The 143,881-nt window shown below is 42.6% G+C and overlaps 8 protein-coding genes across 13 annotated transcripts in view; 3 read left to right on the top strand and 5 right to left on the bottom strand.

Annotated features, from left to right (window-relative positions):
* The window catches only part of nup42 (nucleoporin 42), a 3,722-nt gene extending 270 nt beyond the window's left edge, over positions 1–3,452 (bottom strand). Inside the window, exons 1-7 of the mRNA XM_034546052.1 lie at positions 3,103–3,452; positions 1,891–2,302; positions 1,696–1,784; positions 1,530–1,606; positions 1,197–1,283; positions 1,003–1,099; positions 1–636 (exon numbers count right to left, since the gene is read on the bottom strand). The exon at positions 1–636 is cut by the window's left edge and continues 270 nt beyond it. Coding sequence (XP_034401943.1) covers positions 140–636; positions 1,003–1,099; positions 1,197–1,283; positions 1,530–1,606; positions 1,696–1,784; positions 1,891–2,302; positions 3,103–3,268 — 1,425 coding nt within the window. The 5' untranslated portion in view covers positions 3,269–3,452 and the 3' untranslated portion in view covers positions 1–139. The remainder of the gene's footprint in view (positions 637–1,002; positions 1,100–1,196; positions 1,284–1,529; positions 1,607–1,695; positions 1,785–1,890; positions 2,303–3,102) is intronic.
* A 1,947-nt stretch (positions 3,453–5,399) lies between these two features.
* LOC117739544 (gasdermin-E-like) lies at positions 5,400–11,777 on the bottom strand. Its single transcript, XM_034546013.1, has 11 exons — positions 11,689–11,777; positions 11,453–11,552; positions 9,897–10,135; positions 9,558–9,750; positions 9,047–9,224; positions 8,642–8,762; positions 8,274–8,420; positions 7,535–7,656; positions 7,096–7,264; positions 6,919–6,989; positions 5,400–6,637 (listed from the first exon to the last, which is right to left on the bottom strand). Exons 3-11 carry the CDS (start codon positions 10,105–10,107, stop codon positions 6,404–6,406), a joined length of 1,446 nt encoding a protein of 481 aa, XP_034401904.1. The 5' UTR covers positions 10,108–10,135; positions 11,453–11,552; positions 11,689–11,777; the 3' UTR covers positions 5,400–6,403.
* A 6,866-nt stretch (positions 11,778–18,643) lies between these two features.
* Positions 18,644–36,658, bottom strand: LOC117738876 (oxysterol-binding protein-related protein 3-like). The gene is made up of 22 exons (XM_034545016.1): positions 36,552–36,658; positions 30,378–30,569; positions 29,949–30,065; positions 29,051–29,104; positions 28,857–28,970; positions 28,566–28,718; positions 28,394–28,484; positions 28,163–28,266; positions 27,662–27,751; positions 27,405–27,564; positions 27,148–27,272; positions 26,928–27,059; positions 26,289–26,382; positions 25,380–25,615; positions 24,409–24,546; positions 23,371–23,434; positions 22,874–22,952; positions 22,570–22,714; positions 21,801–21,945; positions 21,567–21,693; positions 20,457–20,579; positions 18,644–19,351 (listed from the first exon to the last, which is right to left on the bottom strand). Exons 2-22 carry the CDS (start codon positions 30,438–30,440, stop codon positions 19,255–19,257), a joined length of 2,451 nt encoding a protein of 816 aa, XP_034400907.1. The 5' UTR covers positions 30,441–30,569; positions 36,552–36,658; the 3' UTR covers positions 18,644–19,254.
* Positions 36,659–44,533: 7,875 nt separating this feature from the next.
* Positions 44,534–47,035, top strand: tril (TLR4 interactor with leucine-rich repeats). Its single transcript, XM_034545806.1, has one exon. The coding sequence runs from the start codon at positions 44,534–44,536 to the stop codon at positions 47,033–47,035; it is 2,502 nt and encodes an 833-aa protein (XP_034401697.1).
* Positions 47,036–48,249: 1,214 nt separating this feature from the next.
* On the bottom strand, positions 48,250–64,129 carry LOC117739531 (cyclic AMP-responsive element-binding protein 5-like). Of its 4 annotated transcripts, XM_034545991.1 has the most exons (12): positions 63,992–64,129; positions 63,531–63,719; positions 61,311–61,377; positions 60,732–60,825; positions 59,135–59,244; positions 58,554–58,810; positions 55,312–55,438; positions 54,948–55,022; positions 51,293–51,613; positions 50,903–51,190; positions 50,715–50,823; positions 48,250–49,522 (listed from the first exon to the last, which is right to left on the bottom strand). In XM_034545991.1, the coding sequence occupies exons 3-12, from the start codon at positions 61,362–61,364 to the stop codon at positions 49,386–49,388; spliced, it is 1,572 nt and encodes a 523-aa protein (XP_034401882.1). In that variant the 5' UTR covers positions 61,365–61,377; positions 63,531–63,719; positions 63,992–64,129; the 3' UTR covers positions 48,250–49,385. The 4 variants fall into 4 exon arrangements, with proteins under 4 accessions (XP_034401882.1, XP_034401880.1, XP_034401884.1 ...); XM_034545989.1 differs by lacking the exon at positions 63,531–63,719; XM_034545993.1 differs by lacking the exon at positions 63,531–63,719 and having other exon boundaries at positions 60,732–60,816.
* Positions 64,130–68,469: 4,340 nt separating this feature from the next.
* On the top strand, positions 68,470–82,380 carry LOC117738980 (juxtaposed with another zinc finger protein 1-like). The gene is made up of 5 exons (XM_034545195.1): positions 68,470–68,743; positions 75,614–75,686; positions 77,050–77,246; positions 78,280–78,449; positions 79,533–82,380. The coding sequence occupies exons 1-5, from the start codon at positions 68,629–68,631 to the stop codon at positions 79,707–79,709; spliced, it is 732 nt and encodes a 243-aa protein (XP_034401086.1). The 5' UTR covers positions 68,470–68,628; the 3' UTR covers positions 79,710–82,380.
* Positions 82,381–82,440: 60 nt separating this feature from the next.
* tax1bp1a (Tax1 (human T-cell leukemia virus type I) binding protein 1a) lies at positions 82,441–103,106 on the bottom strand. 3 transcript variants are annotated; one of them, XM_034544766.1, is made up of 17 exons: positions 102,957–103,106; positions 101,061–101,275; positions 97,848–97,950; positions 97,010–97,200; positions 96,415–96,570; positions 93,017–93,165; positions 92,420–92,510; positions 92,118–92,303; positions 91,751–92,002; positions 91,442–91,633; positions 91,263–91,335; positions 90,026–90,534; positions 87,518–87,604; positions 86,181–86,367; positions 85,881–86,089; positions 84,984–85,066; positions 82,441–83,961 (listed from the first exon to the last, which is right to left on the bottom strand). In XM_034544766.1, the coding sequence occupies exons 2-17, from the start codon at positions 101,247–101,249 to the stop codon at positions 83,757–83,759; spliced, it is 2,862 nt and encodes a 953-aa protein (XP_034400657.1). In that variant the 5' UTR covers positions 101,250–101,275; positions 102,957–103,106; the 3' UTR covers positions 82,441–83,756. The 3 variants fall into 3 exon arrangements, with proteins under 3 accessions (XP_034400657.1, XP_034400658.1, XP_034400659.1); XM_034544767.1 differs by having other exon boundaries at positions 102,736–103,090; XM_034544768.1 differs by lacking the exon at positions 84,984–85,066 and having other exon boundaries at positions 82,447–83,961; positions 102,736–103,051.
* Positions 103,107–103,558: 452 nt separating this feature from the next.
* On the top strand, positions 103,559–124,215 carry hibadha (3-hydroxyisobutyrate dehydrogenase a). The gene is made up of 8 exons (XM_034544769.1): positions 103,559–103,680; positions 105,572–105,732; positions 106,028–106,137; positions 106,315–106,436; positions 116,574–116,707; positions 117,303–117,379; positions 121,847–122,003; positions 122,737–124,215. The coding sequence occupies exons 1-8, from the start codon at positions 103,617–103,619 to the stop codon at positions 122,893–122,895; spliced, it is 984 nt and encodes a 327-aa protein (XP_034400660.1). The 5' UTR covers positions 103,559–103,616; the 3' UTR covers positions 122,896–124,215.
* The last annotated feature ends 19,666 nt before the right edge of the window (positions 124,216–143,881 follow it).

The following is a 143,881-nucleotide window of genomic DNA, read 5'->3' as shown; positions in this document are numbered from 1 at the left end:
TAGAATTTATCTGAAGTATTAGTATAATAAACATTAGCCAGATCTTTAAAAATGTAATAGTGACTTAGGTTTAAACAGAAGCACTAAGTAAAAGAAATGTTTTACTTTGTATAAATCATCTCTACATTTCATACCTGCATCATACCACCAGCAAGTCAACTGGGGGAGGCTTTAAAGGAATCTGGCCCAGAGTGAACCTCTTAGCCTTGAACTGATTCAGTTCCTCTGGAGTCGTATTGCTCTCATGTGAAAACAGACTGTTCGATGCCCCACCGGCAGACCCCACTCCTGCTGCAGGTGGAGAAGCGGTCTTCCCAAACCCACTACTTCCCAAACCCTCTACCCTCCCAAAACCGCTCCCGAATCCTCCTCCTCCGGCGTTTTGTGTCGAGGTGAAATTGAACCCTGAGGCAGAGCCAAATCCTGAAGTCGCTGCTGGCTTGTTGGTGGACGGAGCAGCAAAGGAGAAGGAAGCGGCATTAGGAGCCGCTGCAATGGAGGAACCAAACCCGGAGGGAGGTTGCGTCGGAGCTGCCAAGGCACTGCCAAAACCTGGTGCCGCCAGGGAACCGAACCCACCGCTCGGAGCAGCAAAGCTGAAAGTGTTGGACGCGGCCGGTGCTGGAGCCCCAAAGCCTAGATGCTCACAAAGACTTAGAATTAGATTAACTGATCATTATATTCAGACGGGACATGTAGTGAGGCTCAAGACTGCATTCATGAGAGATGAGGGATACTTTAAAGCATTCGTTCTTTCTTGCATAAAGTTAGATGAAGCAACTCATTCCTGTGCGTTGAATATGACTACTGCGACCTACAGTAAGTCCAGGGTGAACCCTGCATTCAGCTGTGATCCGCTCCAGCGGTTTGGATGATGGAATTTTTTTGTTTTCTTTAATCCACACAAAAAACAAAGTGTGAATAAAGTAACCGACTATTTATTGTCAGGGAGCAGGTGCCTCTTTTGATACTTTGCTCTCCTGTTACATAAAGCATCTTCACCTTTGCTTTCCATGCCGTCTGTAGCTGATCCAAATACTGTAGCTGAACCAAAGTCACTCGAAGATGCCTGAGGTGCTGGGTTGTTTATCTCTGCGAGCTGCAAGAAAAGTAAGTACCAACACATGTTTACTGACTATTTGTCCTTCATACTAATAGATGAGAGTATTGTTACAGTGTGTGTGTCTGTGTCTCACCAAAGCTGTGCGGGTGGCTGGATTCATAACCTTCAGTTCCTGGACTCTGCTTCTCCACTGGTTGATCAACTCCTTGATAGCATTAACCTGAACAAATGAAACAGCAGTGTCTTAGACTCACACATTTAGCTTTTACACAATAACAAACAAGCACCCCACTAGACTAATTCAAGATTGAAAATTAAGATGTCACCTATCCTCTCCAATGAAAAAATAATTGTATTGTATAGAATAGTATAGTCAAGCCTCTTCATAAATACATAGGAGACGGTCTCCTCTTTAGTTTCTAATTGGCCTGAAGACCAATATTAGGAGTGAGATTAATGTACTCACATAGATCTGCACCTCTCCTGAAGCACTTCTGGACAAATACTCCAGCCTGAGCTCTTCTGGTGAGAGATCAGTGAAACCTGTAGCCAAGAAATATCAAACATAATCATGTCTAGTGTCTACCTATAACAACACAAATAATGGAATTAAATGTGTATTTGATACAGACCAGATAAAGGTGTCTTGAAGCTAGAATAACACGAAAAGCCCCACTGCCCCGAACTCTCCCAAATATCCATGTCCATCTGGATGGTCTCCCTGGGTGACCGTGAGACAGACATCACATGAATCAATTCCTTATGACGACATTCATGTTTTATGCTGCACAACTCAAAATAAAATCATGAATAAAATAAAGACTCACAGTTTTTTATCATCATCTTCCTCACCGGCTGGCACCTGCTGTCCTCCTCCTCCCCTTTCAAAGGTACTGGGAGTACCAAGTGTTGAAAATCTGTTTGGAGCCGAGAAGCTCACATTATCTCTTCTCCCTCCACCTCCTCCTCGGCCCCAGTCATTCTCACCACCACCACCTCCTCCTCCTCCTCCTCCTCCTCCTCCTCTGCCCCAGTCGTTCCCGCCGCCACCTCCTCCTCCTCCTCCTCCTCCTCCTCTGCTCCAGTCATTCCCTCCTCCTCCAGCTCCAGCTCGACCCCAGTCAGCTCCTCCACTTCCTCCTTGACCCCATTCCTCAGTTCCATGAGAGGAGAAAGATGATGGCTGGATATAGCTTCCTTTTTGCTGGGAAGGATTCACCCAAACTCTGTTTCCAAACCCTGAAACCAACATGCACACCAAAACCAGTCAATAATGAGGGAAAAAAACCACAACATTATGTTAAACCATGACAACCATTCCATTGAAATATTGTAATATTTGTATATAATAACTACTGGCACTTCTGTCTCCTCTGTATGACGCCTATAGCATGGCTGTCTGTCCTGAAAGAGACACGTCCCTCCACTGTTCTGCCCTTATTTCAGCTCAATAACTGGTGTGTTTCCTCCAGAACTGAAGCCCTTTAACAAATGTTTTAGCTTATAAAAATACATTAGTTTTTTTCTATTTTCTAATTACACTATGTTTCACTGTACCCCCTTTTTATTGCTTGAATTTGGAAACAGCACAGCGTTGAATGTGTAGTATGTATACACATATAAATACTACAGAAAGTTCTAATTGTTATACACACGTGCAAAGTCAATGCAGACAACATGAAACACAACACTAGACATCAGGGCTAATAGCTCATTTCAGCCTTCACTTTAGGAGACACACTGAATAAACCTTTCCTTCGTGAACGTTGTCATTTTTGGTTCAACACGTTTTTTTAAACAGATGTTGATTGATATCTCTAGTCTGATCTTATTGATGTAAAGTCGTTGAGATCAAACTTTAGTGTAACTACCACAGTTCGAGGTCACGTGTAGCAATATCAACAAATGAGAAACGGAAGTGCATTCTGCACGTTTCGTAAACGGTTAAGCTAGCTAGCCAACGCAGCCGGATATTAGCTAACTTACATAAAAGGAGACCAGTTTACGTTCAGCTTTAACATATTACTTCTTCACGTTACCTCCACCTCCTCCTCTGGGCTGCTGCTGAGCAGGAGAGTTGTAGCTGTTGTTGCTATTGTATCCTCCTCCACCTCCTCCACCTCCGCCTCCCCCCGCCGGATGCTCATTCCAACATTTGTCGCCGTAACGGCAGCGGCCCTGAAGAAAGAAATTGCACACGGGCATTTCCACAGCGGGCTGGTCTCGTCAAACGCAGTTGTTTTCTGCCTCCAATGTTTTCGTGCGACGCGGCTCGCAACAACGCACAAGCTCGGTGTCGCAGGAGATTTACGTAAACGGTCACGATCTTGCACATCCGGCCAAGAGGCGAAAACATACGGATTGTATTTTTTTCATTTGCTTTTTGTGTATATTCAAAATAATATGCATCCATATATCTGATGATTCTTTTTTTTTTAAATATGTTACTGATTATTATATATTTTGTAATATATTAGGGAGTATTATATTTGTAACTGATTTGAAATACAGAATAAAAAAATACATAATGAAAAAGGGTTAACATTGACAGTAGCGCCCCCACGTGGTGGTTGAGTTAGTCAAGTAACCCAAGATGCCGCATGTCCGTTTAGGATGTCTTCCACTGACCATCATGTTTTCAGGAGCAGGAATTTAGTTTAATCAGATCATATATTGTTAAAAGGGCACACTTTATCTCAAAGAATATACTAAATGTGATTATCAACCTACAAATCATCTGCTTTATAGTCCGGCAACGCAGTTGTTCACGTTAACTCAAATTAACTCATATGTTATATGAGTTAATTTTCTGTTTTTAGTAAATCCAAAAATATTTTCTATTTTATCAAGAGGTCTTTAAACGGCCTAGTTATATAGATAGTACTAATGTGCTTTGACCTTAATAAATGACCTGCCGGTCCAGGCAGGTGTTTGCAATTATTCTAGCTGACTAGACTTCTTGAATTGAGCACAACTTTGCAAGAAGTTTCCTGAGTTCTCTAAACTCTCCACTCATAGTTTCCAGATTTCTACTGTGGGTACACCTCACTAGCATGGCCAGACTAAACTGTTCGAGGCCACAGGGCCCAAATGTACCGTTGGGGCCCTAATACATGACTTGTTCAGCTCGAGCCTCGTCAAACTGGTCAGACGTGGTTATTCTGAACGAAATGAGCCCAACCAGAAGGAATCAGCTTTCTCTTGTGGTTTTATGTTATAGTGCACCGAGCAGCAACCCTTGTGCTGCGTTGCATTGTCAGGCAACACACTTGATGCGTACAATTTATCTTTCGTCTCAAAGTGTCTGCATTCATGTACTTGTGTGGAACATGATTCTGCTCTAAATTCCCATCCAATTCACAGTGTACAGCTGATTATACATAACTGCTTCTTTATATCTAGAAACCAAAATGTCTACAGTGAAATTGTACAAATTGACCCTGTGTTTACTGTGTGTTTATGGATTTGTTGTTGATTAAACACATCTTTGTTTAGGAATATATAGGTTTATTATTTTAGTATTGAGGTTTCTTCCTATTTTTCTCCCTGTTTAAAGGTTTTTTTGGGGGGAGTTTTTCCTGAACCAATCAGAGGTCCCAGGACATAGGATGTCATATGTGTACAGAATGTAAAGCAAATTTGTAATTTGTGGTGTTTGTGCTATATACAAACATTTTTTAATTGAATTGAATATAGTGACAATGATATACAATAATAATTAATAATAGTTACAAACAAAGTTAGCTAAACAAATGAAGGTAATTGACACAGTGTGCCTCTACAAGACATAACCTATAGATTAAGTGATAATGTAGAGGGCAGTAAATAATCAAATTGTTGAGGCCATCAGAGAGTTGCCCTTTTTGCTGTTGGTAATCCAGCCTTGCTGGCTAAGTGTACCCAATGTACTGGAACCTGACTGCATCTACTAATACTAAAATGATGTAAGTTGTCCCACTCGAACAGGTGCAGCAGCAACAAATCTCTTTAAGGTCTTTGAACACACACACTGGACTGAGAAAAGGTCTAATCAGCCGTGAGTGAAAACACCTGTGTGGGTGTACACTGCATACACACCTTTGTGCAGAGGTGAGTCTGGTATGCGTTTAAAGTTTAAATGCATTTAAGCCATCCAAAGAATCTCAAACGTGTCATGCTGTTGTCATTACTAATTGAATCCAACTCACATGATAACAAATATGTTGGCACTATCAGACTAATGCTGCTTGTGATCTTAGTCATTAATATACATTCTAAAATGAGCAAATACCTTGACAGTGCAGAGGGCATAACCTCAAACGTTTTCCTTACATATTTCCAAGAAAAATGAATGCGATTTGTCATTTTGCAACACATTTCTTTATCTTTGGGCGATGCATCTCATGCAATATAAAAAGCTTTTTTTGCCATTTCTGTAAGACAAAAGGATATACTTCGATAAAGAGACCTAAAGACATTTCAAAATGTATTAATATAGTAGGAAGTAAAACATGTTTTTCCAATCAACATTAAATTAGAATGTTAACGAACAAATAGGAAAGTGGCCGTAAGGCTATGGCAAAGGTAGCTTAATTCAACATTATCGCTACAAGTACACTTCATCAACATAAGAAAACATCAATACTGCATTTAAATATAATGTCGATTTTTCTATTCAATGACAGTATTTTAGGGAATGTTAAATATATTGTTTTCTTGATAAATAAAATAGTCTAGAAAATCTGTTGCAGCAATACAATGCAGCATTTGGAATAAAAATTCCAGCAGGAATATGTGTGCAAGAAAGTTTTCAGCATACTGCATGAATGTATAAATGTTTTCACTTTGTGTACCATCGGCATGCATCAAATTTGACATATTTGAAAAGCTTAAAATCTACTGCTTAAATATGTGTTGAGCTAAGACATACAGTGACAGTGGATAACAACATTTCCGCAGCCCGTTGATAAACATTTTCAGAGTGAGTGAGAACATTCATAGATAAAAGCAGTGAAACTGGATTCATACAAAACAATTTGTTTACAAATAGTTTGTTGACCAGATTTATATGTAAGGTGTCTGATCAAATAAAAACCTCTTTATTGGTTTACAACCTATAAATGAGTGGGACACATCTATGAACCATGTTAGAGCTATATCTATATCTAAGTATACAAATCCATTACATAAAATATATTTATTTATATATATACTATGTATATGATGCATAAAAAAATAGGAAATAATAGGAACAAATTCATAATGATAATGAAAGTACAAAGATTTTATCTCAATAAACTCTACAATAAAGAAAGAAATGGAGGAAACGTACACACAAAAGTGCTCATGCAGACAGTACCACTACTTTAGCTCTTTGCACAGCAGGGACAATCCCTGGATGCTGAGGCAGAGGACCAATGGGAGAGCTCCTGCTTCATTTCCTGTCTCCGCCCACAGCCTGTGGCTGTCTCTCTTTAGTGTCACATTGGTGGAGCTGAGCAGCTGCTCTGCCAGTTGGAAGACCTGGTTGTCCTGCAGCGGGACCGGAAGACACTGGATGGAGAGAGGCTCGCTGCTCTTCTTCAACCTGCACATCTGGTGAGAGAGATATCAAAACACAGCTGGATCATTGACAAAAGGATAACTATAGCTCTTTTCCCACATCTTGAGAAATGTGCTTACGTACTTGCTTCGCTATAGAGTGAGATGATGTCTGACTATTTTTTTAAATACCGGTAATCATTTTTAGATTTTCAAAACATTGACACTTTTTGCACTAATATAATTAAACATACATAACTTAAAAATAAAAAATTGAATTTAAATTCCAACTCATTTAGCCAACAGTACACAGTAAATTAAACAAGTTCACTAACCAGTGTGTCGAAGGCCTCCAGAAAATCCAGACGACTCTCACTCAGGAGGCTCAGAGTTTGATCAGGCAGCGCTACAAAAACAATAAATACAACATGGTTGACCTGCAGTACTAATTGAGTTTTGCTCAAAGCCCTCAGGGAAAATGTGGCCATATTCAGTGCAGAGTTCACCCTCACCTTCCATGGCACTGACCAGCAGGTGAGCTGCGTCGAGGCAGGCCGGGAGATGACACTGGCTGTCTTCGGCGTGGTTGTCCAGTAGGGCCGACAATGCTTTTCTCTGACTCTCCGACAGTTCTTCATACTTGTCTATATCCAGTGTTTCACCACTGCACAACTCTTCCAGCTAACGGAGACAAAGAGAAGAGGCAAAATGGAGAAAAAGAAAAAAATGTGAAAGAAAAAAAGAGAAACGGTAGTTCAAACTAGTGTCACAGATGCTATCAGATATCCTGTCATTAAATAAAAATAAATAAGGTTTTGGGTGACTGTCGATTGGGGTAAGTCTAATTGTGAAATAAACACATTTCTCGTATAGAGATGAGCCAAAAGCGACTCGTGGCCACAGCAGACCTGTGGTGTGTTGGCGTTGGGGTCAAGTTTGAGTGTCACTCACCAAACACTCCATATAAGACAGAGCAGTTCTGTCCCGCAGAGCCTCTTGGAGTCTCTTGAACAAGGCACAGCGAGCTGCCTGGGAGAGCTCTGCCAGAGGAGAGAGGTCCATCTCCTGGGATCCTGTAGGAGACCGGGAGATACTGCATCAGATTTCAAATACATAATGTCCCCATCATTTCTTTGATATGACACACAAAATGCGTCCTTTTATTGCTGTAAAAGTGCTTCTCCCAAAGATTATTTTGATCACATAAAGATGTTGTGCCATCTTTGACTTGTTCTCATTTTTTACTTTCGGTTAGTAACAACTGAGGTGTTATTTTACAGACGAAGGGGTGACTTGGACATGGGTTCTACTATACTGTATTTGGAAGTATGAGAATGGAGAACTGACTATACAAAGAGATGTACACTACTGACAATGACAGATTAATAAAAAACACCATGGTACTGTCTTTAAAGATGTAATAATCCCAATCTCATATACTAGATAGTTTAAGTTTACAGGCTTTGCTCCAGAGGCTGGTCAGCCCAAATATACTTCAGAAAAAATAACCAATCCAAACTATTCATTGAATCCACAATGCCATCTGTTAGAAAAAGGGGAACCCATTACATTAACATCATTCCTCTAATGTGTTTCACTTCCCTCACAAACAAAAGAAAAAGTGTAAATGATATGCGTTATAGTTATTTCAGGAGTAACTGGCTATACATATGAATGAATGGACACAAACCATTTGGCAGTGCACTCAAAGCTACTTTCAATGGAACCATCTTCCCATTGCACCCTTCGTCCACCGTATCCAAGGAATCATGGGATGGCCAGGGTACCGGTGAGTCGGCCTCAATGCCTCCTATTGTGCCAGGTTGTAGGCATATATCTGAAAAGACACACAGCATCATGGATATCACACAGAGGGTCAAATGGCACAAAGTAAAGACACAATCACACATCAATGAACATCCGCCGGTGGGATGTTAAAAATGATCAAATATGGCTATTCCTATTAAGTGGGGATGTTTGCCTTAGCATTTGTTCGGCTTTCCGACACTCTCTGGCGGGCGCACACACACGCGCGCGCGCGCACATGCACAAACTCACCATAGTGGCCATTCTTTTTAATCTCCAGTTCCAGGATGCTGTAAGCAATGACTGTACCGGAGGGAATCTCCAAGGAAACATCGCTGTCCACCTCAATGTTGTTGCTGTCCTTCGCACACACCTGAGAATACACATATCCAATACACACACACAAAGGGAGGATTTTTAAATCTGTTTTTGGATTAAAAATATTTGAACTGCTTGACGCGACAAACACAAATATTCAATCCCTCCCCCAGAATATGGCACTAATAACAAATCCCCCAGAATATGGCACTAATAACAAATCCCATAAATAACCAGTTAATGTATTTATCAACATCACATTGAAACTGTAGCACGCTATTTTGCATGTTTTTTGGAATTTCCTAGAACACACACCCTCTCGACTCCACACACACACACCTTCACAGAGTTCCCCAGCATGCCCAGCAGCCCGAGCATCCCCTGGAAGATGCACTGCTCCTTTTTGGTCTGGGTGATGGAGCAGGAGTTGGTGGTCAGGATCCTCTCCTTCACCACCGCCAGCACGTCAGCTCGCTTCTCCAGCTGCTGCACCAGCGGATTCTGCATGTCCACCAGCCTGATGACAAGACAGACTGTTTTTACATCCTGTACATCCTCAATGCCAATGTTGTGTATGTGTGCAACATTAATGTGTTGTCATTATCAGTCAGCTATCAGTGCGTTCACGTGAGAAACAACACGAAGAACCAGGACAGCTCCGGTGCAGCATATTTAAGTAAGATGACTCTACCAATCTCTGTGGTTTGCATGTTACTGGTCTCAAGTGTCAAATGGCTGATGTCTAATTACATTCATAGAGTATTCATCACATTAATAATGAAGTCATTATCCTGTCACCTGCCTGCTCGTCACAATGTGCAAATTATCCAAAAAGGGAATTATTTATCACCTGCTGCTGGAGTCTTGTAACAGCTTCTTCACATCCAGGTCCTCTTTCTTCAGCTTGCCAAAACATGACTGGAGCCTGGAAGAGCCCAGCGCCTCCAGGGTGGCGCTGGCAGAGCCGGCCTCTGTGTCCAGCTTCCCAGAGAGTTTGTCTCGAAACGTCCCCTTGTAGGTCAGGAATTCTGTCTCGGACACATCTGACAACGCAAGTGGTGTTTGCATCAATATGGATGTGTGTCTGTGTGTGTGTATGTGTGTGTGAAAAAAGGTGAAATAAAATATAACATTCATATGGCTTGAGCGATTTCTATTCACTGCAGTATGTACGTGCACACCCACATACCAGGGCCGAGCACCTTGTCGCCTTGCAACAAGTCGTTGAGTGTGAAGTCGGTCGGCTGGTACTTGGGACTCTGCCAGAACCAGATGCGGTTGCGTTTGACGACCAGCGCCATGGGAACCAGTTTTTTTGAGTCATTTACTCGGGACACGTGGATGAGGCTTCCTTCAGGGTCAATCTGACGGACGAAGTTGGCGGTGGCTTTGGAAAACATGGCTTTGGTTGACGAGGACTGCAGACAGCTGGAAGAAAAGAAGAGAAGAGAGCCTCAATTTAATTTAGCTTATTTTTTCCACTGGAAGGCAATGAGAGCAAAGATAGCAAGGCACTGGTGTGCTGGTAAGCAACTACTAAACCACTAAGGGTGATTTCCAATTGGTATTCGCCACAGTTTTTCCCCACGAGATAACTTATGCTAGTTTGAGAAGTCCCAATGAAGTCAACTGGACTCTGTGTTGTGTTCCACGTATCCCTAATACGACTATGAATATTGTAAATAGTATGACCACAACTCAGCAGACACATCCTAGCAGGCTAATTCTGCTGGATCAGCGTTCATAGCTTAAATATGTTATGTAATCAGGCATGATGGGGGATTTGTGCTGAGAGTGGAAGAAAGATTGAGCTGTTGGTTCGAGAAATGTTAACTGAAAGTTAACTGAAAGAACGGAACGTTGGCTTGAGGACCGAGAAAGAGAGAAAGAGAGAAAGAGGCCAGTTCGGGAAATAAATCTAAAGCAGGGGCTCACACTTCTGAAGCTCCACCCACTTCCCACATGTGTGAACAACACAAACTCCAGTTGACTTGACATGTGTTCAGTGGGTTGAGTCATTTGCTCTGAATTATTAAAGTCAGTGTGGACCTTTACCTAAGCCCAAACTCAAATTCTATAAGATCAAGTATGCCGTTGGAAATGTATAGCAGTAATGTAAAGGTAATATAGTGGTTCATTAAAATTGTCAGTGGCCAATCACCATAAAGCAAACAACCAACACAAATCCATAATTATTTTCTTTTGTAAAAGTGTTTTCTGTGCTTATCTATTAAAGGTGCATATAAAGTAGAAGAAAGTACAATTATCCATTAAAATATTTTCCAATATAAACACATGGTAATGTCCCCAAAACATTCCTGCCTCATGTATACAAATTATACGACCACACACACACACACACACACACACACACACACACACACACACACACACACACACACACACACACTTGCAAGTGTGCCAGTGTGTTTCCCGGCAGCCCACTTTCTCAAATGCAACCAGGCTGCTGCTGTAACTGAGAGCTGCGCGTGCTTGCACAATGAGGTCAGCGGCGGACGAGCCTTAAGGACACATGACTCGGATTATGAGTGTGAAATTAAAGAAATAAACTGGAGATCATGGAAAAACTATGTTCATACCGAAAGATCCAACATAAATCATAACAAAAACAATATCACGTTGGTTATCTCGAGCGGACTTAGAGTCAGCATAGAGTCACGTTGTTGGTTTTATTTCTCCCACAAACACTGATGTGACTTATTTGTAAGTGGAGTTGTCGCTTACCTCAAATGTCTTCATAAACAACTCCACAGGTTCGAGGTTACGCGTCCTCGGTTCAGAACTCAGGTCTGTCCCGTTTGTCAATCCAGGAATGTGCCCGATGCTGCCATGCGTAAAAGTAGACCAAGTTATCCAAACGGGGACCAGAATAATGCTGTTGATGTAACAAAGACACTCCACTAGCAGGATTATTATGAATGTGATACAGGCCGACGGGTGTCGTAAAAGCGGTCACGTACAGCAGCAGCGTTCGGTCAGAGCGGAGGCTGAATGGTGGGAGAGAGATTGACTGCAGTTTATCCACTTTACAGACCGCTGCTTACTCCTCCCACTATCACTGGAGAGTTAATTATGATCATATGAACTCTGGTATTTGTCTGTGCGTGTGAGCGTGTGTGTGTGTTTCAGGAGGACGTAAGAAGACTTTTTTTTTTTTATTTTCGAAATGAATAAAGAGGGAAAAAATACCTGCAAGTCTTATTATTCATTCATATAATGTTACATTTCTCTGCCAATCTAGTTCTAAATCTTAAGTAGGCCAGTAGTCGTGGTTTATTACACATTTTGCCACCAGCTCGACCACATCCTGTTATGACAAAACAAAACGTGTTCATTGTAGTGAAATATTTAAAACTTTCTTTTGTAGTTATTAATAAGAACAGTGCTGAATGTGTAACTTTGTCACAGGGAAAATGAAATACACGTATAGCTCTTAAAGCATCTATATATATATATATATATATATATATATATATATATATATATATATATATATATATACATGTGTGTGTGTGTGTGTGTGTGTGTGCGTGTGTGTGTGACCAGTGGTGATAAAAACTAACTCGGTTTGTCAGGGCTGACAGGGAGCGGTCTCTCAGATGTAGAGATATCATAGACATCTGTGCACAAACAGTGCACATGTAACAGGCCGCTTTAGGTACCATGAGCAGCAGCAGCACTCTTCAGATGATTTACTAATCATCAAAGTGCACATTAGTACAATGGCCCCTATCAAAGAGATATCATTTGTATTACAGGAGAATTTGGTGAAGTGGAATTAATTATTAACGACTTAATAGACGGTGGGATTGTTGCACCTATAGGAATGCATTGTAATGTATAACATTATATTAGTTTCATTCACTGTAAAACCTGATGAGTAAAGTCAACTTAAATAGTTTGAGGAAACCGATTGCCTTGAACCATTTAAGTTAAATAACTCAAATCCTTTTAGTGGAAAAAAATGCTTAAATGGAGTACTCCTAACTCAAGTATTTATTGTTAGGTATACTTAAGTAAATACAATTCATTTAAGGAAACTGATTGCCTAGAACCTTTAAAGTTGCATTAACTCAATACAAATACTCAGTTAGATACAATTTATTTATTTTCAGCAATATCATTTTTTCACCACATTACACATTATGCCAAAATTAAACCACACAGCTGCCAACATAAACAAATAAATCACTGATCAAATACATTGTTCTCACAACAAACATTAAAATAAATGATTAACTGAGTCATGAAAAGATTTTGTATTTTTTAACAAAATGTTGTCCAGCTAGGTTGAAAATTGACAATATGAGAAACTGCTATTGCCAATAGACTGACTATGAATCATCTAGCTCATTCTTCAAGGCCTGCAACTTAGGTTTGAGCTGCTTTCTACCATCATCCAAATTTAACAGGACAACCTGGATGAATTCAAAGAAGCCACTCAGCTTCGCGGATAGCTCATATTGAGAGCATAGATTAATCAAACACCACTAGTGCATCAGTCCAAGATCTCAAAGTCATTACAACTTGATCCTCGAGGATGACTGAGATATGGAGAGGTTGAAAGGGAATCCCTGCAGCCTTGTCCATATCCCTCCTCCTGAAAGAAAGAGTACACATGAGGTCCAGAACATGTGTATACCAAACATGCCAACTATGATAGGCTAATAAAATAAGATATAAACCTTTGATGGTCGTGGGAAACGTACAAAATGAGTGTGCTTACAAATATTCAATGAAATGCTAAATTGTCTGCCACACCATGAGAGTCACTGCCTGCTACACTTCTCTCACTAACATTAAGCCTGTGTACTCTTGACATGTGTATCTTGAGTGAATTCAAACTGCTAAAAGTGCATATGCAGTTGTAATACAAACATGGTAAGGGAGAAACAGTAGAATACTGGCCATGTTGGAGTTAGGCTTAAAAGAAAGAACAAAAAAACATAGCTCACATAAGGCAGTAACGTTAGCTTGGTATCGTTGTGTATTAAGCTAGCTGTATAAGCAACACATGTTGAATCACCATGTGGAGCCCAGCACAACCATGCTAACGTTAACAATGTTAAGCAACACATAAGTTGAATGCCTTAAATTAAATCAACCGTTTGATATCACTTTGTATATTCAAATCTCAATGCCATTGTCCTAACTGTGCAAGTGGCGACAACTGCCTGTTAATGAAACAGACTGAATGATCACCACGTGGAGCCCAGCACAACCATGCTAACGTTTACAGTGTTGAGCCTATTCGGTAACATGAACTTAAGCTAACGGTTGCTAACCGCAAAAAACAGTCACTTCAGGATTATTGCACTCTGGAAAAGTAATTTGTATGTGCAGAGGAGAGTTCACCAGAGGAGAGTTCATATGCGGACTAACATTGATCCTGTTGACACGAGATAGTTTTGGCTCTACAATTTTGTGACCATTTCATTTCATTGTTCTGTTAGTTATGTCTATTTGCGGCGCATTATGTACATTCCTGAAACTGAAAAAGACAAAAGTCAATGAAGACAGTGCTGTGAGTAAACTATCAACCTACTGTTGGATATGAGCAAAAACATTTCCAAATGACTGCTAAGCAATACATAGGTATTGATTTTGTGATGTAAGACTAGATATCGTTAACATTTTAACATTGTTAAGTTAACATTTTCTGAATTTGCCAGACTGTTCAAGCTGTTGTGTTATTTTAATAGATTTTTGTCCTGGCAACGGGGACGCTGGCGAAACTTAACGCCGCTCCGTCTATGACTATTTTTATTTGTTTTTTTTCTACCTTTTTTACGATTTAACATTCATTTAAATTATTTTTAATTTTATTTAACAGTGTAGCCATTATTCTGACTTAATTATTCTGCAAATCTTGGATTATTTTTTATTTTGTGATTGCCACTGCTCTCCACCACTGCGATCTGGTCAACTGGCGTTTGCTGGCTAGCCGACAGTCTCTTGCTGGCCGGCGGCTACCAACGAGCCAGCCGACTCCCTGCTGGATGCTCTCCACCGCTGCCGCCTGGACAATCCTGGACAACTTTATAACTGCCGCTGCAGTGATGCTCATCAAGATGCCGACGGGTCCGCTGGCAAATTGCTGCGCCCGCGGACTGCTGTCAACGCGGAGGACGCCGCCTCTATGCCCATGCCCACCGGTGTGGAGCTGCCGACTGGCTAGCCTGCTGCTGATCTCCGACGCCGTCCGGCTGGTCTCCCCGTCTCCAGCGAAGCTACTACCAGCACGCTCCACTCCTCTCCCCCAGCTGCACTGGCTCTGTGGCTTCACCATTATCACCTGGACCATCTACCGTTGGATTACGTCACTCCCGATCTCACATCATGTGGAGTTTTAATCTGCTGCTTTGGATTGCGCTATGTTCGACTCTCACGAGCGCATCTGTATTATTCATGTATCATCCTGTATTATTTTATTGTAAGGTGACCTTGGGTGACTTGAAAAGCGCCTCCAAATAAAATGTATTATTATTATTATTATTATTTGCATCTACCCACTTGTTCATTAAATCTAGACCACTGATTAGTATTATTTATCAATAACCGAATTTTAATCGAAAATAATCGAAATCGAGTACTTTGGTCAAACATTTCGTGATATTTGTTTTTTCAGCATATCGTCCAACCTTCTTTCAAATCATACTACATGAGTTCAAAAATAACAACGAAGAAAATTTAAATGTGTCTTTGTTACAGCCACCAGAGAGCCACAGTGCCTCCAGCTGTCAGGTCAGGATCCTGGACATTGAGAGAGCTGAACATGCTAAATGGGCAACACAGATCCAACATACAGAGAGGTTATGTGCTACCCAGAAAGCCCAAACCAACACTGTTCTGAAGAGACTGGGATTCAACGTCCCAGATGACACTGGACCTTCACCTCAGCATCAAGCTTTTCCCAAAAAGAGCCCTAGACCTTCTCTGCGAGGAAGTAGGATCAGGCCCATTTCAGAGGACGACAAAGGGGATTGCAAGTCCAGGACCAACCAGACTTTGCAAGAAGAGGACCCCTTCTTTGAGAAGAAGCTGCATCTGGGCAGTCAGATGGCAATAATTACCTGTAAATTGGCTAAGTTTACAGAAGCATCCAGGAACTCAAGTCCAGATTCCTTGCTCAGCTCGGTAGACATGCAAACTCCCAGAGAGCTGAGGGCCATCGGCCAATTCCTCCCTAGTACTCCTCCAACAGCAGCAACCAGAAGACCGACTCATCTCCCAGTGTTGGCTGTAAAGTATGGACAAGCAGGTATGTACCGTTGAGTGATGATGACTTTATCTATGGGAACTTGAACAGACATTGGTGGAGATGGGAATACAGTTAACAAGAACGATGTGTAAGCATGCTTTTTCTCCTGTTAATCTGAACAGAAAAATATGTAGCTGATGGATGCAAGCTCCAGACAGCTCAGAGTAAGGTGGATAACTTTGTGAAAAGATTGGACAAGTTCCATCTCCTCAACCATCCTCCACCACTAGCAGCCACAAGAAGGGCCAAGGTCCAAGCCCCTCCCTCCTACATAGGACAACGTCACCGTTGGAGAACTGTGATCAAATCCGAGGTTCGAGCACCTCCTTCCTCACCCTACATAGGACAACGTTGCCGTGGGTTCCTGGAGGTCAAACATAAGGTTCCAGCACCTCTTGTCCCACCCAACAAAAGACAACCTTTCTGTGGGTCCCTGGAGGTGAAACCCAAGGTTCCAGCACCTCCCTCCCCACCCTACATAGGACAACGTCACCGTTGGACAACTGTGGTCAAACCCGAGGTTCCAGCACCTCCTTCCTCACCCTACATAGGACAACGTTACCGTGGGTTCCTGGAGGTCAAACCTAAGGTTCCAGCCCCTCTTGTCCCACCCAACAAAAGAGCACTTCACATTGGGCCAAAACTCTGCACTGCAAAAGCAGGTCAGGAAGACCTCCAGGCCTTGGTCAACCCTGCAGAGAGTCTGTCCCTCTCCTTCAAGCAGCTGATCTCAGATGAATGGTAAGACATCAACACACAGGGACACAGTAGTCGGTTTTTCTAAAGTAGGGGCCAACATAATTCAATCATTTTGTCATCTAAACACAGGGAGAAAAACCTGGATGGCTTGAAATGTGTTCACGCTCTGGCACGACACCATCCAGCACTCCTGCAGACCAAGCTTCATGAAGTCTGCCTGCTTCTAATAAAAGGGGTATTGTAGACATTTTCCTCTTCCTTGCCGTCTGTATGTTGCATGAGGTTCTCATTTGCCTACTTGTGCATGTAACCGTACTGAAGTATTGAATGTTGTTCTTATTTACCACCTATAGGTGAATAACCTGCGCTCTGCTGTAGCCTGTTCTGCATTGGACTGCATAAGAGAGCTATATGTTCATTTGGGGAGAGCCATGGACACCAAGGCAGAGTGGATGGGCCAGGCCCTGCTGCAGAAGTTGGCTAAAACAACCAATGTCTTCATTCACCAGCGGGCTAACCTCGCCCTGGATGCACTGGTGGAGCGCTGCTGCCCTGGAAGAGTCATGAGCGTCCTATTCAATACAGGGCTACGGTAAAAACTCAGCAGGAAGTGTAGTGGCAGCGGGCATTAAAGTACATTAACTTAAATGAGACAAAGTCATGCATTTGTCTTTCCGCAGTCACGCTTGCGTTGCAGTGAGGGAGAGCACAGCGCGTCACCTCCACAAGCTGGCGGACATCGTCGGAGAGGATCACATCTTGAAATCAGGGAAGATCTTCACAGAGCGGTTCCTCACTGCGGTCAGCAGGATGGCAGTGGACGCCACACCGGAAGTCAGGTGGGTTACCGAGTCCTACAGAGTCTCACAGTACGAGACTTCTGGGAGAATTGATATTTGTTTCTTCAATATTAGACAGAACTTTATAACCTTCTTGGCATTGCGCTTGTACACTACATTTCTAAATGGGAAATGTTTTTTGTACAGACACTATGGACGGGTGATGATCCAGGGACTTGCCCAGCAGAGGGCGCTCATCCCAGCGAAATACCTGCCTCCCTTAGAGAAGATCTTGAGGAAGATGAGGCAGTAGATACAGAGGTGATGAGGGAGAACTTGAGACAAATAAAGATCTCAATCTCAAAGTGTACAGTGACAATATTTCATATACAGACAAATCAAATAAAGATTCAAGTTCTTTATAGACAACATATGTATTGGACAAACTACATCTCTAAACTACTGAACAGAAAATAAATGAAGAAAACAAAAACATAAACTAAATTAATGGAATTAATTAAGAATATGATGAAGAGTACAACGAATAACTATGGTCCACATAAAAATGAAAATCAAGAATCATATTGTGGCCGCAGTTTCTCTGTATCTCTGCATCTTGGATCTAGTTGTCTGAAAGTAGTTTGTTGGAATCTTATTCTTCCATCTCCGGCTCTGGGGCTCTTTCTCGAGTATCTTCAGTCCTGGTCGTCTTCTTTGTGGAGATTCGGCTTGTAAAAAAACCCACTTTTCTTTGTCCGTCTTGTCCAGTTGCACACTGGACAACTCTCCAGTCTTGACACTTGTGAAATGATAACCGTAATAATAATAATCAACTGGATAATCATGAAATTAAATATAACAAATAAAATACAAATTTTATTTCTAAAAAAATATTACTGTCCCATGTGCTTTTAATCTTCTTGATTGGTGTCCAACATATTATACATCACAATTATTTCAACAGCAAACAGTTGTGGGAAGGTTTGCTTTTCTGGTTTTGTGTTGCTTTAACGTAAACCAAATTCCTTACACCACTAACACTCTTTCACTTAGAATGGTCTTAAAAGAGGGACATTTTTTAATGAGCCTTACCTTTGGGACAAACTACTTTGTGGCAGTGAGTGAAACAAGCAAACTTAATTGTGCCTTATGCTAAAAACAAAGTGAGACATACCATAACTTGTCCATCCATCGTAGTTTATTATCTCTTTGAACATGGGAGTATTAGTCATTTTCCTCATTGATAAACATTATCCACAGCCCTATGACTTTATGACTTATAACAAGCATTGATCAGAACATCTGATCAAAATCCTTGGGTCACGCAACTTCAGCAAGTTGACCTTTTCAACACGTTCACTTCCAACCGCGATCCTTTCCTCTCCAGTGAAGTCAACATATCTTATGAACATCATCCAAACAAGTTTTTAAAGTCTCTAGAATAAAAGTGTTTTTGCATAACTGCTACAGCAGTTGATGGAGTGAGGCACTGCAATAAAAAAGGCACTTTGGTAAATGCTGAGATGCAACAGAACATGATATGAATCTTACACTGACACTTTGTCAATTACAGTTATGACAATAAGAGAAAATGTACCCTAAAAAGAAACAACAAAACCAACAGAACTTTTATACACTCTGCTTCAGTCCTGAAAGAGGAAGCCCGTATAGGTTTGAGTTACCATGACATGTTAAGCATGTCAGGACACTTGGGGGCTGGTCTCAGCAGTTTCATACTTCCCTCTTGATGATAAGTTGTCGTGAAGAGGTTTGGTTAAATCCAGAGGTCACCACAACACGGGAAAGTCCATTTTAGTGAATCCAGGGTCTCTGCGCAGCTCCCAGTATGTGTTGTTGCTCACCCACGTGTCATTGTTGGACTTCCTGTCAACACATGAGTGATGTGTTTTGAATGATTATCATAGATTAATTATGTGATACGTCTCAAATGTACAGCCTGTCAAATTACCACATCAGTTTCCAGAATATGACGACAATAAGAAATTAACTTGGACCGTCCAAAAATTGCATTATGAAACAAAGTTTTTGTGTTTTTATAAATGTTCATAATTCTGTTGGCGAGGCAAGATAAGAAAGTTTGTTTCAGAAAGGTTTCTTGCCTGTATCTTTCAATAAGCTAAACTATCTAGGAATGTCAAGGAGGATTGTATTTAGTAATTTTCTGGGTTTAACTACAAGATTGCAAAGAATAGAGGATATGAGTAGTGATGAGTCGCATATTACTTCTGTAAAGGATCAAATGTAATGACAATGGCATGAAAAACAAGTCATTTTGTTTGTCCTGATGAGCCCAGCAGTCATCCAAACAACCCAGTTTGTTCATCAAAGGTCTGCAGACTGACATTTATTTAACGTATTATGGCTTTGGGTCATAATCACAAGGTCTAGAGCACAAACAACATACAATAATAACAAAACGATGGCACTTAGTGTGGCTAAAGTTACAAGTTACGTTAAACGAAATGAAGGACACTCGTCAAATAGGTACATAGATTACAAATAACTTTCGGCCTATCCGATTGTACTCGTCTCCCAAGCGATTGCCATTAGAGAGGTTGCAGATCCTCTGGTTTACATCTGGTCCTTTATATCTTCCAATGACCTCAGAAATTATTGGGTTCTAAATTTACAAAAAGTCTGCCTGTACTTTTTGTTTACATACAACCAATAGTTTTCCAATTATTCAATTGTTTAAACTCTACCCAAATATCACATGATATCACACTTCTAAGGTCACTTTGTCCATCAGTTAGTTTAAACCAGTTGATGTTGTTGCACTTTAGTGTGAGGCGAGACAAACCACACTCATCCAGTATCTGCTTATGTATAATACACGAGACACAGTGGCTGCTCCAGAGTCGCTCTCCGTTCATATGTGACAAACCAACGATGTGGATGAACACATGCAGACACTGTGTCTGATTGCACACAAGGACAACGGCACACAGGCATGAAATCAGCAGCGTACTTGAAAAAGCGTGGCTGGTGCGCCATGTTGTTGTCCTCCAGCACTTTCCTCCTCTCCCTCTGGAGCTGCTCGATCCTCTGTTTCTGCTCCTCGGCTCCTTCCGTGTTCCCCTCCTCCAACAGCCTGGACAAAGAAGACGAGAGAGCGCGAGTCAGGATAGAAAACGGTAGAAATGTGGACCTACTGGAGCGCCATCGCCATTCATCCCATATTTTCTCAAACTGAAACGTTCTTGCTTTTCCCACTGGCTAGAAATTAGCTGCAGGTGACTTTATGTTCCTGTGCCAATAAAGTCACTAAATGTTCTTACTTTATACTTTGACTGATAGTGGGAAAAGCTCAGATAACCTAAACCATGTCAGATGTGTGAGCATCCCCTGATTGCATTTTTATCTCATCTGAAGTACCATAAAGATTAGGCAAATAGACCCGTCACACATAAAAAAAAATTTTTTTAAATGTCAGCTGTGTTAGAATAGCAATTATCCCACGAGAAAAACAACGCAACCAAGTCATTCTGTTGTTGTTTGTATTTACTGTAGCTTGACTTAGCTGCATGTAACGAATCCTACAGGAATTCGATTTAGAGTCAGGTTTAATTCCTTAAGTTAAGGGAAAGTTCCCGCAGTGAAAACACCTTAAATGGCTTTCTACTCAAGTGCCTCAGTAATCTATGACAGTGAGCAAGCGTTACACACACACACACACTTTTTTAAATGACTAATTGAATATTAAAACAAGAATGTATTTGTTGGGGTTCAACATTGTACAAAATAAAATCTCTACAAGTGGACAATTATTCTCATCACTTAATTTCCCTGGATTAAACTCAGTCTCAGTCTGTTGCCATGGTTACTTTGATATTTCAGAGATGTACTGCTTCACACCACTTGGGCTCATCGAGATCTTGGCCAACAAAATCATGTTTGTAAAAAAAGTATTTGCCAGCTTTAACTCCATTAAGACAAAAGGTCATCTGTACAACCCATTAGACTAGAATATAAGGTTCCACAGTAACGGCGGTAATAAGGTATTGCGTTTCTAAAATGGGGAGGGATGATGTCTGTGTACAGGCTACGAGAACTTTAGACACAAGACAAGAGTGACCACCTCTGGTCTGGCCTGAAGCGTGTGTCTGTGGGGGACAGAAGAGGTCTCAGGGGGGAGTCCAGCTCATTTAACTCCACCGCAAACTGGGTGAAGCCATAGAACTGGTCTTGGTCCACTGGCATTGGATCTACACGTACACACAAACACAAATTAAGTTATTAAGTTATGTGGTTTTCTGGAAGTGCCTGGTTGGAAAAACATTATAACGGACATTCCCAGGGACCAATCACTCACTTGCTCTCCAGATACACGTGGCAGAAGGCGGGTCTCCTTGAAAAACTGACTCATGCCATTTTCCAAAGATGGAGTGTACAACTTTTCCATTTGAATCTGTGACCACGCCCTCTATCTCGTTCACTGTAGAGCTCCATGATCTTGCCTAAAAAAAAGAAAAAAAAAGAAAGAGGGAATTGTTTGTGTGTGAGATGGAAGAAATAGGAGAGCAGACTTCCCAAGTGTCACATTTAATTTATGTGATGAACATTGAATGATTTATGTCAAGAGTTTAAGGGATTGAAATTTTCCATGCTCATGGTTTGAAAATACAGTTCCCATCTTTGTCCAGAAGATGGTGCCGTTTGCCTTGATGGTGTTGACCGTACAGAAGACTAAGAGGAAGCACTGTATTACAGAAAGCTACAGTCATCTTCTTACAAATGAACACACGTAGGTGTCTGTTCATGTTCAGAGGAGGATGAAGCAACTGTAATGATTACAAAAGTCTGACAGGTTCATGAGAATGTGACAAACCAGTACATACTAATAGGGGGAAGACCAACAGGAACAGTTTGCCAAGTACATTTAGACACAGTTTGTCTCTACAATAGAAAGAAATCCGCTGGAGTGACATCACACAGGGACTATATCATTCTTTTTGCATGGTTATGCCGTGAAAAAACATGTTTTGCAAAAACTTCTTTCCCCTAAAAAATAAATTGTGGAATAAAGATCAGTTTCTGTCTTTCACAACAAACACAACAATTAAATATCGGCGTCTACCAACCTTGACAAATGTGACTTTACACTGGCAGGCGTCACCGTTTATATTTTTGATGGACATCTCTCCATAGTGCTCGATCCAGCGCTGACCGCTCAGGATGTTATGGATGCACGACGTCACTTTGTTCCATTCGTAGTGGTCCCCAAACCTGAAAAACACACACACGTTGTTTTATTCATAATGCTTACATATATAGCCTATAATGTTCACAATGACGTGGACTCTCACAGTAGCCATACAAGTGTTTAAACACTAATGCACATTCAAACACACCCTCACACAATGAGTTAAGGAGTCAAGGACTTACGCAGGTAGTGTGACATGGGTGGTTCCCATAGGAACAATTTCCATGGATTTCCCCCAGAATTTATTTTTCCATCGAACATCTAAAAGAAAGAGATTGCAAAATAGACGGTGAGTGCTTGTTCCCAATTTAAATCTTCAAGGCCTTTTCAGTAAACAGCAATGCTTGTTTATAAATAAAATTATTGATTCATATGCACCGAGGGAAATGCAAACAAAGGCAGCACCATTAATAATGATCTCACGTTAGTATAATCTGCACATTAAACTGTTAGAGTATAGAGATAAAGTATCAAACACTCATTCAATGGAAAGTTACAGTGTGATGACCAAGGCAACGTCAGGTTAAATCAGGTCGCCTAATCTTCCACAACACCTAATCCCCTTTAAATATAACCTGCAGCATGTGTGAAACACTCAGAACGGTCCGGTGGCAGTGATGAACACGTCAACTCGGACTGAAGTGAGATGTGTATTACAAACAGGTTCTCTCACGCTCACCTTGCCAAAAGCTGAAGTTCCTTGAATCAGAGTGACATGCAGACACAGGTGGGTGATGACTCACCTGGGAAATGGAGAGAAGAGATGAAATAAAAAAAAGGCACTCAAAAGCCGTAAAGTAGACGCTGTAGCTCAGGAAGTTGTACAACGAATCAGTCAAAAACAAAAAGTGACTTTTATGCCAGAATAAACCATTACTACCTTTATTATCAGGATAATTACTGTAAACAAACGAGACCACCACAGACACGAATGGCAGGTCAGTGTTTGCTACTAGATTAGATTTTATAAATCTTGTAAATTGCTTTAATGAAGGAAACAGGAAGAGGGCGCTGTTCTACTGTCACTGAAACCTGACATGTGACAACCTGACCACAGTGACCATTAATATCTATACATTAAACACCAAGTACATTTAACTTGAATCAAAAAACACCTTGATGAGTTGAAGTAAATGTATGCAGCAGCAAAAATAGATAACACAAATTTTGCAGTTTAATTCAAGTCTCATTTATCCAGTCGTATGCTCACTAATTTCCAAAAACATCTACACAAAAAATGTACTGTACAAAACACATACGCAGGTACGCTAGACCCATCTGTGCGAGTGTTTTACATAGTACGGCTTTAACGAGGATACACGTGTTTGTTAGGAGACAGCATAGGACTCGATTAATGAGACTCTTATTATACTGCACGAGTTGCGAGAGTTTTTTAAACTGATTTGATAGTTTTTGCTATTGTTAAACGTGGAACCCATTTACTTCAATTCATCAATTGTCTTGTGATTCTTCGTTCACAGTGGAGGCATGCGAGAAAAAAAAGTTTCACCCAGTGAGTAATTATTATACAAATGGTCATTTTTGGGGGGGGGAATCATTATTTTAAATTACAGAGATATACAATTTGCATCCCATTTCATTTTAATTTGATGATTTCAAAATATTGTGTATTTCAAGTTGTGAAGTAAACGAAAAAATAGCTTATTCTACGAAGGGAGTGTATATTCATGTAGTGAATCATGCGTGTGATCTCTACCTGTTCAGCTATGAACCTGAAGCTTTTATCAGGTCTGTCGCACTCGTACGTCTCTCCAAGGACCGGGTTAAAGGGCTTACTTCCCGCTCGATGGTAGGTGGATGCATATGCAGATATTGCAAATGTAGCGACATACACCTGCAAAGAAAATCAGAGGGGGACATTTATTACATGTGTGTATTCAAAGTATTGGTTGGTCTCCATGATGTTTTGAACATGACTGTTCACATGCATTTGTGTGACACTACCAACTTTGTTCACATGGGACTATTGCACGGACGCAGCTTCATTCCAAATCAAATACTTGATCTTCTTACTTTAAATACGCACCGCAGCTGCCCTTACAAAGTAGGTAATGTTGCATGAAAAATTGGGACATACTTCCTCGTCACATTGCACCTTGAACTTCTACCCTCTTGCTCATACAGCTGTTTTTCAGACTTGCAGACTCACAAGTCTCATTCACTGTAGAGCTGTAAAAAGCGACCAGATGCAGCAGGGCGTCCTGGTGATTCTGGCATACTGCATTTGGTATACTTTGAATTGGGACGTTGTTAATGGCATGTGGTAGTATGGGTATATAGATGAAACCACATTAGGTAGAGGTAAAGGTGTATAAGTATAACCACATTTTAGTACTGTATGTTCTATAGTCTACATTCTACAGTAGAAATAGCTGTGAGACTAACCCCATGACACTTTTGTATCTTGGTACCTACTCTGTGTCTATTTGACTATTTGCGTAAAACTGAGAGAAAAGGTCCTCCAAACAGAAAATTAATTGATATTTATAAAAGCCTATCACAGAAGTAGACAGGGTAAAAGACGAACATTAGTGGAGCTTTTAAAAATCCTCCTGAGGAAGAGCACTGAGCTCGAAACACATTTCCCGTCAACATTTTAGAAGTTGTGTGCCTGCTTACATATCTCCAGCTAGCCCTTGTATGTGTGTGTGTTTTCTATTCTCTCACCATGCGCTGGTAAGGGTCTTGGGTGCGGTTGGCGGTGTCCAGCAGCTCGCTGTACTCCATCTCCTCACACAGCCTCTGCAGGGTGTTGAGCGGCTCGTTGAGCTGTACCGGCATGGCCACCTTGGACAGGTCCTTACCGATGTTGTTCTTTAGGATGTTCCACAGGCTCACGCTGCTGGTGGGGCTGGGAGAGGGCAGTGTGGAGCGCCGACGAGGCAGGGTCAGCATGCTGCCAACTAGAGGAGAAAAGTTTGAGATTAGAAGAAGACTAGTAGGAAAACCGTTGGTGTTCAAAGCCGATTTGGTGTAAACATGGATGTTGTAGTTTCAAAGGCGGCACTTAAAGCCAGCAGAAACCTGTTCAACCCAGTCTGAAACATCTCTGGTTCTCTGCATAAGCTCGAATCATACTCTCTGTATCGGTGTCTAAACAAGGTGAAAAGCAACATTTCTATTGGCAACATGATAATGTTTTTATATGTTGTGCTACTCGGAGGCGAAGGTTTATGCAGTGACGATAAGAGTAAATAAATAAACTACCATCTGCAGCAGTGAATTAATGATGCCTGAACACAGATGCTTTGTCACATACTGTGTGAGGAAATGTACTGAGTTTGTAAACCCTTCTGGAAGTTGTCAGTGGTCATATTAAAAAAAACACGTTTTCTAAGCAAGTGAGTCACTTCTAGGATTCCAGACATTGACAGTGATTTATTTAGTGCCGACACTTTCTGAAGAAATGCACAAACGCACACAGAAGCTTATTCTCAGTCACTCAAGTGCGCCAACACAGACAAGCTCAGCCTCTTTTAACAGAATAAGATCCGTTTGCTCCGTCTTTCTCTTTGCTGAGCGAGAGAATATGTCCTCACACACACACACACGTCAACTTGTTACTGTATAGAGTACCAGAGTTGTGTCTCTCACTGCCTCCCTCGTTGCTGTAGGTATCCATGGAGATGCTGTCACTGACATCACTAATGTACGAGTCATCGTCAGAGACCTGGAGACAGAAAGTCAATGCTGAAAGGTCAGCGAGCGGCAAGAACATATCAACAAAAGGACAATAACAAACAAATCAAAAGTCACCTGTCATCAGAAGAGAAAAATGAAAGAAATGCACACCGTGTACAAAAGTGTTTGATGCGACTTGCAGCCGGTATAAGTTGTGTGAAAAGTAGCCGTGTTGGGACAGTCGGAGAAAAAAAGACATTACTTTTTCCTGCACAACTAACCCTTTATAAGACTTGAACTTGATTTGTTTGATCCCTGTAGCGCTGAAACATGTTGTAAAATAATTGATTATATTCAACAATCTTGAGAACAGATTTTAAATGTAATATATAAAGCAAAGAACGTCATGCTCCAGTTTCTCAAATGTAACCATCTGCTTTATATTATTTCAAACCAACAAAACAAGCAATTTTCAACATGTGACCGTGAAATTGTGAAGCACTTTATACATTTCGGCCAGTTTGTAGACAAAACCAGTGTATTAACAGACTGTGGCTACAAACACAGAGAGTAAGGTAGTATAAAGTGTCTCACCTCATTCTCAGAAGAGGACGAGGAGAGGAGGTACTCCTGAGCATCAAAAAACTCTGATATTGACTCTGGGATTGATGCTTTGCTCTCATTGGACACCTGGTGGACCAAGGAGTGAGACCCTCCTGGACATTCCTGATGATAATTAGAAGTCAGTTGAGCGAAACTGGACCGGAGGTGATAGTTATGGGACACTTGTGATTTTTTTCTTTGTCCCACTCACTGAGGCATAGGCGGTCTTCAAGCCAATGACCTGCGCTGACTGCGGGGCCTGCCTGTCGATGGTGTGCCTCAGTCGGTCTCTTTCCGCTACGAGGGAACTAAAGGCTGATTTCAGTGTGCTGTGGACTGGAGAGAAGAAAATGCAAGACGGGGAGAATTGTCATGGAAACTATCTTACCATATAGACACAAACAAGCATATTTTTCAATCTAAATGCATCTTCGAAGCTAACTACCAGACACCCCAGCAGGGACTCACTGTTGTTGGCCAGCATGCAGAAGTCCTCCTGCAGACGGGACCCGTCTGTCGGCGAGTCCGGAGATTCAGGAGAGACCTCCTGCGTGTTTGAGTCGGTGGTGGAGAGATTGGGGTTGGAGGCGTGGAGACGAGGAGACTGAGAGGAGATGCAGCTCGGGACCTGGTGGACAAAAAATAAAAAGCCATTATTTCCTCTTGATTCACACTGTTGAATGAAGTCCGTTTTAAGAAATAAAGAATGCTCAAAAGACAAGTACCTGTAGTGTGGTTTTGGTTTCTTTGCCATTGTTTTTGGATCGCCATCTCCTTGGCCTCTTCTCTTTTTTGGGCATGTCATAATTAGACGCCTGTGGTACCACAAGAAGACTTTAAAAAGGGCATAGTCAAAAAAAATACTTCCCGTTTTCTGAGCACACAAAAAAAGTAATGTCCTTATCAGTCTATATTTATTCTATGAGTACGGTCATTATTTTACATCTTACACACAATCCCCACTGGAAGCGAGACGTAAACGTCTCAGTTGCAGCTTCACTGACTGAACCAAAATAGTTTCCCTGTCGGCTCAATAGGAAGAAAACAACAGCGTTTATCTCGATTCATTGAGTTTATTGAGTGACGGCCGTTGAATCGGCCATTACTCCATGAGAACTTCTCCGTTACACCCGCAGAACTGGTGAATGCATTTTAATTAGATATTCCTGCACATTGTTTAAATTAAGATTAAGCTGCACCATGGCTAACCTAATCCATGTGCTTACCTGTAGTGCACTAATGGCTGGGGCTGAGTATGTGCGGTGGAGGACCTCCATGCTCTTCAGCAGTAAGTTGAGTTCAAGCAGATACGATTCACATTCCTCCAAGTCTGAGTGAAAGGTAGTTATTATTAGATGAAAGAATGAAATAGATGAAATAGAATGAAAGATTAACCAGGCCGGGAGACAAGCAAGCCAGGAGCAGTAAGCAAAGAGAAAGACAAAACAACGACCAACCTTTGCAGCACTTGTTCATGTCCTCTGAAGAATGGAGCCAAGAACTGACCTTTGCCTGGTGGACTGACGCCTGCTTCGTAAGAGTAGCCCTCTGTTTAAGAGATAGAGAGAGGATGAGGCATTATGCATCCTCACATCCCTACTGTGTCAAATCTAAAAAGCAACAACTTACTTTTCTTAGGGTCTCGTTGAGGGAGGGGGAGGACGAGGCGTGGGGGTTGAAGAGGTGCCTCTCATGGGGATACGTGGCAATTTCGTTTTGCCGAAACACGCGGTGATGACGCAGCTTCGTCACCCACTCCTCAAACAGCTCCGGAGCCTTAACCTGCGGGCCGTAAAGTCAAATTAGGAGCAGTAACCGGGAGGCAGCCGCTGTTTGTCCAAGCATTTGCATTCAGCTCCATCTCTGACCCATTTTGAAGTCAACGAAACTTAGATTGTTAATGCGAGTGTCGGGCCTTACCTTTAAGTGATAGATGTTATCCTCCGTGTCCAGGTCGATGCACATGGCTTTCTTCTTGATCGACATGACCGAGAGGCCAACGTCAATGCAGCCGTGAAGCTTTCCCTTCTTCAGCTGTGAACAGAACACTTTATTAGCGTGCGTCCATTTGCGTGTTGAAATGAAGGAATGATGGCGCTTGAGGTAATACCTACATCAGTTCCACGCTTTGCATACTTCAAGATGCCCTTCTCCAACACAAAGTATCTCTAAGTGGGAAGAAATCAAACCAATATTTATTCACAACAGTACTAAATTTTTAAGTTCAGTGTTGTTCACACAACAGTAAAAACACCAATAAACAACATTTATGAAGATTGTTCCGTTACGAAGTGATAACACTCAGTCCCATGACTTTCACAACAGCAGCAGTACAATAAGTGACCAGCTGTCTTGATGATGACCATGTAGACATTACAAGTACACTTTGCTCTTTTTCATTTTACAGTCAAATAGAATTCACTGTACTCGAGACCTCCTTGTCGGTCAAAATATTTTCTATTTAAGTCACGTTGCAAGGCAGAACTTTCCAGGTATGCATGAGCACACAGAAGAGGGGGAGGAAGATGAGTCAGGGTTACAGTGTAATCGGCTGGGAATAAAAACAATGGAAAGAAGGAAATACAGAGGACTATAATGGTGAAGAGGAGGAAATGTGGAAATAGCTTGAGGTATTAAAATATACCAGGTCAGAACTTTAGTTAGTTTAGACATTTAGGGAGGGTGGAAAACGCTTCTGGTTCAATCGTGTTATCATCAGGAACTAAAATCACACCTACACCCATGTACAGTATGCTCTTAAAATGCAGAATTGTTTTATTTCTCTACCAAAATGAATGTGAGGCCTTGTTTTAAAAGAAAACACCATCTGGGCTTTTAGATAACTAAATGTGATGAATACAGTGCAGAATATAAAAAACCAACAACAATATGGCTCACTATCTAACACCCTTTGTCTCAACTTCAGAGTGAAAATAGGTCTTTGGTTTAAGCATTGTTCTATAATAAGGAGGGCTGCAATGCTGTTCAAAAAAGGGCTTGAGAGGCGCTCACCTTATGCCACCCCTTCATGGGCCACTTCCTCCTCTTGAGCAGGAAGCCCTCCTGTCTGTCAGGCTCCTGCATGCTGGCAGGAACCCCTCTGAGCCCCTCTACAATCTCCCAGCTGTCCTGGAGGGAGACACGGGCGCAATGCCATACGAGTTAGACAGGCATTTCTCTCCAAATAGCACAATCTAAACATGTTAGCAGTAAACATATCATCATCACGGACGCCACTTAAGCTCAACACTGTTGTGACAGCAACGTTTTTTGTTGTAAAAACCGCATTATTGTGCTTCATGCATTCGTTTGTGACTGAACATTAAAGTGTTCTTAGAAATGCAAACACAGAGAGCGGACGCTTAATTGAATCCATGTCAACAGTTTGATACGATACTACTTTAATGGGAACTGAAAAGAGACGAAAGCGCACACACGTACTTGGTTACTGTCGTGCTTAGAGGAGCCGCTGCTGTCACTGTGAGTGGGCGACGGCGTCGTCATCTCTTTGCGACTCGAGCGCTTTCTGCTCACCGTTGTCTCGTTTCTGTGGAAACCGCAGCGACCAAAATCACAGCAGAGCCGCCAGGAGCATCACTCTGACCTTTGAAGGGCACGGCACAACAGTCAGCGCTGTGGAGACAGGTTAAAAAAAACGAACTGATGTCAAAACAGCATAAATGGGTTTTTTTGTTTGTTTGTTTTTTATTCAAGAGAACAGGAGCAGCATGCGGGACTAGACAGAGGAATCACTTAGTCACCGTGTGGCTGACTAACTGAACAGCCTGATTGAGGATTAAATAAGTCCAGAGTATCTTTGTTTTAAGGAAGCTAGACACAAATATCCAGAAGAAAAACACATGAGGCAAATCAGTCTTTATCACTACTCAGTTCAGGGTTCAACTTGCACCATGTGTATTCAGCTCTATTCTGACTGAAGTCTGGCTTTGTGTGGACTGTGATACTTTTGAGCGAAGTACACACATGAATTCAAAACATTTTAAAAAAAAGACAGGAGCTGTGGTAGCACCCAGAGTTTATGAGGTTGTAAAGGTGTCCTTGTAAACAAGCAAGTGTGGAAGACTAAAATAATCCCATTGGAGTGTGCAGAGCATCATACAAAAAAGATTTTAAATTAAAGCGGTGACTGTTATTTCCTTGTTAACATAAAACCATTGAAAATAGACCCAAAGCCTATTTCTACCACTTAAACATTTAGAGCTCACTCCATCTGCACACTGCAAAACTGAGAACCGGCCCTTGCTGGCCACCGCCGGCCGGTTTCAGCAAAAGCAACTTCTTCCGGTTCACCGGCCTGTTCAGCATTTTAAGTACAAATATGAATGTTTCTGTGTTGATCAAATCTGAAGCTTGTGAGGTCACAGACGGTCTAAGTCAGACTTGGTCGGCTTTGTTCTACAATTTGCTGTCGTCATTTTGCAAAATTCCACCGTCCAAACTTATGATTCAAAACGAACCGCAAAAAAAAGAAACGAAAAACCTGATAAAAATCGGTTTGTTGAGCTTGAAGAGCTTTGCGTTAGGTCTCTACCTAATGACACGGTGGTGGTATGGGGGTGAACAGTGAACGCCACATTCCCACCAAAATGTCACATTCATTCCTCCCCCTGCAACAAATGACATGCCCCAACCTGGCTGTGTACGTTATACCTCCATGAGTGCCACTCCCTTTGTACGCCGATACTTTAGACGACTAACCCCAGGCGTGTTGCGTGTACTTGTGTACTGTACACATGAGCAGGGCACATCCCCGTCTGGTGGATTTACACAGTGAGATGTGCTCGCACGCACATTCAGAAAACTCTTAAACTCTTGGATTTTAAGTGTGTTTGTGTGTGTGCTGTAGTTCCCCAAGGCCCCTCTTACAGTGAGTACCATGCCCAGGACGTGAGTCATCAACAGGAAAGAATGTGCTCAGTGCTTCGATACCCCCCCATCCCGACACACCATAACACACAGCTAGCTACAGTCAACACTGGGCTAAAAGCAGCCTGAAACACATGGGCGGCCCACTTGCTTCACAGCTCCGCAGCACAGACTAAAAAGGACAGACAGCACATTTGAGTAGACTTCAAATGAGCTTGAATTAGCTCATCAAGTCTTTGTGTTCGCACTTTTCAGGCTGCAACATATCTGGCGGTCTTCCGCCGCATCTGAAGCTTTATGAATGTCTATATTGTTCCGGTATTCACACGCACACAACTTCTGCATTTCTGTGTTTAAACACAACTGTAGTCTAGACATTCAACAGCAAAAAGGTGCATCCAACCACCATTAAACAGTATGTAATGGCAAGTAGTGTCAGAGTTCAGGGCCTGAGTAAATCTTCAGCTCTGACTGAATTCGTCAAAGAATACAAATTGGGATTATAAACACTGAGTGGCGAGTAAGCATTAAGCACCTCTTTACATAACACACTTGGCCCTGCCTTCCATTCCTCAGCCCTTTCATACAACTCAGCAGCAAAGTTTGTGACAAAAACACTTCCTTTGAGCAAAACATCAAAAAATAAATTGCCACTGCATCTGTTCAGTTTTATTCTGAAGTGTCACTCACTACCTTACGCCACTTCCTCACTTTAAAAGCTTGAGCAAAAGCTGTGTATTAGTCGAGAATACGAACTGCCTTAGATGAACTGTAAAATCTGTAAATGAAGCGGGGACATGTCAGTCCCCGAACATCCCTCTGAGTGCCCTACTTACCTCGACTGAGTGATTACTGTAGTATTGTACACCACTGAGCCTCCTGCACTGTAAGACTAGAAGTGCTTTGGTTTGGCCTCGTGTCTTACGTAATGGGAGTCAATCATTAATGGCATAACACCTTGTAAATGATCGGTTAAGATGGAAAGGGGTCATTCTTACGGCAAGGCCAATGCCACGGTCACAAGGCCTGAATGAGGGAATAAAAGATTTAAAGGTCATGGAAGCGTCAGGTTTGAATTAAGTTCCTTTTCTTCTTCTTCTTCTTTTTTAACATGAATCAGCGTTTTGTGAGGTCCGCTGATGGGGACGGAGAGATAGAGCAGATGTAAATGGTAAATTAATAGTTTTCATCTGGATGTATGAGTGATAACAGAGGGTCTTGCATTCGACACCAGGTAACATTTTGTATGTGCCGTGTGGTCCAATTACAAACCTGTGCACAGGAAATAAAACTACCCCCCCCCCCCCCCCCCCCGAGCATATGTTCTTTCATTGCACTGAAGGAAAAAGTCCCTATAATTACCTCACAATGACAAAAGGTATCTCCACTAAGCGTCACTCCTTAGATAGGACAGGCCCCGTTTCTAAAAAGGTGAGCACAGACCTGCTTAACGCCAGGAGACAAAAGCAGAAATGCAAATAGTAGAGCACACAAGAGTGGAACTTGTTCCTTCTACTTGTCCGCTCCCCAGCAACCAACAAAGTGGTCGGCCCCCTAAAATGACCACGCTGACCACCGGCGCTCCTTAAAAGCCTTCACGTGACCAACTGTGTGCACAGGCAGAAATGCACTTCAGGAATGCTGCTTTTAAAGAAGTCATTATGTGCACCATAGCTACAGGCAACACATATTGTATATTTACAGAAAGCGCCTGATGCTTTCATTAAGCAACGCCATCTTCTGTTGTTCACCAGTTTTTAATGACAGGATCTCGAGACAAACTGAATCCTGAGGACATACTGGGACTTGAAAGTCCAGTATGTCAACTTTCCAGTATGACAACCACACAGACATTGAATTAGCAGCCAATCCATCTGCTTTCTGCCTGTACACATTCTTGCAACAGGACTACCATAAACCCAACAGTACACAGTTGTATGCTCCCCCCCCCCCTTTTACTCGGCGGGACTGCAAAAAAGGTCCTCGCAGATGGCCCATCTGTGACTCTACCTCCAATGAAGCATCAGAATATTCCATTAAAGCTTCTTCACAGATTTACTGAGTTTAAGCTGTGCATGATCCACTGATTATTAAACTGAGAGCCGGCTTTAAATAGGACTCGCATCTGGCAATATTATCCGGCTACTTCATTCAACAACACCCACATTTTACACCATAGCAGGAAAATGGATGTGTGGCAGCATATGGTTTAGAAATGGCTGGTGGCAGTAGCACTTAGCTTGTCTGACCTGTGACACAATGCCCGACTGAGTGTTTTTATTGGAGTCTGATGAAGAGCAGTTGTCCTCGAAACGTCATGGTGTACTAAATAAGTAGACGCTGAAGAGCTGCAGTGTGTGAGCCAATTATTTGTTTATTTTCATGAGGACCGTGTTTCTAACAGTATTATTCATGTGAAAGTAATACAGTCCAGAGGAAAACTGATGTGGGCATCAGTGAGTGATCAAAGAGGTAAAATAAAAGCAGCCCCAATATGCCATTCAGCAGTTGGTTATTTTCATGTGTGCCCAAAGAGAGACAGAAAGAGAACTTGAGTCAGAATGCCCATAGATTCTTGACCGATGTATTTTTTTTAAAGCTGCAACACAAAAGATGTCTCTCTCCGTCTTCTTCCTGCTGAGACAAGGGACACTTTGTGTAACTGCTCAATCACAGGTTGCTATGGATACAAAGAAGAAAAAAAGCCATGGCAAAAGCAAGACTATATTCAGTTTGTTTGTTCTTTATAGAAAATCTGAGGGCATAAAACATAGAGCTATTTATAGACACTGTGCCGTTACCAGCAGAAACATGATTTCACATGACTGTCAGTGTCGACCATGTCTGCTTGGCTGGAAGTAGGACACAACATTTTATAGCCTTATAAAACCATAAGAGATAACAGACGGGCTTTTCTCAGAGTGGCCACTTGGTGTATTAGTGAAGGCAGCGATGATCTGTATTTACCAGCTTTTAAGTGGGTGTTGTGTAAAGGAAAGAATGACATAGAGATAACTCAGTGAGTCACGTCGGCCATGCTGGATGTTTACGCCCAGAAATGTTGCAGCAATAATTCAACATTTGGACTGAACTGTAATCAGCCGACTGATGGGCTGATGCACTGATCCTTATGGCGCTATCCTCTGTTGGCTTGAGATCATGCAAGTTTAGAAAGACCTGCGGCCCCTGAAGTCTGCAGGGATTCAGTGTCAAGGTCTTCTTGCTCAGGGGCTCTTCAACAGGCCAACACTTTGGTTTGCACCCCGATTGTTGGGTTGCAGGGCAGCCTCTTACTACTTATACTCGTCCTAGTGTTGCAACTAATAATTAGCAATTATTTCTCGGTTTATTGATTCATCACTTGACCTAAGAGCCATCTCAGGCATCTTTGTCTTATTTTGATCAGCCCAAAACGCTAAAAAGGCATTCAGTATCAGCAGTAACAGTGAAAAAAATGCTGATCCCCACATTGAGGATCTTTTTACACAAATTGTAACTAAGATAGCGTCCATGACTAAAATTGATAATCAAAAAATAATTGCAGTTATTCGGACTCATCAATTAATCAACTAATTGTTTCAGATGCCAGGTTATAAAAGAAAACTACTATCAGTTATATTCATTGGTTTTCTTTTTTTGTGGGGGAGGTATTGTAGTTAAATTCATTTTGTATCCTTTCTAGACATATGTGAACAATAAACTTCAGGGCTACAGTTATCTGGTACTTCAATGGAATAGTGATGCCATCACCACTCGTGCATTAAGTGATCCAGTATGGACTACAAGGTGCTCAGGCCAGGTATTGATTCACGTGTGATAAAAACAAAGTCACTCAACCAAAAGCCTGAAAGTGAATGGCTCATGGTCATTTCCTGATATAATCATTGTCATTATGAAAAAATAGTGAAAAGGTCTTAAGTGACATCTTCAAATAATGTCGTGAACAACAAATGGTTAAAAAATAAACCATTGAATCCTAGTCCAGAAGAAAAAGCAAATTTGAGAAGCTGTAAAACCTGAATTTGTTTGGGCTTATTTAGTTTAGAAATTACTTGATTACTCAACTAATCATGTCTGCACTAATGGCCTCCAGTAAAAAAAACACGCAGTCATGTTTAGTGGAGAGGTAAAACACATGATAAATATATACTGTTAAAAACACAAACCGCAGCCGTACTGTAACTTTACAGAAATCAACTTTGAATGACTGAATCCTCACTAATAATCTCGATATTTACAATGAACACGCTGATTAAACAGAATAATAATGCATCGCTCGTGCTGGGGATGATGTCAGCAATATTTAATGGGGACAAACTCCACGGGGACAAACCACAGGTGTCCCGTGGAAATGCACAGCCCTGCTCAGTTCCTGTTGCCAACACAGCAATTCAAACTTGTCAGCGCAGACAAAATGTCTAATACACCCCATGTGCCCGTGAACCCTGCGCTCACACAGCCTCGATACACAAATGTAATTAAATTAAACACCACGTTTGACTGGCACGCGGAAGCACCAATTCCGCACCAAAATGTCACGAGGAAGTCCATCAATAATTCTATCGAAAACGATATTTCACTTCGGCGCTGAAAGGGTCAGCTGAAGCCACGACAGGAGCGCAATTCAACTCCGCCGCTTAGTTCAAAGGGAAGCGAGACAATAACAGAAAAGACGCCGACATAATTTCACATGTGTTGCGAGTATAAATGACAGAAAAAATGCCTTACGGTTCTGTGGCGAAAGCTACAGCATCCTACCCTGGTGGTGGAGACATACGGTACCTGGGTTTGGGGGCTACTGCTGCTCGTCACAACGCCGGAGCTATGTGGAGGAGGTGGGGTCTGCTTGGTGGGCCGTAGAGACTGACGCTCCACTGAGCCAATCGCGGTCGGGGATAAACCCCGAGGGGCGGGAACAAAGGTTTGGGCGGACTCCTTTTTGTGAACGCACTACAGTGTGACGTTCAACGAAAAAAAGAAAAAAACGTCAAAGACAGGAAAATGCGACCAAGGTGAAAGTTTAGCGTCAGACAATGGAGTGAGAGGTAAACTCCAGCTGAAGCTAAATTAATCTCACGTAATTAATGTGACCTTTGTGTGTTAATGGGACATTGTTTTCTGTTTGTATCCCGCCCACCCCTCACTCTCGGTTTCAGTCACGTTCACATCAATCACACGTTTGTTTTACATTCTCACGCTCATTCGGCCTTGTAGTCAAAGCTAACGATGCTGATTGATTTAAATTGTTAATTACAACAACCAAACAAAACAGGGCCCCTATTGGTTTCTCCTTAATCTCAGACCCCTAATTGTGTACTACATTACCAGGAACAACGTTTCAAGAGCTAAATATCAGGGTCAAAGGTCAGATACAGCTATACTTCATCTCATAACAAATTAAGGATGCAAATAACGATTATTTTCATTATTTAGTAATGTGTCAATTCATTTTATTTCTGAGTGAATTGCCCATTAAAAGCACAAGTTATGTCATTGTTATGTCATTTTGTCTGAATAACTCTATATATAGAGTCGATAATGTTTCTGTCCATCAACTTATAAATTCCCTTATTATTATTATAATTATTATAATTACTACCTGTTGTGGATTGTGTTCATGAATAAGAGCCAGGGGTGTGGAGATACAGTATGGGTTAATAATCTGCCCGGTCTCATTGCTTCATCACACAGTGAACAGTCCAATGACAGATTGTTTGGTGCTTTCTTCTGGTTGGAAAAGATGGCTTTCCCCACAAGTGCTCACTGTTTGCAGAAATGATGAGTAAGTGAGAGGAGTTGTGTGATTGCAACCAGACGGAATGAGCGTGTGGGTGAATGAATGAGCATGTGTTTGTGTGTTTCTGTTTCATGTCCGTCTTAAGTTCTGCTCCTTGTGTCTTCTTCGGAGAGTCTTCAGTCGTCCCCTATTGTCCCCGTAGCTCTCAGAACCTGCATGTGTTGTATTTGTTTACCATACAAAACAAATGTCCTCCTTTGCATGGGCATGAGGCTGTCGCTTCCTGCCTGGGCTTATTTCTATGGCAACAGAAGGCAGGGAAAACATAGAACAGACTTCTTCGAAAGGGGGAGTTAGAGCCGGGCGTGTCCGAAAACTTAAAACCGACAAAACTAATGTTGTCGGGTAAAGGAGTGTTGGTGCTGATATGTGACTGGGACCATATGAATGTTGATTGCTGACATGCAGTCGTGTGATGTTGGACGTGTAACACGTCGAGAGAGAAAATATTATCAGTGTTTGCATCACAGATCTTTTCATTGACCAACCCAGGTGGATTCGCTTGTGCTTACCTCAGCATGTGTACCGTTCTTTCAACAAGGGAACACCCCATGGCATACAGAGACAGACTCTGAGCCACACCTGCCTACATACACACACACACACACACACACAAAAAGTAGCAAAACCTGAAATTGATAATGACTTCAAACATAATAGCACAATTTAAATAACAAAGGGGGCAATAACTTAGAGGCAGTGAGAACCTTGTACATTAGATAATGCCACTGAGGCTGATACATGATACTTGTAAGCTATTGATATCACAATGCTGTCACTTACAGTAGGGACGCAGACGTACAGTATTATACGAGCAGATAGGTGTGACAGTGTCACCTATAGGTTAGCTATGGTCACTGCACAGTGAGCAGCCTGCGTTCATGGAGGGAATTAAAACGCCTTTGCTGCACTGGTTGTCAGTGAGCTCATGTTAACAAAGAGGCGACACGCATGGATGGCAGGGAGATCCCTAATGCTGTTTTAACTGCACAAGAAGGTCTGTCATTCACTGAGCTGCGTGCACTGTGCAATCTGACCTTGAGTGTAAAGGGGGGTAAATGAAGAGAGACAACACCCTTCAACTAGGTAGCCTCTGTCTTAGTCTGACAGGGTCCCTGTTCTATATCCAAACTTGGACATGACCTTTGATCCTATTAACCCACTAGGGGCCCCTACCAACTTCCTGTTTCTCCCACTGTGTGTATATTGTGTATTTAAAAATAAAAACATAAAGCCAAATAATTATTGTCTAAGACATAAACAGGCATTACTGTGCATTTAACCAATCCGCTTTGTAGGAGCCGTGGTCTGCTGTTAAACGCCCAAGGAGCAGCTTCAAGTACATGTTCGACATGCAGGCAGTAATATTAGTGATCCGTTACTCATTTAACTTGAATAAACACAATTGGTTAGTATAGTTTAGTACAAAGACCGTAAACAGCTGTTTAATCCAGGTATTTCCATATAAGATGCAAACTACCAGCAACTCTTAACTCATCACGTCTTGTTTTTCCAATCACCACAAAAAAAACTAAGTGTAAACGTTTTTGTCTGGATTAAACCAACTAAATATAACTAAGTGAGCTTTTGGAGGGGCTGCTAGGTGGCTTTTGCCCCACCTCGTGCAATACTGTTCCATGTCTGCAGAGGGCGGTGTTGCACAGAAGCAACACTGTGGGGACTCAGAGAGTCAACAGCTGCAGATCAGATGTCTTACTGACTGACGACGTTGTTGGAATGACTCATAAATCCCACATTTCTTGTAGTTTGTGACTTTTGTTTGCTTGAGTAATGCTAATCCAGTCTTTATGTGCATATGAGTGTTTGTGCGCTCGCTTCCATGTGTTGGTGCTTTCATGCAGCCTTGTGCCTTGAGTTCCTGAGCGTTATCTGTACAACTCAGTGATCTAAAGATTCTAAGGCATTACGTCGTCTCGGTGTTATTATGTGATTGAGGCTGATTATGTGGATGCAGACAGACCTATCAAACTCGGTAGATCAAAGGGTTGCCCTGCCAGTATACACACACACACACACACACACACACACACACAGTTTATCCTTTACACTGCCCTCCTTATTCCTTATTCCTATGTCTCCCCCTCCACTCTCTCCACCCTTTCAACAGGGCAGCAGCATGCTCTCTAATTTTTTCCAGATGTCAAGTACCTCCCTTCCTCCCTTTCCCTCCTCTATTCCCTCCATTTTTAAGTCTCATAGGGTTGACGGAAAGCCGGAAAGTTCTGCCCCCCACCCCCAAGCCCCTCTCCCCCTCCCCGGCTCGTTCAACATGTTGGGCTCAACGACAAAACCTGACCCTATGAGGTCAAGCAGGAGAGGCTGGAGCTCTCCCAAAGCAGAAAGGAATGCTGAGGCAAATGTGTTTCCCACATTGCCCGATGTGCTGTTGCAATCAGCCGTTTGGTCCACGGTGCATTTTCAGTGGCAACTGTTTGTGACAAGCTCTAATTTTGATTTGATTGTTAGTATTTTCAGAGCAGAAGAAAGCCTTCTTCAAGTTGCTGGCACTAGACGCTCTGTCTCCTCCATTACTTTCCCTCCATCTTGCCCTGATTTTCACTTCCTGCTATGGGAACCAACTGGGATAGTTGTGTATGGGGAGCAGTGTGAATTTTAGGGGTTAGAGGCATGGTGTCCAGGTGTTCCCTCCACTCTTCTTCTATCATCTATATACACGTAGGTGCACCTAAAATGTGTCTGCATTCTGTTTAGCATAAAGTCTCTTCAGCGAGGTGAGTGGAGCCACAGACACATGTCGCACATAGAGGATGGAGTCTCCTTCACCAGATCCCTCTAAGTATATAAACACACTCGCTCATCCACTCAGACAAACATACACACACACACACACACACACACACACACACCGTTAATGCGTGTGACCATGGACTAGATCTATGATTCCCTACTCCTAAAGCACTTAACGATCACAGCAGCTGCTGCTCATGTAAACTCCCCTCAAACACAAAAAGACACACACACATACACACAATCCCACTTCCTCGTCACCTCTTTTCTTCCCTTTGCTTCGCTCTGCCTTGTTTTTCCCTACCTATTGATTATTCACAGAAACTAAGAAACTCTTCAAATCACACAAGAAAACACATACTTGCTCATGAACAAAAGTGCCCACACACATTCACGCACAAATGGGCGTACACTTACACTGACCATTTGTTATTTGTTTGGACAATTTTCTTTTGGAGCCACGTTGGACGACTTATCTGGGGAACAAAGCATGCGGTTCATCTTGACTGCGGCCGCATCCTTCACACTGATTACTATGATAAGCTCCATGTGCTGGTCTCATGCAGTGTCGTGTTACCAGGACGTGTCCCATATGGATTGTCTCTCTGGTGTATGTTGGGCCCTCAGGGGAAAGTTAGCCACTGAGATCCCTGCATTCTGACACACAATGGGACGCTCATGTTTCCACCAGCCCAACTTCCTGCAAGTCTGTGGCTTTGTGTGAGGCTCATTAGTCCCCGACACTATCGGTCCTGCTGTGTGTGTCCGTTGGTGCACATTTTAACGTGTCTCTGGCAACAGTTTACATGATAAATGATCACTTCAAGAGTATCACCAACTGTGTTTCATGTGATTTTTATAAACGTGCGTGTGTATGTGTGCAAGTACGTGTCAGTACTAAATCTCTACTTGATACGATGCAACATTTGACCTCTTTTCACATTACATTGTATTGTGGGTTTGTCAGAGAGCAGTGAACATACCGGGAACACTCTTAGTTTTGATGAGGAATATTGGAGGCCACTTTTTTATGGCCCTCAAATAAAACGGCAGACTGTAAATGTGGTGCACTGTGGGGGGTTAGGGTTAGGTTTGTGATTTTGTATTGTACATGCTGGGCTATTTGAACATAATGGAGCTCTCGTTAACATTGCTAATGTTCTTATTATGACGTGGAAATGGAAATGTCTGCTGTGAAAAGGGGCTTATTCAGAAGAATAGAAAGCACAACATCTAGTTTTTTTTTTATATAAAAAGATAATAATGATATAATATGTTTAGTGCCTTCCCCCTCTGAGGATACATATAATACAACCATGTATCATCATTCTTACTGTTGCTTGACTGTAAGTTTATTCCTCCCTCCAAACACACACTTTCTTCTCTGTCCCTCTCCCTCATTCATAGAAAGACTGTGCTGGAGAAATGTAACACTCCTAAGTGACCTACATACGCTGCGGCATCAGCTCATTTACGTACAAACACATAAACTCACCTGCACTGACCTGGATATGTTTTGTTTCATGCAGACACCCCCCTGGTGGAATTAGGTTTCTCTTCCACATACAAACTCTCTCTCTCTCTCTCTCTCTCTCTCTCTCTCTCTGCTGAGAGACTCAAATGTCATATGGCCGGTTGATTGGACTGTGAGAGGCCCGCAGGGAGAAGAGGGAGGTGATGAAAGGATGCAGCCGTCATTGTGTGCAGGCACAGTGGCAGGCAGCTCTGTACGGGTCCTTCAATGCTGCCTATTGTGCCATAGTCTTTACGAATCTGGGTCAACTCTAACACTTTTTTCCTCACAACAAACTCTGTCTACATCAGTCTTACATTACCTTCCCTCCCCTCCACCCCCATCCCCACCCCCCTCTCACTTTACTTTCTCAGATAGTTTTTTTTTTTCTTCACCTGCTTCCATCCTTCTTGCTATCAGTCCATCTCAGTTACACACTTTGCTCTCTTGGAAATGATTCATCACCAATATCCTCCTCCAAATGCTACGACATTAAAGTGAAGATGAAGTTGTTTTTGATGCTACAGTGTAAGCCAATCCATGCTGATGAAATCTTTCTGTGTATTCCTTTCAACTCTGACACAAACCAGGCGACTGCCATAAAACTAACTGGACTGGTCCCGCTGTGTCTGAGGCCAATATGTTTTCTGAATGTGTGTGTTCCTCAGAGAGAAAGAAAGGGATACAGGGATGGGGGCGGGGGGAATGCAGAGATGCAGGAGGACTATGGCAAAATGGCCAGACAGGAAATGACCTCCCAGTGAGAGGGGGCTTCCCCATGGGTCGTATTTCCTTCTGTCTCACACGCACACACAGCTATATAATGTCCATGATGACTACCAATAGATATGCATGAGAATGAGAAAGCCAATCAGGGTGTCTTTGAGGCTTTTGCTGCATGCTGGAAATGCATGGAGCGACAACAGTCATCCATTAGCTCGGCTGTGGAAACCATTGCATCACTTGCTTCTCAGGGGAAGCTGCACGTGTGTGCACGTCAATGCGCATGTGTGTAAGTTAGGACTGTTTATTCTCCCAACAATTGACCAAATCTCTGTTCACAAACATTTACATCACATGTTGCAACCGAGAGTGTGTGGAAACATATTGGCAAGTGGGCAGAAAAGTTTTGTAAAGTAAAGTATAAAGTATTTTTCCAAAAGAAAAACGTTTGAAACCATGTGCCTCTCCCAGTAGCTATGCAAACTGGACCAAATCCACCATAATATTGATGATTTAAGTATGAATATATATTGTAACAATATAACATTGGATATAGTTCATTGTTTAAATATGATCCAGTTATAAATGATGGTTGATTGTGGCGTCGATAAAGGGGAGCTTGCCTCATCCAATAGGGCTGTATCAGAGAGGAAAGGTCGGGAAACATGTCTATTTATACTGTGGTGGGTAAGCACTCCACCTCATGAGCCATAAATGTGCAGATGTCCTGGCAGTATCGGCATGCTTTTCAGACAGGACTGGAACATAAACCTTCATAGGCTAGGCTACACTGAGAATCGTTCCTCAATCTGCAAAATGTCTGAGCGAAATCTGCACACGCTCCACACACCCTGCATTTATTTCCACTCATTTAGGTTGGAAGATCTTTAACTTTGATTTGGCACCTCACCTCCTCAGCCTTAACACACCACTTAACGTCCTGAATTCCTCATTCCTCAACCATCTGGGCTCATTGTGGCCCCGGCAGCACAAGGCGCGTTAATGAGAGAATGGTAAATTACAGTTAGGCTGCATGATGATGGCGGAGGCTACAAAGTGCAGACTGGGCTGGGATGTGTTGATTGTAGCTCACTGTATGTATCAGACAGCTCAGCTAGCAGAATACACCACATAGATGTTCATCATACAGCTGTTTTATGAATTATTATTTGACATGGCTCATGCAAACCAATGTTAACATGAATTCAAGTGTTTTGTCAAACTTGTTTTATGAGGGACTTTGCTCTATCTGCACCCTGATGCGAGGGAAAGACTTTGGGTTCCTCTTGGGATTTCGTGGGAAGGAAATCTTCTCGTCTGCTTTGTCCATACCAGGGATCCGATCCAGATCTCAGACCCCCGGTGGCTGCGGGGGCGCGCAGAAAACTCGGTCAAAGGGTTTCTCAATGTCTCTCGCTCCCTCCCACTCTCAGTCAAGTTTGTGTGTGCTTAATTACCTGCGTGCATGCTCAAAACACTGACTCTCGTGCTTCAAGACTTGTGCACATCTGGTTTTGGCAGGGTCGCCGAGTTGCGGGGGAGGGACTATTTCACTATGTGCGTGTGTGTGTGTTTGTGTGTGCGCGCGTGCGCGTGTGAGAGCACGCTCTGCGCATGAACTCTGTAATTCGCAGCAGATGACCACTTGGGGGGATGGAGGCTGTATTTGGGTGGTGAGCGTTTTTCTCAGACAGCATCAGAGCGCACTGCACAAATTAATGCGGACTAAAGAAGATGCTGCTAAGTGATGGAGACGCGTGTTTGACGTGTACACCGGCTTTCTCCGCTGCGTAGAGCAACAAGTGCATTATGGGCGAGTCGCGCGCAAGAGAGCAGAGGGGCGACTGCACCTGAACAAGTGAAGCGAATGCCGCATCAGTGTCCGTCTGTGCCAGCCGCACAGTGGGAATGGATACCGGCTATTTCCTGGCGGGGACCTGCTTTTTCCTGCTGTCGCTCAACGGGCTCATCTTTTCCTCCCAGGCGACGAGCTTTTGTCCGGACCGCTGTGACTGTCAGCACGCGCAGCACCTCATGTGCACCAATCGAGGGTTGCGCAATGTGCCTAAACCCGCCGCGCGTGTGCCCGAGGAGGTGCTGATCTTCAGCCTTGGGGGTAACTTCATTGGTAACATCTCTGCCTTCGACTTCACACGGTACAGTAACCTCATACGGTTGAATTTGCAGTACAATCAGATACAAACTATTCACCCAAAAGCATTTGAGAAACTCTCCAAGTTGGAGGAGCTGTACTTGGGACATAATCGTTTATCAAATATACCAACTGGGACTCTACAATCCCTGAAGAAATTAACTATTCTTTGTGGAAATAATAATGACATTAAGAAAATCACCCCGGAGCTCTTTACCGATTTGGATAATCTTGTTAAATTGCGTCTGGATGGCAACTCAATAGCCGTTCTGCAGGACTCTGTTTTTAGAAGTTTGGCCAGCCTACATTATCTCCATCTGGAATCCAACAAACTGCAGCATATCCACAGAAATGCTTTCTCTAAACTCACCAATCTGCGCTTTCTCAACCTGGCTCACAACAAGCAGTCAGCTGTGCGCAATGCACTCACTTTCTCCCAACTCACAGCTCTGACCACTTTGCTGCTGTCTGAAAATGAAATCCAGTACATCGGAGACCACGTCTTCCAGAACCTAAGAAAGCTGTCCAAACTTTCCCTCAGCAACAACAGAATCTCTCGCCTGGACAGTGGGGCGCTGAAGGGGCTGTCGAGCCTCAGAGAGCTTCTGATTGATGGCAATGAGCTGGAGGAAATCCCCGCTGGTCTCCTGGACTCTCTAGAGCACATCGAGGAGCTGGACTTTAGTCGCAACCGAATTTCCAGCGTGGACTCTTTGGCTTTCTCACAACTTAAACACCTGAGAGTGCTAAGGCTGAAGAACAACGTGCTCACCAGCCTGTCCGGGGACATTTTTGCCCTCAACAACGTGCTTTACAACCTGGATCTCCATGGCAACAACTGGACGTGCGACTGTCGGCTGGAGGAGCTGAAAAGATGGATGACTGCTGCACATTCTCAAGGCAAATTATTGACTGTTTTTGTGCAATGTCATCACCCTGCAACTCTGAGAGGGAAATATCTTGACTACGTGAACAGCTCCCAGCTGCAGCCACTCGGGAACTGGACCCACTTGTGCAGGAGCCAAGTTGAACCCGAGGAGAGCCGGGGTGGGGGTGTGTTGGAAAAGGTGGAGGAAAAACAGGTAGGGGCGGTGGATACAATAAATCAGGAGGAGAGAGGTGAAGAAGTCCAGGCTGAGGAGACAGAAGGTGTAGATTTGAGACAGGGTTATAGGGATGGAGTCATAATCAGCAAAGAGCGAGAGAAAAGGAAGAGAGAAGGACAGGAGGAGGTAGGAATCCAGGGAGACCAAGGGGGTCAAGCAGTGGCAGAACCCTCTTCTTCATTGGAAAGAAAGAAATCAAAGAAAGAGCCACTCAGCCCAAGGTCACGACCTGCTACAGAGGCTGGTGGGAAGCGTGCCAAAGGCCGGCGAAGGTCAAATACCATTTCCAGAACCGATCCACCAGCTATTTCTACACCAAGTCATGCTGGAAACCAAGATGGAGACTCCACTGATCCAAACACAGGGATCACCACCACTTCTCCGGTCCAGTCAGGAGAAAAGTTTGATCTTCTGAGGTCAGATCAGGAGGAGGCTCAGCCTGTAATCGCAGATCCTTGTATGTTCAACCGCCATTTCATCACTAATGTTTCAGTGGATCAAGTGACATCTAGTACTGTCACCATCTACTGGACCACCAGGGAGTATCACCGCTATGCACCAGCACGTGGGCCAGGCCTAGATGAAGTCCAATACCGGATTCTGTTTGACCGCTTTGGCACTCTGGATCGTTTCCCCCGCTACGTCTACGCCCGCGGCACGGCTCGCTCCGTAACCCTTCGAGAACTCAGCTCCGATGTGACCTACATGGTCTGTGTGGAAGGAGTAATCGGAGGATCTGTGTGTCAGGTGGCACCCCGTGACCACTGTGCAGGGCTGGTCACTCTCACTGAAGGGTTCAGCCATGGCGGCATGCTGACCTCTGACCTCCAGCTGGTGACGGTGGCCACTCTGGCCGGGAACGCCGTGCTGCTGCTCGTTATTGGCGGGGTCTGGCTGGGTCGGAGCCTGAAGAGGAGGCTGCAGAGGAGGAAGACGGCCGTGCACGTGCGGCACATGTACTCCACCCGGCGAACGTTTCGTCCCGCCGTGGCGAGCGCCTCTGTGTCCGCTGACTTCACCAGCTACCAAAGCAGCCGCCCAGCACGTCTTGCACCACTAGAGGAAGGGGACCTCATCGAGTTCCCTTGTGACCGCTTTCTGGACAGCAACAGTGTTCGCAGAGACGGCGACATGCAGAGATTCTCTGACTAGAGCCACGACACCTCCAACAGAAAGACATGTGAAGTGGCCTTTGCTCCAATCTTTGCTCTTGTCCCGTCTCGTCACAGAACTGGGCGTCGTATTAAAAACATGGGCGCTTGTGGCTGTGAACAAACCAAGGCAACAGTCCCACCATTTTGTGTCTTGGTTTCTTAATTGCCCAAAACAAAACTTTTCAAGTGACAATAGAACAGCTGAGCTCATCAGTGCCTTTTCAGACACCAGAGGAAGTGCACATTCCCTCTGACTTCCTCTTCCTGCTTTGTGCCTTTCCTCTTTCATTTCCTTGCACCTGCAAGTGTTCTTAAATGTGCGACTTGTTAATTTGTTGTGCACATGAATGATTGCTCACTGATTTCAACTATGGTGCTAATGTTGAGTTCATAGATATCATGTTGTCTCATATGTGTACAGTATGTAAAGATGGCTGCTGGTTGGCAGGGGAAAAAAAAACTTTGTTTTGTATCACATCTATCATGTTTTATACTTTTATATATAAACCTGCATTACATGAAGAAGTAAAATTTCCCAACAATGTGATTGATTTGTCATTTGAGTCCTTATGTGTGTTTTACCTCTATAACAGATGTAACTGTTCGTCACTTTCAAATATCTGTTATGTAAACCACTGATTATGTAAAGAACAAGGGGTTTGTATTTCTAGGGGGGTTCATGAAGAGTATTTTATATATACATTCATAGAAATGCAGGCCAGATATTATTTTCAGGCTGCTCAGAAAAATTTCATTTGTGGCATGTGAGCGATATACATCTTTTAGCATGCATTTGATTTTGTCAAAATTGGTCACTGGTAATATTAATAGTATAATAATACATTTCTTGTATTTTAGAATGTGAAGCAATTAATGATTATTTCATCTGCAACTGATATTTAGTGCTCAAGAGTGAGACCCAAAGAATATGCGAGGGTAGTGGAAATAATTGCAATAATATGTTGGAAATGTAAGTGTGTATGTATGTGTGTGTGTGTGTGTGTGTGTGTGTGTGTGTGTGTGTGTGTGTGTGTGTTTGCATGCACGTCACGATGAGGTCTGGCAATAGTTAAGCAGTCCCTTTGTTTGAGTAGACAGGGTGGAGTGCCTCCCACATTTAGTCCAAATCAAGCACACATGCACAAAGACACATGTAGACACACACATATGGATGCACAATTGCATACATGCAAATTATATTCATATCACCAGGCGGACACTCAAGATGTCAGAACGGAAAGAACAAAACCATCTTAATAAACGGCACTGAAGGGTCTCCAGCTGGTTCCGAAATCAAGTCCTTGAATTTGGGACACTTTCATTTACTGACAGACAAATTCATTGTTTAAATAAAAGACAAATTACTATTTTTAAAACTTTCTTTGTGTTTTATACATTAAGACATACATATGTCTTTGTATTGGTCAAATATCAAACAGGCTATGATCTGCTTTACTGACCACTCCAGTTATCGTAGCCAACGATCACTGACAAAACCAGTCACTAGATGGCAGACTAGACCATACTCTTATGCACAGAAACAAATTGATAACTATAATCTCATTGCTCAAACCCAAAGGTTTATAGTGTAAAACAATTAGACACATTTGATGTCATATGAAAAAGGTATTAGAAAAACACAAGGAAATACCAGAATAAGAGTTTTCTATTATTAACTGACAGGAATTGAGACATACGGTGCAGTTTGTGGTTATTTAGTGTCTTTGGGCAGATGAAAGGAAATACTGTACGATCCTATTCTAAATGGATTTCCAAAACAGCTGTGGGTTCGATTCAGACATTTTAAATAAAAAATATTTTGTCTTAGTATGAATTATTTGTAGAAAAATACATAGTTTTGACAAGAGAAAGCATAAGATGTGTGCTCGCAGATGCTGTGTAATGTAAAACTAAAATATGGCCTTTTTTTTTAGTGCAAGGTATAATAGCAAAACATACTGAAAAGATGTGTTTTCGTACATAGTCCGTGGGGTAGCAGGCAATGATTGGTTGCTGTGAGCGGAAACGATTTCTGAATAAACACAGGATCCAGTTGCCATGTTTTGCCATGCCAGTTTTTAACAAGTTTTCAGAAAAGGTTGATTTTGCGTCTGTTATGGAAATGTATCAGTGTGTGGTTCTGGTCTCCTCTCCAACCAGAAAGGAAAAATATCTCAGTGTTCACATGGATTTATAAATTCACCTATCCAGTTCTGTATTTCATATACAATGTAAAGACACATGGATCCACAGCTGAGTGAGACTCTAGTGTAGTTTTGACAGAAAGATTAATTCAGTCTGGTAGGATTCAGCAATCCAGTCCCATCCCGTCCTCTGTGTGGTCAGGACTAACGTCCAGGCCTGGGGTCGTGCCCTGTGTCGCCTCCAGCTGTCGAGGAGGTGGAGATGCTGTTGTGTTGGATGGCCTGCAGATGAGATCCAGGACCTACAGGGGCGGGACTTCCGCCTGGGCTCATCCCTGCAGCTGGACACAGAGACAGCTGTCAATCAAAGTCACAGATGCTGTGTGGATTGTCTGTTCTATGTGCCGGGTTTATGAGCATGTACATGCACATGAATGAAAAACTCACTACAGCTCAGATTAAAGGAAAATATCTCTTTTATTTCAACAAATGAATACTGTACATACAGGTAAAAAGACAACAATAGAAAACAAAAGTAACACATGCCAATAGTGCATCCATTTTTGTTCTCTGAAGCTCAACACTTAGAACACAACGGCTGCTTTAAGCCACAAGGTGCAGTATTTGTTTCTTTCCTTTAAGGTCGTATACAGGTTAAATTATTGTTGAACATTAACTTTAGCCTGCCTTGAGTGCAAGATGGGCATTGTCTGCATTTTGTTCCAAGTAACTAAACGCCAGAATATTGCATGGCACTCTAGAGCAGCAGTTCTCAATGTTTCTGAGTCGCAACACCCCCCACCCACCCCAGACGTTGTCCAACGTGCTCCAGGCACTGTGGATTATTGTGCACTCCAAGACTTTTTCTTTTCCCCTGACCCACTGGAAATCCCCGTTTAGAAACTTTTGTGCAGGCACACTTTTGAAACACTCAATAAAATGTATTATGAGGCTAAGTATGTCACTGGTACAGGCGATGTAATGTAAAAAAAAACATTCCCCAGTCTAACATATGTTATTTCATCTTTATATTTAGTATGTAATTACATTTTTTTTCTCCACAACCATGTGGCAACCGCTGGAAATTATCTTACGACTCGATGCGTCCCGACCACCAGGTTGAGAACCACTGCTCCAGAGTCTTTCAAATACCGTCACGGTCTGGTTCATTGAATGAGTATGGAAATGAAAATGAAATATGCATTCCTTTCAATGGGGAGTTAAGAGTGCAGTGCTTTCCCCTGATTGCCTCTCCATATAGGAATAATAGTGCATGTACCAATATTTGGAGAATGGGGTTAAAAGAGTCTTAAGTGCTGTTTAGTTGCACTCTGTGAGATACAGTTTAAGGTCCCTATGTGTGCTGAGCAACAAGGCAAAATGTAACCATGGAGTATTCCCTTATGTGCACATACAAGGCATAAGGTATCTGAATTATACCCTCTGTGGTGGATGGAGATGATTGGTGTCAGGCATCTGGAAAAGCTGGTGAGATCTCTAGAGAGGGAGTGCAGGGTAGGGGGTTTTACTCACTGGGGTACCCCTGTGCCTCTCTCTGCCGGGCAGTGACGGGACAGTCCTTATGGGTCAGCAGAATCTGCTTCAGTTGACCCACCTCTGACCTCAATGACGTCACCTCGTTCTGGGAACAAGCAGAGAAATACTAAGTATCCTTGTAGTTTAGATTGTGTCCACTTGTGTGTGTTGAGAGCGTGTCCCACCTGTAGCTGCAGGTTTGTATGCGTCAACTCTTCCGCTTTCTTCTCCAGCGACGACACCCACACTTTCCTCTTCTGTCGGCAGCGGGTGGCTGCAGCCCGGTTCCGCTCCAGAAACTTCTGCCTGCGCTCGTCGGGATCCTGCTCCGCCGTCCTCCTGCGACGTCCACCGCCGCCGCCGCCGCCACCGCCGCCACCGCTTCCTCCACTGCTGCAACTTCCACCAGCCTGAACTGCATGCTGGGAGTGGGATGGATGGGAGGGCTGCATCTGCTGTGCAACTGGTGATAACTACAAGCACAAAACCAACATCTTTAAAGTAACCTCTGGATGCAGAAATATGTCATAGGTGTATCGTCTCTGAGCTGATCAGTAAATATAAAGCATATGTACCTGCGCTGAAACAGACAGGGGAGTCGCAGGTGGCGAGCCCTGGTGCAGCTGGGGAGGCGGGACTTGGTGAGCCTGAGCGTGGTGGCCGTGGGTGCTTCCCAGATGCTGCGGAGGTGAAGCATGGCATCGTTGCTGGAAGGTGAGGGGTGGAGCTTGAAGCTGCGGATGATGAGGATGATGGTGGTGGTGTTGTAGTGGAGGTGCCTGATGACGCTGTGACATCATCTCCATCATGTGACCCATGGATGTCACAGGGTTGTTGATGGCGGCCATTGCTGGGTGGTGCTGTTGGAAATGGTGGCCCAGAGCCTGTTTGGATCTCTGAGAGGAGATTAAAAGATCAGATATAATATTAGTATACATGTGGTGCACTGTACAAAGCATTTGAAGTTGCATAAAACATGAAATACTTGCTAAATAACCAGCTTTTATGTAGAATGTACCATCGATGTACAGTACTGTTTGTCTCCAAAACCAATGTGCAATGTTTTTTTGTGTTTTCTTTTTTCTACAATCGAGTAGGTTGTGAGCTGTGAGCCAGCTCTAAACTGACAGAGACAGAGTTGTACATGTCATTTCTTTAAGAAAGATAAACACAGTGGCGCCTCAGTAATTGACACTCTCATTATAACTTTATTTTCACATCCTCTCTCAAATGGCACATTCCTTCTGAGTTTATTATGGCCTCTAGGAATGTTACTGAAAACCAATTTATAACCAGGCTGGTGAACTAATTGCATGCTGGGACGTGCTACTATTTAAGGTATTAAATAGTGAAACATTAGTGAAAGTCTTTTGTGAACCAATGAAATAAGTTCACTTGGGCCTCTATGGATGTGGGGTTCTGTTTGACATGTTTTTAACACCAATCCTACTGAAAATAATGAAGGACTCGATGTACAAAGGTAGTCCTACAACCTCTGTCTTCAGGCCAATGCATGCATATTATTAAGGAAGGGCAAAGATGCCACAGAACTACAGTTCTATCGCTCGGTTGAATCATGATGTCGTATTATGACTATTTGCATTCTGAGCATGAAAGGGCCTCCAACATGGCCATTATGTAATATAAACACACACAAAAAGGCCAACGGACGTATAGAATGGACTTATCTTTTTGAAGCACTGAGAAGATTGAATTTGGCAACACCTTGAATTTGGCAACACCTTGAGCAAGATGTGTTTTTTTCTAACAAATCTCCCCTCCTCAAGGCCCATACCCCACTCTGCTCACTCCCACTCTTCAACTTTACACCTGAAGCCCTGGCAACCGGAGCCCTCCTTTCATCAATTGACTCTGAGTTTGTTATAAACATACAATAATTTGCTTTGCAACATCCATTTCTGGATAATTAGTCATTTTACAACTCCCCTGAATAAGATTGGGCAGGAACATATCACACATTTAAGCCAGCTTTAGTATTTCAGCAAAGTATAGGATGTACAATTCATTACATTAATAACTTAATACTTAAAATAATGTCAATTGAGAAACATAAACGTATATTTCAACATACAGTATGTTTGAACACTTTGTACCCAGGGATATTAAACCACCTTTGAGTTGATATGTGTGAAACTAAACACTATATATGAAGAGCTTGAGGATATACATAAACCTGTTCCGTCTCTCTCTTGCTGGCTATGGTGGGTTTGACCCCCAACACCGGCTAAATTGGTAACAGCAGATAAGCTACCTAACCTGCAGTGCAGGCCACAGTATGTAAGTGTCTCAAAATAAAAACTATAACTGCTGTTAGCCACAATCTCCCACTTAGCCCATCATCGCCTTTTCTCCTAATTATCCACAAACGTGAGTGACTGTAGATAAGAGAGATAATGTGTTCCAATAAATACTGCAGTCTGCAGCTTAATACCTTCACACTTTATGATTCCCACATATCAACTGACTAAACACACTGTACGTTCTAAATTAAACCTCATCTCACCTTTCTCATACACTCCGCAGAGGAGACACATAAAGGGAGAGGTCATGTTTAGAGCATGACATCACCCCCTCCCTGGCCATATTGCTATCTGTTCCCTGTTACACAATAATTCTTTAAGAGAAGAAGCAGATTCACCCCTCCCCCCTTCAACCATTCAACAACGAAAAGAGGGAGCACATTTAGCGGGTGCCAAGGATGAGGTCACCGAGCTGTCTGTGCCAGCTTTGCCAGCCAGCCAGGCTGCCAGTCAAACGCACACGCACAGCCACACACACTGAACAGGACGGGACACGAGTAGTTCAGCTCTGTTTACTACATAGAAACACCCTGACACTGGGCCCTGTGGTTACATCATGGGTCTCCTTGGCCTGGATGACACACCACGTTGATATTTCTGTCTGGAGGGATCAGTGAATGAAGACACAGAGCTGTACATGAAACACTGATCCACTTGTTAAACGTTTACTTTTCCACTTCAGCTGAGTGTGGAGTTACTGTACAACGGTGGCATGTTAATATACTATCTGTTGTTTTACAGAAGCAGAGTCATGTTTCACACCCTCCAAATGCAAAACACAACACCTGGCAAGACAAAAGTACAATAGAATTAAATTGAGTTTGGTCTGAAGAAGAAGTGTGTGCTCAAAGAAGAGGAAGTTCAGATATGGAGACCTGTGACCTAGCAGCTCTGAAACCTAAAACCACTTTTGATTTTCCATTCTATATACAAACTCTGCACATGAAGTCATAACCTCTGTGTGTGTGTGTGTGTGTGTGTGTGTGTGTGTGTGTGTGTGTGTGGATGCAGAGTGATTTCACTTTGAAGTTGCTTTTGATAGCACACATATTTAACAATTCATTCTACATGCAGCTAGAAAGAGGACATGTAAAATGTACAAGGTAAGAGATTGAGAGCACGTTAACACGAGGGAAATAAAACAACCAAGAAAGCCTGGGAGAGCATGTAGATTGTGACTTCCTGTGGTGCGGACCTGTGTGTGTGCATGTGTGTGTGTGTGAGTGTGTGTGTGTGTGAGCGTGGACACATGTGTGTTAAAGTGTAGAATTGCACTGTTTCCTGTCTATACTGATTAGGAAAAAATAAGTGTTTTATGGCTTTTAAGACTAGAGATAAGAATAGTGAAATCATTAACAACTTAAAGGTATAGTTGGTTGATTGCTACCACTCTCGTCAGTCAAATATGAGGCAAATATGACGCTAAAGCCAGCAGATGGTAATCTTAGTTTAGCATAAAGATAACCTACTAGCACCTCTAAAGAACCATAATTAGCATGCGTAATCTGTACAAAAACAAAAACGTCAATTTAATGTTTTTCTATTTATTGGCTCTGAGCAGTTGCTTGGCTGCCAGCAAAGATTGCAGGAAATTGGTGCTCCCAACCAAGAAATACTCCTATAAATTGGCAAATTGTATTTTTTACACTTCAGTTGTAAACTAGTGAGCTTTAGAGGTGCTAGTAGGCGAGCTTTGTTGCTGTTGGAAAGAGCTCGGCTAGCTGTTTCCCCCTGTTTCCAGTCTTTATGCTAAGCTAAGCTAATAAGCTGCTGTCATATGATACAAATATGACATTGGTAAAAAATCTTCAGCCACATTTCTTTAAGAAAGCGAATAATTGTGTTACAAAACTATTAATTTACAAATCAGATTTAGTCCATAAACAGTAAGAAGATATGTGGTCAGTACCTGGGGCGAGGAACAGGAGGAGGTGTTGTGTCCTGGACCTGGTAGTCCCATTATACACGACATTTGCTTCTCTATCTGAAGAAGGAAAATAAATTGACACAAAAATAACCTTTCAACTGTGACAAGGAAAAGCTATAGCACATACATCACCTCAAGTATAAAGAGTTCCCTACAAGGTCAAATCCATTTGGAGTTAGACACTTTTGATTAATTCATACACAAGAGTAAAGTGAATTTTTCTGTCAGTTATGAATATTTCTAACCCGGGGATCTTGACTACTTTGGCCACTATACCTGCATCTATAAATCATAATGTACGCCTGTCTGAATGCAAATGTGTGAGTAACCAGTCTCCTGTACTTACAGGCATGTGCTGAGCAGATGCCCCTTGCATGGCGGGGTCTGGCAGGGTGCCAGGTAAGGAGGCTGGCAGCGGTTGTCTTTGTCTATTCTGCATGTGGAGGAGGGATGACAGTGACCCGGGAACTGGCCTGTGGTCAGCCACAGAGAGAGAGAGAGAGAGAGAAGGAGAGAGAGGGAGATAGAGGAGTGAGTCAAGCCAGAGAGCTATCCACAGCTAAAGTTTCACTAATCAAGTTCAGAGAGAGATGCAAGTTGAAACATTCATAGCTTAATTCACAGATGGAGGTGAGGCTGACATACATGGTCAAAAGAGGTCAATGTGTAAGCTCCATATATGGATAAAATCAAAAGGCTGATAGATGAGGACTTATGATCAAATCGACTACTTAAAAACTTGATCTGTCATTGAAATGGGCAGGGTTTTTTACGACTTACTATGAGAGGTATCGATTTAAATATATATATAAATCTGTTTCTGCCTCCACCCCAATACAATGGTGGTCAATTTTACTTGGGGTGCTCAACAATTACAAATGTTCAGAAACAATGTTGCAGTTACTCTAAATAATCCCCAGACCTCACTGTGTAATTTGTTTTATTGGACCTTCGTTTTGCTTGAAAAAATAGTCCCTATGAAAACTATTGTTCTGTGGATTATCCAGAATAATAGGGACATCTGTTAATGGAAAGATTTGCTTCCGTTTTCAAAAGTCATTTTTCAACACTGTGAAAACAATATTAATTATATTCAGCCCCACCAAAATGAGCAATTTTTATTGAGTGAATAAAAATAGTTTTGGGCAGTTTGTGAACATTTGGGAATTACTTTTTTGATCATTTGGGCAGTTGAATCTGGCAGTTTTTTCTTTTATTGTACAAATTCTTCTTTCATACCTCATATCTGACCAAATGCAAATCTGTCTCATCTCATTTTGTCTGTCATATCTGTTAAATGTAACAAAAGATATAAAGTACATATTTTCACATTATTGTAACTGGTTGTTTTGAGTGTGCTTATACTATTAGAACAGAATGTCTTGTGAATCTTAAAATCTAGACAAAAGCATCCGATGAAGGAAAGAAAAAATCTCAACGTCATTGTATGTGAGCAGAAAGGCGGAAGCAGAGGTTTGAGGTGAGGCAACGTCAATGGAAACTATTATGAGGTAAAGAACTTGAAAAAAAACAGAGATATGGAAAAAAATGACAGCTTGAGAGGGAGGAGAGACGCTCAGGGATTACAGCGGGGGATGTAGAGACCCGGGGTGCCATGTGCTGACCTAACAGCTCTGGCTCTCAGCCAATCGGAGAGCGTGGGCCTCCGTGGCCGTGCTGAGGTCATCAGCAATGATGTCATCACTGAATCCGGGGTAAGCGGCCCGTTTAACATACAACAGAGTACAGACAAACCAAAACAGCATTTCCTAACGTAACCACAACAGCTTTACCGGGCCAACAGCCAGACTCTCAGAGACCAGGCCGCTATGGAAACCGTTGGTAAACACGAGGGGAAACAGTCAGACACACAATCCACGGTTCATATAGCAATACTTAGCTGGTTTCACTGACTAACATGCTGTCTGGATTCAGCTGGTACCAATGTATGTACCATAATCAGCTCACTGTCCTGTCCTGTACTGTACTGTCCTGTTCTGTCCTGTCCTTTCCCATACTGTACTGTACTGCACTGTCCCATACTGTACTGTATTGTCCTGGACTGTACTGTATTGTCCTGGACTGTACTGGACAGATGTTTGGAGCGTATTGTGTCATTGACTTACTTTTGGTACCTTAGTTCATCAAATCAACTGCAGATAAGTGACAGAGACTTTGTTTATCTACTATATGTGCAGACATCACAAGGCTGTTATCTCCTAAGCCTTCAGTTAAAATTCCTCCTTTGTCTCCAAAGTAGTAAGAAAAGTGCTACAAATGAGAGGTGTCCTGATGATGGGCTTTGTACAGCAATGAACATGTATTCGCAACGCCCCCCCCCCCCCCCCCCCCCCCCCCGGTTTGAGACGAGAGACCTTTGTTGAATGTCGTTCTCTCTCTCTATCTCTTTCTTCCATTATTTCCTGTTTCTGTCTACTCTACAGACGTAGATTGTACAACAAACATTTGCCAAGATGTCACAAATGTAATAATGAAACCTTTTAATTCATTAGTTGATAACTATTGCAAATAAATGTGGCAGTGGAAATGGGGGTGCGGAAGGAAGTTGAGGTTGAGATTTAGGTTTAAGCAATACAAGTTTTTTTCTGTTTTGGATTGATTCTATTTTGTGTGGTGCTTTTTTTAAAATGATTTGTTACCATACCTTATACATATTTATAATTGTATTAATTGAATCCATTCACAGACATGTTGTCATTGAGGCTTACTAATAGTTTCAGGTATTTACTTGTTAAAAAATGTGCATGTTGGTGTTAAACTGTAATGTATAAATGTTACATTTGTAATCTACACTAAATTAGTTTTTTTTTGTAGGTAAAGAGCTGCTTGTATTACCAACTACAATGTTTCCATTTTCATTGCCGGAAGTCCTTTAAATCTGTGAATAATTGAAGAAGTTTAAATTTCCCAAACCTAAAACATTACAGTACTATTTTTCACAGCAAGCAGCATGCTCCAATTAAAATTGGTGTGACATTTTCCATTAAACCCACAATATATGTATGACATAAATCAAAATCCAAAGTTGAAATGTCAGGAGGAGTGAAAGCGGTTGGTGGGAGCTGGTCAGATGAAAGACAGGAACTCCTCTAATCTGTCTGTTGAACTGGACGATAACCAGGGAGCCATGGAAGCTGCACAGGCGCTGCGAGACTCCAGTCTGGTTCTGAGTCTTAACAGACATAACAGAGGCAGTATTTGGGTGGCAGGGTGGGTAGTGTCAGTGGGTTTGAGTGGGTGGTGTGCAGCGGTTCTCCATCTCTTTTGCTATGACTTTGTTCTCAGTTCATTAGAGCAGTGATAAATTATGCAGGGAGAAATGCCAGTCTGTGCCAGACAGAATGAGTTATAATACATCCAAAACAGGATGGGCGAGACAGAATAAAGGAGAGGACGAAAGAGTGAGAAAAGGCAACATTTAAAGAAATATGTGTGTGTGTGATATGTGTGTGTGTGTGTGTGTGTGTGTGATGAAGTAGCATGTAGCTGCATGGATGCAGAGTGACAACTGTATGTGTGTATGAGTGCCTCTCAGGTGTGTATGTATGTGTGCAGCCGTATACTCACCCTGAGTGTGTGAGGGTGGAAGGAGCCTGGGTGATGACTGATCCACACTGCGAGGAGGACAGAGCTTGCTGGGCAGCCAGGTTGCAGCTGGGGCCCATCACGGGGCCATGAGTGTGAGGGTGCTGCAGCGGATGGGTCTGAGGATGGTGCAGCCGTGGCTGCGGTTGTGGGTGCTGAGGTTGGGGTGGGTGCTGGAGCTGAAGCTGGGGTTTGAGCTGCTGCTGGTTCATACAGGGTGTCCCATTGTGAGAAAGCCTCTGGGGGGGGGGGGGGGGGGGGGGGGAGAAGCGGGAGCGACAATCAGTCTTTTTGAACTTGTGAGTGCTGTGTGATCTGAAGTGATGTTGATGTGTGTGTCTGCATGCCGTTGTGTGTTTGATGTCTGGCTGTTTAATTTAAATGGGAGAATGTGATCGCCTGGTGTGTTGTTTCCTCGCAGCAGGTCAGATATCTGCCGTCGTCTCATTGGGTCTGACTGCTTTTATCTCCCTCACGCTCAAGTGTCACTCAAAACGCTAACCTGAGCCAAAAGATTTGAAAATGTCGCTTAATTTTGGTTTGGATTTTTCTCAAATGTGTACCTGTTTGCTCTTCTCTTCTTCTTGTGCTTGAAGAAACTCTTCCTCTATCTCCTTGAACAGACCAACCTCTTCACAGTTCTGCAGAAATCGCGTTGGCGTCGGAGTCTGGTCTGGAATAATTACATACAAATACATAAACAAAAGCGGAGGTAGACATTCATGTATCGCTTAGTTTTTGCCATGACAGTCTGCCCTGTTTTTGCTTATTTGCTTTCTAAATTGACTGTCGTCCAAGCTGCAATGCCGAGAGTAGAACCAAGTCTCCTCTCAGCCGTGCTCTCTCTCTCCCTCTCTCTCTGTGATAACATCAGTCTGTCTCTTTGAGCCGTCTAAACATGCAGGGGTCAAAGGTTAGCTGGGCTCTTTGTTTTGACATGAGATTTCCTGCAGGAGGCGTGACAGGCTGCAGGACAGACAGAGAGAGAGAGATGCAGAGGGAGGGTCTGCAGAGGTTAGATGCCATGCTCTGTTTATTTCCAGATGGACAACTGTTTCTATGGTTACAGACATTGTCACGTGACAGTGTTATGATCATGAGTCTGGACCGCGGTGGTGCAATAGAAAAACTGTTTGTTTAGTGAAGCTACTCGTCATGCACTTCTAAAGATGGGAAATAACTTGATTAGTACATTGAGCAAAAAACATGTATTTTTTTGCTTTTAAATAGCTCTTAATGTAAAAACGTAGTAATTTGTTGTTGCGTTGCTCACATAGTTTGACTATGGTTATGGAGAATTAGAAACAGACCCCTTTTCTATCCACGTGTGGGAAAAATTAGAAGGCAGATGAGGAATTTACAAAAAAAGAATTATCATTAAAAATCAATATTATTTGATTATTATGAAGTATTTGCCCCTTTCTTTCTCTATTGTATTGTATACTTATTATCTTTAGGTTTTGGAGTGTTAGTTGAGCAAAAAAAAAGCTTTGAAGAAGTCACCTTGAGCTTGGAAATACTTTTGACTACTTTTGCTATTCTGTGATATTTAACTAACGAAACAATCAAATGGGAAGCAATAGACAACACTGTGGTATAATTACTACCACTGCTGTGGTAATACATTTTACGAACAGTCCATCTGATATTGGTAAATATTTGTGCAATTACTCAGCAAACTAGTGTTATTCACAAGTATTCACAAGCATTTGGTGACATAACAATTTTAAGATCATCTCCTGTCCCCTTTACTTTGCCCAATATAAGAATATATATGAAAGATAAAAGAGTATGATCTTTAAGGTTTGTGCTTGTTGCAACATGAGCCGTTATGTTTCACAACACAGACTATCTGAGGGGAAGAAGCCTGTATCGAGCTTATCTGCTTTCATACTGTATAACTAGCGTCATCCCTTTTTCATCAAGCACTGATCCTGAAAAGAGGTCACCACACACACATACACACACACACTCACACACATGCAGCCAGACAACAGCTGAACATATCTAAGGCGTGAAAAAATGAGGAAGATTATTTATGGTTATGGGGAGATAAGGGGATACCCAGACTCCAATATCAGCTCTTGGTGTATGTGGGAGAGAGGACAGGCAACATGTTTTATTTTATTTTTTTACGTGGTTTCTTTTGTGCTCTCTCACCTGTGAAAGCCGTATCCGCCTTGATGGAGGAGAACTTGAGGGACATCTCATGCTTGCGTCTGTGGCTGACCAGATGCTCCTCTAACTGGAAGCGCTGCAGCACAGCGACAGAATGAGAAAGATATGAAGAGGTGTGTGCAGCTGCATGCCATGACACATGGCATGAGATGTTAAGTTAGCTAACGCCTAAGCTGTAATGACCTGAAGTCAGTTAGTTGACTATCACTCCACATGATAAGCAAATTAAAAACATATTTGTATTTATTTTGCTTATTATATTTATTAATTGCACACTAGACTTGTTAGCACAGTCTTGAGTGTATGCCACGTTGCAATTCATGTGACAAATGAAATTATTCATCTTCAACCTTCAAAATCGTGTTATTATCAACCTGGAAATACATTGTGTTCACAAGGAATAATCATATGACTTTCTGCGATATTAAATCATTTCACGTGACCTGCAATAAATTACTTTATTTAGTTATAATCACACATCTAATCACAATAATCATATATTTTCAGTCATTACAGCTGCTACGGTGCAGGTGTAACACACACGCTCTGTATCCAACTGACCTGAGAGCAGCCCTGGGCACCGCACGCATAAGGCCTGTCCTGTTTGTCAGTCATGTCATACACAAGCCTACGAAACAGAAGAAGCAAGAAGAACAATTGAACTTGCATGCTCAACATTACTGTATCCCTCTCGGATCAAAGGTGCTGTATGATGATTTGATTTAGAGGGCAGCTTGGGGTGTTATTTTTAATTACAAAGAGAGAGCCCTCAGATAAATCACACACTGAACTTGTTTGATGCAGTTCTCCTCCCGTTATCACGTCTTTATTGTGGAAGTGTTGTGTAATAAGGTGGATGCCACAGATGATGGATGTTTCACCTAGAGACACGACAGTACCTCGTGGAAATTGATCCCTTTGATGCCAGCGGGAAAGCAACAGCATTGCTGTATACGGCAGGTAGTTCTTATTCTTCTTATCAGGACGAGTACTGTAATACATACAATCTGCTTGTGCTTTTCCTAACAATTCATTACTCGTGACTAATAACACGTTCACACCAGAAGGGAATCGAAGCCTTATGGCACCATGATCTTTACTTTTCATGGTTTTTATGTTGTGAAGTGCTTAGTTTAGTGCAATTAAGCTTTCATCTGGGCTTCAGTTAATAATACGAGTGTGATGACAGGATACATGCTTGCCGTGCATTACAAAAACTGAATTCATCATAGGGTAAAAAAATTATCAAAACAAACACAGGATAACACAATGATGAACCCACATGCAGCACTAATTGCAGGCTTGACCCACTTAGGTGTTCACTGGAGATATTAAGCCTGTCGTGGGGGGTAATTATGACTTATTTGAAGTACGACTACTGCTGACCCCTCATTTTCCACTGAGAGCAAAGGAAGAGGTCTTCAACTCCCTGGCCTCAGGCCTTCCTCTGGGCTCTGTGTCACCAAACAAGATTCACACACTTTGTAGAGAGGTCGACAGGGTGACCCTCGCTAGACATTTCATCCTCCTATGATGCATGTTTACTAATAACTCCTTGGAGGAGGAAGAAGGGGTCGAGAAATGTCAATGGTGCTGATAGCGGCGGCAGTATATGCGTGGGACACCAATTCACAGGTACACGTATGCTTTCCCCTCAAGCACACTTTGGGTGTGCATCAGCAGAACGCGCTGAGAAGACAATAAAGTGGGCCCTGATGTTATGGGAAAGAGTGAGAAGAGAACGAGGGCAAAAGTACATGCTTCCATAAGAAGTGGAAAGTGTGTGTGTGTGTGTGTGTGTGTGTGTGTGTGTGTGTGTGTGTGTGTGTGAGTGTGTTGTGTGTGTTTGTGTGTTGGGGAAGAGAGGCTTAGGGGTTTGGAGAGTGACATTAGGGTGATGGAGAGAGGAATGGAAAGGGCAAATGGCAGTGAGAGAGAGAGAGAGAAAAAGAGAGAGAGAGAGAGAGCGCAAGAGAGCGAGAGAGAGGAAGACACAATGAATGGAATAGAAAAGGAATGAGGGTGGGAGGAGGCAGAGGGAGGGCTGCACTGTACTCCTGACAGGTTTGAACCTGCCTCAGCCCCCATTTTCCAACCCCTGCGAGTAGAGATGACTTCATATGTGTGTGTGTGTGTGTGTGTGTTTGTGTGTGTGTGCGTGTGTGTGTGTGTGTGCGTGTGTGTGTGTGTGTTTATGTGTGTATTACAATATGGAATTAATAAAACAGGTGTACACAACAACACCATTGTAGATGGATCATTTAGTGAATCAGTTGAAAAAGATAAAAGCGTTCACAGTTGTGCAGGTTTTATAGCTGCACTTCAACAGTGTCTTGGACCAAGGATATTAGGCTACATAATGTGATGGGTTAGAGACACATGTGTATAGCCGAGACGTGATAATCACAATTATCTCCAACACTTTTGACGTCTTTGTCCTCCTTTCAGCAGCACTTGTACAAGAAGAGCAGACTCAGCACATTTTCAGCAAAACCTTCTGTCAGAGCGATTACATCGATGCAGAATGACATCATCCTTAGTACACAAATCCCACAACAGATTGGCCAACATGTTGCAAATTTAAACGGATTAATGTTTCTTTGTTGATTTAATTTATTTTTTACTTAGTTTATCTTTGGAGCAACTGAATCATAGTACTTTTCCTCCTCTTGCTCTATACACTTGTGATGGATGACATAATGCACTTCACAACTTTTAAAACCACCTGCTTTTGAATCATCTACAAAATCCAGCTTTAGAAAATGAGCCACCTTTACTTACTACTTCTCAAAGTTGCCATGTCAATAACATCGAACCGGTCGCCCTCGGCTTGGAGCTCATTCAGCTCAAATTAGGCGGCGGTTCTGACCATCAAATGGTCCGGCAGCCGGCCGGTCAGTGCTCGGGTGCGTCTCAAGAACATGCCGGTGTGTTTCCTTTCCTACGGCTCCGTATTCGCAACCTGCTCGACTCATAAACAAGCCCGGCACAGCTGTAAGAAGAGTGCTGTCACACCCCCCAAATAGACACTCGCGCTCAACCTTGGGGATGAGACTTCACCGGGACAGCTAGACAAAAACTTCCCTCTTAACTTTCCAGTCGCGTACAAAAAAAAAAATGAAAAGAAACTGAAAAGAAAATCGACGACTAAAGATAAATCCAGCAGTCCGTGTCAGCGACAGGCGGAGCGCTCGTTGTGGAGTTTAAAGTTTTGTGAATGAAAGTAAATTGCGGAGGCTTACCTACAAGTCGAGAGGGACAAGCGGCGCTCCAGAGAGGAACCACGTTGGACTGGAGTGAGATTACAATACGATCTATTTACAGAAGCATTACATCATTCTCCCGGTGACGTCACGTGGGATTCCTGAAGTTCTAAATCATTGCGGTCCCGTACGGAGAGAGGGATTGAGAGGGGGGGCGGGGTTAAGACACCGGCCGGTAGGGGGACGGACGGGGCCAGCAGCATGGTGGTGGACCTGGACCGACGGACAACCCGAGTCACACACGCCAACGGCAACGTGACGGGACACGAGGCAGACTGGGTGGGCGGATGAGACCAAGTTTCTCGCTCTCATCCCACTTTCAGTCTTTCTGAAATGGGACGTCCCAGCATCTGCATCGAGTTCATGCGTCAAAATGAGCAATAGCCCCCATGTTTTTTTTGTGTTGTTTTCCGATGGTTAGGGCTTCTATTTATTTTAGAGCCAAATTATTATTATGAACCATAACAAGAGAAATTAGGTAATGCTTTGGCCCGCACTGATCCCAATTAGAGTATGATTAGTATATTAGCCGAATGACAGTGCTCATAGGCTTCTAGCATATGCTTCTAAGTAATGCTAGCATAATAATAATATAATGAATAATAATAATAATAATAATAATCTAATAATAATTATTATATTTTTATATATATATTAATGATACTTAATGAGTTCAGTGGCCCTTTGTTTTAATCTCTGATGACCCAAACAGTTGCATTGCCCCTAACTATACCTAATAAGGGGGTCACAATGAGATCAAGATCTCTTTTTAAGTCTGAGAATAATAATAAAAAAATTGTATGTAATATATATATATAAGTATATATATATATATATATATATATATATATATATATATACATATTAATTATATATATATACATATTATATTACAATATTCATAAATATAAAACAACATATTGTAAACCTTCTCCAAGGGTATTATTTCAACCATGTGGGATTGCTACAGTAAGATTAAGTTATTATTGGATTATAGAGTATAGCCTATAGTGACGAAAAGAGGAAAGACATTCAAGATTCAAAAGTTTTAGCAGTGGAGCATTATTGATAAAATGTAACACATTCTGATAGACTGGGTTTCTTGTCACCATCAATCCATCCACAGTCACTACACACATTGGTAGCCATTGTGTGCTCAATATGATGTCATATGTCATGAACAGAGCAAACACCCCATTCTGCCACAAGTTTGTGTAGGGGACACATATTTTATGCATACAGGAACAAAAGATGATTATTCACTGTGTTTTTTTACAAAAGGAAGACCTTTTATGTGTATGGTGGGTGTGCCAGTTTTGAAGGAGCTGAAAGAGATATGAGATTTGAAGTATTCCGGTGATTGTCGCCTTTTAATGGTTTTCACTTAAGTTACGCTGAATTAAATTGTGTTTCATAAATGCTCACTGTTTTGTCCTTTATATTATGCTATATAATAACATTGTTCACACAAATTAACAGGAGGGACTTTGGTCATTCACCTCTCCACTGAGCTAAGCCATATCTCTGCCATGTTTGGTCAGGCTTTCCGGTGGTACAGCCGAGCTGGAGCTGAACAGAGGGATATGGTTTTGTTGTGGTTGAAGAGCAAAACGGGACCAAACCCTACTGACTCATCATCCACCAATCACCTAAAGTATGCTAATTCTGGCAGCCATGGCAACAAGAAGAAACAGGAAGTTGTAATGATGTCACTCTGTGTTTTGAGCTCTTCCCCCTGTGTGGATGTGATTCACTGAGCTTTGTTTTCAGTGAAGATATGGGAGGTTTTACAGCACGTGTGCGTGCCCGGGAAGAGTGCACAGTCATACTTAAAAGTGTATGACGGCAGCCAGGAAGTCTCTGGCTGGTGCCCTGGAGCAGACAACGCCACTGAGATTACAACTACCTCCATGGTTAAACCATGCCATCATCATCTGGCATCCTATTCACCTCAGCATGGCTCTTAACAGCCAGACTGGGAGCTTTAGACGGCTGCCTGATGTCACCCTGTCTGTAAGAATTTAGCAGTTCAGGTCAAAGGTCAAACTAACTTACTGACCTCAAACCTCATGTAGCATTACCTTCACTGTAGCTACATCACACATCTGCCAATCAGGCATCAGCTGTCAAGCTGTTCTGATTTGATACATGGTATATTTCTATCAGTGAAGTGCAGACTAATGTGGGACTTTAAAAAAGTATCTGGAAACAGATACATGTATACAAGTTACAGTCATCTGATTTTGTAAGGTGTTGGTCGGAGTTAAATTTACATCCAACTGCATCCACTCAAGAGCTGACTACTACACACACAACTACTACACGCACGCACTGCACAACACGTGTACACTGCAAGTTGTGTGTTGGCTGTCACACTAGTTGGACAGTTTGTCTTCAGAGTAAAAAAAGCTGATGAATAGAAATTACATGCAAGTTTGTTTAAGAATCCATCCCAAACTGTTGCATTGTGCGCCACCCACAGGCCTCAGATCAGATGATGTCATGCACCATAAACTAGCTTTGAGTCTCTGCCTTTCTCTCTTGCATTTCATAACACATGCTACCACTTCTCATATACATAATGGTGTTGTGAACTGCGTCACTGCAGCTCTGATACAGCATATGTGTGTAATGAGTGTGTTTACCTTGAGTGTGTGTCTACGTGCGTGTGTGGTGTAAGAGAGAACATCTGTGTGAGGCTGATGAAGTCACTGGATTTCTATACTGTACATCTGTGGACGCAGGGGATGTCATGTTGTTTTGTGTTTTTAATGGTGAGCACTCCTTTGCAGCTGTGAATGTGAATTTGTATCATGTTTTTGTATGTAAGTGGATGTGTTTCAAAAGGTTGGGTATAGAGGGCAGTCAGAAAAAATAGAGAGTGTGTTCCCAGGTCTTCAGGTTGTTTGCTTGAAGTCACAGGCCAGTGGTTTATGACAGGCCATGTTAACGCTCGATTAACAGGTCCAACACAGGCCAGCCGGCCCTGGTTAGCCAACATCTGTGATTGAAGAACATTCTCCTCTCTCTGGGAGCCACATAAGTTATCTCCTTCCCACTGAGCCGTTATAGGGCAACATTAATCCTTAAATCTTATGGATGTGATTGATGCTGTTGTAAATGGGTTATGCAACTGCTATATCTTAAATATTGACAGGCACCAACATGTGCAGTTATACTTTAACACCCAGAGTTATTGCTGGGTGACTTTGCAACAGTGATGAAAAATAAACTACAATCATTTAAAATGATACCAAAAATGATTGATTTTTTTCTGAAGCAGTTGCAAGCTAAAGCTGATATGTTTTATAAACATTTAAAACATTCGCTTTATTTAGGACATTCAAAGAAAATACCTGAGGCATAAAATACATTGACAAGGAATTTCAGCAGAATACATGTTTTCTGAACACATTACTGCAAATGAATGTTTGGGGGAATAAATGTAGGCCAACATTTTAACATGATGAATATAAAGAAAAGAATTTAGATTGTCAGCGCATGTCCGGATCACAACCAGTTGTTATTCTGGGACTATGATGTTGCCACGAGGTGACTCTGGTCAGCAGTTTGGTTCCTCCCCCAGATCAGATCTGCTCAGGCCTTTTTTCTTTGGCAGGCTCTACGATCCTAATGGGACTCTTATTTGAATGTTTATTTACAGGGTGGTGCTCAGATCGGGTTAAGCATCAGCTTTGGGACAGATGTACAGTAACTTACCTGCTACACGTGGTTTACAGTTAATGTTACAAACATTTAGACCTTGTACATACATATGTCATTTGGCCATCTACAGGGAATACACTATATCAAATTAATTAATATTATATTCAATTTACTCTTTCATACATCTTTTGGATGACTACTTAATTTCTCAGTGTACAGCGTTCCATGAGTGACTCAAATCATCAAATATTTGGAGGCCATTTTGATGTTTTAAAAGTTTGTAGCACTGGGAAGGGCAATATGTCACTATATTTAAACTTGTACAGTGTAATACAAATATATTGTATATTCAATATTTGTAATCAGCTAAGCCATTTCCATCAATTAAGCATTCACTTATATATATGCCTTACATATACATTATTGGGGTATTTACAATTAATTTAAATGTGTGCTATAACCAAAACATATACCAACATGGGTGTTCATAATACAAAAGACAAAATATGAAATAAACTGATAAATTTAAGTCTGTTCATAACAAAGATGTATACATAACAGGTATACATAAAGCTGTGTGTTAGACGTGTTTGGTGTCTTTATTACGCATGCGTAAATATTCAAAGATGTAACTTTGATTTATTTCAGCGCGTTTGGTGTCATCTATAGCCCTCATATTAATGACACAGTGGCTGCGGGGGCACACATCCCAACAGGTAGACAGGTCGTGACGTAGCCTAGCCCCCTCCCCCCCATCCCCACCCCCACCGCCCCGCCTGCCTCCCAGTTGCGTTCGCCGCTGTCCTGTCTGGCCGACCGGTGTCTGCTCCGCGCTCTGCGGCGCTTCCACCCCGAAAATCTCAACCTCCTCGCTCACCTCCCCGGCTCCCGGTCTCCCCCACCCCTTCCCCACCACCTCTCCGCCCGGTGAATGCACCAGCGCCGAAAACATGACGGGCATCGCCGCCGCTTCTTTCTTCTCCAATTCCTGCAGGTTCGGGGGCTGCGGTCTCCAGTTCGAGACTCTCGCCGAGCTCATCGTCCACATCGAGGACAATCACATCGGTGAGTCAGGCCGGAGGGTGGGGGTAGGGGTGGGGTGGTGGGGGGGGGGGGGGAGGAGAGGGAGCTGCTAGCTGGCGTTAGCTAGCTGCCTGGCTAGTTAGCTGAACTGCAAATAGGCGTGCGTTCCGCTATTCCTTGCGGCTCGCTCGAGGCTCGTCGGAGAGCGAGTTATTCAGCGACACGAGACTTGAATTCCCTTTTTTTTGGGAAAAAACACCGCTTCTCCGCGAAATACGTGAACCGGCTTGATGTATGTCTGCATACATTTGCCGTGTCGAGTCACCTCTTGCATAGGTTGCTCGACTCCGAGGGCCGCGGAGGGTCTCATAGGTGCAACTAGCATTCCGACCAGGCAGCGGTTTCACGGCTAGCGCCACCGAGAAGTCTCGTGTGTTTACGTTTGCAGGCCTGATGCGGTGCGGGGCTCGAGCCGCCTGTCGCTTTTGTCACCTCGGGTGTCTTTACGCGTCGTGGCATCACCTTTTGCAGCGCTATCCGATAATGCTTGCGCCACTTAATTGCCATTGACCCATATCTTGCGACAGACGTGCAATGAAATTGCATATATTGTCTTGTACATACAACGAGCGTCAACTTGTTGCACCCCTATGTTAGATTTTCATCTGAGGGTAAACCCTCTGATTATTGTCACCTTGCATAGACTCACTATCATACATTGACAGTTGCTGTGTTGCTTAGTTTGGAATAGCATGATATTAATGCAAGTTATTTACAGGTATTGTTCGGTAACAAAGACAGATGTAGTGCTTCAGTATACAAATAATTGTCTGTATTCGTGATAATTGTTACATTTATTAACTTATTATTATATTATTATTATTTTCCCCATCAATGCATGTGACACATGTGGCCTTAAGGAATACATTTTAATTGCACTGTTATATAGTTACTGTACCTCTCTTAGATGCAGGTGCAGTACATACACTATTATTAACAGTCATTAGCGTTGCCTAGTTTTTTGATGATGAGTGAGTGCCCCCTTTGCTATTCACCTTATCTAAACGGGAAAGTGATTAAAATGTAGTCTAATTAGTACCATGCAATGTCATTCTTGTTAAATATTTAACACTTTTTATGGCACAGTTTAAATCCGTTTTGTTTAAACAAGATTATCCTATAATCCACCATTGCAAATTACAGTGTGCAAGAATTAGTTGTGAACCAAAAAAACACACACACTAATCTGTCACAAAGTTGATGTATTCTAATAAATATTTGTGGTGTGTATCCATCCTCTGGAGGCTGTTTGAAGAGGGTGGGGTGAGGGGGTAGAATGGATGCTTCATTGAGCCAGTCTCCATGGCAACTGGCCGTCTCCAAAGGGGTTGGGGGCAGTATATTGGCTGAGTTATTGCACACCTGCTGTCTCACTAACAAAGAGCGCTACCCAGACGCTAGCTGTGGTGAGGGCAACCGACGTGTGATGTTGTCACATCACATGTGTGGCAGGACTGATGTGTAAAAAAATGAATAAAATGGGGTAAAGTTTTGTGTGACTGCTGTGAGTGAAGAGAAAGTGAGTGTGGGTGTTGGGGTTCTGGACCCTTCTTGATCTGACCATATGCTCCGTAGATTACTTGCAAATTAACCAAATCCAATGAATGACCATTTTATTTTTTTGTAACACTATATATCTTCTGACAAAAACCCCAAACCAATCAGAAAGCTAATCCAAGGACAGTATGACAGAAATGCAGGAACAGATATCGTCCGTTCAGTCACACAGCCATGCCCCACCTTGATGTATGCCCCATCTGGCTTTTAGCTTGACCTTTGACCCCAGCCGTCAACCTAGGGGAATGGCAGTTTACCAGTTAGATAGCTTGGATTAATGAGTTCCCCCTCTGCCAGTTCGTACCGCGGTTGGTCATCAGCAGCATCAAGATCACACACAGTCAAATCAATACTACTCGCAGATCAGTTACCACAGTGATAAGTGTGACAGATTGAGGTGAGAGGGGTTAGGGGCATTTTGCTGTGACTTCCCTTTTAGGTTTTGAAATGGTGCAGCAAAAGTGTGATCAACAATCAATGAAAAGATAAGCTAATTTGATCCCCCTAGTTCCTTCACGTGGGACTTCAGATAAACTGTTTGAAGCTTTGCAGATAACCTTGCTTGTGGTTGACCCTGCTGTGTGCAAAGAGATTATGAAAAAGCCGGCACTCACAATCAATCAGATAATCCAGATGTGACAACAGGTTTGTGCTATCAGATGTAAACAGCTGTAAAAGTGAGTCAGTGGGTCTGAAGTCAGGGTGGTGTAGGTCTGTGCTAGAAACAATTGGTTCATTATCGTAGACTGTGCTGCCCTCTTGTGGCTGGAGATCCTATGTGCTACATCGCCCAAAAGTTAAATTTATTGTTCCTGCCTGTATGTCAATGATCTCAACTTGTATCTTATTTGGACGTATGCCTCCTCTGACACAGCACACAATAACTGGCAGCAAACAAACCAGATGCGCCTGTCGTGATCTTTTCCGTGAGAAAATGAGGTAATGTGTGGGTCGTTAGCGCTGACCTCATCCCAGAAGAAAAAGATAGCAGCCTTCCAATAACATACCAGCACTGTTTAGATTACAGCTGCATGCAAGAGGAAATGGGTTAGGTGTTTTGTATAGCTCAGGCTTTGTGTGGTGACTCTAGGTAAGCTCTGAGGAATGCAGTGATGTCAGGCTCATCTACCTGTGTGCAGTACTGTGCTGTGTTCCCACCTGCACAAGCACATACCTGCCTCTTACCTCAACAAATAGGAGCTGGGAAGGAGGGGGAGGGAGAAAGAGATTAACAGTGGGGAAAAGAGATTTGAAAGAGAAGGTTAAGGGAGGAGAAATAAGGGGTCGGGCACAGGGAAATGCCAAACATCTCAGCTTTGTTTAGACCTAATTAACTTTGATTTTTGTTCACTTGGACTTGGTTTTATAGCTGGAATCAAAGACTGAGGTGGGACTTGACAAGATGACTCAGGTCAGCGTTGTGTTGTAATAATGCAGTCTCTGCTAAAGCATGCAGATAATTGATATACGTATATAATTAAATACCTAATCACTCAGCCCACCGGCAAAGTTTGGCGGTTTTCCTTTGCTCAAAGAAAAGGCAAATGTAAACACAATACGGTGAAGCAGTTTATACTTGTTTAGACGGACAGAAAAAAACCTTCCCTTCAAATAATGACATAATTGCATATCAGAGGAATTACCAGAATACGTCTTTGCATTCGTTTCTTTGATGTTGCCAGTAAGTCTGAGCAATAATTAACATCAAGATGAAATCATTTTGCGGTGTAATCTTTAGAGCTGAATGATTAGTTGATAAATACACAAGCTAATCAACATAAAATGGATATTTAACATGTTTTATAATAGTTAAATAGGTTAAGTAATTTCTAATAGAAATAGAAAACTGTTTTGAAGATTCTCTGCTTTTCTTTGTCGTATAGTTCTGGACTGTTAGTCAAAGGCCTGTCACAATAATCACTATACAATCCAATATGTGAACTTACTGTACAATATATGAACATTACCGTGATTGTTTTTATGTTATCATCTTATCTACACTATATGGACATGAGAATAAGTAGTCGCCACCTGCTGGCTATTAGAAATAATGCAAGTTTAAGGCTCCTCTGCATAGGTTTTACTTTTCAGCAACTAACTCTAATTCTTGATCATTGGCCTAGTGATTATATGATTGATGAACTGATGATTTATTCCGTCTATGAACAGTCACAGAATACTGAACGGCATCCCATATCACAAAACCCTAAAGTCCATGGTGATGCATCAGATGTCTTGTTTTGTCCGACCAACAGTCCAAAACCACCACAACATATTCAGTTATGTTGAATGTTCTCAACGATGCAGAGAAGCTGCAAATCACCTCAACTGAGAAACTGAAAAATTACACAAATAATGAATTGATAATCAAGATATTACCTGTTGACCGAATTTATGATTGATTGATTTTTCATACATTTGCCATATTGTGTGATATTAATCAGTATAACAAAATACCCTTATTGATATGATGATGATGTAAAACATTTAGCCCGTGCCAGATTGTTTCCTATCCCTCTTCCAGAGGTGTGAGCTGGGAAGTGGCGTGTGTTTGTGCATGTGAGAGAGAGTGTTTCAATGTACTTCCTAAATGACCTGTCAGGGTGTAGCGGAGCAATTAGTGGATTGGCATCCCAAACTGGAAACTACAGGCCCTCTCTTTTCACGCTACACATACATCCGCATACACATAGTCACACAGATTGCCTTTCGGAAGTCGCAGGGCCCGAGCGCCCCGCCAAGCACTGGGAAGTGTAATTACAGAGAAGTTTGCCTTTTCCCCCACCCATATCCCCCCCTTCTCCTCCTCCTCCTCTCCTCTCCCTCCATCCGGTTGCCTGCTGCTCTAGAAACACGTTAAAATGCTCTCTGTGGCTTAATTAGCAGCCTGCAAAACAAGCCATGCATTCTTGGCCTGGTTTCAACACATACACACATGGAAAGACACATGGAAAGACCTATACACATGTGCAGACCTATACACATGTGCAGACCTATACACATGTGCACATGCATGTGGACACATGCACACAGTGGGTATTCAGCAGGGGGCAGCAGTGTACTGTTGGTGAGAGATGGATGCCTGTGTTGAGATGAGTGGAGATGCAGTTGATTGGTTGCTGCTTTTAATGACAGGAATGTGAATTAGGGAGATATTTATAGACCCTGGAGACTCAGACATGCAGGACACATGCATTGAAACCCACACATGCAGAAGGAAAACTCAAAAAGCAGGCCGCTTGCAAAGCACCTTGTCAGTTCAATGTAAAACCTCTGAATGAAATCATTGAATGTGTCTCTTCATTTAGTTTAGTGTCTGTGTCTAAATATGTGTGTGAGTGTGTATGTGCGGGTCGCCTCCTGCTCCAGCGGCAGGATCAGCAGCGTGTTAGCTTCCTGTCCTGCTAGGTGAGCGGAAGTCATAAAGCCGGTGAACATTTACTGCAGCTCTCTCGCTCTCCGCACCTGGCTTACTCCATTTTCACCAACACCCGGCCCTCCTCCCCCTTCTCTACACACACATGCACACACTTACCTCATCTTAAAGCAAAGACCGGAGCTTCTTGTACATCCCGAGTTATTACCTCTGGCATTATTTGTTCTCGTTCTTGTTTTTTTATACCTTGCTGCCAAACATTTGCCTGAATGGCAAATGTAGCTGCCTGCTACTGTTACAGTGTTCATGGCTATTCTGAATAACGGCACTTTCTTTTGATTGATACATTGATACATTTCGGAGGTTATTTTTTGATAGTTTCTGCAGAGTGAAACAAGCAAGGAATGCCCTTACCTACTTGGCTTGACTTAAACATAGCTTACTGAACTACACAAAAATATTCAAACTCAGTGGATTTAAAGAGGTCAGACTTTAAGATGCAGCTTGCTTTCATTGTCATGTTTTCTGACTCAGCCTTGTCAGTGGTGTAGGTTGAGGTGTGTTGTTTTAGTGTTTGTGTTTGTGTGTGTGTGTGTGTGTGTGTGTGTGTGTGTGTGCTAATGCATGCTCAGAGAGCTCTGGTCTCTACATCTGAGCAGCAGGTAGGATTATTAAGGCTTAGCTATAAAAGACTGTTGAAGACCACCTCTGTGGACCACCTCGGATTTGTGTGTGTTTATGGATGCATGGCCCTTCTATCTTTTTCCCTCATCTAGCCTCTTCAGTGCTTTTACATAAAGTCAAATGTAAAAGATTCTACTGTACAATGCAGCAGTGGTAGTGTTAATGTTTTTCTAGGTTGTTTTCGTGTTTGCTGGTCTCCTTGGTGTTTTCCTGCACTGTGGGAAGTCTGCATTCTTTTTTAATTATGAGGTGTGAAAGCCTGAAACTAAAGGACTAAGAAGGCCAACACGCAAAAACACGCACGCACATGGGATTAGTTGGAATGCGCGTCCAGGAGTGTGTTGTTAATTGTTGCACAGTGATGATCCAGTTCTTGGATCTGAATTGCAATACATCTGCTTACCATTACATATAAAGCAGCAATTATGCCTACATGCACACACACATACACTCACGCAAGCACAGCCATGCATGCCATGGCTAAAACCTACTTTTTAGTGTGGATCTCTCTGAATGTTCCACCGTTGAACACTTGATGGCACTGGTACTTTGAGGATGCACCCACCCGCAGGGTTTTCATGCACACTTGCTCCTGTTTTCCAGGGGGTGGGAGGTGGGGCTTTGAAGTTAAAGCTGCTTCCCTCAGGCAGTGGAAGTTGTGACTACTGTAGTGTTTCTGACCTAGCAACTCAACTGGAAAGTGTGTGTGTGTGTGTGTGTGTGTGTGTGTGTGTGTGTGTGTGTGTGTGTGTGTGTGTGTGTGTGTGTGTGTGTGTGTGTGTGTGTGTGTGTGTGTGTGTGTGTGTGTGTGTGTGTGTGTGTGTGTGTGTGTGTGTGTGTGTGTGTGTGTGTGTGTTGAGTAATACACTGTGTACATTCATCACAGCCTCCAAGTCGCTTTTTCACTCTTGGACAAATTTCTTCTTCGCCACATTCAGACTCCAGCAATGATTAATCAGCCTCTGGTCACTTTGGGAAAGGCATTCCTAAATTACAGACAGCTTGGCGCAATAATGTGCCACAAGTATCTGAAATGTATCTGCAGGCTCTTGCATATTATGGACTAATACAGAGAATGTAGTGTGAGAAACATCCTGCAATCTATCAGCCAGTCTGGCAGGAAGAATAGATGTATGAGTCAGCTACATACTAAGAGTATTCAAGCAACATTTTCCCTCCAGAGAGAGCAGTGATTAATCTGAATGTCTCCATCTCTCTTTCTTTCTCTCTCTCAGACACAGATCCGCGGGTCCTGGAGAAGCAGGAGCAACAGCAGCCCACTTATCTGGCCCTAAGCTACATCAACAGGTACACACATACAAATACACGCACACACATACGCACACCAACACACACACACACACACACACACACAGACCGAAGCAAAGATGTCTACAGAGGGCAGCATTGCTCCACCAGTGTGAGTGAGTGAGTGTGAGAGAATATGTGGCTTGCGGAGAGCAGCTCAAATGATTGATGTCTTCCCATAGACAGAGCAGTGACTCATCCACAGACCAGCACACAACCACACAAGACAATCACTCCTAATTCCTTGTGCACCGCCAAAGGCTGCCTTTCAGGATTATTGCATATGTGTGTGTTTTTGTGTGGTGAACCGATGTGTCACATTCCACTTCATGCACCGTTAAATCACTCCAAGACGCAGCGTTGAGAAAGATAACGGTAAAATAGAGAGAGCTAGGTTTGTTTTCTGTGGTAATTGTTCGAGTGGTGAGGTTGTAAATGTCACCCGTGTTTACTGTACAATGTTGTGACGACTGTATATTTGAAGGGGCGGCTCATTCAGCAGCTCAATTATGTCTCGTCAAACCTTAGACTTCCCTCTCTTAGCACCAGTGCACAGAACAGCCATAATTAGACGACACCTTAAATGATTATAATATAGCAACAAATAACCCTATAGAACGTCACAAAGCACGAACAAAAGTAATATCTAAAAAAGTATATAGTGTTTATTAAAGTTAAATCTAGTTAATCACAACTAAACTGGTTATATTGTTGTAGTTTTCACCATCGTTCCTTTCAGTAAAAATATCACTGTGCTCACCAATGGCATTGCTGAGATTCGGCAGCATTGCTAAAAAGAAGTTAGACGGGGCAAGGAACACCAGCAGTCAGCCGATCAGACGGGCTACAAACCTGAACATATTTGGGAGATAAAACAAAGGCGATTTGTCAGATTATCGACAATATGGTTTGTTATAAACATCCACCACAGCTTCTAGCTTTCCCCCTCTTGCACTTGTTATAGATGTACCTGCACATTCTTTCTTGTGCAATAAGGGTTCGTGGCCAACGTGTTTTAGTTTAGTTTTACCTTCAAAATAATGGGGCATATCCTGTCAGTCGGTGTCACTCCTTATGTACGTCCCCATTTGACTTTATTGTAACGATGTCCGTGTGTTCTAAGTTAATTACTTTGCATAGAGTTATCATAACTGACCAAAAAAACAATGGCCAAAGAAATTAGGACCCACGTTGTAATTCACCAGAATTATACAGGTATATTTCCTTTGAATTAAGTTTTGGATTTCAGGAAGTTCACCTGCGTTGCCTCCATTAATAAGGAAATCAAGTTGATATCATGTTGGTAAATTATATTAGATTCAGGGGCTTCACCGTGTTCTTCACCACCGTTGGGTGCAATCAGGTTCATGACGGATGCAGCGCGCCGGGAGCAGGAGACCATGAAGAAGAAGGCCACGCCCAAACTGTCCCTGTCCCTCACTGGCGGAGTATCCAGGAATAGCACGGCCACGCCTCCTCGACACACCAGCGGTAACCTGACGCCTCCCGTCACACCCCCCATCACCCCCTCCTCCTCCTTCCGCAGTAGCACACCTACAGGTACGACAGGTGTGTTTGTCGAAATGTCTGTTTGACCGTATGTTTGTACTTGCGGAGTAACTGGAGCTGTTGAAACGGAATTATGTAAATCAACTCTCCGAATAGAAAAAGCTCACGGTTATGTTTTACGCCACCAGGAACCCATTTATCAAATTCAGACCGCATTCAGATGAGCAGATGAAGATTTTTGTAATGTAAATACAATGCAGCTTATTTCGTACCTGGCTACTGCAGAAGAACATATTTTTATTCAGTAATGCAAACTGGCCATTTTTCCTCATATGTTTGAATCAAGAAGAAAATGGAAACCAGAAGAGGCTCAAAGCCCAACTACTGTCTACTGCCGTGTGTGAGTTAGTGTTTTGGCTTCGGTGGCTCCTGCAGTGAGCAGACCAGTCAACACTCTGCTAATTACATAGCAGCTGTCACGCTGTGTGTTCGCATGGGGCCGTGTGTTGCACGGCCTAGAAGCAGATGTCCAATTCCAGCCCAAATGGTTCCAAACGTAGTGTTAGGTCTGGGCTTATACACCAGCACGGCTACACACACACACACACACACACACACCCTCTTTCGACATGTGCCAGGGTGCCATCCATTTCCTCATGCTGAGGTGCAGCATTTCCTGTGAGATGGTGGGGGGTCAGTGGGCCTTTAAGTGTGTGTATTAGTGTGTGTTTGTGTGTGTTAGCATGTGAGTGGAAAATGTACTTTTTCCAGGCTGAGCAATGGGGATCACTCCCACTTAATGATCTCTTTAACAGTGCCAAACCCTGCGTTTTGACTCACAGGCATACACAGAAGCACACATACACACGCACACACGACTGCTGTTTTGTCTGCCCGCTTTCAATGGCAAGTGGGCGGCTCATGCATTACAGAACGCAGCAGAATATAGAGAGAGGTATTAATAAAAAGTCACAAATAATTTATGTTTGGTAAATTCCCAAGGCATGATGTAATTTTGGGTCATAACCCCATAATGATCGATTTCATCTTTTTATTGTTCTTCGTGTCTCCATCGTGTCTCCAGGCAGTGAGTATGATGAGGAGGAGGTAGACTATGAGGAGTCGGACAGCGATGAGTCGTGGACCACAGAAAGCGCCATCAGCTCCGAGTCCATCCTCAGCTCCATGTGCATGAATGGGGGAGAGGAGAAGCCGTTCGCCTGCCCCGTCCCCGGCTGCAAGAAGAGATACAAGGTAAGGCCCGACCCTGCCATGGGACACAAGGTTTAGTTGTTTCTGATGACGTCAACACTAGAGCTTTTGTCTGAGTATCACATGTCTGGACATAATATTTTAAAAACCACATTATAAATCAAGGATGCACGAATAGAAGCAGTGATAAATTGATCATGGTATATTTGCTTTGGTTGAATTTTATCACGGCTGGTAACAAAAACCTAATTCAGACCAAAACAGTAACGTGGGATGAAGTCACATTTGTTGTTGATCTGAAAGAGTCCACATGTGTTATCCAACCAGATAACACATTTTTCAGATTTGTCATCCAAGTATGCAACAATATTTTGTTGCAGGTCTGACATTTGATTTAAAATGGTATATAGGAGTTTCAGTAATAATGTAACTTTAATGTAACTAGAATTATTATAAAGTTATCAGTAGTGAGTAGTAATTAAGCAACTGCTACGGCACAAGTTTACGGGCAGGGTAATGATCATTGCACTGTCCTGTACCACTGGCATGCGTTCACTTGTGGTGACCATTTTGAATTATTGTAGCAAGTGTTAATACGGCTACTGCCAGCAGCTGTTTATCTCAATAAGAAAATCAACCCGTGATCGCAGTCTGGTATGAAAGTGTCGCACACAAGCCCCCAGCAAGAGCACCAGGCTTTGAGGCCAGTTTGACATAACCGTGAAATTACAACTTCCGGGTTTGTCTTGTGATGCTTTTGGGCCGAAACAAATTTTTTCCCACAGACTTTCCCGATGTATGTCTGTGGGAAAAAGTTGTTTTCCGCAAAAGCTTTAAAATCAACTTCCCAGTATGACCACTTAAATAGCCCTTATTTAAATCATTCGGTTTGAAATGATAAAGTTATTAATTTTGTTAGGCTTCATGTGCCATCTGAGCAACTTTTAAAGGAATGAACGGTGCCCTGACTCCAACGCTGTATCCAGTTCCCTTTTATACATCCATGGTCGCACACAGGTCGCGTTGCGTGTCCACTACTGTGTGTCACACATGGGTTTGTGTAGAAAGGGTGCTTGTTACTCTTCGCGACTTTTGTAATGTATCCTCTCTTCCCTGTCTCGTCAGAATGTGAACGGTATCAAGTACCACGCCAAGAATGGTCACCGCACGCAGATCCGCGTGAGGAAACCCTTTAAGTGTCGCTGTGGCAAGAGCTACAAGACCTCGCAGGGCCTGAGACACCACACCATCAACTTCCACCCGCCTGTCTCCACCGAGATCCTGCGCAAGATTCAAGGCTAGAGCCCAAGATCCCACCGATCTCTGCCCCAAACATAGCCCTGTCCTGACTTCCCTTTATCCCCATCCCTTCACACTAAAGGATCATGTGTGTGCTTTAATTTTCTTGTTTCATCTTTTTTGTTTGTATGTTTTACATACTTTGTTTTCTATCCATGTTATATCAATTGTATTTTGAGAAAGAAATGTATCTTTGTAGTATTTTCATTGTTGTACATTTGCACATTCGTATATGCTATCACGTTATTTTTTTCTATATTTTGTTTGACTTACATAAGGTGCTAAATGTAAAAAACAGAAAGAAAAAACACAAAAACAAACGATATGAAAGATGGGAAACGTAAAAGATGTGAAACAGGAAGTGCAACCAAGCCCTGCCCCTTTCCCTACTGTCTTTGAGTGGGATGAAGTTGACATTAGTGCTGATCTGAGTTCAGTGGTTGTTTCATTCCCTTTTCGTTCGATGCAGAGTTCACTGAGCTTAGATCTGTGCCTTCGCAGTAACTTCTGAGGGTTTCAGTGCGAGAGTTAAGTTATACTTTAAATAGATATATTGATATATAAACAATAGACAGATATGTATGTGTACATAATAAATATATAAAGGTATTCATGAGCATATACATAAATAGTTACACTTTATTTTCAAGCTTTATTTGATATATTTTTTATATTTTTGTCAGTGTTTTCATTCTCTTCGGTGTCAGTAAGAGTTACTTTCATTCCTTATTTGCTCAGCCGGGTCAAGGTCAAACAGCTGGCTGACTTTAGGTTTGGAGAGTTTTCTCCCACCACACCTCTAGATATAGAGCCAAAAGGCCTTTCGGTTTGACACTCTGAATTGTGTGCGATGTTTTACTGTTGATCAGGAAGGAACCTATGAGAACACGATCCATATCTTGAACATGTCATCCCCACGGAAAGCCATCCATGTATTTCATATCTCCAGTGTTTCCTCATTCAGAGTGCCAGAGCTGTGTTCAAGAGACTTAGCCGGGAAAGCCGGTTAAGCATCATTCTGTATTCCAGTTGCCAAGATCTTTGTTGTTTAGTTTTTTTCCATGATGTTGCCAACAGCTCTCCACTGCCAAACACTGACCATACCATGTGCCTGATGAGGGGGGAGGGGAGGGATGTTTGGTGGGTGGGTAGGTAGGGGGCGGGAGTAATAATGGTTTCACCCTGGAGGTCGCCAAATGTGTGGCAATGATTTTCTTCTTCATTGCTCCTCCAAAATGTGCGCATGAGTGGATGTACATCGACGGAATGTGTTCATGCATGCTTTCTGTGTCGTGAAGAGAGGAGTATTGTGTGAAAGAAGATTTGTATTTGAAAGAGATTACCACCTACAACCCGTTGTGTGTGTGTGTGTGTGTGTGTGTGTGTGTGTGTGTGTGTGCGTCTGTGTTGTAGACGAGAGCATTCCAGTTCATTGTACGGATGTGTGTGTTTTTTCAGCAGTATCCAAGTCATCAGCTATAGAGTGTTACTGTATTCTGTGTTTCAGTGGTCTGACCTGTCGTGTTGTGTGTGTGCCATGCCGCTGGTTCGACTCCTGTGGAGCAGGATGGCTAGCGGTGTTGCGTTATGTTGTGTAGCGGTAGCCAACTCGTTGCCCCTGACTGGGAATTCATCATTCATTGCCTCTAAGAAAAACAAGAGCGTTGCAGTAAAGCTGCTGCGTGCCAACACACATTGTTTCATAACATCATTTTCCACATCGTGCACAAAGTTTTAAATCTGCAGAATGCTCAACGAATGAGTTTCTTTCTCCTTCGCTCTTTTTGAAGGGTACAGTGACCTCTGACATGCACACACCCTCCTGTCCTCCAGGCTGCTGTTGCCATGCAAACCACATGGTTTGCATGGCAAGGAGACTTTTTATAAGACTTTTTGATACTTCATTTTCCACATAATTGTTTCTGCTATGTGTTTATTTCATTATTTTTTTTAAACATACTGTTCTTATTATTGTAATTATCATACGCCTGTACTGTACTTACAATGCCTTCAATTAGCGTGCTACCTAACAAAAAGCACAAGTGTGTGTGTGTGTGCCTGAAAGACAGCCACGTCTATTCTGAAGCACTGATAAGTGAACCAAGATCCCCAAAATCTTGATATCAGTTTCAAAGTGGTTCCATGAACTTCTTACCCCGAAAGTAACCCTGAGATAATGGTTTGCGTGCGATAGAAAAGCTTCATTCCTGCCTCTCGGCGTCAGGGAAGAGTTCCCGTGGCCGAGACGGGTCTAGATGGACGGAGACTGAGAGTCTGCCGTTGGAGCTCTGTCAAACACTCGTAAAACCATCCCCTGCTTCACGGTCACCATGGCAATAGTTTCAGATTTACACAGGGTCCAATTGCAGTATTACACATATGGGAGAGGAGGAGCGGAGGCTGTGTGCAGGAGGAGGCGGCGAGGGAGGGGTTTCAATATACTGTGTACAGTGAATGTATTGTAACGTGTCTGTTGTCAAGTGCTTTTAAATTATATTTTCGTATGTAACGTGGAGACCAACGTTTCCTTTTTGTATGGGGGGACAACAGGTTGTGAGCAGAGCGACATGTAAATGATGTCAAAGTGTCTTTCTATATAAAAGAAAAGCTGCTTAAATGTAAACAAGAAATGACTGAAGAAAAAAACCCATAAAAATAAAAGTGTAAAGCTCTGTAGCTCGGACTGACATGTCATTTCTTCCCTTTTCAACCCAAATAGACGAAAACGTTTCAGTTAAATGCATTAAGACAAGCTTACTTTATTCATAAAGATCTTTGCAGTACACACTTAAACCACCATCCTGACATTCTCACATGAAAAGGACACATGACATACACACACACACACACACACACACAAACACACCTGCCTTATGATTACTGGGCATGTGCAATTTTTAAAGCCTGAATACAACACTGTCAGGGGTCACTTTGTAAATAGACAAGCGGTGATGTGGAGACACACATATAAATGACACTCACTCATGATTTGGACCTGCACACAAAGCAATGGATTTTTCTTGACAGCTGTAACGTTAAAACATAGAATTACATAACAGCAAAAGTGTCTGTGACCTGCAGTCCGTTTGCCTAAAACGTGACCGTATCTCCAATGAAATTAAGAGACCAGCCTAGTTTTTTTTGCCAACTGACCAAAGGAAAACATCATTGGTCCGTCATTCTTTCATCACAAAAAAAATTATTAACAATGAGGGGAGGCAGTCACAACAGTAATTCACAGGTCTCTCCACAACTTATACTTATTTTCATATGTACAGTACATTCAGAATAAAGCCTTTTTTTAGTGCAGATACATGAAAACGTAGTGCTGTTTTTGTTGAAACCATCTGACGTCTGACACGTACAGTAGTACTGTAGTTTTGGGAGAAATCAAAGATCACTTCCCATTCAAGTTAAAGAAATAAATAATTCCACCACATCACTCCTTAATTAAATACACACTCAGATGAAATCACATATTCAGATCTCACTCTGCATTTACACAAAAAAAAAAAAGCTTTGAAACATATGGACAATTAAAAGATGTATATGTCTTGGCTGCTTTATGAGAATCTTACTCATTGTAAATAATACCCAGGACATGTACATACTAAAATGCTTTCTCTTCAAAGAGCTGGTTCAAGCTCCAGCTACAATTCACTCTTTTAGCTTCAACAGCTGTAATTTTGTAGTTTTGAACACATAATGAATGCATGCACTAGTCCCTCTGAAGCAGAAAGATAAGCATAAAAATGATACAAAAGTAAAGGACCGTGGCACTTTTCGCGAGTGTTAATGATCCTTTTACCATCGGTGTATTAAGATGAAAGCTACCCGACTTCATAAATCACCTCGGTGGAGCAGCCGCCACGGGACGCACTCCGCTTCCTGGACTACATTCTTTCTAACCTTTGTTAAAGATTGCAAAAAAGTGCTTATGATTGTATATTAACAAGACACCTTGACCCAATCAAAATGAACTGAATAGCTGACGACACACATTTACCCATACGACAGGTCAGAATCATAGCTTCGCCCTTTACACACCCTTCATTCAATCTGCTCGAAGTTGAGCACGTGGCCATCAAAGTGCGTGAGGACGTGCCTCTCGAAGAGCTGCTGCTGACAGTTGAGAGGGAACTGCTCGGAGCAGACGGGGCAGACCTTCCAGTGGCTCTCCACGTGCTGCTCGAAGCTGCGCTGCTCAAAGTGGGGCGGGAAGATCACCTCGCATAACGGGCAGCGCTTGTGAACACTATTGGGGAGAGAAAAGAGAGGGGGGGGGGGGGGAAGTCAGCTTGGTTCAGGTCCTACACAGACTTATTCTGCATGTTATTACGCACCGATAACATTTCACTAGGACTTCTTCAAATATCCTGAAATAAGAAGTTATATAATGATAGTTTTCATCTCCTGAAGTTCACATTTGAAACAGCCGTCTGGATTACAAGTTGAATTTGTGTATATATTATATACATATTGTGCATTGTGCATGCAGATATATATATATATATATATATATATATATATATATATATATATATATATATATATATAGGTTTTGTGTTTAATTCCCCTTCCTCTTTTGTAATTGTTATTCAAACTGTTTTGTTTGTTACATGTTTTTGATTATTAATCCAGCGCTTCTTTGACGTGAAATAATATGTAGTTAGTTCATAATTAACTGACAAATATGACAAGAATGTTTGAAAGAAAAAATAAACAAATTATTTAATTTTCAGAGGATCTGTGTCGATTAAATGTCGACCCTACAGGGTGCATACATTGTGTTGTTTCTCCAGAATCAGTCAAACTAACATCGCGTGCTTCATTTTTACAAGATTAGGCATCCGGAATGCATTCAGGCTGAATTGCCAGAAACAGTCCGTCAAATGTGCCTCAGTTGCACTCAAGTCATTCATAGATTTCTCAGTGCGTTATTAAACTAAACAGGCGGAACATGTTTGCTTCCATGAAAACAAGCTTCTCGCAGGACATTGAGGAATAGTATCTCTTTAATTCAGAAACACAGAGCAGATTTTTCTTCCATGGAAATATTTCTCAGAATAATTGAGGTAATAAGCGTGTTCATTCTGAAAAACAGGGCAATTATTTGTGGGTCTGGCCAAACAGCAAGGGATTTCAATTCCTTTTGTTTTTATTTTTGTTAAACATTATCTTTGCTCGGCACAGGGGTTGACTGTCCCTCTTTGCTATCTGTGTTCATCGAATGTCTATTTACGCTACAGTATTCTCATGTGTGGGTAGGCACACTACCTGGAGTCAAAGCAGAAGCTGCCCCTGGCTTCTCTACATCTACTGGACTGATGATCACAGGACGGCTGAGCCCCATCAGCAGCCTACGAGACACAAACGCACACAAAAGGATGGAAAGTAATGGCCACCTAGTCGCTCGTAGAGCTGTATGCACACACAGACGCAACCCTCCGAAAAAGGAGAACATGTATTGAGAGGGCTGTCTAAAAACTGAACCACTAAGGTGTGCTGTAATGTTTCAATTTGAACAGCAACCCACAGTAAGCCTTCCTCGTTTGTCAGTTTTCTCCCAAACAACAACAAAAAAAACTGATATAATCTGACAGACACAAACTGATCCGTGGTCTGTCCCTTTGCAAAATCTCCCCTAATTACTCTCCGAGCTCTTGTTATCTTGGTCCCTCTTGAGCTCTGAGGGAGTGACGTTAATTAGAGCTCTATGCAAATTAGTTCATAGCTTCATCTTTTAAGGGCAAGCTACCATTCCCTTCATTCAGCGAGGACTCCAGAGACGGAGAGAGAGGGATTACCGTGACAGCAATTCTTTGGATGCTGAAAACACGACACGAGGGTAAGGAGGCAAAGCCTGGGGCTTAGTTTCTCATGCATTTAAGTTGTTTTGAAAGAAATACTTAAAAAAATAAATAAATGAATATCGAACATACCGCTGTATTGAGATCAAAATTATGCGGTGATCAATTATGGTACTATAACTTACAAACAAAATGTTTTCATTATGAATTGCAGAAAACAATCCTGTTTGCATAATCTGATGCATGTAAAACCTCAACTGATAAAAAGATGAATTCCAATTTCGTTGGCTTGTTAATGAACGTCATACCAGCCTGGGTTTCGTGTGTGACTTTCCATCCCATATTTGTGTTTGTATGCACTCACATTTCGTGGTTCCTCCGCTGGATGCTCCAGACTCTCGGGGGGGCTCGTGGTGCGGGAGGGCTGGATGCAGACCACCTCTCGGTCCCAACCCGGTACCCCGGGCCCCGGACTCGGGGGTGTGATTGGGGGTGCGCAGGGAGGGGCGCAGGGTGGGGCCTCTGGTGGAGGACGGGACATGTGCTCAGGAGAAAGCGAGACATCCGCCCGGTCTAGAAAACAAAACACATGAGAGACGTCCTGATCAACAGTGAAGGAGAAAAGACAGATGGAGAGGTTCATCTGAGTCTGACTTCCTCCCACCTCGTGTGTTGTCAGTGGAGTAGGGGTTGCCGTACTGCAACTCCGCAGGCCTGTGTGGGACCAGTGGCGGGGGAGAGGGGTCCTGAGGGTACGGCAGGGGGTAGCGCAGCACCATCGGCTGCCTGATCTCCGCACCCTGCACACCGGTTTCCTGCTCCCTCTGCCTGGAGACGAAGCGCTGCAGCTCCTGAGAGACAAAATCCAGTGTCACAGTATCTCACAGGTACAAATTAGATATCGTCAGCATATGTTTTACACTATTATTTCCTGGTACTCAGGAGTCTGTGCTGTCCAGTTAAGCAATACAAACACCACAAGAAACCAAAGCAATAGGTCATACAGCTTGCTCACATGCTTTCAAAACAGTCCATATCATTTGAAGTTTATACAAATTATGTATTTCACCTTTACATTTTCATATCGTATATACGTTTTTTTAATTTTATTATCTTATACCTGGATGATGTCTATCTATATTTGTATGTTTTCCTTTCACAGTAAATCCTCTAGCTGATGAGAATAGAATGAAATTCAGTGAGTGTTTCCCGGGCACATTGTCACTGTTGGAACCACACAGGGATTAAATATTTTCAGCTCAGAGTTAAGTTTCCCTCTACATTGTTTCTGCCCTTTGTGATTATATATGAAGCAAGAGCATTAGTACCTTACTCATTACTGTAATGGGTGTCAGACTCTGGCTCCTTCTGCTCTGGCTGTGCTGATGGAGGCACTCGCCCTCTCCAGCTTTTACTTCCCTCCATCCTCTCGCTCTTCCCCCCTTGACCTCCTCTCTTGATGACTTCATTAGTGCGCAGCTATCAGGTTTAACATTTAAACCAGGGTTAGGGAGGTGAAACAGACACGTCGCGTGGCATTTGCACTGTCTAATGGCACTGTACCAATGGGCGAAGCAGCAAGTTGAGATGTATTAATTAGTGGGGAGTGGGGAAGATGGAGAAAGGAAGGAAAAGCTACAGGACTGAGTTCACACACTGCATCCAGTTAATACGGCTATAATCTCTATGAACAGATATGTGCATATGAACGCAGACTCTATAGGCAACGGGACAAGAGTTTGCTATCGGAAGCGTTCTGGTTTCCAATTGCAGTTAATTTTTTTTTTAATTACCTGCATTCATAAGTTGATGTCCTTTCATAGAGATAGAGGCAACATGCTGTTCCTGTCTGCAGACTGTGTCTGATCTAATCAAAGTAGCGCTACACACCTGAGCTGAATCCCCTTACGGCTGTGATTCAGCTTCCTCTGCATCAGCACTATGAAAACCAAGTGCTGCACATGAGGATGAGAGCGGCACTAATGCCTGGCGAGCCTGTACCTCTTGTAGCTGCTCTTTGTCTCTGAGGGCCTGGGCAAGGTTCCGCTTCAGTTCTGTCACCTCGCTGGCTCGCTCTGCCATGTGCACCTACAGACAGGACACACACACACACACACGTTAGTAAAAATGCGACATCGAGTGTACAACAAATAACATACAAATTGAATTTTTATAGAAATGCACATCACAGAAAGGCACACGGGAAATTATTGGATCTCCGTACTGCTCCAATTAGGAGACAGGTAAGGAATAGTTTGAATAATAAAAAACATCTAAAGCTGCAACTCGCAATTACATTAACAATGTATTAATCTCACGATTCTTTTATATAATATCATTAATTAATGGAGCCCCAGGCAGCATCTTCAAATGTCTTTCTGTCCAATAGTCCAAAAACCAAAAGATATTAAATGAAATATCACTGCTGCATATATTTACGACTGAAAAGCTGTGACAAGAGAACATTTGGCATTGAGGCTGAAATAATACTTAAACATGATTAATTGAATATCAGAATAGTTGTTGATTAATCATCTTTACATTGACTCATTGATACAGTTCCACAAATATAACAGTGCAGCAGAAATGGTGACAGACTCTCCCAAAGTTGATGGAAAGGTCACATCTTCACTTTAATGGCCCCCAAATAGGATCCCTTTCTTTCTACTTTCTATTTGTCTTAACTGACGAAGAGGAATATCAGTCGGCATACATACAGGCAAGCAAGTGAACAAAATATTTGGTCAGTTGAGTTTTATTTAACCTGGGAGCAGCGTCAAACGTGTGGTGCTTACTGTAAAACACACAGTTAAAGCCACAGAAACACGGCCTTTGTCCAGGGCAGACTGGAGCAGACCAGGGGATCGTAGTAAATCTCAAACCTTCTAACGGGACAGACCCTGTGGGATGGTTTACATGGCTCGATGCCTGCTCTTCTCTCGTTTCATCCCGTCACAAATGTTCCAAATCCCCCTACTCTCCGGCAGTTTCTCTCTCTGCTCCATGTCCGCCCAGCCTACCTTTTTTCACTCCTAAATTCTGGTTGCTTCTTTGTCTTTTCGCCCGTCATTCCCTTTCATCCTCTTTCGCTCTCCCCCTCACTCATGAATTTACTGCGCAGCATTAGAGGGTTAAGTTCAGGTGAGGGGATGCTGCAGCCGTGTATTTCTATGCCCTGCCTCCCTGTCTATTCCCCCCCCCCCTCCCCGGTCCATCCTCTGGGTGGCTGTTGTAAACAGCCGTAAAGCATGGCGCTCTGCTGCCGCCTCTCCTGTCAGTCTCCGGGGCCATTAAGAGCGGCTTGAGGCCGGGGCACTCGCCTCAGACAGGAGACTCTATCAAAGACAGGGGAGAGCCTTATTTACAGCGCCGATAAACACACACTCACTCAAGGAGATTAAATGCCAGTAGGTACTTTGGCAGACATTCGCACGCAAAATGCAACAGGCCCACATCAACGCAATAAGCTCGAGTGGTCGTATTGAATCACCCCCCCCCCCCACACACACACACACACACACACACACACACCGGCTCATGTGTGGCACGAAATAACCCGGTTACTCTGGTTAATGCCTGTTCATGTAAACTGTTATGAACCTTTGTTCCTCTGTGACCAAGTGTAACTGTTGCTACTCACACAACACAACACTCACACGCACTCTCAGTGGTAACACAACAGTCCAACAAGGAGTTCATCTGTCTCAGTGCAACGAGCTATTCGACAACTATGAGCACTCTCCTTGAGTTGGCGAGGGGAAGACACTTCTAAAAGTCTCATGGTTGGTCTGCTTTATTGGAATATTTTTGACAGTGCTGTAACAATTACCTTCATAATTAAAAAGGGAAATTATTCAATAGTGATAATTCATTGTTTTAGAAATTTGACAAGCAAAATTAAGCAAACTAACTAAAAGAGAACGATTAACATTTTCTCAATCCAACCCCTCAAATGTGAATATTTCTGGTTTATATTCTGTATTCATAAAATGAGTTAGAAATATGTTTAAAGACACGTACTAATAAATTAGGTAAGAGTGAACTTTATAATGTTGGGTTATTATGACTGGATCACAACCTCACAAGTTAACTTTCTTTGTGTGCGTAACTACATCCAGTGATAAAAAAATCAAATCAAAACTAAATGGACTGGGAAATTGAATTGTGAAAAGGGAGGATCGGGTTTACAGAACACTCTGGTGCAATAAAAATAGAGTTACTGTGTGTGCAATGAGGATAATTATGAATAGCATAGGTTTGTGTGCCCATCTACACTGGAGCATGATTATTGTTTTAACATACATTTACAAATGAAAAATGTTTAGGGCTTGTACACGACCTCTGACCATTGGGAGAGTACTGATCCCTCACATTGGGTCCATGCTCGCGCGCGCGCGCGTGCGCGTGCGTGTGCGTGTGCGTGTGTGTGTGTGTGCGTGTGTGTGTGTGTGTGTGTGTGTGTGTGTGTGTGTGTGTGTGTGTGTGTGTGTGTGTGTGTGTGTGTGTTACTCTGAATCGCTCCTCCTCGTTGGCCAGCCGTTGTTTGAGGGTCTCGTTGATCGCACACTGCTGCCTCCACTTCTCCTCCATCATCGCCAGCTCCTTCTCCACCGAGCGTGTCTGTGCCTTCTCCGCCTCCCCCATCCGCCTCCCCTCCACCTCCAGCAGCACCTGGCGCTCCGCGACATCCCTCACTTCCTCGGCCTTCACTGCCATTTCCGCCTCGCTGTTCTTTTCGGCTCGCTGCCTCTCGTTCTCCACCTCCACCCAGCTCGTCATCCTCAGGCTCTCCTCTGGCAGACTGTCCCTCTTCTCCTCTTTTTTTTTCTCCCTTTCCTCCCCTTGGTTGGCTTCTACCTCAGCCTCCACCTCGGCCCTCTCCTTTGGCATTTTCTCTCTCTGCCTTTCTTGCCTGTCAATGCAGATGTATGCATCAGTATGTGTGTATTCCCTGTTACTAAATTCTGGTGTTCTTGTCATCTCAGCAGCTTCTTCTAGGACTGCAGCAGCTATGTTTCCTGTAAAAACACACACACAGTTGGAGTAGAACAAAGATTCTTTAATTCAGGTATTAACACTTGAATAGAACTGATAATTATGGATATTTCAATAAAATCGGTTTTATTTTTACAGGGGAGGAAAAACACTGTAGTGAACATATTTGGTGAAATCCCTCACTGCTCCACTTTTATTCTTTCCTACAGTTCCAAGAAAGATTTTTTAACATTTCCAGAGAATCTGTAACAACTTGTTGTTTATAGATTGCAGTTTATCTAAGCGAAGAGTAAGAGCATAGTGAGAGAACAAAGGTTTAACTTGAAGATGTGCCTTTGGTATCTGGAAATTCATGAGTAGCATGTATTACATTTCACAAAGAAATAAATTAGGTAAAAGTAAACTTTATAATGATGGGCTATTATGACTGGATCCCAACCTCACAAGTTAACTTTCTTTGTGTGTGTTTGTGTGTGTGTAACTACGTCCAGTGATGAAAAAAAAAATCAAAATCAAAACTAAACGAACTGGGAAATTGATGATACTGTAATGGAACATCCTGTATTTCTAAAGACAACAATCAATCAGAACAGTAAAGTACATCTTCAAACAAGAAAATGAATATGCAACGTGCATCTCTAAGTTTATAGTGTGTCTGGATTAATTTGTTTATGACAAAAAATGTAATTATAGTATATTTAAAATATAACATCTTGCATATGCATACTTATGCACTTGAAGGTGTGTGTACCTGCCGTCGGTGACTCTGGACTAGGGGTCAGTGGCTCCTGTGTTGTCTCAGTGGATGCATTTCTCTTTGGCTCCTGCAAAAACAAATAAAGATATATTTATCTATTCATTTGCTACTGCTTTCGGGATATATCGACCTGGGTGTAATATTTCTAGTCGTATGAGTTCTGCTATACTCACTCCCTGTGACTCAGTTGTATTCAGTTTGGCCACCTGCCTTCGGAGGCGCTGACACTCCCGGTACTTCTCCTTGTAGTGCTCAGCAGCCATGTGAAGACGCAGCTTCAGCTCCTCCACCTCTCTCTGCAGTTCGGCCTCTGCCTCTGACACCACCATCATGCTGGGTGTCATCTCCTCACTGGTCCCAACACCCTGGGAAAGAAGGACATTTGGACGACATTTGAAAACCCCTTTTTCCATGGCCTGCTTCAGAATTCCCAGGGCCCTTGCCTAACATTGCATAGCAAGTGAAAGACAGAGAAGACTGACCACTTCCGTCTGTGCAGTGCTCCTCATGCGGTCTAGCTGGCTCTCCATGCGTTGGCACTCGGCCTGAGCATCAGCTAGACTGGCACGCAGCTTGTCAGCTTCCAAGCGGGCGCGGTACAGCTCGGTCATCGTGTGGTCCCGGGCGCTAGCTGAGTCGCGGAGCTCCGAGGCCAGCAGGGAGGCCTGCTGCCGGGACGCCTGAAGCTGCTCCTCTGCCTGACGCAGCAGCTCACGCACACGGGCCAGATCTGCCTAAAGACATGGAGACAGAGCATATATATATATATCTATATATAGATATATATCTATATATAGCTATATAGATATAGACACACACACACACACATAAGGGTACAACCACTGCTACCTTGTCAGCCTTGTGTGCCAGCAGTTCTTTCTCCAGGCTGTCCCGCTGGGCAACGCAGAGCCTGAGTCTGTCCAGCTCCTCCTGGAACTGAGCAATGGTCACCTCCCGGTTCAGCTCCACCGCCTTCAACATCTGCAGCTCTGCACTCAGCTTAGTGTTCTCCAGCTCGGTGCTGCGCAGGTGGGCCTACACATTGGACAGAAAAAAACTAAAAGGTCAAAATGAAGACTCAAACAGGCTCTGTTAGTCAAAATGCACCTTTTCATTAATCCAGCCTTTGAGCTACGAAGAGTTTGTCCCACCTTGTAAAGGTCTCTCTCATCCTTCTCGTTCTTCAGCTGGCTCTCCAGACTGTCTCTCTCGGCTGTCAGCTTCTTCAGACGGTCACGCAGACTGGAAAATGAGATCAACACCTTTTGTACAGCTACCATCCTCAAACCAATCCACCGGCATCGTTATATTACACTGTGGCATTCATGCCACTGATTAGTAACCAAGAGGACACCTTCAGAAGACCTTTCTATCGAGGTACTATGTGTGTAAATAGGTTCTCAAATTATTAACCACAACCCCCTGAATGTCGGTGACCTCCCATTCATCATCTAAGGGGATTGAGAAAAAAAGGAGAGTAAAAAGCTTCTATTACTTTGCACTACAATATCAATGGAATGAATACCACCATGGTTAACTTATGTTTGAATTTTACTTTGACAGGCAGGTGTATTTGTGAGGCAATGGTTTCTGCTTTGCATTATTTTGTCCACATGATAGACATATATGAAGATGTTGAGGAAGCAGAAGGCAAGAAATCCTCCTCAAAGTTATTTACACATTCACACGCTTACAGAAACGGATGAGTTTGGATGATTGATGGTCATGTGTTAGCATTCTCCACTCACCAATCGAGCTCCGTCTCCTTTTGCAGGCCTCTCTGGGTGACTCCAAGCAGGTCCTCCCCCAGCTGGCGGACCCGGTCCGTGGCCTCTGACAGCCTCCTCCTCACATCCTCCCTCTCTTCTGACAGGCCCTGCGACGAGCGCAGCAGCTCCTGTGGAACAGAGAGGCAGCTGTGGATCACAGTGACAGGCGCTACAGCCAATCACAGCAGCTAATTCAGCAGGCTGAACCTGGCAGAGGAGAATTAATGCTGAAGGAACAAAGACAGGAACTTGTGCAATACTTATGACTAATCACATACGGTGATATTTCATGAGACGTACTACGGTCATGTTGAATATATAGTATATGCCATATTTCTTTTAATATTTTTTGTTATGCACATTGTATTTATCATTTGTACCTACACTCCGTCGCCACTTTATTAGGTATACCCAAATCAAACTAAAGCAGTATGTGTGTAAATAGGTTCTCAAATTATTAACCACAACCCCCTGAATGTCGGTGACCTCCCATTCATCATCTAAGGGGATTGAGAAAAAAAGGAGAGTAAAAAGCTTCTATTACTTTGCACTACAATATCAATGGAATGAATACCAACATGGTTAACTTATGTTTAAAAATACTGCCCTCATCAAAGGTTATAATGTGGAGTTTGGGTTTAAAATGTTAAAGATGTTTCGCTACCGGAATATTATTGTAATAGTATATTTGAAAAAATTCATGTATATGGTCAAAGGTATCGTAACCAATATATTGGTTTTTAAATCTTGTTTTAAAATGTTATTTCATTTTACCTCTATAGCCTGTTCCTAGTGCAGCTGTGACAATCTTACCGTATCTCAAATCTCCAGTTACAAATTATGACTGACGTGAGCCCTCTGATGGACTCAGAACACACACACTCAGTGTCTGAAGTTGTTGATCAATAGTCGTATGTAGTGAAAGCACGCAGGACCAACCCGTCTAGTATCAGTGAATTCTTTCAAACACATTCCTGGTGGAGCACAACGGATACAAGGTTTGTCTTCTCCATGAGGTGTGACTGCTGTGGAAGTGCCATGTTCGAACTTGCTGCTAATCAGCAGTGAAGGATGCTAAATCATCCATGGCTAATATTGGTTGTGACAGAACAACATTCCTCTGAACACACCTTCCTTTCTATATGTCATGTGCTCACACATACCCACTCACCCACTCGCACACAGAAAGACAAACACAAAGCTAAACATTCAAGGACATACGGAGACAGACGGATAGCACAGAGTACAGCCATCACTCCACACCTGCACACACCAATGCATACTCAGGCCCGTCTCCCTCTGGGCACGGCTCTGCGTAGACTACTGTACGATTTTTATGGCTGGCGTTTGGGAAGCACTTTAGCAGTGCATAAAGACCTTATAAAAAGTGTACTCGTAAAATTAGCAGCCACAAAATATGTACTTATGTTTTCATGTTAAACTCGGGATATTTTCATCAGCGTGCCATGAGCTAACGCACCTACTGTAAATGCTCTACAAAAGAGACACACACCCCACACAAGTCGTATATCTACAGATGGACATGCCTGTTGAATGAAGCAGCACGGTAATAACAGTGTGTGTGTGTGTGTGTGTGTGTGTGTGTGTGTGTGTGTTACCAGGTAATTTATGGCGATTTTGTCCTTCGTAAAAAGAGTAGCGGACTAACTCAAAGCAGCCTGCTCTTACTCGAAGGCTAGAACGGAGAGCTGCACTAGGGGGCGATAAGAGACTGGATTCAAACTCACAAACCTCTTGGCAAGTTTCAGTGCTTCACCTCTCCCTCCTTCTGCCACCCCCCCTCTCTGCTTTCCATGAGTTGACTGGCTTTAGGTGCGTGTGTTCAAGTATTCCGATTTGGCAATTTACGAGTTGGCAAAAATTGGCAATTTACTAGTTGCTCATTTCATAAACATACTGCTCATTTCATAAACATACTGCTCATTTCATAAACATACTGTTTATAAACATACTGTTTATGAAATGTGCAATTTACGAGTTGGTAAAAATTGGCAGTTGTGAGCAACTCGTAAATTTCCAAATCGGAATACTGACTCATCCTGGTGAGTGACTGAATGGGGAGTGAATAAAGGGGAAAGTAGAGGATAACCTGGTTTCTCAAATGTTCACGAATGTATTTTTCCTTTACCTCGCTTCAGCAAAATAAAAATGTATGAAAATAATATTCTAATGCCAACAAAACAACCCTGAAATAAAAAGGTACAACATTTGGAGGAAGACATTCAGGGACAGAAGGACAGACAGAGAGAAAATAGACAGTGAGAAAGCAGTGGCCACTGAATCGCGTGACTGAGTGGTGTTTGTCCCCGAGGCTGGGCAGGGCTCTTTTTTCAGGCAGGCGGTTTTGCGGACTACCCTCCTCTCATTCCACACACAGACTAAAAGGGTTTGCAAGCGGGTGGCATAATGAGTGTGTTTGTGTTTGTGTGCGTGCTCTTGTGTGAATGCACATTAGAGGGGCCCTGTGGTGTGGAACCTGAATGTGAGTGTGAAGGGGGGCATTTGGTGTATACGCATGAGCGCGTGTGTGTGCGAGTGTGTGTGTGTTTGTGTGTGTGTCTTTGTGTTTGACGTCATGTTTGTTCACCCTGTGGTCACGATGGCATCGTCCCTGACGCCAGATGCCCAGGAAAACGGCGTCCCAATTCTGTTCTAGCCCACTGAGTCAGGTCGTTAAAGAGGGAGAGAAAGATTGACACACACACACACACTTTGTGTGTCTCTCAAAACATGGACACAGATTATTCATGAATCCAGGCAGGTCTTTGAAGTTTTCAGACCTGTGATCACTGGCGAGGAACCGGCTATACACACACACACACACACACACACACACACACACACACACACACACACACACACACACACACACACACACACACACACACACACACACACACACACACACACACACACACACACACACACACACACACACACACACACACACACACACACACACACACACACACACACACACACACACACACACACACACACACACACACACACACACACACACACACACACACACACACACACACACACACACACACACACACACACACACACACACACACACACACACACACACACACACACACACACACACACACACACACACACACACACATCCCAATAGGGACAGACTGTCTATGTACACACTTACAGACAAACGCACACGTGCAAACAATGAAATTCTTAATGTGGTTGCCTTTTTTTGTGTGTAACCACAGACTATAGTCTCAATGTTGCACACATTTGTTTTAAGTGTATATTAAACCTCTATTTAATGATATAAATGTATTCACAAACTATATCTGCTGGGTGCGTTGTGTGCCATCGCTCTTTCTAACCTGGTTGTGTGTCCGCAGCAAGCTGCACGTCTCCCTCTCCTGCTCCCTTTCCCTGGCCAGTCGTCTCTGCTCCTCCTGCAGCTGCTGTTTCTCCTCATGAAGGAGGTGCATGGCCTTCAGGAGGTCTCTGCGCTCCTGCTGCGCCTCCTCCACATGCTGCCAGGCCGGAGGGAAGTTAAGTGAAAAGAGAGAGAAGTTAAGGATGGAACTCCATTCTTGAAGATTTTGGAGATCAAGTCACTTCGTCTTATACTTTTTTATGTCCTGGAAGTCCTTTTGAAAACACAAGAAAAATGTTGTAAGTAATATAATATAATATAATATAATTGTTTGAAATTTTGTATATAATTACATTTGTGTTGTGTGAAATAATTTGCAATGTACTGTATCTATGGCTATTTAGAAGGACAATTAAAAAAATGGTTTATTGAAGCCATAAGGAGGATTAACTCTCCTCAGTGAGGTCAGAGGTCACAGTCAAGTACAGGACAGGACCTCTAGATCTGGATCCATTATCTTCCAGTAGGAGACTTTAATGTGGTCCAAGACCCTGAACGCTGGAAAATGGAAGGGAAAACGTATTTTTCTTGCATACCTCTAGAAGGCCAGTCTTGGTGGTGACGACCAGGATGTCTGAGTTGCTGTCGTCCTCGGTAACAGTCAGAAGCTCATCTGTGGGGGTGGCTGACCTGAACTGAAAGGGCGTACTGGCTCCTCTGATGTCACCAACATGTGAGACATAGCAAAACTGGTAGAACTCTCCGTCAGATTTAGGAACATAATAACCTACAAAAGAGATAAGAGCGTGTGACCTCTTTTTGATTTTCATTGAATTGAATATTAAGTTCATCAGGTCGTATTTGAAGTAGGCCTGGCCAAAACATTTCTATGAACTGCTGTGCTTCCAAATGGAGACAAGATCCTACACTGCATAAAAACCAGCGAGCACCTTTCACACAGCATGGCAGCAGCTAAACGTATCGGAAAACATTCAATATTTCCACAGGTGACACGTCATTTATATTTCATACATTGCTTATATTTCAATCAGCTACACTGAGAGAGCTACACTGCAGTGCATCAGTGACATGTTAGGCTTGGTTCTCAACGACGGAATGAGAAAGTACAGAACATCCGGCAGCCAACCGGTTTTACTGACTACTGACACACCACAGCACGCTCTCATATTTTCACTGTGTAATATCTGACCGTTCCAGGCTCAGTAAAACTAGTTTGCAGGCCCTCTACGTGTGTGTATGTGTGTGGTTTGAGTGGTGTTCAGGTCCCAGGCCGCCGTTTGCGGTTGTGTTCCCTTATTAAATAAAAGTGCTGGTTTTTATACATGCCGTAAAATGGAGGAGTTACTTTGGAATATCCTAGGTCTGTATAGTGGTTTATATAGTGCGTGTGTGTGTGTGTGTGAGTGTGTGCACCTTGAAACACCACAGTCCTGTCCACAGTACTTCCTGGTTCGTAGTGTTCAGACGTAGGAGACCAAAGGAAGGTGTAGTAATCTCTGGCTGTGCTCCAACCAACCTAAGGATGTGAACAGCAACCAAAGAGTTGATCCACAGCAACAACAAAAGTGCCTGACAGTGTGAATGTAAAAGAAATGTACACATTTCACATATTTATCCTTAACTGTACATACCCAGATGACCCTTTATCATTATTATTTTGTATCATTAAGTTTTCAAAAACAAAGTGAAAGAAAGCTTTGATTACAAACAATGTTCAAGGCAAGAATGGAAACATTTAAAACCGTGCCGCTCCTCCTCCTCCTCCTCCTCCTCCTCCTCCTCTCTCCCTCCCCCTCTGTTCCTTCCCCTTTTTGGGATCACAAAAGGGGGGGGGGCAGTAAAGGTGTGAGAATGGGGTGGAAAGGCAGGCGTGTATGTAGCTTTGCATGCGTGTGCACATGCGCAGACTCGTGAGACGGCAGAGAGAACAACCAACGTGAAAATGAGAAGGGGGGGGGGGGGGGGGGGGGGGGGGGGTGGTCGAAGAAAAGGTGAACATTTTACACAAAATGGCATGGGAGATGTAATTCAATGGATTTCATGTGTTGTTAGGTGACAGATGATGAAAGAGAGTTGTGAACATCATAACTCAGGTCCTGCGTCGTAAATCTGTCGCACAAAACCGCACACTCTCCCTGTCTGGGCTGCTTACGCACAAACACACACCTCGTTTCAACCCACATGTGCCATGCATGTTTGGGACATTACATAACTGCACTTCAGCTGTGGATCACTCAACCGCCTGGGGTGGTTCTACATGTTTAAAATAAATAAATAAATAGTAGCACAAAAGAAGGTCTCTCCTTTGGACAGCTGCCATATAGCGATCATATAATATTACAGTTTAAGCGGTTGGTTGACAACAGTCTAATGGTAATTACAGGATGCACAAAACAATGGGTGGCACGGAATATATAACAAATAAAAACATTTCTGCAGCTAGATACTTAAATAAACAACAATCAATAAATGCATAACTATAAATATAGAAAATAGGAATTGGCCAATAACGGACAAAGATTTGAGAAGCTTGAATGGCAGCATTAATCAACTGAATATTCAAAACATCTGTCAAAACTTCAGGTAAGATATTGTTGTTGCATTAAAACATAATTGCAGTGTCAGGCGTATCAAACCATTAAACTCAATATCTATTCCAAACAAATGGTAACTGTCAGTGTTGAAACCCAGGCCAAGTACATTCCTTCCACATACAGCAGCATCTCAGTGAGAGGCTCAGCTGCAATGGACACCTGCCAGGCTTGCTTGTGTGCTCACATGTGTTTGCTTAAGACAGAAAAGACATAAATAATTTTGCTAATTGCAGAGTGAAGTTGACTGACATTTTGTTAGGTATGGTGACATTCCAACACAGGAGTGATGTTATAAAATAATCACAGGCAAAGCAGCTATCAATCACCGCGCCAAGGTGTGAGGGAACAGGACGATGACACTTTAATTATACACTCACACAACGGGTTTCTCCCGCCAGACCCAACAAACATGCCACAACCGAAAACCTCCAAAGGGCTTTTTAGGGTGTTGTGTAAGTGTGTGCATATGTGTTTAAAATGCCTAACTCAAACTTAACAGAGCTTTCACTAGAAAACACATGTCCAATGTATCATGTATTAGTCATCTAATCATCGTGATCAGTCATCATTATGCAAAACATACGCAAACGTCCTTGAGTAGAATGTACACTGTCGATGTTTACTGTGTATACGCTGCATGGGAGTACTGTTTTGAGTGCACCAGCATGAGGAGCAAGTTTGTTATGTCAGGGTCTTTATTATGGGACTATGAACATTCTCAACCACTAGGGGGTGTCTGTGCACAAGTCAAATGACCATAGCCTTCTGTGCAGTCTGAGTCATCCTCAGATAGTCAGCTTTATTGCTCAGTCTATTTCTCTGAAACAGGTAACATAGATGTGAAAGGTACGAGAGAGAGAATGCTCTCACCTTGAGTCATCTCTGAACCAAGGTATTGCCTCTGGGAGGCCAAAAGACTGACCTGATCGTTGGAACGCAGTGGGAAAGCCAAAGCTAATCCATCATCATAAATATTCCAATAACCTGTTGATTTTGACATTATAGTTCCCAAACTTCAACCCAAAACATTAGATGTATTAGCATTTGTTTGGTGGCATAAGGTCATTTAGTGTTGTAATGAAATGACGTCCCACTAATAAGAAGAGGAAATCATCAAGAGCTGAATAGTTCATCATATATATATATATATATATATATATATATATATATATATACACACACACACACACACAAGATGTTGCCAGAATGAAATAGATAGATCTATGAACAGACAAAAAGACAGACATGTACGTCAAAAGGATTAAAGAAGCGTGGTCTGTATGCGCCATCAAACAGGTTTCAGTAGCGTGGATTACAACAATTACATTTTCCAATTGACTTTTTTTCCATATAAACACAGCGTCTTTATTCCTTTTTAATTGAGCTGGTGGATTTGAAGTCAGTCCTTAAACAACAATAAAATGTTTGTCTTTTGACTTTACGAGACATTAAGTTTCCTAGTTCACATTTCCGTTTAATTATGTGTGAGATTTGATGGCCTTGATAAAAGAGCGGAGCTAAGCAGAGGAGGAGGTTGGTTAGCAGGAAGCAGAAGAAAAACTGATGGAAAGACAGAGGGGAGGAAACAAGTGTGTGGGGGTGGGGGGTGGGGGGGGAGTCGTCCTAATAAGAATCAGAGTGGTTCTTAAAGAGCACCAAATGTTTGCCCCCCAGCGAGACCTACTGCAACCAGCCCACCATGTACACTCATCCTCTTTCCGCATGCAGAACAACCACACCAAAGCTTGTGGTGGGGTTTTAGGCATGTAATGAAGAGGTGAACCATTAGTGTCAAGGCGGATGTATGCGTTAATGTACCAGCTGCAAACCTATGGCCAATTAATAAAACCGTAACACATAATCCATCTAACAAACACTTTGGTAATGAGATGGAAATAGTTCCAATCTCTCAATGTTTTCTTTGTAACATCAGTGGTTTGGATAAATAAAAGGTTGGTCCTTAATTGATTCTGTTTCACTGTGTCTTTGAAGCAGGTTCAGAGTAAAAGACGCTGTGGTGCGTGTGACGTACCTTGAAAATGCCCACCCAGTCTTTGGGGTTGGGAGTGATGTACGGGGTCAGGGTGTAGCAACACTCCAGGGGCGCCTGGGGCATGAAACTCTTCCCCACGTTCTGGAAGATGACGTGGGCAAAGTTGGACGTTTCCATGATGCTGACGCTGCTGCCCGGCGACGAGTCCACCACCTGGAACGATGACATTGTATCTCGTTGGTCACTTCATTTGTCTGGAAGACAAAAGGGAGGAGGACAGAGAAGTTGAGTATCACAGTACAGTGAACAGAAAGTAGTTCTTTCAGTCACACACACGCGCAACAAAAAGACCAATCAAGTCAAAATGTTGTCAAAAAGCAGTCTTTCAATTGCAAAATCTGTAGTATTAGTTCCCACTATATATAGCATTAGTTCTCCGAAAATATATGGATTAAGTGAGAGACCGAGCAGTAGCATATGTGCACACAGCCTATGCCAATTCTATTTACCATATTCCTCTCTAAAAACAAATAAAGGGGGTCATGTGCTGTACAGCCCTCTGAGGCAACTTTGTGATTTGGGGCGTTATAATTGATCTGTGCCCTCGATGGACTGGCGGCCTGTCCAGGGTGTCCCCTGCCTTCGCCCTATGTCAGCTGGGATAGGCTCCAGCGCCCCCGCGACCCTAATGAGGATAAGCGGTATTGAAAATGGATGGATGGATGGATAATTGATCTGACTTGACTTAAAATAACCACAGGACCTCAGTCTCCATCTTAAATTGGAAAACCTGCAGCCAATCATGTTACAATATTTCCTGTAACGTATGACATTTACACAAAGAACACTTTTGTTTCATTACTTGCCTTTAGTACTGTCACCCTTGAAACTGGTGCAATGTCTTAGAAATGACACCAAGCCTGAGAAGAAGCGCTATCTTAAGGGTAAACATGAGGACATTCCACAATGATGAGTAAATATTTGAATTTATTTACCTCTGATGGAGTCTTTTTTTTTTTTTTTTTTTTTTTTAAATCGTGTGCTATTTTACCTTTACTAAAGAGGGAAATACATTATTTTACTTGTCAATTTTGTAGAAATAGTCAGAAAGAACTACTCAGTTCTGAAAACAGTGGTACAATGTGCCTGCTGGGGTAGGTCGAAGGTGGTGATGGCCTTTAACAAGACCTGTGCATTAGAGGACATACAGTGTCCAGGGTGTTTGCAGCCTGACACATATTACTGAAAGTCAAGATATTTCTACAGTATCCACTTTGTTGTCTCCTGCAAGTCCCCACAACGTCACAAAAAAAAATACCCCCTTATCACCCCTTAAAGTAAAGGTTAGTCCTTTCACCTGATTGGGTGCCATGGTGTAACCATCAACCACCACACCACCGTGACTAATTACCTGAACATTACAGCGAGGCAGTTGACTTTTAACTGAGCAAACTGAGCCTTTAGTGATGTTCACGAGCAGGTGAGGATGTGCAGCTGCTTGCAAGTAATGCAACCACTTCAATTCATCTTTTTTTTTTTACTGGGGATGAGAGTACAGTTAAGACAGCAGACCTCTCTCGCCCTATAACGTTTCCAACGCAACAACCCGACGAAAGATACATGCAAGTAGAAAGTGACGAAGTCATCACAGGTTCTCCATTTCAGCTAAGCAGCTACAAACAACACAACATCCACGGTGGGAAACACTCAGTACATTTTCTGTGACGAATCCGCTGCGCCAAATGAAACCAGCGACCTCAGTTCGTGAGGATAATCTTCTGTACGGCGGCTCGGCAGCTAGCATTAGCTTGAGAACAGGCCATGCCGTGTCAAGTCACCAGCTAGCTGAACGGGATCCTCGTCGGTTCAGCTAGCCCGCTTGACACACGGCACGGACATCGCAGGCGTTCGTTTCACTTGAAATCGAAAGAGTACCCTTTTCATATGAATTCCACTTGCAAGACATGGGGGGGTTTCTGCCGGACAGGCCGAGGTTGTGTTGCCACTGTCCCCGTTGTTGACAAAGCTGTGACGATGATGCGTCTCTTCCTGAAGAAGCAGATGATGCTGAACTTCCGGGATGCTGAGCAGCGTGATGCTGAGGAGGCGGAGGAGGAGAGATGCCTCCACGGCTGCAGAGAACTCCAATAATTACTCAAATTAACTTATTTAAATGCATTGATCAATCATCTTCCCTTGCTTGGTATCCCTTCTGACTTTCAACAATAACCACGTAATTAATGTGAAGATCATAGTACTATATCATGTCACAATTTGTCGCAAAGCAGTATATATATATAGCATACATATCCATACGTTTAACATATATATATATTTATATTTATAAATAATGCAAAGCTAATTTAATTGTTATATGGATGTTTTTGCTCATTTAGAGTGGATACTGTACCCACACACACGGCTAAAGGGCATTAAGGGAAATCACAGGATGTCCCGCCTTTACCTCTTTCCCATTGGCTGCGGAGATTTTCCGAGAGCTGCGATTGGCGAAGACCACAGTCAGTCATAACAGTTCAGTTGGGTTTTCCTGGCTTGACAGCTGTCACTGTACACCGAGGTCAAGGGGAAAGAAGCATGGCTGCCTTGTTTAGAGGGTCGCGAAATGTATTGTTACGGTGGAACAAGCACCTTGCTTTCGGTAACGTATATGTTGATGTCGTCAGTTTCCTTGTGCCGTTTTGTTCCGTGTTTTTGACAGGAACAAGAAAAGCGGTACAATCTCTGCTCCAGCCTGTTAGCTAGCTGGTTAGCAATCTGAAGACGATGTGGATACTTGCTGCTCGTGCTAGCTAAGTGTAACAGTGGACACAATGTCCCCGAGTTGACCACCTGCCGTGTGGTGTTCAGTCACGCAGCACAATGTGCTTAATGTACATGAGCATGATGCAATGTGAAGTAATGGCCAGTAACAAGCTGAGGTTAATTGACAGTGATCTCTTGATCTTGAGTTATAGCGTTAGATGGGTAGTGAGATCTACATTGGGTTCTGAATATGTTAGTCTGCTTTAGGTGTTGTTATTCTCAGTGCAACAATTAGTTCTTCAATACACACATTCATTATTAGCCTTGGATTGGCACAACCTAGCCTGCACCCCCTACAATGCATCACAGCTGTGTTTTCTGATAACAGTGGTTATTCATTTGAATAACCTAAGATGCTACTTGAAATCCAGGGAGCACTTATTAGAGTTACACTGGTCCTTTCTTCACTGCATGTACATCTCTGTTGTTAAAATAGTTGTGCTGTGAACCGTTCATATATTTTTCTTTTTATATTATCCTGACATTGCATTTCAATGGTTAATCTGGTTTACAGGAATCATTTCTGTGAACCTTCCTCCAAAGGCCCTGACACGGTGATTTACCTTTTCCCCGGGTACTGCCTTCACAATGCAGAGGTGGTCTTGTCCAAGTCCTGCACAGCATTTTTCAAAGTCCATTGTAAAGTAATGCCAGCAGCCACTGACATATTTGTGTGAACACATTAAGTCGTATTATTATATATTAGATAGACAAAACTAGTGGCTAAGTGTGCTGTAAGGGGATGAATGAGGACTTTCTCCTACTTTTTTTCCGTTCTGTGGGCTCACACGAGGTTGCCATGTCAGATTCAGCAAACTCTTTAGATAACTAAATAAATGACTCTTGTGTTGAAACATTTGTTCATGATAATTATAAACTAGCATAACCCGCGCCCTATTAATACTATATTAGGTTATGCATCCTGCCCTATATGTCCCATATTGAAGTCCTGCTTTAAAAAAGGAACGTCTATCATGTTTGAACTGAAAAAAAAAAGTATTAGATGAACATTTCATGGAATTTTTATGCATTTTGTGAACATGACATCATTTCCGTCTTAAACTCAGATTAGGGAAATGGGTGTAATGACAAACTATGGACTGCAATGTTGCAAGACAGACAAAGTACAAAGGCTACACGTGCCTCTGGAAGAAGCATATGCTCAGTTGTTGTTGTTTTTATTTCAATGATCATGATATAGTAGATACTCCTCTTCCTAGATGTTGGTGTGTCATTAGAATAAAACTTACTCCATGCAAAGTAAGCAACACCTAAATATATTTGTTTTTATAACTTTAGTGTATTGTCTTGACGGAATTGTGAAAAGAACAATGACTGGAGCAATGTGGTGTCTACTTTATATATTGAAGGGTTGGTCTAATTTTAGGGAGGTCTTTCTGTTAGGGCTTCACTATCCAGACCTAATCCTGTTGTTGTAGTTTGGTTGGTTCACTGCCAGAGTTTTTCACTCTGTTTAGTATCTGTTAACCTGGCTGGACCTTGACTGAGCCATGCAGTGTTTAATAGCCTGGCCAGACTGCCCAAAACCTGGTCGTAAGTTACATCAGAAAGATTTTCTTTGTTGTTACCGATTCTGATTAGAGCATTTCCTTCTGGAAAACATAAGGACGGCATGTAATGTGCTTGTGTTGCTCTGGACTTCAACTAAACAACAAGTCTCACATTTTCCTCACACCTCTGAAGGCGTCTTTGTTCTTCTCCCTCAGTGTCAACACGATCAATGGCCTCAAAAACACCAGTGGGGTTTGTTGGTCTGGGAAACATGGGCAGCCCCATGGCCAAAAACCTGTTAAAAAACGGTTATCCTGTTATTGCCACTGATGTCTTCCCTGAGTCTTGCAAGGAGCTGCAGGACATCGGTGCCCAGGTAACACTCAGTCAGTAACCACATATGGACATTTGAACATTTAATAGATCTTAAAAAATATATAACATGTAACATTTGACATTAAACAGGCCAAGTCGGCCAAGATTACACACATGCTTTTACCACCCATTCATTCAAACTCAGTTTCTTTCGGACAGCTACTAATCGGAAATGTGCCTCTCAACTGACAGGTTTTCATAGAAAAGAGCTATATTACATCCAATTTGTTAATGAAGATGTTTATTTTATGTTGATGATGTGATGATATTGTCCAATGATGAACTCCAATATTCAGGTAGTAGATACTCCCGGAGAGGTGGCAGAGAAAGCAGACAGGATCCTCACAATGCTACCCTCCAGTCCCAATGTCATTGAAGTCTACACAGGCCCAAATGGCATCCTCAAGTAAGTCAACTTTACTGTCACAGGCTCCATTTGTGACACTCATGCAACCCGAACCTACCCTTTTTTAAAAACCATAAGAAAGGAACAGCACAATTGCAGCGTGTTTAATGATCAAAGCTTTCCCACACAAAAATGTTTTTATGTACTGTACACTGTTTATTGTCTGGCCCCCTTCAGGAAGGTGAAGAAGGGAACACTGTTGATTGACTCCTCCACCATCGACCCTGCCGTGTCAAGAGAGATGGCAGCCGCTGCAGAGAAGATGGGTGCAGTGTTCATGGATGCTCCAGTGTCAGGGGGTAAAGTGCACCTTTTTGAATTGCTGTCATCAAAGTTCATCTCTGCATATTTGATTTTGTTATTCCGTGTAGCTTGACCATTGTAATTGGATCTTTTGGCACATGCAAGCTGTCTTAAGGTATTAGAGGCTTTATTTCTCTCTTTAAGACCATTACCAATGGTCAGGCATTAAAAAAGGAATTGAGAGTAGGTGTAGGTGGCAGTATCAAAAGTAGAATCAGACTGCTAGTTTGTTCATTTGAGAATACCATTGACTGTGGCCTCTGACCCCTCAGTCTTACTTTTGAACTATCATACACTCTTTTGTATATCTAAACTATGAACCTGTTGGGTTAGTGCTAGGACATGGGTTGTAATTACTGAGCGGGCCAGCCAGTAGGTGCCCTCTTGAGGTTTTATTGCTGCTTTTGACCGGGGGTCTTAAAGGCAAGGTTAGGTTTTAAGTCCTCATTATGTTGGTGCTGTCTGCTTGTGATGGCTCCTTGACAGAGCACAGGATCACCAGTCGTCCTTAATGGGCTGAGCCGCAGTGGAGAATCCCGTGTCAGAGCTTTTCATGTTGATGGAGCCGTAATGGCGGGTATCCCATGTTAGTGCCTTTCATGTCAGATAAAGAGTCATAAAGAGGAGAGAATCTGCCCTCACATGGAGTGCAGGAGAGGAGAGGAGAGGAAAGGAGGGAGATAAGACATGAAGGAGACACATCGCAGTAAAGCTGTCCATCTCTCTCTCTCTCTTTCTCACACACATGCACACACACACGCACGCGCACGCACATACCCACACGCACACACTCTCACACACTATTCTGTCATTCAGGTATGCAGCTACCTCTTGGCACTTCTGCACATGTGACTACTAACTCTGATCATATGTTATTTGCTTTTTATTGCACAGGCTTTAAGTCATGCACAATACACACACTGCAGCTTCCTCCCTCGCCCATACAAACACAGACTTGGCCCACACGTGCATGTTTACCAGCTGGCGTCTGCAGAACAGACTGACTGCGGTCACCGAGATCAGAGCGTTAAACCTGTTACTCTACCTTAACACACACACTGTTTACATACTATAGACAGTGCACCGTTTGTGTGTGCAGTCCTCTGTGAAGGTTCTTCCTTTCCTGTCACTTAAGTAAGCCTCTTTTACTAGTCTGAGATGACCAATGATTTACCTGCTACCTCTGGCCCCTGCAACTAGCTCTGCAGACACTCTTCTTTCACACACAAATGCATAGATCCTGCATGCACGCGCCCACCCATGTCACCTCGAGACATCCATAACTCATATCCATGATTTCATAGAGCTAGTTAAGTGCACAATAAGAGAAGATTCTCAGCAGAAAAGTACTCATTTTTTGAGAATCTGTTACAAATGTGATAATTAATTAAAGTAAATTGTGAAGCACAAGTAGCAAACAATTTAATTGTTTAATATGATTGTAAATGGAAAATCTATTGAGGTTTGCACGGTTGGTCTGACAAAACAAGTCATTTATAGATAAATAATTCAAAATAATCAAGTCAATAATGTAAAAAAATTATTAACCGATTGATTGATAAGAAAATAAATGGTTGCTGCCTTAAAACTCACATAGCCGAACATTCAGCCCCACTCTGAGCTATTGGCACTGGTACTTGGCAGTGATGGTGTGACCCTGATAAGCTAGGCTAAACTTGTGGAGACACACAGGTCGTGAATGAGTATTTCAGCATGTGGCAACTTCATGGGAAATTGCAGAGACCTGTATCCCTCCATCCCCACTCCACTTTCCACATCTCTGGGTAGGATATGAGGTTACATGCTCTGTTCCTACCAGGAGATGGCACCCTACCCAAATAGGGCATTGACATCCTCATGAGGTTTGTTTGTTTGTGTGTGTGTGTGTGTGTGTATGTGTGTGTGTGTGTGTGTGCAAGAGTAAGAGCGCCAGCAGCTCAGCTCTGCGACCAATAGTACTCTAAATGGTTCTCTTATTAATACTGTGTGTCTCCAAATGAAACACAATATAACATAAAGGTCATAGAAACTTCAATACTCTGGCTGGCATTGTCTCAGATAGATCCAAGAGAAACACAATAATCAAAGAATTATATTTTATTAATATCCTTCATTATATCTGTTGGATGTAGTTGAATGAAGGCATTGTCTAATCAATGTATTTTGTTCACTGGAGAACAATACACTGTGATCTCCCGTACTCGGTCTTAAAACGTTGTAGAGAGTCTGCTTTTCTCCCTTTTCTTTTTTCATTTAGATTTTTCTTTTGAGATAAAGTCTGTCTGTGTCTGTGTGTGTGTGTGTGTGTGTGTGTGTGTGTGTGTACGTGGTGCGTCACTAGAGGTTTGGCAGCCAACCCTGGGATCTGAATAGCGGAGTCATAACCCTTTTTTGAGCAATCAAGAAAAAAACTTTCACTTTCTTCTCATGGGCATCTTGCTGGCTTCCATTCTTGCACTTTGACCAATGTCTTGGCTTTAGCCCACACACACACACACACACACACACACACACACACACACACACACACACACACACACACACACACACTTTGCTGCATAGACACAGTTATATTAGCTTAGACACTGGTTTGTCTGGCATGCTAACATTTGCTTGCACACACACACTTCTACCACTGTCTGGTGTCATTAAAAGCGTCCGCATGCAAAGTTGACCCACAACAAAACAAGCTCTGATGTCACAGGCTCAGGGTGTTGGCACAGTGATGGCAAAAATAGGAGGTCTGGCTAACAAGCGGCAGGGTCGTTAGCAGTAATTACCCAGGATGCCTGTGTTTGTGTCTGTGTGCTGGTGCATGGTGGGCTGCCACATTGCTAACTGACGATGGCTTTAAAAAGGCTTTAAAAACCTTTCATTGTGTTATTTCCCAGCGCTGGGAAAGTCAGCTATCGGTAGAAAAGAAAGCAAGAAGGAGCTTAGCTGTTGTGGGACCATGGGCACTAGGGCTAATGTTGCTTGTTTGCGAGGTCTTATAATCCTCAGCTAACTACCTCTTTAGGCTGAGTCTCAACACCACTCTAATCATATCCATACCACATCAACTGAAGCCTGAGTGCTGCAGTGTGTCATTTGCCGACAGTTTGAACGTCATCCTCCAGCCTGTAGGAGCTTGTTCAAACTGATATGCTGTCAGTTTTTTTTTTTGAAAATGACCGTTGTCTTGTTTTGACACATTTTTGATGAACGATAGCAATTAGTGTGAAACTCGCTGACAAACACATTGCATTTTCTGTGACTGCATCGTATTCAAAGTCAACTAGTCTTTTACCAGTTACATGCTTTCAATGTGAAGCTGCAGCAATAGGAAATGTTCAGTTTGAATTAAAAGGAACTTTTTACACGAATGTTGCCACAGATCCCCCATTTGTAATACTGCAAATATATAAATATTGCAATACTTTTATCTGTGTGCCATTCGCTCATCCCTTCTGTGTTACCTCGTTTGACGATAGTGACTGAACAGACATTTACTTATTTATTTAAAACAGGAAATCTTTTGTCAAGGAATTGTTTTGTTCATGAAAAAAGTCCTTGTTTGTTATACAAACTTAAATCACAAAGTATTAACCAGGGCTGCCACTAACAAATAAAATGTCTAACAATAGTAAACAATGCCACAATTTGCTTAAGTCAGAGACAATGTTGTTGTTTATCGACTAATCGATGAAGGAACTAATAGTTGCAACTCTAAAATGTTTCTTGTCCTCAGGACTGAAATTACCCCCCTTGTTCACCCATTCACTTTTCCCTGCTTAATAACCCTTTACCTATGTTGGCTCTCTCCTGAACATTCAATTGAGATTTTCTTCCATTCTTAAATGAAAGAAAAGTAAAGCAAGTATAGTGGACTTACTGACACATACAAACTGGTATGTGTGGAAAGGGAAGAGCAGAAGAGCCCTGAGGGCAGTTTAGTGGAGGTTAGTGACGATTCTTTGACACTCAGTTAAGGAATCAGGTTGGATGGGCCGGGGGTGGTGCTTTCGCAGTCTGTCAAGTTGATGGCTTACCAGTACTAGAGAGCATCAGTGGTCCAAAGACTAGATTAGCATAACAAGCCTCTAACTAATGGGTTCTAGTGACATAGAGTGAATGGGGGGGGGGGCAGTGGGAGGCAGTGGGAGGAAGGGTATAGGGCGGTAGAGTGACCAGGGATGGTGATGATGGAGGGGTGGTGACGGGGGACTCTAGCCCATGCTCCAGATGGGGGCAGACCCACAGCAGCTGGGGACTGGCTCTCACATCTCGGCTCGTATGTCATCTGTTGTGTGTGTGTGTGTGTGTGTGTGTGTGTGTGTGTGTGTGTGTGTGTGTGTGTGTGTGTGTGTGTGTCTGCAGACAAATAGTAAGCTGGTGTATGAGCTTGACAAAAAGTCTGTCAAATGTAGCCCAAACGTCACACTGCATGTCACTCACCTAAAACTGAATTAGCATTATGTCTGTATGAAGGTCAGTTTCTGCACCTCCAAGTGTTTGAGTGTGTGTATAGTCCATGTGTGTGTTTGTGTCTCAGCCTTCTAACAGCCTAATTGGGGATCATTATTAACTTGCTTCTTCCTAGATGAGTCTCATTGGGCCAGAGAGAGGATTGATTGTGGACCTTTCCTGTTCCCTCCATCTTGTATCACCTACCATTGACCAGCCTCTCCCCTACGGAATAGAGCAGTTACTGATGATGATGATAATGATGATGATGAGGGCTGGCCTGGTCAATGGACAGGCATTGCAAACTAAAGCGTTAAAGCCTGTTGTAACATTTATATACAAGAAACTATGTTGACTCTCTCAACTGAATTAAATCTTCTTCCGTTCTGGAAGAGGTTTTTCCAAACCCAAAACGTTCTCCAGTCGATGTTCTCATGGAGTGTTTGTGAGCCCGATCAGTTCTCATCGTTAACTAAAACCGATAAAGAGTCTTTAACATGGCAAAGGAGCATTAGCTAAGTTGGCTGATAAACCGTTGAAAGTGTGCAGCTTTTTTTATTTATGCATGGTTGAGAGAATTTAGAACGCACACCCTCTTTCTGTTTCATAAATTCACTCGGTATCCGTTAAGCTTTTTACGGGGATTTTTAATTTGTTTGAGAAAAAGATCTGCCCTGGGGTGTAATTATAATGGTGGACCACATGAGGCTGTGTTGTTGGCTTGCAAACAACCTCCTCCCACTGGCTTACACTGCAAGCAGTCAACTGCCATTGACTCAAGGCTGTTAGACTATTAGATGTGAAGGCTCTTTTCTGTATGAATTACAGATGATATTTGCCATACTTACTTACTTGTTTGCAAGGTCTTCATTTGGACTTGAAGGTGTGACACAAAATCAGGCATACCCCTAAATCCCTCCTATTGTTCATGAAGCAGGAACAGTCCCATTGTCATTTAGGAAATGGGGTGTTTGAAAGAGTTCTAATGTTCTAATAGTTTTTTACGGTGTGTTTCTGTATACTCATTAGGAGAAAAAAGCTGGGTTGTGGCTCGTTGTCAAATGCGTCATTCATTACCAAACTCTGGGAACACCCCTTTTTTTGTGTGTGTGTGTGTATATATGCAACTGTGTGTTTGCGTAGCCTCATAGTCACAAATGTAGTTTAATTTAAACCTACCACCAATAAAATGTTTCTACTGGTTTACATGCACCTCGTAACTTCAAGACACGGCCTCAGAAGCTCCAACTGACGTCTTATTGGTCTTATTGGCTGCCGGCTTTGGGATCTGCACCTGTCCCTATTATACATACACACACACACACACACACACACACACACACACACATATATACACAGGAACCCACACACATAACTGATACTGCATGCACATGTACACAGACATTCACACTTACTTTGCACATATATACACACCACTTAAAAAAGAGCCCACGTTTAAGAGGTTATGAGTCTGTCATGAATCGCGTTGGTTGATTATTTCATGTGTAATGAAAGAAGTGCTAATGAATTCAGTGTTCACTACAAACAGGCCAAACCAAAGTTGTTTCTCTCATCTCTCACCCTCTTATGTTCATGGTTGGTGCCTGTCGTCGAAGCCTGCTGCCGAGCATCTGTCCTGATGGTGCTTGATTGCCTGCTTTATAACTTTAATCTGGTTAATAGAGGAGATCAGATGAAGGAGATGTGTCTGTGTGTGTCTTTTAATTGAGTGGAAGTTAACTTGCTCGGGCCACACACAACTACAGATGCACACAGACAAAGATATACACTGTGCTGCCTCTCCATACATCATACAACATATTGTCGAAGCCACTTTCATTCTCCAAACCCTTTCCCTCTGCACAGTAAAAGTGGCTCATTAATAGTCCAGCCAGCTTCATCAAGCTCTGAGAATATTTGCGTTTAGGGGTGAGGAGGTGGGCACCCACTACTTTATTGCCCAAAACTTGTGCCCTGGAGCTGGATGAGAGAAAGTGACCAAGGAGAGCGGTGGTTCTTTCCCAAGGGAACTATTTCCCAAGAAAGCATCGCTTGCCAGAGATTAGAGTGGGACGTTTGTCTTAATCCTGAATCTGCAGTTTTTTGGGGGCAGTGTGTGGTTTCTTTAGCACACTGGTAAAAGTACATGATATATGTATTAAGTAGGATTTGGTGTGGCATTATATACATAACTTTATACCTTTTGGAAGTTTTCTTAGTATTTCCATCCCTCCTCTACTCGTTCCTCTCCCTCTATCTTCTATCATAGGTGCCCCCCACCCCTTACACACACACACACACACACACACACACACACACACACACACACACACACACACACACACACACACACACACACACACACACACACACACACACACACACACACACACACATTGTCTCCCCCCTAGGGGGCGTTGTGTAGTTGTGCAGTGCTAACGATCCAGGACTGTCACTCCCGCTGGGATGGATGAGCCGGCGGGCCCGGCGCTCAGGAAGCCTCATTAGGATTCCTCTTTAATCCGTCTCTGACAGGACCAGTCCGAGAACGGGATGTCCCCTCTCTCACACACACACACACACATACACATATGCACGCTAGAAGTGTACACACTACATAGACACCATCATAGAATTGCACAACACAAATGCACTTTTCCCCATGCACAATGAACAGACTCACTGACACCCCCAACACACATACACACACACACACACACACACATTGTTATGCTAATGATGTGTTATTCTTCCACCAACAAGGATCTTCCATCATCCCGGTGTCACTACCTATAGAAATCCACTACAGATCATAAGAGCTTATTATGGGTGATTAGTTAATTTGAGGGAGGGAGAGTTGGGAGGGGGGAATGCTGGGAGGTAGAAAGATTTTCCATCTCTGCTGTCGTCTCTACATCTCTCTCTCCCCCATTCTTGCTCTCTCTCTCTTTTGCCTTGCTCTTCTTCTTCCTCCCTCTCATTCTTTCTCTCCTTAGTGAGCTATATTGATCAGTGCGCTGACTGTGTTATCAATAATCTCCTCTTTAGTCGTCCGTGAACAGTGATCTCTACTAATGAACCAGCACAGTTGTCACACTGCTCTCTCTGTGTTTGTGTATGTGTCTGTGAAGGAGAAGCTCAACCTGAAGCTTGGAAACTAAACAAGCTGCAGGACAAACAAAGTGATGGGATGAGTCAAACTTTTACAACTAATGTAGAAAAAAACTCTAAAGTAGTTGTTTTATTTATCTATTGTTTTTCTCAAATTCATGTTGGCATCGACATGAACAGTTGAATGACTACTTCAGAACTGTATATTACACAGACAGTACACAGGACTGGGATCAAGCTATTTGGCCAAAATGACAATACATCCAATAATCTCCGAGCTATTCTAAAAAAACCTCATTATATGAAACTAAACTAGACTCAAAGAGATTTAAAAAGACAATATAAAGTGCCCAGAAAGGGGCTAAATCTATCAGGTCTCTGAACCATATGAGTGTATGATTGGTGTGTGTGGCAGCCTTATGTTGAGCGTGTGTTTGACGTGGTTCATAGGCAGCTGCCGCAGCGTGGGCCTTGAGCTTCATTATGTGGCCCTAATGACCTGCTGACAGCTCAACGCTGACACTCACACAACACACACACACACGCATATACAGTGTGTTGGTACTAGCACCATCATACACTTGACAAAAGAACAGCCAATTAAATAAGGGGGAGGGTGAATGGGTCATATAAATATACAGTAAGTCTCCTCTCTTCCTCTCCTCTGCACTGAAGTCTGATAATGTGATTTCAGCTGTTTTGTCCCCAGTAATTCCCTTTTAATTATTAACACTGACATTATTAGGCTTTCACTATTAAGAGGCCTTTCATTAGAGCCAGACGACACCCTAAAGAGACATTTGATCTCTCTCTCTCTCTCTCTCCCCCCCCCCCCTCACTCTCTCTCTAACTCCCCCTCCCTTTCTCTTTCTTTCTTTCCTTTTTTTGGAGAACTGAAAAGTCTGTCACTTTGCAAGCACGATCACAGCCTTTTGACTTCCATAATACTTTTCTAAGTACTGTGTGTGAGGTCAGCATTATATATTTGTATATAGTTAACCCATATTTAACCAGTTAAGAGCCGGTGAGATCAACAATCTCTTTTGGGCGACCAGACCAAGACAGCAGCATATAGTGTGGAGGTCAACAAGAATAACCACAAGGAAACATGGAGGAAATATTGTACTTACAAGAGCTTTAAAATTTGGCCGAGACAAATTCTCTTCGTTGCAAGTCTTTTTTGAAGGCTATTCCAAGTGAGGGGAGCAAATCACAGAAAAGCTTTCTTTCCTCGTTCAATCCATGCACCGTGAACAGACAACAAGACCCCACCTTCTAATCTCAGACTACCACGACCATCGGATAGCTGTGAAATAAAAGCGCAGATGTATGATGAGTGGCGACTGTGGCTCAGTAGTTGAGAGGGTCGTTCTTCAATCAGAGGATCAGGGTTCGGACCCCCGGCTCCACTAGTCTATGTCGATGTTTCCATGGTCAAGATACTTAATGATGAGTGTGAGAATGGGTATGAATGGCACCTTGCATGGGTGTGAATGGGTGAATGATGTGTAAAAAGTGCTTTTAGTGGTTGTAGGACTAGAAAAACTATACAAGTCCATTTACCATAATGAGCGTTCACTCAGAATTACTTACTTTAAGTGTGTGTGTGTGTGTGTGTGTGTGTGTGTGTGTGTGTGTGTGTGTGTGTGTGTGTGTGTGTGTGTGTGTGTGTGTGTGTGTGTGTGTGTGTGTGTGTGTGTGTGTGTGTGTGTGTGTGTGTGTGTGTGTGTGTGTGTGTGTGTGTGTGTGTGTCAGATTTCATTGTGTTAATGTGTGGGGCTAATCAATGAAGCATTAAAGGGACACTTCCATTGCTGAGGAGACTCAGGCCGGCTGGGTCCAACCCAAGAGCTGAAAAGGGGTTACTTCTGCATTAAGGACCCTGTGAAGGGGGGTGAGGTCGCCTCCCACAACATGGCACGCTCCTTAAGCCATCAGGCATGGGGAGGGACGCCTAATTGAACATGATAAAGTGTAAAGTTAATTACCCCTCACGCCTGTCACTGATACCCCCATGAGGGGGGCTGGCCTCAGGCACAGCTGTTGGTGTCCGTGTCCGTGTATGTGTGTGTGTGAGAGACAGAGAGAGTAAGGTGACAGGACAAAAGGCAAGGGCTCCCACGAGGGTTGTGCAGAAGATGATGGCAACAATCGGCTTTTAAAGATACCTCTGTCCCTCTGGTGCACCACTACTTAACACGCCTGTCCCACTATGAGTCCAACACACACACACACACACACACACACACACACACACACACACACACACACACACACACACACACACAGAGAAAAGTGCACAGCTGACCTTTTTAGACAGTGTTGAAACAGTCAAGTGGTTGATATATTATGTTCTTTTGTGTGGCAAATCCATATATTTTAGTTGGATACACCTGTTTAGTTGTGCTCACTTCCTCACTCTTCAACTTTGTATACATGTGCAGTGTGTTGCAGGTCCACACGTCTGGGTTGGACCATTTCAGAGATTAGGGATGGATATGTTAACGACTCAAGCACACTGTGTGTTCACCTCAGTTACCCTGAACACTGAGTTTGAACATGGGTTTTGTGTTTAGGTGTCGGGGCTGCCAGCTTGGCCAAACTGACCTTCATGGTTGGTGGAGTGGAGGAGGAATACAACGCTGCGCAGGAGCTGCTCACCTGCATGGGAGCGAATGTTGTCTACTGTGGACCGGTTGGCACTGGACAGGTAAAGAAGTCATAAGCATGCAAGCACACTCACACGCACACACTCGGAGCGTATGGCATAAACTACATCTTCGCCCACATACTCAAGATCTGATAGATGATTTTTATAATCATCCATCCAGAGGAACAGATATTAAGGACATTCTACTAAAAAGTGTATGAAATTTATATTTTCAGAACACATAAAAAACAATTGTTTTAACCCCAAGGAAACCATTAAACCCACAATTTGGTAACTCATAGAGATCTTCAACCTTAGATTTTGCTTCACAGAAGGCTCTGAAACATAAGGAACTATTGATCCGGAGCACCCTGAATATTAAACTGTAACTTGTTTTAAAGTAAACAAATCGTACGAAAAGATGTTGCCTAACCAATCCAGGAATGTTCATTCAAAATGTCCAAGTTAAATATCTCCTCAGGGAGCCACTGTTCAGGCATATTCATAAAGTCTGTTCTAAAGCTGGATCATTAAGATTTATAGTCTTATGTACCTTTTAATTGTATCTACATTCTGTACTATGTGTTGTCTTGCAAACCTCCTCCTATTGACACGGTAAAAGTGCCTTTTCTGCTATCTTGTCAATCTTCTCTAGGCGGCGAAGATCTGCAATAACATGCTCCTGGCCATCGGGATGATTGGGACTGCAGAGACCATGAACCTGGGCATCAGGTATTATCAGACAATGCTGGGTTAAGCTCTTTCATACCCGTTATCCTGAAGGGAAAAGCGAGGATGAAACTAGATTTACACGGGAAGGGTTAATGCAGCTGTAACAGTTGAGCACAGAAATGATGATACTGAGAAACCTGTGAGGGCTATTAAAAGTAGATATAACTAACTTAAACCTATACCAAGTGAGCCCTGAAACTGAATATGAGCTAGTAATCACAATATATTGTTCACGTCCAGATGTAGCTAAGTGAGGTGTCATTATATTTGAAAACCAGATGTTCTGTATTCATTTCGGTTCCTTTTTCTTGTTGAGGCATACTTTTCCTCCTAAGTCAACACATTAAGACATTTGGTTATAATCACCATGAACTTAAAAGTGGCATGTTTGTGGAAGTGCAAAGAGGTCAGCCCAGCCCCGAGTCAGGACCTCCTCTGCTGGAGAGAGATGGATGAGGGGGTGGAGCCACAGATTTACATCTGCTGATTGAGCTCTCACCAGTATCCTGTCAGAACCCCGTCACTGAACACAGACTAAAAAAAACATTGTTCATCATGGCACAAAGACTGAGAATTATGGGATATAAAGTTTTTTGTCTCTTCGAAACATTGTGATATGACCTGAAATATCAGGCTCACATAAGGATTCAACAATGCTCGGTAGTTGCAAAACAAGGATTCTAGCATCCAAGTCTCATTATAATGCAGATTCTCTTCAGAATCTCCCTTTTTTGTGGGGTGAGGAAATTAGGGCTACACATCAGTTATTCCCCACATGAATGAATTTACCTGAGCCATTAGATTAGTTTTTCACCTTTTTAGAAGTGTGAATTTATTATCTACTTTTATTTATACATATCCCTGTCAATAATAGACTGTTTGCTCTTTTCATTGTGATACTATTATGGGTTTTTATGGGTTTTGCAACATAAATGGTGTGTGTGTGTGTGTGTGTGTGTGTGTGTGTGTGTGTGTGTGTGCGCGTGCATGCATGCATGTGCGCAAATTGCTCTTCTCACAGTGCAGCTGTGTTAGTGCTGCTGATTTATCTGTGCTGAGACAGAGGAGGAAAATTGGCATGAGCAGTCTCGCATAAATCCCCCCACAAGGCCTCTGAAATATGGAGGCATTAAGGGAGCAACACAGATTTACACATTGCCACACTGTCTCTGTTACACGTGTGCGCACGCACACACACACACACACACACACACACACGGACACGCAGATGTACATCCACAGACACTAAAGACAGCATTTTTTCGACCAAACTACAACTGCTTCTGCTCACTGTGCACATCATGATAACATATGCCTCTGGAAAAGGGATAAGAAGAATACTAAATATTGCATCCCTTCACTTTGAATGTGAATTATTTTTTCTACATGCAAAACTGATCCATTTTCAGTTTTGTGTGTGTGTGTGCGTGTGTGTGTGGTGTGTGTCCCTTCTTACTAACCAATCTCTGGGGCTTTATTATAGGGTTTGACAAAGACTGTCATCGTTTAGAGAGAGCCGACACCCGTAAATCTCCCATGCTGCATTGCGGCCCAGCCTCTTATGCAGAGAGGGCGCTCTCTTAGGCGTATGTGTACAGACACACACACACACACACACACGCACGACACAGTCCGACACAAAGGAGACTCAGCACTCGCAGCCAATTTACAGGAAAACGACAATAACATTTTATCAAGCTGGACTTGGGCCTGATAGAGCTACCCTTTCTTCAAATAAGTGCATGTGTGTTTCACCTTACTTGTACACATACAGACACTTACAAAAAAAAAATACAGACACAGCTCTGTTCATGGAGCTAATTTGTTGATCTCAGATGGAAGCTCGGGCCGTCTCCAACAGAGCGTGGCGTTCTCTTAGTGCAAGGAATGGCCACGCATGACAATTATGAGCCCACACAGACACGCACACACCCACGCACACACACCCTGCCTGTCTGCCGTCCTTTCTTTCCCTCTCTTTCGAGTTTTCTACCCCGTCCCTATTTGCTGTACCTCCTCATTTTATTCTTTTCTTTTAATCCCTTCATTTCTCCTCTGCCTGCTATAATTTCTGCATGCAGTCGACCAGTCAGTGGAAGAGGGAGATGAGAAGCTGCAGACAGTAGCAGAGAGAGGCAGCAGGGATTTTAATGATGCACATGAAGATGAAAGGAGAGGAGGAAGAGGAGAGAGGCGACTGGCCCAAGAAGGGATGAGCCTTTTACAGCTTACAGTTCACCTTGCGCGCTTGTGTACCTACACTCATTCATGCATACGAATATGCATGTCTCGAGTAGGAACACACGCATTTGTTATTTTTATAAGGAGAACAAAGGGCAAAGCAACACACAACCCTATGTGCTGAGCGACATGAGGAGGTTTGCCACAACAAACATGAACACAGACACACATCTCTCCTACTTAAATGAATTGTGAACATATGTTCCGATGAAGATTAAAGTTGGGTGATAAACACGCTTGTTGCCTCTATAAATGGGATAGTAAAGGCTTCTGTGTGTGTGTGTGTGTGTGTGTGTGTGTGTGTGTGTGTCTATGTGCTTGTTAGTTCTTTAATGTAATAATAAATGGGGAACGGGTTGGGATTCCTCTCCTGTGGCATCAAACGAGGACGAGAAGTTAATCGCTATGAACTCCACCTGCTCGAGCTCCCCAACACATAAACACCCTCCGCTCTTATCTTCATCTCCATCCCTCTCACGCTCACATTTCTTTAATGTGCAGTGGCATCGCACAGCAACACGTTCGTATCTTTGGGTTTTTATCCATGTCAATCTTGTTAAAGCGTGACATGTCCTCTTCTCCACGCAAATTACCGCAGGCGAGGAACAACACCACTGCGTCAGCTAATAACCACGGCCATGCTTGTGAGTGGTTGGTTGTGTCTGTGTCTGTGTCTGTGTGTGTGTGTGTGTGTGTGTGTGTGTGTGTGTGTGTGTGTGTGTGTGTGTGTGTGTGTGTGTGTGTGTGTGTGTGTGTGTGTGTGTGTGATGGGAGCAGGAGGGGAACTTCATTGATTTATCGTTAACAGAGGACAACAGCTCCCCGTCAGCGTCTCTGGTCGCTATAACAAACGATCTGCGCGCTCGGACGCGCTTTATTGTAGCTCAGCCAGTAACCTTTTCAGCTGCTGACCCAGAACACAGGGAGGGGCTGCCTGCTTGTGTGTGCGAGTGTGTGCGGAGAGATGGGGGGTTTGTGTGCGATGTCAAACATATGTCCCCCAGAGTCCTCAGACAGGGAGGTGTCAGCAGGGAAGACGAGGGGGAGGAAGAGGAGAAGAGGAGCAGGATGGCGAGGGATGCTTTCAGACATGAACTAAAAAAGCCATCATGAGCGAGACTGCCATTAAATAATTGCGAGCTAAAACACATGTTTACAAACAGACGCATACACGCAAGCGGCACTTATGCCACATTTCCAAAAAGGTTTGTTAAAAAAATTTTTTTTAAAAGAGGCGAAGGGTAAGGGAGGCGCGAGAGACGTGGAGAGAGTGTAAACGCAATTCTCATTCTTAATTAGTTAGTAGACAGCTAATAAAAACGGTGGTAGTAATGGCAGAATGAGAGCCAGGTGGAGGGAGGGAGGGAGGCTGCTGGCCTTAAGGACCTATGATGGTTTAATAGTCATATTGAGAGCAGAATAGAGTTACAGGCCTGTAAGTAACAGTGAAGTGAGGCAGCCAGGGCTTGATGTGGTCCGCTTTACACTGGCTTTTAAACCGTTAATATACCAAAGCTGCACTACACAGACCGACACAGACGTTATAGTTACACCCTCCCAACTGTAATGGTTGGCACTTTGTTTCACTCTGTTCCTGTCTGTCCTTTTTCTTTTTGCCTCTTCTTGTCTTAGCCTGAAGATTTGTCCTCTCGCATATGAAAGTGGGTTGTTGCAAAATGGGGCTGCAGAAGTAAGAGCGTACTTCTACACATGACAGGGAGGTTTATGGCTCCCCTGTGCTGCTTAACCACTTCTCCTCCTCCACTTTCTTTTTTCATGAACGAGGGATGATGAGGGATAGATGTGCTCTTAAACATCAATACTGCATTAGCCAGCATTACAAAGCCTTCAGCCATTAACATTGAGGAATGGTCACAGCCTAGCATAAGGTTCAATTGGGGTCACTACAAGCACCAGCCGCCCCACACCCATCTTTCTCCATGTTCCTCTTTTTGCTGTGTTGAAAAGGAATTCCATAATCTGCGATCTTATGTCCTGTCCGTCCCATTTCCTCACTGTTTCAACATAATTCCTCTTTCCTATTCTAACGCTACCAACCGTTTCCCCCTTTTTCTCACAACCTCATCCTGAGTCTTCAGTGTTGGAGTAAATATAATCCTTCAGACATGTATTCAGATTAACCGTTTTATGCCAATGATTTACCCATGAATTACTCTGTTACCAAGTAAGAAAGAGATACTGATCTTTTTCTTCTCCTTTTCCCAGACTGGGTTTGGACCCCAAGCTGCTGGCAAAGATCCTCAACATGTCCTCAGGTCGTTGCTGGTCCAGCGACACGTATAATCCAGCCCCCGGCGTCATGGAGGGAGTCCCCTCAGCCAACAACTACCAGGGCGGCTTTGGAACCACACTCATGGCCAAGGTGCAACCTGCTCCATGTCTTTTGTGTCACTTTTTCAATGATTCTTTTTATTTTTACGAGCTATTTTTGCTTGATTGATTAAGGCGTTCTTTCTTACGGTTTAGTCTACTCTATAAAGAGTCAAAAATGCACACGCAAGTTCCCCCATCCGAAGCTGACATCAAATTGCTTGTTTAGTCCTTCCAACAATCCAAACTGGATTCACATTCCAAAATGAAATAAAGCAGAAAGAAAATGTAAATAAGTGTTTTGTATGTTCCCCAAGATAGATGACCTGGTTAATCATTTATCAAAGTTGTTCAATTTTCTTCAATAATAGAAGAAAATTAAACAACTTTGAGAGAAAGAGAAAGAGTAATAGTAGTAGACTATTACTATTACTATTTCTCTTTCTCTCAACCCTGCAATTTACTTTGTCTCACACTGTTCTTTTGTGTCTGGATACTCCTCTTCACAACCCATCTGTGACTTCTCGTGTGCCACTTCATTTTACTGTCACTGCCTTAGCTCCTCTGTATGGGTCAGTTTGCATCTGTGTATTATTTAGTGAATCTGGGTGTCTATTAATACTCTTGCACTGTCTGCTTATATCGCACACACCAAACTTGAGAAATCTGAGAAAATTAGGATAAACACTTTCTTTCTAACAGTCACTTATATCAGCCTTTTGATAAGCAAAGATGTATGATAATGTTAGTCCAACTATCTGACCTCACGTTCTCTCTGTTTCTAGGATCTTGGTTTGGCTCAAAACACTGCGACCAACACTAAGACACCCATCCCTCTGGGTTCCCTCGCCCACCAGATCTTCAGAGTCATGTGCTCCCGCGGCTACGCTAACAAGGACTTCTCATCCGTCTTCCAATTCCTACGCGAGGAGGAAGGACAGTGAATGGAGGGGTAGCACAGTTGACTGTGAAGTTACCATACATAAACACACGCACACACACACACACACACACACACACACACATACCCACACCCCAGTCCCCCTTATCCTACTATGCTCAGGAGAGACTAAGGCCACAGATGTGCGGTCCAATTAACATATTGTATGTCAGCACGTGTTCCCTCATAGCCTCAGCTGAATCATATTTTCAATTCATGTCCGTCTGCATAGGGGAAATGCTAAAACTGACTTTAGATCAGTTTCAAGAGACAAAGCAACTCTGGAGTCTGGAATGAGAGGCCAGAGTGGAAAATGAGAGGTAGGAAGAGGCACTGTTGGTGTATATGTACCAATGCAAACAATATGTGATTTTCCAAGATGATTGATAAGTAATAACTGCATGATGGTTGAAAGTTTAAGTATGCGTTTGTCGGGGTTTGTGCTTATTGCCTGTTACCCAAATGACTCTGACCTGTCCCGGTTCAATGAAAGGTCAGAAAAGAAAACACAAGCTACAGAGAGGATTCACATAGCAGTGAGAACATTAAAGAGAGTTTAGGTTACATTTTTCTGCTGGAGAAAGTCGTTGCAGCGGCACCGTGGGCTCAAAGTTCACGTGTTTTGTCTGTTTTAGGGAATTCGGTCGGTCCTTCGGTCGGTCGGTCCTTCGGTCGGTCCTTCGGTCGGTCAGTCCTTCGGTCGGTCCTTCGGTCGGTCGGTCGGTCGGTCGGTCCTTCGGTCGATCGCGTCCCCTTCAGACGTTGCCAGAATACATACTTTCATTCACTCACTGGATCGACCACTTGAGCTAATTTGAATACTGTGAATTATAGATCTGGTTATTTTTGCACTGTGTGCATCGCAGCGCGATGTGCCGGGCCATTTTTAACAATAACAGAATCTCTTTGAACTTACCTGTCCTCTCTGATATCCACATCTGTTTATCGAGCCACTGGAGTATTATTTTGTGACCAACACTGTTTGAATTTTATACTGTTCACTACAAATCGTCGTTCTGCTCCTCAAGCACTTTCTGTTACCTGTTTTGACTTAAACTTAAGTCCCTCCTCACATATTTCTCCTGTCTCGATGTCTGCATCTATCAACTTGTACGACATGTGTGTAAGCAAGGTGTGTTTCCTCCCGGCTCTGATCAAATGTACATAATGTATATTACATATTGATGCAAAGTGTTGAAGAGAAATCTAACTAGACTGTCACTTTTTGTAGAAAAATGCATTACTCGTGTCTACAGTTTGTCTTTGCTCTGTGAAACAGATCCTCAGTCACACTGTAGCCTGAAAATAAAAGATGTTCCGTGTACTTGGTGTTTGTCTGGTGTTGATAGATAAGGAGCCGACAGTATGTTGCTAAACATGTGGCACTATTTGTGATGACGTGTGCTCATCACTGGCATCAGATTTAGAAGCAAGAAAAAAGGTGTGTGCACACTCTGGCTCTATATGCAAGTCTTTTATTCCGTTGACGTTTTGGGCCTCAGGCTGTTCTCAAGATCAACAATAAGACACAAGCACTCATTTGTTCTATAGGCCACACCCGAGTTAATTATCTGATGGGTCTATGTTCCACTATAGGGGGCAGAAAACCAGTTAAACCACCAGCTCTACATCTGGACTTTTATTAAATATCAATTAGAAATGTAATATACGTATACATAGTTATTTAGTTTGAAGTGATTTGTTTGACTGTAGCTCACTGAAGGCCTCTTCATTGTTTTCTCACCCCTATGGTGGAATATGATTGTCTAATCACCATCAACTGTGTAATTGGGGTGAAGCCGATAAAACTAATTAGTTAATTTCTTTGTTGATCTTGAAGAAGGCCCTCGGGCAGAAACATCTTCACAATAAAAGAATAAATATGGAGCCAGATTGTGTGAAACGTTTTTCTTGTTTTTAACATCAGCATGTTAGCAATGACAATGCTAACATGCTGATGGTTGTACTGTCAGAGGTTTTGCACGTATTTGGTCATAATTAAAGAATTGGCGAAGTTTTGCTATACAAAGTCGGGATTATCAAGTGATTAACTTGAGGGGGGCATGACTCTCTGTAACCAATTCAGCCACTAGATGTTGAGATATTTATGGATAAGTGGCCTGCACTCAACCAATCTTTTGTCACTTGAAAACATAAAATATACAAGTTAAATCAATTTTAAGTAAATTCAATTTAAATGAAGAACTTAGAACATGAGTCCGATTGGTATTAAGTCTTTTGACTTGAAATGAACAATAACTGAGAGTTCACTCCTCAACTCATCAAAGGAAGTTTCCAAAGACTTCCCAGCGTGCATTGTTTGAGAGTGTTAAGTCCCCAGAGACCTTTCTAAATGTTAAGATAAATAAAGGTTGTTTCTTGTCATAATACTGAAATCAGTACGAACCACCAGAAAGGGAGAAATGTAAATGTAAAAGAAAATCAATTTAAAAAATCAAATGTAGTTACTTTTAGTTGGTTCAGGAGATGACTTTTAATTAATAATTCAATTTTTAGTCCCATTAACACACATACTTAAGGCAGCAGGGAAACTAATGTTTTAAAGTTGAACAGCTTTGAAACTTTTGACAGTGAGAAGTCAGGGGGATCGTCAAAGTCATCAGAATGTATCCTCTGGGAACCATGAATATCTGTCATAGCATGCCATGGTCACATGCCATTAAAAAAAACTAAAACGTCAACCTGCTAGTGAAACTAGAGGAAGATTCTGGGCATCACAAAAGAATGTCTGTACAACATTTATTGGCAATCCATCCAATAATAATAATCTGTATAGGTGTTGAGTCTGTGGACAGACAAGACTGACAAACCAACATTGCCAGCAAGTCATACATTAGCAGCCTATTCATATTTAGTCATACAGCCTATCTGTTTTTGTGATAACGGTTTTATTTGTGAAGTTTTTCCAGAATTGGATAAAGATTCTCGGGAAAGCCGATGTCGAACAGATTGTGAGTCCCCTCAGGGAACACTAACCCTGACTGGATTGCACAACAGGTAAGGTGACCAGCAGGACAATCCCATTAAAGAGGCTACTGTGTAATCCTTTGCTCTTTCACTATGTGCGTACACACCTTGGTCATCTTGGTCCACGTCTAACATGCTGTTACAAAAGTCTTATTTAAGTCTGCTGATATCCTGCTCTTCAGGGGTCGGTTGTTCCATTGTTTCTCCAAAGCTCTTCAGCAGGCGCTCATATAACGCTTAACGTCAGTCGGGGAGAAATAGCAGCACTAATCTCAGAATGATGCCCTTATTTCCATCATTACAATGAAATGAGGGGGAAAAAACAAATTTGGTTTTGTTTTATTACACCCTTTTTTTCCGAGGGCTGGTGTTTCTTCGCAACATTTTATGGAGCTTCTGTCGTCTAAGTGGCAGCCGCAGTCTGCTACGACTGCGGTGGGCCGTTGGTGGCAGAGGTTGTGTCGTGGGCTTGTGACTCACTCTGTTATTGTTCCTTTGGAAGTATGCACTTGCCTCGGCTGTGTTCTTTGAAGATTATCTTCATCTCTAAATAAAAGAGAGCTACCGTCTAGGCTTACATCAAGAAGCCATTGATGTAACATATCTCTTCTCATGAAAACGCTGGGGTCACTCGTGAAGCAGGATTCAGTATCTTTCAGCTTCCAACACCCTGTTGACCTTTGCTGACAATAGACTCTGGTCTTCCTGAGGTCTAGCTAAAGTAGAGCTACGCCTTTGGACTAGTCTTGTGAATTAGGCAGCGTAGCTGATTCATATTTGGGTGTTTTAATTTCCCTGTGTTTTATAGTGTGCTGCTGAGCCGGCGGTTTCCTCATTAAAAGACACATGAAAGTGGGCTGTAAAGGAGCCTCGGTGAGACCGGCCTGCGCTGACGTCTGAAGGGGACGCGAGCGACCGAAGGACCGACCGAAGGACTGACCGAGTCCCGAGCCAGCCGGTCTGAGCCAGAGGGCCTCACCCACTCAGCCAGGCAGTCAATGGTGGGCCACCAGACACACCACACTGAATTGTGTCCTCACCAGGATACAACACTAGTCTGACGTGTCAGCAGGAGTTCATGCAAGACTTGTGTTTGTATCGTGGGATTGGAACAATTGTCCAGTCTAACCACACTGAGCTGAGACATATATATGGTATAATACTTCTTCAAGCATCATGCACCTTTTCTCCTGATCATAGACACCATTAGGACACCCACGTGAACTTAACTTGTCTTGGAATGATACTTATGTACATTATACACAGATGATCAAGTTCCTATTTCTGCTGGTGTGTTCTTAGACTCCTGATTCCCCCCCCCCCCCTGCTATTTAGAGAATAAAACACTGTGTCTCTGAGAATTGCTGCTGTGTGATAGATACCTGAGGCAACAGAGTTCATTATATCACCATTATAACCGCTGGTGGATGCTCGGCTGTTTAACGACTCGCTCTTTAAGGAAGTAAGAGCGGTAGGGTCACAGTGCAGGGAGGGGGAGAGGATGGGGGGGCTCCTCTAAGCACCCCGTGATTCATATCAAACGCACGATAAGTGGCATGTGGCTAAATTAGCGGCTGGATTTAAGCAGGTATAATAGCTCGCCCGGCAGTGCGTAACGAGCCACTGTCTCACTGTGTAGTAATGTGGCCTTGATATCTTTTACATGAACCCACCAATAATAGTCGGGCCGTTTAGCCGGAGCCCATATTCACACCCACAGCGTCTCCACATCAGCACAACACCCACACAAGTCTTCTTCCTGTTTTGTAGACAACATTCCCCCATCCTGAGTCATTGACTACGCTTAGGTTCATTAGTGAAGATAATTCTATTGCAGACAGCGGGTCAGCACATTACATGTCACGGCGACAGGGAGGCACACTGCAGCAGCTAATTATAGCAAAGAAATTCTCATTAGAATATGGAGGGGGGGGGGGTGAATTGTTGTGAAACATGGACCTGGTAAAAGGTTGCATCTCAATGATATACAGTAAGTGAGGATCTGTGGGAGAAAGTACCCTGTGCAATCTGCCTCTGTATATGTTTTGTCACATTTTCACTTTTGTAACTTGCTCCAAGCTGGACATGTGGTGTTCAAGGGCGGGCAAATTGTTTAATAAATGTTTCCCCTGATTTCTAAGACGTTAACATCCCTGCAATCCTCCAACATTATGTTGATACGCTCATATTTTCCCGATCCTGTTCTGGTGTTCTTTCTCCGCCCTTTCCTCCTCTTTTACAGTCCCTCTTCACATTACCCCCCACACACCCTCTGTCACATGTGAGTAATGGCAACACGCATATTCAATACATCACACGCTACTGCACATGCTCAGTAGCGCTTCATTGTATTAATTACTCTCATTGGAAGAGTGATCATCAGCTCCGTCAGAATCCATCATAGCTCGGTTCCCACAGAGACCTAAACCCAGTAAATAATCACCGGTGTCGGTACCAGGACTCCGGCCCCGTCGTTCCCATCGGACACACCAGGGTGAGCCCTAAATACCCAGTGGGGGCAGATCCCACTGAGCCACATTCATCTCTGCCACCAGCTGAGGAAGAAGGTAGCTGGCACTGTTTCAGACCTGTAATGGGTGAGGGTGGGTTTCACCCACAGGTAGTCTAATCCAGGCTCAGCAGACAGGGAATAACGCATTCTGTTTTTTACAACCACCTCTGGAACCGGTGTATGAGTATCTCTGGATTAATCTGTGTGTGATAATAATGGTTTCAAATGAAAAATGAGACATGGAGGCCAAACAAATGTAGAACCTGTAACAAATCAACCACAGTCGTGTTCACAAACATGCCCTGGGTGGTTTCTCAAACTGTGGGATGTTAACTCACCAACTGAAGTTGCACATTAAGACAATGTGGCAAGTTAGTGAAGTCCAATTTTGGCTCCCGTTTCTGATACCTGATATCCATATCCGGATATCTGTTAATATACAAGACTGATCAGATACCAGAGCTCTCCAATTTAAAATCTCTACACTGCGCTGCATGTAAGTCACTGGAATGATGAGGCCAGAGGACGGCTGTGGCACTAAAAACCAAGTCAGCGGTCTTCCATGACTTGAGGAATGATAGCAGAAGCTCAGGATACTATAATGACATGGATGGATACACTGTGGATTGGTAGTATCATGCTTAATAAAATACGGTGCATCACTTCAGTGCTTTGGAAAGAATTTACATTTCTTAGTGAGTTTCCTCTAGTTTGAAACAAACATACAAAATGACCCCAGAAAGCAAACATGTATTGATGTTGGTGTACATTTGATAGTTAAGTTTTTGTATTTTTTGTAAAGATCAGCTAACAAAAATGAATTAAAGATCAAAATGCCTTAATTGATGCGGAGCATTTATTTCACCTGTTATATCGTATTTTTAGTCTTTGCTAAAAAGACTTGACCCACATGCATGTCAAGGATAGGTTGGGGATCTTCTATATTCTTGTTGTCGTCAACAAGCCCCATGACCCACAGTTGTGTGGGCGACTGTGGGTCAGTGGTTAGCAGGTCTGTCTTTCAATCAGGGGGTTGGTGGTTCAATCCCCACCCTAGTTGATGTGTCCTTGAGCAAGACACTTAACCCTGAGTTGTTCCCTGTAGCTGTGTCTACAGTGTATGAATGGATAAAAGCATCAGCTAAATGACATGACATGACATGACATGACATGACATGACATGTAATGTAAAAAACATCCCAACCATAATAACGTTAGTGTGACTCAATACTTTCTGACTTCCTTGGCCTCTCTATGGCTCTCAGTTTCAAGCCAATTTTCTCAAGACGTAAATCTAAATAAGACTGAATACTTTCCTAAAGCAGCTTGGTAATGTAGTTTTTAGTGGGATTGACTGAATATGAAACACAATGCCCATGTTGATGTTTTTAATAGCTTTTGGACAACAATGTTTGCCACTGAGGAACAAGCTAGCTGCACCAGCTCATTGTTAGTTTGGTCTTTTCATGGGATTAAAGTTATTAAAGCGCCAGGCTTTTGCATTTGAATATATATATATATATATATATATATATATATATATGAATATATATTTTAAAGGCAGTGTGAACCCTAACATAAGACAATGAGGGTTTACACCACTTACCTGGTGAAGAGAAGATCGTTTTTGAAGCAGTTCAGGACTGCAGCAGCATTCAAATACAAACCAAAAATGAAAAGACTGACTCTCAATATACACGCCTCTAGTTGTCCAGAGCACAGCAACTCTGTGATGGCCTCATCTTGCTCTGTTTAGAGCTCTCTTCATGGCCAATTGACCTGACAGCTCACTCCTGTCTCTCTTGCTAATTGAACAGAGAAGGAATGAGAGAGAGGAAGAGAAAGGGAAAGAGGAACAGAGAGACTGATAAAATGAGGACGACTGAGGAGGAAGGAACGATGTGAAAGAGGACGACTGAGAGGAGAGAAGCGAGGGGTGGTGTAGCATGCAAGGCCTCATTGATTAGGTGGCGAGCGGTGCAATGTTTCTCTCCTGACACTTACACGCATTAAAGCTACATAAACACCCATAATTGGTTCGTTTAGAGCGGAGTGGAGGGAAACAGCACGCACTCACACACACACACACACACACACACACACACACACACACACACACACACACACACACACACACACACAATCATTGTCTGTATGTGTGTGTGAGGAATATAGAGGAGGTAAATGAAACGCTCATAAAAAGGCATCAAAAGCTTGCAGAGTGGTTGGTAAGGGTAGAAATATGCCTATGAATGTGTGTGTGTATGTGTGTGTTTGTCACATGTCCCACTGCTGTACTAAGCAGGAATGATAAAACCATCCTGAGAGACTTGGTATGACAATAACACTCACTTCAGGGAGAAGAAGAAATAGGAGGGATGCTGCTGACTGTGACAAATTAGCTCCTAAATATCGAGGTTGCCGATTGGCTGCGGACGTCAGGAGGGAGAGATACGGTTGGCTGGCTGAGTTGATGGATAGTTATTATGCCATTCTAATAAAAGAAGATGCAACTTCGGGGCTTTGCAGTTCAATGCTAGTTGTGGAGCGCTGGTCAGCACTGTCAAATGGGATCCTGCAAAGTGTGTGTCCTCATCTTTGCATGTGTGCAATTCTGTCTACGTTCTGGAGCACACCATAATACACAAATGTGTTAAAGCAAAAAGACACAATGAGAAAATTAGACAGTTGTAAGAGCTGTGCATCCTGCAGCACTGATGTCAGTCAGTCTATTTATGTTCCTGGATGACAGTTTGTGCGAGAGGCAATATTCAGGGTGTTCCCTCCATCCCGTAACGCCATATCCATCAGGTCATAAGACCCCCTGACAGGGTGCAACTGGAACTACCTCCTCCTGCCCCACCCCAGAGGGCTGTGTCATTGGCTGAATGGAGCGCTCCCTGGACGTGGAATGATGGGATCCCTCGTTCTTGGCTGTCATCTCTAATCCAACACTCTCACCCACACAGCTGAATCTTCATCTCTCTCTCATGCTGTGCACCGAATGCACACACACGCACACACATGCACAAACTTTCTCCAGCTCTCTCCCCACACCCTGGGCCATAAATAAATTTACATTCACTGCCAATTCAGATGCTGTATCAACTTCGCTGAATCTACATATCGTTGACGTGTCCAGGTGCTAAGTCACCATTATGTCTCTCTTCAACACTCACACAGACACACACACACACAGGGGACGGGCCAGGCAGGTCACAGTGGCCCCAGAGCACTGGACTGTGCTAAGCAGGTAAATATAGCGAGGACAGGCTTTATTAGAATAGAAAAAGCTCTGTTACTGTCACTGGTAAGCATGACCGATTGGAATGGATCTTTACCTCCATGGCCAGCGTCCAACAGTCGTCCTCAGCTATTCTGAATAGCCTCAACACTTCTGGGTTGTGTCTTTTCTGAATCAATCCTAGAAGAACAAATGCCTCATAAGACCATGTTTCCCTAAAACCGAGGGATCTGGGATGTGGTGTGTGTACATGAATGTGAACCCTCTTTAATGTATTACTAATGTTCTCGGTCTATGAAAAAGGAGTATGTGAATGTCATGTCTTCCTAATGTAACTGCCCAGCAGATTACAGCCTTCTTGCCTCCAAATCAATACCATAGAGTGGGTGAAAAATAAGGCTAGTTTCATCTCAAATCACCTCAGCATTTACCCTGCACACACACACACACACACACACACACACACACACACACACACACACACACACACACACACTCGCACAGACACTGTATGTTCACTATCGCGTTCAAATGTAAAGTGGCTATGACCAAATGGAGAAAAAAAGGGTAGAAATAAAAAGACGATGCAAGAGATGTGGAGCCCATGGTTGTGTAATCTCTCTGGCCTTCTCATCGCCACTGAGCCCTACACACAAAGAACCATCCATCCTCAACCCTCTAAAGCTCATTGATCCCATTAACATCCAGGCGTAGTAAAGATGCCCCTCTTCCCCTCACATCGCCGAACACTCACTCCATAACTGGGATCAATATTGATTATCATCTTTAAACTGTCTGCCTGTGGCCATGTGCTTCAGGAGCCGCTATATCCTAAAGGTATGAGGTTTGGGGAAACAAAAACGGGCTATGATGACTTTTTCATTTGGTTTTTTTTGTGTCAAATGGAAATGGAGCATGAGAACAGTAAAAGAAAGAAGAATGTCAGGGAGATAGCAAGATATGGATATTAGAGGCAATTTCGAGATTAGATTAGCTTTTTAGTTCATAAATGAAGCCTTGAATCTCTGTTTGTGTATTTTCTGTCTGAATTGTTCATTCTGAACTCGTCATTAGCCGACGACTGCACACTTTCGCCACCAAAGGCACGAACATATCAGCATCAGTGTCCAGCTCCTTTCGGTCCTCCTTCATCCCACTCTTCCACCACACATATATGACTCCATCCCGTCAATCATGCCTCTCAGATAGCCCCATGATCGCAATCGACACTCAAATGATGGAAGTGAATAAAACGCATTACTGACAGTCAGCGTGAGTCATGGCCGAACATTACAAGTTGCGTCTGGCCCACCGCCGTTCATCCCTCAGCTGTGCTTTATGATGGGGAGACCTGGTCGGGTTCCCATTGCCTTTCAGCGCCAATCTCCATCAATCCACCACACCTACAGACACCTCCCTTTTACTTAATACATCTCGAGTCTTCAGACATACTAACCGCTTTTATCCAAGTGGTTGGAGAGTTTTTAGTTGTGGGGTTTGGGCGAGGGCTGTTGGTGTCTGGAGTTGCAAATGTGGTTGTTGTAATAAACCAGATGAGCTGCTACTTTTCTGTTTTTGAATTAAACACCCATTGTCACTCTCTGGAACTTGGGACTACTTATTTCTCACACTTGTGAAGACCTGTGGGCAGCCATTTTACTGCCGCTGTCCATACTCCCCACCTATCTATACTAACCACTGCCTAAACAACTCTTTACCTAATGTAAACTAAGCCAGGCCAGTGAGTCACCGGCCATCTTAGACCTCCTCCTAACTGGTCCTGTCCCCATAAACCCAGTGCAGAGAGAGAGGAGTGTTTACAGAAACACAGGAGCGGCTCACCTCTGATCTGCCCTGCGATAGCGGAAAAAAGAAAAGACAGCGAGGGAAGGAGGGAGAAGGACAGAGAGGAAAGGAGACGCCAGGGGTTACATGATTGCAGGACAAACTCATAAAAGTTCCATTAACCCACGAGGAGTTAAAGAGGCCCTGTTTTCATCCAGCAGACAGCCGTCACAAACAGAGCATCACCATAAACTGTCCTCCTTCCTTTCCTCCATCTTTCTCTTGATCTCTACAGCCCTCGCTCCCACAGTCTCTTTGTCTTGTTCCCCTTCAAGCCTCAGTTCATTTCTCTTTTTTTAAATATTTTACTCATTTCTTCCTTCCAGTGGACCAGCACAGACATTGTAAACATAAATCTATAAACAAGGACTCCGTCCTACTTAAGCTCTCCCACTCTTCTTCTCTGTCTTTCCCACCCCCTCCTCCCCCTCAGCTGACCAAAACTGGACTCCCTCCTTAAAACCACGCTCCCCCCTTAATCTGGGTTCCTAGTTTGTGAGTCACAACCTACAGACGCCAACGGTCTCTCCGCGTCAGTCTGTCTGTCTTATTAAAGCGGCTCGCCATTTATCTATGTCTATTCACTAACTGCGTTCAGGTTGATCTGATAAGAGAACTTTGCACCAAACCTGTCTTTTGTGTGAGGATATTTGTTGATTTATGTGGAAATCTGAGATTGCATTGTTTTAATTGTGTTGCCATCTCGGGTATTGAGCTCATATCTGCCCTTGTGTCCACTGTAAATCCACATTTTCTTGCGCTTATATATATCATTGCAACATAACAGCTATTCTTTAATTGATTCCCAGCAAACAACTGTGGCCTTGAAACAAAATGCCAGGAGAGACCCGAAAAACACGACTTTCGTGAACGGCAAAAGCTGAAACTTAACTGTGTTTTACTGATTAGTAATTCCAATAATAAATGCAATATTTCTATATAATGCAACATTTCTATATTTCTAGTTTTATTTTGAGAAGTATTTCTAGTTTTACTTTGAGAAATACTCCAGATCAAGCAATCATAAAAGAAAAACATGTTTCTCAACTTCAGCTTAATTTACCAATGAAGTTGACTCTATCACACACTAACACCAATTCATGCAAGTAAATATAACTCTAACAATTTAATATGCAAGGGCTTATTACTAAAAAACCTCATTGAATATGAAGGGTTCTATATGCTGTTAAAAATAAAACACATTAATGTAAGATGCTTTATACCATTCTATAATAAAACAGATGCAGTAAAATAGGATCATCAAGATGAATAATTATGCAATCTGGTTTATCATTTAAACCCAAATCCTTTAGCCAAACATGTAATCGTATTATATATCTTGAAACCATACGTTTGACGTACTTTAATCCCACAGATTTGTGAAATAATTCTGTCCGGCATGTTTGTGGAGACATTATGAACACTGACCTCAGACACACACGCTGTTGACCCTCTACCTTGTCTGTTTCTACAGTTTTATAGTTTTAGGGAGGTCGGCTTCCAGCCAAACAGTGCGAGTGTTCTTTGAAATCATCCATTAAGGCACTAAGCACAGGCTCTTAGCTCATCTTCTGATGCTCTCGCTATCTGGTACCACTATCTCTTCTGCTCCCTTTCCCATGCTGTAACCTTACCTCCCAAAGTTATCTTGCCTCAACACACACACAAACACACGCATGTACATGATAGTTCCTGCTTGGAAGGCACTTGTGTCCAAATGCACCTCTTTCTGAGTTATACCACAAAAACATCTTTGTCTTAAATCTAGGACCCTTTGTTTAAAAAATGGCAGAGGTAGACAGAACAAGCCTTTTAATTGAATTGTCTTTTTTGTACGTATATATTTAGCTTTGTTGGATGGATATCATTGCAAGGAGTTTGATTTTAATTGACTATGACTGCATTTGTAATCGTTCACCATCCATCAATTATCTGTAACATGCGTATCCTATTCAGGGTCGCTGGGAGCTGGAGCCCAGTTGACATTGGGCGAAAGCAGGGTACACCGTGGACAAATAGTGTAATTATTGTCTATTGGATATTAAATAAAACAACAACAAAAAACACTCTCTCTTGGAAACTGATCTTAATTGTTCCATATGCATGTTGTGCTAAAAGGCTGAGGCAAAAGCTAACCGATCCCAGGAAAAGTCATCATCCTGAACACTTGCAAATCCCTGAAATATAAAGAAGCCAGCTGATCCCAAGTTTAATATTGAAAAATTACTATAAATTCATACTGGTTAGTATCTTCGAACATCCCCAGTATAAAATAAGCAACAGAGCTGCTAACATTTGTCACACATTCCACCACATATTAAATAGTTTTCCTCCCACCTGCCTGTTTACTAAACCTCTCCTGTCTTTTCAGATCCTCCCACAGCATCAGCTCTCATTCCCCTCACCTGGCCTGCACGCCCATCTCACCTATAGCACATCCCCTCATCGGTGCCTCACTGTTTAAGCCCTTCACTTGCACTTGTTCCCAGCTAGATTGCAGAGATTCAGTATAAAAAGCAGTTTTATTTATTCAAGCAATGTTTAAAAATATTAGGCTACTGTTATTATTCAATGGTGTATTTATAATTTAATTATTAACTAATATGAATCCTGTAAAAATATATATTTTCTTATCAAGTTTTACAAAACAGAAAAAAACTAAACATATCTGCCCTAAAAGGTACACCAGTAACTAGAGGCTGCAGCTGCATGCCGCAGAGGTTGTTGAGGTGCAAGTGACCTCTGCAACTCTCACTGCCACATGGAGACACGTGAACTGTGTTTTTTTATTGAGAGAAAATTACTTTGAGCACCAGTCTCAGACGGTCATAGCCAACCAAAAGCAGATATGTTACTGTGAGGCAAAGTATTAAAGGAGTAAAGTTAAAAAAAGGAATATTGAATTATCGTAGTTTTTTATTTTCACCACGTCATGTATAACAAGACATACATACATTATTAAAACACCAAAGGAATGATCCTGTCCCAAGCTTTATGATCCATACAGTGGTTGATCCCTGTAACCGTGTTCAAAGTGGTTTCCGCTGTCATAGCAATTAACAGCTAGCTAGGTGAAGGGATAGTTTACAGAATAGACTCACACTTGCGGTGCAATATGCAGGGCTAACAATCCCCGCTATAACCCCTCAGTAGAATATTGCACTAAATAAATACAGCAAAGACATTGCCTTACATGTACGCTATTAAATACAACTCCTGACCAGAGTGGAGCAGAGTACCAAGTTGTATCAACAGCTGACCTAACAAACTGAGAAAGGACATCTCAAGCAGCTCTATAGCCAACTACAAAAACACACACAACTACTAAAGGCAGGCAAGACATGAAGAAACAAGAGAGCAGTGCAAGTAAAGTCTGGCTGTCCTTAATAGCCCACAACCAGCCAAACAGACTGGAATATCTCAACAGTAATATCAGTATTATTAGAAGTGTAAGTCACGGTTATTAGTCACATGACTTGTTAGGAACTTGTCAGTGTGACATCAACCACGCTCTTTTCCTAACTAATCTGTTTCGCTGCTGTTGGGTTGTAGTGGATTTTATATGCACTTGCACATGTTAATAAGAAGTTTATGTTTTAAATTAATACATAAAGAAAGATATAATTAATTTGGGATATTATGAGGAATATTCTGGAGGAATGTATTATGAAACATAAGAGAGGATCACTGTTTTATTATTCTGTTTTAATGACAAATGTAATGTGATGTATGATGCATGAGAATGAATGAATGTTTTATTGTTTAGACAATAGTTAAAATGGATGCCGATTGAAACCTAATGTGTTGCTTTTATTCTGAAGGCAGGATAGTGGGTTTTATTCTGAAGGGGAACTTACTGTCCAGTGTGAGCTTTGACCTCGCCAGCTTATCAATTGGCTTAGCGAACAGAACGGCGACATCCTTTGAACTGACCAATAGAACTAACCTTTAGGTGTAAATTAATTTGCATGACCAGACTAACGACCGAGCATTTGTTCTGGGGAGACATGGTTCTACTGGTCTGGAGACTCGAGACAGCCCCGGTCTGTTGCTCCTTGGGAGCTGCAGTCCGTCTGTGGAGAGTTCCTCCTTTCTGGCCCCACGATCGTGAACGCTACATGAGTATTATCTTTGCCATTAAATATTGTTAAACTTAACTCATTGAATCCTGAATTTCCTGCAGCCACGGGACCCGGAGCTTTGAACACAAATCGGACACTGCCTAAACTTCATGAGAAAACAAAAGTTTATTTTTAAAAGCCATTATGCATGTAAGGATGGCATATTGACAAGCTGTCCTTAATACGTCCAAAACTGACGCTGAAAGGGTACGTAGGTCATAGTTTGACGCTTAGGGCCACTGACCTAGTGTCTGTATTTGACAAGTTGAGAGTGAGAATATGTTGGACAGGAACACCATTTAATCCATTGGTTTTGGGTTTTGGAAAAATGTGAGAAAAAATAACATCACCTTCCAAACTCAATAAATGCAGAGTGTCATTCCTACTACAGCCTCATGCACATCGTGTCACAACGTATCCTCATACATCTAATGAAAAATTGACTCCCCATTTTTAGACCGGGATAAATATTTTCACAAAAAACTACTTTTTTGATTTAGGCAACACAATCAAGTTTAGGAAAACATCTTAAAATACTTGTCTGCCCAGTGTTGGTTTTTCGCCGTCTTCATACTTCTTGGCTAATACTTCCTGGTTCATAATGACTTTGATTACATACAAATTGTTGTTGAGGGCCTGTGGGATATCTATGAATTACAGCACATTCATGTTCGTACAAAGCTGTAAGAGAAACGCCTGTAGGTCAACATGCAAAACAAATACACAGGACTGATGCCAGGCACATGCTTAGCTACAGAGTGGACTATTACAGATATTAATATTATTGAGAAAAACGTTTCAGGTCAATGTTCTGTCTATATCCTTATTATCAGGTCACTACATCAGTTCAGCTGTGCATACTTTCCAAATGTAAGCTATTCATGTTCAGTTCAAATCACCAAACGGCAGCATTCAGTGGTCAGCGGGAGGACTCAGCACTTCCCCCCATGTTTAGAGGGGATGCTGTGGGAGTCCGAAGGGCAGGGGGGGGGGGGGGGGGGGGGGAGGGGGGGGGGACTGAGAAACAGAGTGAAGGGTGAGCCCAGACACCCAAGTCCCCCAGGAGAGGACCAGTAGGCTAGGTGTGACAGTCCTGGGACTTGTGCATAATGAGGATACATCACTGTAGCAATGAGGTGCTCTATCACAGGCACACACACAGCAGTCAAAGGCCTCCACACAGCAGACACAGATGGAGACGTCACATTCAAACCTCTGAGCTGATCACATCATGGCAAAGGACGTCAAATAAGCCTCAAACTCAGCCCAATTCCCCCTGTAAAAGGCACCGTGCGGCATTGTGAGCGATGCGGGTGCAGAGCGGCTGTGGGAACCGGCTGGTTCGCATCCTCCCCCGAGTGTTGGACGGTTCTCTGGGAAAGAAGGGGTACAAGTTTTCCTGTCGCCGTTGCGGAGCAGTAAAGCGGCGAGCGGGCAGTAAAATAAAATGAGGTGTGGAGAGAGTTGGACTGATCTGCAAAGCCATGCCGCGAGGGTCGTAAAATAATAACACTCCGTCGTAAAACAAAGTGCTTATTAAATCATGTTAAACAATATCGCACGATATGGTGCGGAGCGCGTGAGCAGTTCCACCAAAAAAAAATTATATATTTTTTTAAAACGCTCTCATAAGCAACTGAAAAATCAAATGGCATTTAATAAGTTGATCATCATCACAACGCTGAGTCAGACTTTGGGGAGGGCTTGGTGGCTGAGCTCCTCCCAGCGCTATCAATAAAGTGACACTTGACCATTATGGCCATTACTTGGACTTTAAGGGACGATTGTACATCAGAAGAGCAGGAGATTGCAACCTTCCTGCTGGTGGTTATTCATCTCTGTGTGGTGATGAGAACAACATACAAAACAATGCACAAGAGCATGAGTTCACACAATGTGTAAGTCTATATTATACAGCAGCAAGTGAAATATTGTGATTTAAACCAAAGTAATGACATTGGGAAACTTTGGTCGGTGACTGCATATATACATACACACACACACACACACACACACACACACACACACGGACACAGACACACACTCACACACACACACACACACACACACACACACACACACACACACACAACATATTCATACCACGATCAGTGGAATTGATGACTGATAAAGGAGTGAAAGCTTGTGAGGACTGTAACGTGAGGTTGCATGTGAATCTAATGACAGGCGACATGCAGTTCAGGAAGAGAGAGCCTGAGCTGTTCCTAGTTAATACATTATTACTATACCAACTATGTAAATGTAATAGATTAAGTAAATGTGCACAAAAGCATCTGCTAAATTAATTGAATGTATACATTCAATTAATTTAGCAGATGCTTTTGTGCAAATTTATATAGCTACAGTGTATGAATTACTTATATCTTTATCACATAATTAGTTAGAGGAAAATGCCTTTCTGCTTTCCTCTTCCTCTGACTTTAGCCATTACACAAATTATTTTCCTGCACCTAAACAATTATATTTCAAAGGCTTTTGTTTTAACAAAGAGTACTCATATAAGTTACGTGAATGACAAGCTGTATTTTCCACTGCTAACTGCTGTAAACTGAATATTAAATACATTTAAACAGGCAGTTAAATCACAAAAGGAATAAGAGCTGCTGATCTTTAGATTGCTTCAATACTCGATGGCTATCATGGATCAGCACTACAAGAAATAATGGCCAAACAAAGGCAAAGTGACATTGCATTAGGATGTTAGGTTGAGGTGCTGTTCTCATTAAATGTACTCATACATTACATGTATAGCACATTGATATTTTTGAATTGTCTGTCACTCTCTGTCCTCTGTCTCGTGTTTGTGGTCTGGCAAATAAAGACAAAAACACCACAATTTAATTTTTGAAAAAAAGCAGATCTGTTTAAAAAAAAAATGTTTTCTTTATACTTCTCTTTTGATGACACATACTCCAAAACCGAAATTGGTAATTGTCTCTGCTTATGACCATGCATTCAAATATATGAGGCCTCCTCACATGTAAATGTGATTGTGGTGTTATCAGGGTAACAGACAACTTCAGTGTCAAGTGTCCTTCCCATCAATCAAGACAGAGGAAATACTTCCGCCTGGAGAAAGAAAAAATCCTTTTAAAAGTAAAAGCGAAATGCGAAGATGAACAATTTGGGAAAACTAGGAGGGAACATTAACATGGCTCCCTGACACAATCTGTAAATCAACATTTTGAATCAGGGTCATAATCCATATGATGCTAAACACCTGCATGCTCTACGCCTCTGTACATTGGGCTGTTTTCTAAGCAATGGTTCAAGTCTGGAATCCACCATATATTCCATAACCAACTGATCTTCAACTTCCCAATATTTTGGAAAATTATCCCTTCATATATTCATAAATGATATCTTAAAAAACGTTGCTATCCTCTATAGGTTTCTAAAAACCAACAATGAGCCAAGAAAAATAAAGGTACACTGAAATTCTTAAAGATCATGCTCTCTCTGTTGCAACATAAGAAGTCCAATCTTTGCGTGTCTGTGTTTTTTTTAATATATTTTAAACTATAATGAAAACCTTGTATCCGCTGTGCCAGTCTCAAATGGCTTTAAGAACTAATGATGGCAAAGAGGATAAAAATGAGGAGGGATCAACACTGCGATCCAAATAAGGTTCCCCCAGGAGACTGTTCTGGTTCACCACCCATCATCCCAACAGCTGTTTTACAAGAAATGACAGTATAGCCAACCCTGTCCCCTTCATTTCCATATAATCAATGAAGGATCAAACTGCTTTCCTATATTTACAACGTGTGTGTTATTGTCTGCACAACGCTTTGTAACTGAATCTACTTGATACATAAAGGAACATTGTCCTGCACTCATTCCAGTATAGTGCCCGACAGCACACTGACATCTTTGTTGTTACCACAGGCCAACAATTGGAATATGCTATGCAGCTCAATTCCTGCTCAAGAGAGGGAGAATAAAAGGAGAGTGGGTATCAATCATCCTTTAAATCTCATGAACCTTGTCCTGAATTAATAACAGTAATTATTAATAATGTATTATAGCGATAACCCTAAAAAGCTATATATCATTACACATTTAGTGAAAAGTAAGACTATACTTTTGAACAGCAAAATAACTTAGGTTCAATGAGGGCCTGCATGGTTTAGTGCAAATTCTGACCAAATGGAAGAATGTCAAGGCTAAAAATAGTCTCGCTATAGTGCAGACAAATGATTGCATGTCATGGAAAGTGGTGCTGCTCCCGACATGCTTTAATATCAACGTTCTTGAAAGGACTTGCTAAAGGATTGTTTCCCCCATCTTTCAAAATATGATAAAAGCTTTAATAATGTCAGACCATTTAGTTTTCAGCAACACACACATGAATACACTGCATGCGTCTGATTACATTAAACCTCAACTATACTCTCAGTAAAAATATATGTAACATAAGAAAGTGATTGTTTGTTACAAGCTTAAAGTTGACAAAATACTGCAGGACATAGACTGCTGCAGAGACAGTTCCATCTTGGAAATAAAAAATAAATATATATGTATACAGTATATCAGATAGCTCAACACTTTAAGGAATAAACTATGACTCAATGTTTTGGAGCTATATATTGATATATATATACTGGATAATAGGCACTATTACCTTATATTGATAATCAATAGCCAAAAGAGGAATTGTAATTATCTTTTTATTTCTTTTAAAACTGACCATTTTACTGACTTTATGTTACGGGAGGATGTGGTGACTGACTAGTTTCCATTGGGAAACTGAATATGAAGCATCCAACTTTATTCTCTGAATAGCTGATAGACTGTGAAGAAAGACTTGAGCATGTTTTGTACATATTTACCTCTTCAGTGCCCCCAGCAGCAAGGTGTAAGGGCAACAGGCTTGTTAGTGGCCTCACAACTGTTTAAGAGCTCCTGGAGCAGACCACGTTAATTGGGAGGGGAGTTTAGTGCAGGACAGCATTGATTTGTGTTATTATGTTGGTTACTTTGTGTCGCATGCATTATGATTCCTCCTGCACACAAATATTTACTTTAATGCCAAATGTGTATGCCGAAATGTAATGTTTTTTTTAGTTTCTATTTCACGCCCACATGGAAGCTTCCAACCTGCAGCACGGATCTATAAAAAACCGTTAGTTCCGCCGCTCTGTTCCCACGTCACACCTGACAGTAACAAATGCCACATGAATATTTCAGAAAGTACCGGCACCATCTGTGAGTGTAACCATTACTTTGTATTATGTTCTCTTTCCTCTCTATTTCCCTTTACTGTACACCAACACATTCACAAGTCCGACCTGAAACAGTTAAGGCTCATCCGTCCGCCATGCAGCTATACATCACATTACATTTATTCAAAGCGACTTACAATATCGTTTCGCCTCGGCCTAAATACAGTCTTGCTGAGTTTAAATGCAATGGACATAAGAAGGATTTCAATGGGTTTTGGTAGTCATTATGAACTGTAATAATTAACCACTTTGTGCTGTTAAGAGATATGATTGTGAAGTTAAAAGGTATTCAAACCATATACTGTATATGCACTGCATGCAGTTTGATGAGGTTGGATAAAATGTCAAATAACCCGACAATAAACCAGATTTGCTGGATTTGTCGACACAAATATGCATATTGTTTTGTATGTTCATGGAATCCTGTAACATTTAATTAATCATACCCTCCCTGCAGCACAACATTTTGAGTTTGTTTGGATTAAAGATCTTAATTTTCACATTGTATTGGCATGAATGTGCGCAGAAACACGCAGAAACCTCTTCGGCTCCGCTTGAATTGAACAACTGAAAAAGAGGATGTTTTTAATACCCTGAATCCATCCTACTGTTTTTGTTGTTCGTGTATATCACATAAGCACGTATAGCAGCCGGCCCATTTTCCAGCTGCATAGCTGTCTCCGGTGCACCGTAAATAAGGTTGATAAAGACGCTGCCGAAAACGACTTTCACGCGTCCCCCGATTGATTTAACGTGACCCCCGTTTCCAAATGATATTGGAAGCCTATTTAAACAGATGAAGGCTTAAATGGTCTTGCTTGTATGCGCATTAATCTCCCATTCATCATCATTACTGTGTGATTGGTCCGTCCACGCCTCCGCCAACCCCTTCCGTTCCGACAAGGGCCTGTAAATTAGGATGTAATCCAATTTAAACAACGGTAGCAGCAGCCAAAGATCCATTTGTTTTTTTTTCCTTTCTTTTTTCAATCTGCTGTCGGTAGACAGCTGCAATGCACCGCCCCTTATCAAAA

The sequence above is a fragment of the Cyclopterus lumpus genome, chromosome 11 (assembly GCF_009769545.1).
Source record: "Cyclopterus lumpus isolate fCycLum1 chromosome 11, fCycLum1.pri, whole genome shotgun sequence".
Lineage (NCBI taxonomy): Eukaryota > Metazoa > Chordata > Actinopteri > Perciformes > Cyclopteridae > Cyclopterus > Cyclopterus lumpus.
Note: the sequence above shows the minus strand (reverse complement) of the source record. Positions and strands in the feature narration are given on the sequence as shown.

Bases quoted from the DNA above. Each gene is read 5' to 3' on its own strand.
- LOC117739544 (XM_034546013.1), bottom strand. From the start codon at position 10,107: ATGTTTTCCAAAGCCACCGCCAACTTCGTCCGTCAGATTGACCCTGAA. The intron at 7,657-8,273 runs GTTTGTGTCCAT...GGTCTCCTACAG, and splicing joins TTTGAGTGCACTGCCAAATG to GATCCCAGGAGATGGACCTC. The intron at 6,638-6,918 runs GTTAGTGAACTT...CTCTCTCACCAG, and splicing joins TGGAGGCCTTCGACACACTG to ATGTGCAGGTTGAAGAAGAG.
- LOC117738876 (XM_034545016.1), bottom strand. From the start codon at position 30,440: ATGACGACGCCGTCGCCCACTCACAGTGACAGCAGCGGCTCCTCTAAG. The intron at 27,565-27,661 runs GTACTTGTCTTT...TTTGTCCACCAG, and splicing joins AAACCAAAACCACACTACAG to GTCCCGAGCTGCATCTCCTC. The intron at 22,715-22,873 runs GTAAGTCCTTGA...TGTGTTTTTCAG, and splicing joins ACCCATGTCACACTACCTGC to GTTTGGGGACCACTACGAAT.
- tril (XM_034545806.1), top strand. From the start codon at position 44,534: ATGGATACCGGCTATTTCCTGGCGGGGACCTGCTTTTTCCTGCTGTCG.
- LOC117739531 (XM_034545991.1), bottom strand. From the start codon at position 61,364: ATGACTGACAAACAGGACAGGCCTTATGCGTGCGGTGCCCAGGGCTGC. The intron at 60,826-61,310 runs GTCAGTTGGATA...GCTGTGCTGCAG, and splicing joins GTGCCCAGGGCTGCTCTCAG to CGCTTCCAGTTAGAGGAGCA. The intron at 50,824-50,902 runs GTGGGACACGCT...GCTTGTTCCCAG, and splicing joins ATACAAACCTGCAGCTACAG to AACGAGGTGACGTCATTGAG.
- LOC117738980 (XM_034545195.1), top strand. From the start codon at position 68,629: ATGACGGGCATCGCCGCCGCTTCTTTCTTCTCCAATTCCTGCAGGTTC. The intron at 68,744-75,613 runs GTGAGTCAGGCC...TCTCTCTCTCAG, and splicing joins CATCGAGGACAATCACATCG to ACACAGATCCGCGGGTCCTG. The intron at 75,687-77,049 runs GTACACACATAC...GGGTGCAATCAG, and splicing joins GCCCTAAGCTACATCAACAG to GTTCATGACGGATGCAGCGC.
- tax1bp1a (XM_034544766.1), bottom strand. From the start codon at position 101,249: ATGTCATCGTTCCAGGTGGTGGACTCGTCGCCGGGCAGCAGCGTCAGC. The intron at 96,571-97,009 runs GTATGCAAGAAA...CCGGCCTGGCAG, and splicing joins CCAAGACTGGCCTTCTAGAG to CATGTGGAGGAGGCGCAGCA. The intron at 86,090-86,180 runs GTGGGAGGAAGT...TTTGTTTTCTAG, and splicing joins CTCCACTGACAACACACGAG to ACCGGGCGGATGTCTCGCTT.
- hibadha (XM_034544769.1), top strand. From the start codon at position 103,617: ATGGCTGCCTTGTTTAGAGGGTCGCGAAATGTATTGTTACGGTGGAAC. The intron at 106,437-116,573 runs GTAAAGTGCACC...TTTTGTGTTTAG, and splicing joins GGATGCTCCAGTGTCAGGGG to GTGTCGGGGCTGCCAGCTTG. The intron at 116,708-117,302 runs GTAAAGAAGTCA...AATCTTCTCTAG, and splicing joins GACCGGTTGGCACTGGACAG to GCGGCGAAGATCTGCAATAA.